At 33.4% G+C, this 106,095-nt stretch overlaps 3 protein-coding genes, 1 long non-coding RNA gene and 1 pseudogene across 6 annotated transcripts; 3 read left to right on the forward strand and 2 right to left on the reverse strand.

Annotated features, from left to right (window-relative positions):
* Window positions 1-3,060: 3,060 nt before the first annotated feature.
* On the forward strand, window positions 3,061-3,676 carry LOC133203298 (P2X purinoceptor 7-like). Its single transcript, XM_061339106.1, has 2 exons — window positions 3,061-3,285; window positions 3,409-3,676. The coding sequence occupies exons 1-2, from the start codon at window positions 3,061-3,063 to the stop codon at window positions 3,616-3,618; spliced, it is 435 nt and encodes a 144-aa protein (XP_061195090.1). The 3' UTR covers window positions 3,619-3,676.
* Window positions 3,677-4,690: 1,014 nt separating this feature from the next.
* LOC133203252 (uncharacterized) lies at window positions 4,691-8,455 on the reverse strand (annotated as a pseudogene).
* Window positions 8,456-21,293: 12,838 nt separating this feature from the next.
* Window positions 21,294-21,934, forward strand: LOC133203293 (uncharacterized). The gene is made up of 3 exons (XR_009723382.1): window positions 21,294-21,374; window positions 21,467-21,646; window positions 21,783-21,934. It is a non-coding gene; the product is annotated as an uncharacterized LOC133203293 (long non-coding RNA).
* Window positions 21,935-27,865: 5,931 nt separating this feature from the next.
* Window positions 27,866-104,502, reverse strand: LOC133203215 (synaptotagmin-7-like). Of its 3 annotated transcripts, none has more exons than XM_061339045.1 (7): window positions 104,225-104,502; window positions 63,095-63,118; window positions 50,859-51,015; window positions 33,898-34,285; window positions 32,671-32,840; window positions 31,461-31,575; window positions 27,866-28,452 (listed from the first exon to the last, which is right to left on the reverse strand). In XM_061339045.1, the coding sequence occupies exons 1-7, from the start codon at window positions 104,500-104,502 to the stop codon at window positions 28,148-28,150; spliced, it is 1,437 nt and encodes a 478-aa protein (XP_061195029.1). In that variant the 3' UTR covers window positions 27,866-28,147. The 3 variants fall into 3 exon arrangements, with proteins under 3 accessions (XP_061195029.1, XP_061195030.1, XP_061195031.1); XM_061339046.1 differs by lacking the exon at window positions 104,225-104,502 and adding an exon at window positions 89,298-89,573; XM_061339047.1 differs by lacking the exon at window positions 63,095-63,118 and having other exon boundaries at window positions 104,225-104,300.
* On the forward strand, window positions 80,161-81,426 carry LOC133203309 (uncharacterized). Its single transcript, XM_061339118.1, has one exon. It carries the CDS (start codon window positions 80,161-80,163, stop codon window positions 81,424-81,426), a length of 1,266 nt encoding a protein of 421 aa, XP_061195102.1.
* Window positions 104,503-106,095: the final 1,593 nt, after the last annotated feature.

Raw genomic sequence — 106,095 nt, forward strand, 5'->3', positions numbered from 1 at the left:
AAAAAAAAAAAAAAAATTAAAATAAAATAAATAAATAAATAAATAAAATACATTGGGAAGAAACACTTCGAATGATTAAGCCGCTTGAATTTGAAACATACTCCCTGCCAATTTAAAATACATGTATCACCGCCGGCACATGTATATTTTGAACTACTATTGTTTAATGATTTTGTTTAGATGCATGTTTGTTTTGAGACTGAAATTTTTGTGCTACAAAACACATTAACTTCTTTTTAAATGTTAACTAAAATGTACTGGAAATACTAACTAAGTAACCGATTTAGGGGAAAAGGGGGTAGGGGGCTCTTAATAATATCGAATGACAAACATAAAGTTACGGTGAAAAATATCATTACCGGAGAATCACCTTGGTTATATAAATGATTATCATGTTATAAAGGCATTTCTCTCTCTCTAATTAAAGACTTTATATATGTAAAGTAGAAAAAAAATTCTTTAATGTATTACATTTTAAAGCAATATAAGCTGTCAGCGGCTATTTTTTAACCCAATTTTATGAGGCTAATTAACAATAATGTGTTAGAAATAGATAATCTGCAAGTATCAGTAAACTACAGCTGTTGCGTATACACAAATACATTAATTAAATCGATCGTTTGTTTGAACTGACCGTCTCTCCAGCCACCGGTAATTATAGACTGGCTTGCCTGTCTGATATGCGCGATATACAGACAGGTGACCAGTAATGTAAAGAGCCCTCTGCTGGCCGCGCTCATTGGCTGATAATAACTCTCGCTGACGTAGAAATTTAAATGTGTCGGGGAAACCAAAACAGATCACAGAGTGCAGAGATATCGGCCGTTATATCGTTACCTTAAATTCTCCATGCGTACAAAAGCTGCATTGAAAAAAAATAAATAAACCGTGAGGGATGTTTTGAAACAAATCATAAAAGTATTGACGCTAGTTACAATTTTTTGAAAATTTCTACATATATTCCGTTTTCAATACTTCTTAAAAGTTCTATGCATTTGCCTTTGATGCAATTAATCTAGTTAACACGGTCACAATACTTTCCACATACATACAGATATTCCCTTTTTCAGATTTTGTTTAACACAAGTGTTAACATTTCACCAGGGACCTATATACATACTTAGTATAGGTCTATAAGCAATAATTGAGTCCCTGATTTCACTCACACATTCCGTATCGCCTGAAGGTATTTTAATTAGCTTGCAAAGCTCCTATCACATTACATACCCAACATTACTTGGATAAAAGAAAACTGAAACATTTATTAATTAAAACTGACACATTTTAAACATTCATCGGTTTATGATGACTCACTGACTCAGCAGATAGCCGCGGCTTATCAGTTTATTGTGATTATTTCCCATGCCAGAGCGTAGAGCAGCGGCGATAGATGGCGCATCAATCAAGCCAGGAATTCCTGGCTTAGATGGCGGTAGTCACCTGTCTCTTTCGAACGATAGAGACAGGCAATACCAGTCTACTGGTAATTAATATTCGGGACGGGATACGGAGATAACCGAGTATTAAGCAGCGCGTGCAAGATGCTGAATTCATTATCAAATCGAAGATGGAAGAATCAGAGGTACGTGATAAATTTACTCTTTAACATTTTTAAAGTGTTGTTTCTTTCACAGAATTGCCTAAAAACTCAAATAAGCCTCACCGAAAGCATAACAGGCTAAACTGAAAATAGAGTGACGTTTGCATAAATGAAGAGGCCCCCAACGAGATTTCTATCTCCAGATCAGTAGAATGTGTAAGACGCTGCAAGTCGCGTTTTACGCTCCTATTTGCCTAGTTATTGCACTCTCAAGTAATTTGAACTTATTTTATAGTGTCTGCATAGAAAAAAAAGTTATAAAAAATTTTAACCATTAGGCCTATAAAAAATTGTGCGTAGATCAAGTTTATGCAAGTTTGCTGAGAATATTATTTCTCTGTCAACACGTGTATGTAGTATAATCATGGCAATAGGTGAATCATAATTGCATTTTCAGCCTATATATTTCATGGAAAAACCTTTTTCTAAAATTAAAAAAAAATGTGAGGTCCAATTTCCATAATTTTTTTCTGAATAATACAGAATAGTTCAAATTTTCTTGTCTCAAAATGCAAAACAAAATGATACACTAAACACTGAGAGTGAGAATAATTCATGAATTTTTCAAGACAAAAATTTCTTACCTCAAATTATGATTTCTTGTTAAAGTCTTGGAATTTTACTTTCACATTTGACATGTTATATCAATGCAATTCTTACACTACAGATAAAATTATTTTCAATTTATTTTGAAATTATGTGAAGAATCTGCAAATAAATTCTACATTTTATGTGTTTAAGTAATAAAAATGAGCAACAAAAGACACTGCAATAATATTTTAGAAAAATGGATTTTCAATGAAATATATAGTGGGGAAAAAAAAATATGGCTCACATATGGCCAAGTACTGTGGGTTTTACTTGAATGTAAAAAATAAAATAATTTTTGAAATTATATTTGATTATATTCATACTAATTTTATAGTTATCAAATGGATCAAGGTCAAGGAGTGTTTCACCGAATTCACCAAGTTCATCAGATGAAGAGATATCCAATGTCAGACGAAGAGGGCGTGGTAGAGGCAGACAGCCTAGAGCTACTGGGGTAGGAGCAAATTATTTAAACTCTTTAACCCCCCCCCCCAAAAAAAAAGTGTGACAGTTTAAAGCTACTGATCTACTCCTCCCCTACCCCCCCCCCCCCAATAAAACATAAAAAACAAATGAAGTGTTGTTTATGATTTTAGGTCTTGAGAGGTCGCGGACGTGGTAGGTGCAGAGGACGACAGCGCATGCAGCCAGCTGGATTGAATAGACTGGAAATGGCATCACAAGCTCGACGGGAATGACAATCTGAGCTTGAAGTATATATACATATATATTAATATTTATATATTATAAAATGTCTATATCAATGTCTATATCAATTGAAATATATAAAGTTCATATTTCAGCCAGCTTTAAATATCAATAAAATTCTTTTAAAACAAGCACTTCAATTTCAGGAATGTATTTCCAATATGGACTTGGCTGCACTACAGGAAACTCTCAAGTTAGTCTGCAAGAAACAGCCTTCGTTATTGATGGATGTCCTGAAAACTGCAAATGATAATGGTGATCCAACACCAGGGAGTAGCCCTGCGGTTCCAGACTGGTGCTCTTGCAATAACTGTAGGGAGATGCCTACCGAGAGGGAAAAACTGTGCTGTGGAAAAATACCCCAGAACTGTCACACAAAATTAGCTGTAAGTTTTCATTTTTTCAAATTCTGATCAAAATATTATTATACACCAACTAGATATGAAAAAAGGTGAAGATAAACAGTCATTTCATGTACTAAACTGCAGTGTAATGTCTATTATGTATAGGATTTCTATACCATAGTGCTAGATGAATTGGTTCTGGAAGTTGCCATGAGATTTAGGAATGATGCTTTGGCAGAACCTAGAGATGACAACTACAACAGAGCTCATCGGCATACAGCTTACAGACAATATGTTATGTGGATGCATGGCCGTCTTGGAGCTGGAAACCAAAAGGTCATTCCCAGCTGCTGCATATGGAAAATTCGAGACTAATATCCTGAACCTTCTGGTCAATATGTGGGATACATAGAAGGAGTCTTAGATTGATAAAAACAACATTTGATTTTCATATATTGCTGTTTTTATATAATTATAAGGTTAATTAAACATTGAATAAATCTTTGAAATACAAAGTATCATTTTCATTCATCAATGTGAAAAAAAAAACAAAAGAAGCAAAACATGCAATGTCATATTTAAAAGACTGTATCAAACACCTATTGATGAGTTACTTGGGTGTCAAAGTTAAAGGAATTATTTACAAATTTACAAAATTCTGCAATAACATAAATGTTCAAAGTATCCAAGCAGTTCAGAAAATTGCATATCATAAATCTAAAAAGTTTTTCGATTGCAACACCATCCTTGTTGTAAGTAGCTTGCATAATTTTGAATTAAATAGAAGTAACAAGATTGCAATATCATAGTTATACCCCGCTCCAAAGGAGTGGGGGGTATACTGTTTTACCCTTGTGTGTATGTCTGTGTGTCCGTGTCTGTCCATAATTTTTTTTTGCAGTTTTCTCGGCAATTACTCAACACAGATGCTTGAAATTTTAGCACAATCTTTGTTTAGGTTTGCCATATGGTGGGATTCATTTTTATTTGAATCCGATGTCAACTTCCTCTTTATCCGTGCGTCTGTCCGTAACAAATTTTTTGTCGCAGTTTTCTCAGCAACTACTTATCACAGATGCTTGAAGTTTTAGCACAATCTTTGTTTAGGCATGCCATATGGTGGATTCATGTTTGTTTGAATCCGATGTCAACTTCCTGTTAATCCATGTGTCTGTATGTACCAAATTTCCGTCGCAGTTTTCTCATCAACTATTCAGCGCAAATGCTTGAAATTTTAGCACAATCTTTGTTTAGGCATGCCATATGGTGCAACGTGGGATTCATTTTTGTATGAATTTGATGTCAACATGAGAGTGTATATTCACATCAGAGCGGGGGGTTTACTAGTAAGCATTCGCTCACCGACTTCTTGTTGTTACAGGTAAAATGTTCAATATTGCAATATTAAACAAGATCAGAGACATGTCCCTTTTCATGATCTGACTAATTAAATGCTCTCAAGGAGAAATCGAGATTTCTTCTCTGCCACCAGAGATTCAGTTGGCGGTGGAGCAACAGGAGCTAGGGTCTCGGACACACGTCGTGGATCCTCCACATCAAGGACAACTGGCCTGTTCATACCAATAGGGTCAAAAATCCTGTTCTGAAGACACAGTTTCATGATGTCAGTTGCATATGGATATTGTTTTTCTTCTCTTACTGGGTAGGCGGACCATCTTCCACTTTTTTTGCTGTAGTACCGCTGGTGCCTAAAGTACAAGATTCAATGTATTTCATAATGCATTCCAACCTAGTCAGCAAAATGATTTACAATGGTATATTGTAGATTTTAACTTATAAAATAAATGAATGAGACAAAAAGAAACCTTAGTGATCCATCTTTTCTTTTGGCAGCTTCTCTATCACAATTTGCATTGTGGTCCAGTGCAGCAACAAGGTTTCTAGCTCTGTACACTGGAGGTGTGTAAGAATGGCGCTTTGATGAGTACTTCAAAATAAGGTTTTGAAAGTTCTCCAAAGCGGCTGTACTTCTGTAAAAAAAAAATAAAATAAAAAAATCACTAAACTATATACATGGTGAAATCTTCTTGAAAAGTTTTAATCTAACATTTAAGAAATCCATTATATATATCACATTTGTGTTTTCATTTTCTAATGGAAACATTATAATTGGATATGCATATATAGAAAATATCTGTAGAAATGTGTCTGCAATCAATTTTGTGTATACCGGCAATTAAGGTAGTAAGGAATCTTCTTTATTAGTCTTTTGTCCCTGACAATTTCACGCACGGCAACATGTGCTGGGGATCCTGCCTCAAGCCAATCTTTGTTCCTTTCCTCTGCTAATGGACCATGCTGGCATGAACTTTTTGCTCCTGCTCTGTATGGCAAAATCCATTCATGCTCATTCACAACATGATGTATGACTCCAAACCAAATGCCCTGAAAAAAAGAACAGTCTAAAAAAAAAAATTTTCACTCTCTATTAACACAAACTGAATCAAGTGGTTTTTCTGTTTACAGTTCAAACTTACAATAAACTCTTCTTCTGTATTTGCTACAGAGGAACAAAACCAAAAATGGTTTACTATCTCTCTTGTCCACTGTAATATTGTTTTTTTTTTTATTTTTCTTGTCCAGCCTGAAAATAGTGTTCAAAATTCAGTTTACTCATTTAGCATTATTCCAAATTTTGAAAATGTTCTCAAAATAAAAATCTTAAATTGTCTAACCTTTATTAGTTTTTTCCCAAGGTTTTTTGACCCATGCCAGATGTCGAATGAATGCTTTATTTCTGGGTAATCTTTTTCTGTTATAAAAAATGATGATAGCTACAGTAAATCTAATTTATATATTTATCCCTAAAGAAAAATCAGGAAAATCCTAATTACAGATTTAAGCTAAAAAAAAAACAACAACAACAAAGAAATAAGAAATATACAAAGACACATACTCATTAAAGCTTCAATCTGCACATGTGCATCTGTCACCACTTCCACCACATTTATTTCTTTTTCAAGGAGAAACTGCAGGCCCTTCTGAAAACACGCCTTTTCAAGGATTGCACTTTTTCTTCCTGTCATTCTCTTGTCCATGGTCACTAAGCACAGTATCTTGTGGGTTTCATTTTCCATAAATGTGTACGTACAGTACTGTGCAGAGTGACCTGGACTGTCCATACGACCATCGCCTAAGCAAACAAACAAAAGAAACAAATAATTAAAATAAAAGAAAATTTTAACATATCCTCTTCTTGACAAAACAAACAATACAAGCATTTGATTGAATTGATATTGTACTCACCAAGAACAACAACATCATTTCCTCTGAATTCTTCTAGAATTTCATTCTGATGCTTTTTCCAAATTTCTTCAATTGTTGGAGTGACATAGGTTCTTTGTATCTTTATAAATGATGAGACAGACAGAATGGGGAGCTTCAGGAACTTAAAAAACAGAGAAATCTTTTGAAAATTATTTCCTGAAGCCAGTAAAGCTGCTGAGAGTAAAACATCCCCACTGTGAACACGTCTATTAAGAAGAGGTTGCGAACACCATCTGTGTGCCTCATGATTGTTTGTGCAGACCTGGAACAGAAATTTAATAAGTGCCTTTGTATTTCAAAAAAAAAGGTGAATGATGCCTTGTCACAATATGTATTATATTATTATGATTCTTTTAAAATCATACTGAAGTTGATTACCCATCTCAGGTACACAGCTGAAGAGACTACTTCTGATGAAATGTGAACTTGAGCTTCACATCCTTTCACCCTACAAATCTTAGGGACTCCTGTTTCTGCCAAGGTAATCAGCTGATTAATGTAAACCATGGCTGGACAATCGTGGACCAGTTGTTCGATTTCATCATTGTTGCGTATAACTGGTAGACAACCATACTCAGCATGTTCTACAAATTTTTCTTCATCGTCCTCAATCTCCTCTGAATCCGACTCATCTAACGTCACACCATGGTCAAGTCTATAGAGAGAATAAAAAAAAAATTTAAAATTTATGTTATTACAGTTAAATGAACCAATTAGCAATAATTTTCCCCATTAGTATGTTTCATCTATCTGAAATATTTACAATGATTAAACATATTAAACCTCTTTTAATTAAATTTTATATTACTTAGTAAATAATAATTATAATAAAAATTACTTTAAAGACAGGTGGAAACTTGGCTCATACTCTTCATCATCAGAAGAGTCATTTTCTTCGCATGTCAGTTCAGAGGCACTCATTGTCAATCTAATAAAAATGCATATATCAAAATCATCCATGCTAAAACAATACATGACGTATTTAGGCCATCACTAATAATAATAATAAATTTTTTTATGTACTCCGACTTACATTTTTTCAAGGTGGGTACGTATGTCGGTGGGTTTTTTTTTGTGGTTTTGTTTGTTTGTTTCTTTCTTTTTCTTTCTTTCTTTCTTTCTTTTTTTTTGCAGTATCTATAGCTAACATCGATTACTGTCATAAAAAGCATACACTTAAGATTTATTGACGATTTCATGATACACCGGATAAGACAGATTTAATATTTATTGCTATAAAAATGCTATTTCAAAAAGGTATCTTAGAGAATTATAAACCTTTACAGGGGTTGAAATATACGGTAGCCCGACGCCCGGGGCTAGTCAATTTAAGACTCGGGCTAGCTAATTTAAATGTAACGATAGTCCGTCGGACTAGCAGAAGGGAAAAAAAATTCTCATCAGTTTACTTTTGCTTATCTATGTAGACTCGTTTCTTTTGAATAAGAACTACATTGTAGTTTAATTTGCTTCTGTCACCACAGCATTTGAAACTTTAATTTAACTTATGTTTTCATTTTGCATAAAAAAAATTTTGGGCTAGTTACTAGTAGTTTGAGGTTTGGGTTAGTAATTTTTCACTGATCAGTAGCCCCTGGGCTAGTGGGTTTTCCAGGAAAATTTCAACCCCTGCTTTAAAATGAAACAATGTCTATTTCCCTTGAATCCCCCCCTCCCCCCCCAAAAAAATTAAAATTTATAGTACTGGAGGAAAAAAGATTGGGTAAGGGCAATTATGACGGGTCTGTCGGAGTACATCAAACAAATTAATTTTTATTGTTGGCCTTAGAAAAAAACATTTTAATATGTGTGACAAAAGAGCAATGTTGTCAAACCTAAAAGGATCCACAAAACTGTCTGAAAATGGCTTAAAGCTCTTAGTCCTTGGACCTGTAGGTTTTGCAATTTTCTCAATGCCAGACATAGCACTTTCAACACTGAAAATATTTATTTAAATTTTCTTTTTAAAAGTAAATTTTCTACATAATAATAATAATAATAATTTTAAAAATCCATTTATAATGGTTTTGGTTATATATGTATTCAAAAATTGACACAAATACTTCTCAAAATTTTGCAAATGTGAAACAAGCTTAGATATTTACTCTTTTCCCACTTCATCTGGTGAAATGTCAGACAAATCAGACTGAACAATAACGTTAAATATTTTCTTCAAAGCTGGTGGACCAGGCGTTGATGTAACACAGGGTTTGAAGTTTTTTCCAGCAGGAACACTTGTATATTTTTGCTCATCCTTAGCTTCATAGCTAGAACAATGAAATCTAAACGTTTAACATAATTATATAAATATCTTGTAGTTATCTATAAACGTTTAACAGATTTTTGGTTATTTACCCTTTCCGTGCCTCACAATATTTACGCTACCAACTGACTTACGAAGATACTTATTTGTTGTCTATTACAACAAAAAACTAACATCGGCTGAATAAGATATGATGCTTAGAAGTCAAGTAAGGTACTAAGAGTTTTCTCCAATCATTTATACTAGTATCTTGCATTATATTGGCTATAATTAAACTTGTACACACTTACTTGTCAAGCAGAATCTTTGCAACTTCGATATTTGTTTTCACGGATAATTTTGTCCGCAGCTCCGTCCAACGATCGTGTTGATCTCCAATATATATTTTGTTTTTGTTTAACCTAGCATTCGCTTCCCCTTTATTCCTTTTTCTCGCCGAATCCGTTAATTTAATCTTCGCACCACGTTTTCCCGACATCTTTGCTCTGCATCTCCGATAAGCTGCACATGCGTACATCAGTACGAACATCAGTCTCCGAGCGTTTGACCCAGAAGTCACTTGCATATTTCTGACTACGTCGGGGAAATATTGTCTTGCAAGACAAAAATTCTTGAACGGCTATTTTTATCGTTTTCAACTTATTTTAGACCTTCATTGAGTTCAAATTTAGTCTATAATTTTAAATTTCAGATCGATAAAATGTTTTCGTGCTACATTCGTGATTAAAAAAAAATTGCCGCCGCTGACAGCTTATATTGCTTTAAACAAATATTTCTTTTTAACCACACTATCAATTTAATTCGCTCTAAAGATATTTAATTAACTGGATATCCGCAGTACTGTTTATCATTCTCAGAACAAGTTCTAACATGTATGTAATATATAGAGTACCTTTTAACGAGTGTATCTTCAGATATCAGACGAGGGGGCTTGTCCCCCGAGTCTGATATCTGAAGATGCACGAGTTAAAAGGTACTCTATATGTTTTGTATCATTGTTCTCAGGTATTGAGCTACCCATGATCTATCAAATTCACGTTAATAGCACTTAATTAACTACATATTCCCATGCACTGAATTAGCCATGATCTATCAAAATTTCATCATACCATTTTATATAACCAATGAAAAAAGAGCACGTGATTCGAAAAGTATAGCGCGCTGTATTTCTTGAACTTTCTACCTCGTCCATTCATATTTTGAACGCCATGGATGACGGTTGTGATTTTATGCTTTCGCAATTCTTATAGACACGGAAACCGAAATTATGAAGGAAAATTCCTTAGAACAGTTAGGAAACCAGATGCAGGTTGAAGATTCTTTGGGAAGTATGACGTTTGATCTACCGGAACTAAAAATTGAACCTATTATGGATTTCGATATAGGAGATATTTTAGACACGATGGCGTTAATTTTACCAGTCCTGAGGTCGACACGAAGACGAAAAATGAAAGGTTTGTTTAAGTGTCCGATTATGAAATTCAGCGTTTGATAGACTCTCAAAAATATCCTCGTAACGTTCAAGCTAAGGAGTGGCGTGCGGCACGGGAAAATGTCCACTTTTGACCGAGATAAACAACGATTTGTGTTGGAATCAGAAAACAAGGAATATCCACCTCGCTCCCTGTACTACATTGTGTGTGGTTTGTTACGCTTCAAGTTTATGAGAGACGAAAACATTCATTTATAAATATGTGCTTGTGTGAATTTCGTTTTGGATTTAAAAAAAATTGACGTGCAAAATTTAGAATTTTTTATGTAGACCTAAGGAAAGATATACCTTCACTATGTTTATATGTGCTTGTATTTTGCTCATAAAGTCAGCTACTTTGTTTATATTCTTTTTCTTTATCAATGTAAAGTCAAGGGTCATTGGAATTGTTGCATCATTACCCTGGTGTGTTCTATCTTGATAGAGCATGGTTGTTAGAGCACAGTTAGTCATGGTGTATCAGAAATAAAAACACAGTGGACATCAAAGGAAAAACGCCGCAGCAATGATACAATTCTGTATTATTTGAAAAAAATGTGATAGAAATAAGTATTTTCGTATTTTTGTTGCAGGTGGTAAATTAATTGACTTCGATTACTATCTATGCATTTACGATTTGTCGTCTTTAACATAAAAGCAAAATGTTGCAGTACTTGAAGTATGAGTATTTTGACTGTATATAGATTTAATTTTTCAGCATCGTTCTACATCGGTACATACATGTACATGTACATGTACTTATAACAACATTGATTTTCCACATAAATTTTATAAATAACCTAACAGATAAGTTACAATAATAAAAATAAATATTGTAGATAATTTTTTTCCCATGAAATAATGATTCTTTAAACACTGTATGTTATTTATTAAATTGAAAACCTGTAAATCCTTACTTAAAAAAAGATAAGTCCTTTCACTTCGGAGTTCCGAATGACACTGAAGACTGAACGATAAGTGAACGCTGAACGCAAGGTGAACGCAAAGTGAGCGAACGAAGAGCGAACGGTGAACGCTTTGTGAACCGTGAACGCGAGCGCACGGTGAACGCTGAACGCAAAACTGTGAACGGAGAGCGAACGATGAACGCACGATGAACGAACGGTGAACGCACGCTGAACGAACGGTGAACGAACGGTGAGCAAACGGAAATATGGGAAAGTAGAACGTTTCAGGGACTGTAGTTGTGTTAGAAATTGCACATGGAGAAACGAAACGTTAATTTAAATATATGAAAATTATGAATAAAATGTTAAAACTGGCTTTGAACTATATGAAAGTCTTGGTTGTTATTATGTTTCAATTTAATTTTTTCACTTCTCACCAGACAATCATTACTTTACAATTTTATTAAAAGGGTTTATAATAGGTACTCCCCAACAGAAGAGTGTGTAAGATATGAAAGCAAAACATTTTTATTGTTGTGGATGTGATTTATAGGGTCAAAATTCATAAATAAAAACCAGTCTATTTAAAAAAGAGTTGCTTTACACATGCTGTAGCTGTAATTGACGCAAGGATGTTTTTTCTGCACTTCGCATGTATTGCGTTGTCCGTCATCGTGATGTGCAGCATAGTAGCATAGTCTGCAAAAATCAAGGGCATGATCAAAGTTATTATTACATGTAAAGGTTATTCTTTTTGTCATCTTATATCTCTTTTCATATCTTTTGGGTTTAAAAAAACTTTTCCCTTTCATGATATAACATATTTATTATAATTAGTGAATTTTACATTTACATTGGATAAAGTGGTATACGTGTCATTTCCGTTTATCTTTTTCTTTAACTTCGGGTTCCGTTTTGAAATTCAAATCTTGTGTTTACGTTGGACTCTTTCTTGTCAAAAAAAAAAAATTAATTTTTTTTTCTTTTTTGCTGCCGATTTGATGCTTTGCACCACTCTTGTTTAAAAGTCTATAGTGGCTTCTTTCCTGACAATCTTTCGTGCGCAGGATTGTCGTCAAACGTCACTATTTTACGTGTATAACACGTATGAACTACAATTTCATTTCAAATGTCCGAGAAATGCCATAAATTACGGAAGTGCATCGAAATCCTCGAAATGACAATATAATAGATGGTAAATTCAAACGTATACATTTTAATGAAACTTTTTATTTTAATTTTATGTTTTCGTTATTAAAGAGTACTCGTGCATTCTCTGATAAAGCGTTTATTTTTTGTTTCTACGCCGCATGACCATACAATAACACATTTAAGAATGATAAATTCCTTATCCATGACTATTTTAGTATGTATTTTACTACATTAATTCAGTTTTACTCAAATATGATGGATTAACACTGTGTTTGTTTTCAGCTTAACGTGTCTCTTATTTTCATTTAAAAACGTGTTACATGTATCTGCGATTATACCAGACAACCGTTGTATATTACAAATATTTGGTATTTCCTCAGATTACAAATAGCTTTAAAAAAAAAAATCAGAAATTCTTGAAAAATTCATAGTAAAACTTTCCCAAAATTTTAAAGAAGAGCCTATATTGGTTATTTTTATTCCATTAACGTACATGCATATGTTACTTTCTTATACAGAATGTCAACGTTATGACGTTTAAGTATTTGACGTCAATGTAATGACGTAATACTAATAATGAGGAAAACAATACTAAATTTAAACGAATGTAAAAAGAAATTGTTTTACAACATACAAATCGTAGAGTATTACGTGTGAAAGTTTCATTTATTTTGATGATTGGACCGATTTTGGCACTTCGTGGACTTTGCTCTTTAAAATAATGCATCAGAATTGAGACAATTTGGTAAAATATCCTACTTTGAGACCCTCTTGTGACCTCCCTATATGCATTAAATCAAATTTATTGCTGGGGTTTAAACAATCGTCATTTAAATTTCTTATCTGTAAATGTGTTTTGAATTTTACATCAAATATAGGACCAAATTCCGCCATCTCCATACCTATTCTTTACATAGAGCGGTAAAGGCATCTTCTTGTGTACACAGAAATTTCTCCTTAATCAGTTTTGCGTCATTGAAGATTAAAAAAATGACGTCTTATCATGTTTAGAAGTAACTACTCTTATAAAACTCAAAGAAATGAAAATTTTGTATGCATCGACGAAGGATGAAATGTCAGGATCCAATATAGTGTTTGTTTATATTTTAAAGTTATAACGATTAAATTGCAGATCTTTTTAAACTGCCACTTTCTTCCTCCAAAATGAGCATACTTTGTACCATCCTTTTGTCAAACGGTTACAAACTTTGCTTGAAGAAACAATGGAAAGATTCCATCAAGGAAACTAGACAAACGATTAAAGCATTACGGAGTAATGAGACAGTGGAGAACGAATTACTTATTAAAGAATTAGTCGACAATGATAAAGTGTTAATGAGGGACAATGCACTCAATAATGTGCAATTCGCAATAGATGATGTCCGCCATCAAGTTATGAGTTACTTTGTCAGAACTTGCCTAGTCGCAGATGAGGACTACATAAACTACATTGATCTGTCATCAGTGGACTCATTATTAGAGTATGTACGCATATGGAGGTGTGGAAATGTTGAAAAGGAAAGGTGCTTACATTTACCAGAGAGGATGGAAGATAAATATATCAAGAAACTTGACGTACATATCTTATGTCATGTCAATATGAAGGAGTTTCGGTGCGGGATAACAGAATTGGCAAACAATTGTAAGTTTTTACAATCCACATACCTAGTATGAAATTTTTGATCAGAAAACTGGATTTTTCGTGATCTGTTTTCAGATTAGCTGTTTCACCTTTGGAAAAAAAGACTTAAAAAAAACCCTCATGATATCTTAAACAAGTTTCATGCAAGTTATTCATTTTAAAATATTTTAAATGATATACCGGTACTGTTGATGAAAACTTCTTTACTTCTGCTAGTATTTGCTAATCGAAAAACAAAGTACAGAACAAACTTGTTTAGTACGGACAGAAATTAAGAGAATTTACTATTATAGAGATTCCTGGCAGAATTCTTAACACTTTAACAAATAAAATGAAATTCGTCTTCTATATCATGGAGATTACAACGTATACATAATCTATTAATCTTAGGTATGTTTTGGTAACGACCTGTTTCAATATTCAACATATGATTTGATAACCTAAATTTTGTTAATAGTTGTCTAAATTTTTTGTCAATAGGTTTTGTTAAATATGATTGCAAACAGAAATTGTCAATTAAATGTTGATACAAATAACTCTTTGGAGAGTTTGATATACTCTCTGTTATATTTTGCTTTGAAACATCTAAAAGTCGTTGTTTTATAATGTTATGAGCTCTATCATTTAAATGGTTTTCTGTCCAAAGTTGTCCTAGTCCTAGAAAAGACAGTTCTTTTTTAATTTGTAAAATTCATTTGTCATTTTGTAATACCATATTTTCATAACAAGACTTAAGAATGCAAATTTCTGTTGTTCTTAATCCTTGATCCAATATTTAAATATTCTTAGTTTCATTGTAACAGATAGCGGAAAACATCCAAGCTCTGAATAAATCAAGCTGTTTGAGGTTTTCTTTCCAACAGCAAGAGTATTTTTACAAATATTAAAGTGTACCTTTTCTATATCAGGACATCTGTGAAAACCCCATATCTTAGATCCATAAAGTAATACACTACAAGTGTGTGTGTGTGGGGGGGGGGGGGTGTTTTGTTTTTTTGATTTACTAAATGATACTATTGAACATGTGAAATGAAAAAGTTATGATGTCTGGCGTGTACAAACTCATAAAATCATTATTACAGTGTGATAAATATTCTGTATATTAAAAAGAATCTTGTATACACGTATTATATCCATATTGGTATTTTTTTTAATTTGCTTCAATATATATGTATGCTATTAATAATTCTACAAATACAGGGAGGGGGGCAGTGATACCCCCCCCCCCGATCTGCGCATGCTCTTCTTTTTTTTCCCCTAAGCGGGGGACACAAATGAATTGGCTTGTTTCTGTCAGAAACAGAAAAATAGTGAAAATGGTAGCACTTAAAAAAATGTTAGCTTCGTTAAAAAAAGCTTCTCTCTTTCTCTCGCCCCCCCCCCTTACACACCCACCCCCACACACACTCCCACACACACACACACACACCCTCACTCGACCTCACACAAATACCCTTACACAAACACACACACACACACACACACATACCCTCACACACACACACACACACACACACACACACACACACACACACAGAGAGAGAGAGAGATTTCGAAATTGTTATTAGAAAACTAGAAAACAAATTAAAATACTCCTTTTAAAAGAAAGTATTTTATTTATACCTGAGCAGTGAATATTCCTGAAGAAGTTCTACGCTGGGACTATGAATCTCGATGCAGATACATAGTATGTGCTAAGAAAGGAACCCAAACAGTGCACAGAGCTCGTGCAATGATTGTTGGTTGTGCTGGAGCGGGAAAGACTACATTTTTAAGGCGGCTACAACAACGGAGTATTCAAGAATTACGAGAAATACGGTCGACTGTAGGGTTGGAAGTTTATGAAAATTTATTTGAAATAGACAGAGATTTTAAATGTTTAAAAGGTTTGTATAAACGTTCTTAAGAATTTTTGCACAAAATATAATATTTGCATGGAATGATGTGTTTCTGATTCTGTTGTTTAGGTCTTGCGGAAGATGTTGATACAGAAAATAAGTGTCTACTAAGTGTTGTGGATTTTGCTGGACAATGTGCTTATTACGCCTGTCATCAGGTCTATCTCAGCAGAAGAGCTTTTTATCTTCTTGTGATTGATCTGTCAAAAAGGTTTGATGAAAAAGTTGATAAAACATTATGTGAACAGGAAGGGACTATGTTTGCAGACTGGACATTTGGACGTAAGTCTTTATGTATATGTCTAAGTTTATGCGCAATTAAATCATTTCTTGTACATTTGTAGGTCTAATTTTGATTTAAATTGAATGGTCAGGTTATGGGATATTTCTTAGCCATGTAAAATATCCGAAACACAAATTCCACCGTCATTTCATTTTATTTACAAATATGAAAGAGTGTGAATAAATTTCCAAAGAAATCTTCAAACAATGCTATGATTTTGAAAAAAAAGCAAACAGCTAATACTAACATTCTTTTATTGCTCAGTTATATATCACCGGATATTGCTAATTAACGGATGAGCTTGATATCAATAATCTTTGTCAGTATTTTATTTTATTGCTTCTTCAATCATAATAAAGTTCTACAGTTTTTTATCCCTGTTCAGAATCGGACAAGCTAAAACTGCAATCGGACAAGTAATATATGTTGACAACTTGTTCGATGGAAAAGAAGTCCATGTATATCAGTCTGTTTCATTTCGTGAGAAATTTTATGCAAACCGTGGTACATATCAATTCATTGAAATCTATCAGCCACATAAGAATTTCTTTTCTCAGATTTGGCTTTCTAAACTTTTAGAAAAAAAAAAGACTTTTTATTAGATTTGAATGATGTTTGTCACAGAAACGAAATTTGAAAGAGACAGATCTAGAAAAATAAAATGTTTGCACATTTAAGATATTTATTTATTTATGACGAATTAAAACTAAGTTTTAGTATGCATTTTTCTTTCATGAATAGATTATTTTTTTTTTAATTATTTTTGATTCAGAATATGTCATTTTTTGGTTGAAATCTATCCATACTTACTGCGACGATGACACCCCAGTTGTTACCATAGCGACTCATTCTGATGAAGTGCAAGATATGGTACCTGTTTATGATAAGACCTTATGTAATAAAATAACCTAAAAACAATGCTTTTGTTTAAGTTAAACATTAGCCCATATCAAATTTGTTTTCTTCTCATAATTAGTAATCAATGTGTTAACATAGTCATTTGATCTTAAGTTATTGTATTAATATCATAAAGTTGCTTGTAAAGGGAATAATTAACTGAGTGGAGATATATCTTTTTTCCAAGGTTAACAGATCAATTTATGATGATTTGCTGGAGCTCCTGAAGAATGAGCCTGATCTGAAGAAACATCTTGACCGCACGCGCTGCTTTCACATTGGGTTTCCTAAGGATGATGAAGAACCTTTGGTTAAACTTACTGATGTAGTAGAATGCATCACCTCTATCGCCTCAGAAGATCGTTGGAAAGATGAAATACCAAAGGATTGGGCATATTGCGAAGTAGTCTTAAGACAAAATAAGCAAAATGAAAAAAAAAATCTTTCACTAGCAGAGTTTAAAAAGCAAGTTTCGATTAAAAAGAAAGGAGAAGAGATGGAGACATTTGATGTGCTAAAATTCTATCATGACATTGGTACAATTTTGTATTTCAACGAGGATTGTTTACAAAATAGCATCATAACAGATGTGCAATGGTTTGTAGACTGTTTCAAGTATATAATAACAGACCCAAAGCATGCCAGGGATCTTGTTGAAAATGACAACGACTGGAAACACTTTTTTGAAAGTGGTTATCTATCTAAGGAACTATTGAAGGGGATTTGGAAGAAGAAAAGAATGGACGCAAGAAAATGCAACTCTACATTAAAATACATGCAACGACTTGGTTTGCTTGCTGAAGGTCAAAACGCGCACTATGTCCCTTGCATGAACAAATTAGACTTTGAAAAGAATCTGAAAGATTATATCACAAAATTGGAACAGAAAACCTCTGTTTTAGTTTTCAATTTCCGGTTCCTGCCATATTTCTTTTATTTTCGTCTCATTGTAGCCTGTATAGTCAGCACAAAGTGGACTATTATTGAAGACAATGGACAGAAGTGTTTGTTTAAAAACATCGCTTTATTTTTGTTTGAAGAGCACATGATAGGTGTAGCTGTCACTACCTCAACAATACAGGTTCAGATATATAAACAAGGAAATAACAAGCTCAATTCAGAGATTACAATGAATATTAAACAAACGATAGAAGATGTCCTGGAGAAATTGACGAAAAACTTTCATAAGAAAACTTTGTTTGATATCGGCTATCAATGTTCAAAGCAAGACATACTTGAGGAAAATGTACTGTGCTTTATTCTGGAAAAAGATTTGGTTGGTAGAGGCGAATTCGGTTGTCCCAATCATGGGCTCAAGAATCATCACGTAATCAAAGAAAATGATCTGCTTCGCTTCTGGAGATATGGTATGGATTCCGAAAATTAGTTCAGAATGTTTTCATTAGACCTATAATTTTACGCAACAAATATCTATTGAAATATATATATATATATTTGTCTGTTAATAATTTATTAATAAATTAAACAATAAATAATTATTTAGACTCAGACCACTAGTCAAATGGTGGGCAGTCCTAATATCCCCCCCCCCAACCGGACAATACTAATAAAGCAAATGATTTGCGAGCTCTTCGACTTTCACATTTCACACGCGCCTGTGCGCGTCATATGGCTAGTTTCGGTCCCGTGTGTTTTCACAAGAACTCGCAAACCATCAAATTAAGCAATTTGACTGGCCTTCGTATTCATGTAAGTCCACATTTGCCCATACTCGAATACCTGCTGGACGACTAAGACGCTAGTGGAAAGGGGTTCAGAATACTATTTCTTATTTCGACAAACTAAAGGCTACCTTGTTTAAAACGAAAAAGATAATGCATGCACTGATGAACTCCTTGCACAGGAGAATCAGAGCTGTAACAGCCCAGGAGGCATACTATATACTAAGGAGTCAGTGGATTTCATTTTTGAGGGTACCAACAAATGTACCTCAATTACTCGTGAATTGTCGATCAGATACCCAATTAAACCTTGGTAACTTATTGATCATGTTGATTTATGATATTTTGAGAAGTTAAATGACAATATTGGAAGAAATATTTGGATAAATGCCTTTTCTTTTAAATGATACCTAGCTTTTTTTCACTACATTATATATTTGTCTTATAAAAATGGTATTTCTTTTTTTTCCCTCAAACTTGAATACCCGGTGAATTCCTTACTTATTAAAAAGAAAGTTAATGTTGCTCTCATCTTGACCTGACAATACGATTTTGTAAAATTAAAACAAGGGGCCCATGGTCCACATCGCTCACCTGAGCACATTGACTAGGCAAAAGCACAAATCAGTTCAGTATTGAAAAGATTTTTTTGGGGGGGGGGGGCTTGAATTTTAAACTACCTTCCATGTCAATTTAACAAATGGCTTTGTTGTACTTTAAAAGCTTTTTAAAAAATTTCCATATATTCCTTTGTAAAAATTTGATCCCCCATTGTGGCTCCTCCCTATCCCATGGGTCATCATTTGAACAAACTTGAATCTACACTATCTGAGGATGCTTCCATATCAATATAACTAAACATAGTTTTTCTGTTCTTGAGAAGAAAATTTTTTTTCAAAATGTTCTTATGTAAAACTTTCAATCCCCCATTGGGTCCCACCCTACCCCCCGCAAAGACGGATCCAGGACCAGCGCGCCGGGCAAGCTCCCCTGTTTGAATTTTTTTTATGTAGAACTTACATGTCCATTATCCTAAAAACAAGGAAAAACATCTCTTCTTTGTAAGAATTTGTCAGCTTCCCAGACCCCCCACCAAGGCCTTGGTCTAGACCCACTGGGGGCTTCAATGCAGCCCCAGACCCACTGCCTCTACTCCCCCCCCCCCGTTACGAAATTCCTGGATCCGCCACTGCCCCGGGGGTCATCATTTGAACAAAATTGAATTTACACTACCTGAAGATGCTTCCATATCAAAATGACTTAACATTATTTTCAGTTCTTGAGAAGAAGATATTTTCCTATATGTTCCTATGTAAAATTTTCAATCCCCCATTGGGCCCCACCCTACCCCCGGGGGTCATCGTTTGAAAAAAATGAATTTACACTACCTGAGGATGCTTCCATATCAAAATGACTTATCATGACTTTGCAGTTCTTCAGAAGAAGATTTTCCTATATATTTCTATTTAAGACTTTGATCCTCCATTGTGGCCCCACCCTACCCCCGGGGGTCATGATTTGAACAAAATAGAATCTACACTACCTGAGGATTCTTCCACATAAATATGACTAAACAGGGCTTTGCTGTTCCTGAGAAGATTTTTTAAAGGATTTTTCCTTTATATTTCAATGTAAAACTTTGGTAGTCCATTGTGGCCCCGCCCTACCCCCGGGGGTACTGATTTGAACAAACTTGAATCTACACTACCTGACGATGCTTCCATATAAATATGACTCATCATGGCTTTGCTGTTCTTGAGAAGAAGATTTTTAAAGATTTTTCCTATATATTTCTAAGTAAATCTTTGATCCTCCATTGTGGCCCCGCCCTACCCCCGGGGGTCATGATTTGAACAAACTTGAATCTACACTACCTGAGGATGCTTCCATATAAATATGACTCATCATGGCTTTGCTGTTCTTGAGAAGAAGATTTTTAAAGGTTTTTCCTATATATTTCTATGTAAAACTTTGATCCTCCATTGTGGCCCCGCCCTACCCCCGGGTGTCATGGTTTGAACAAACTTGAATCTACACTATCTGAGGATGCTTCCACATGTGTTTCATCTTTCCTGGCGCTGTGGTTCTTGAGAAAAAGATTTTTAAAAGATGCTATTTATTTTTCACCAATTCTCTACTATCTCCCCTTGAAAGAGGGCGTGACCCTTCATTTGAACAAACTTGAATTCTCTTCACCCATGGATGCTTTGTGGCAAGTTTGGTTGAAATTGGCCCAGTGGTTCTGGAGAAGAAGATGAAAATGTAAAAGTTTACAACAACGACGACGACGACGACAACGCCAAGACAGACAACGGACAAATTTCGATCAGAAAAGCTCACTTGAGCCTTCGGCTCAGGTGAGCTAAAAAATACAATTTTAAAAAATATTCAGTTTCTGAGTGTTTAAAATACTTTTTCTTTTTGGGTTAGATAAATTTTAATTAATTTTCTTGAAGTATCTAATTTTCTTCAAGTATTTAACTTCAGTTTGATATTTCGCCGAAATATGGCTGAAATATTGTCGACTCGGCGTTAAACAATAATAATCAATCAATCAATCAATTTGATGTTTAAGAAAAACAAGAGGAAATCACAGGAGCGAAAAATATCCAAGAAAAACAACAGCAAAGAAAGGAAGACTTCTCGGGTAATGTTTAGACAGAAAGATTTATAGAGATTTTACACAGTACCGAAAAGTTTATTTATGAAGAACTAATAAACTTATTTTAAATTTAGCAGGATCAAAATTCAGAAAGCCAAAGGACAACTCCCTTCTTTCCACAGAATTGAAAACTTTTTTCTCCAGAGGTTGGCAGGATAGTGTGGGCCATTTACTTTGTTGTGATTTGACAGGAACAGCATTCAGAGTCGGTGATTGGTATCTTTTGACGGCCTTTCACATAATTGAAAGCACATTGGGTAATTATTTGTATATAAATATGGACAAAACATTCGATGCACTTTATCAACAAGAAGAATATCATTATTAAGAAGGGCTCCGTAAGTAATGCCCAGAGATCTTAAATTTAATTTGTTTCCTTTTTATTGCATAAAGGTGCGTGCTTGAAAATGATAATAGAAAATGCCCAGTGTGACCCAAATCGTGGAAACAACTATCTGTATCTATTGCAAGTTTTGGAAGTGAAAGGGTCTGGATCAGGGGTTGAGATGATGATAGAGAATGGAATTAAAGAGTGGATTACAAAATGTAAACATAATCTCAGGATAAGCAATTTATTGGAAGCCATGAGAGTCACGGGATTCTCCGTAGCAAGAGGTAATTTTAAGTCATGACAGTTGTTTGTGTAACAGTTGATATTTTTCTTACCTTCTTTGAACTTATTTTGTAGAAAACATATTTAAAATTATGGGTGAGAATCCTATGCAAGTTGTCTTTGATCGCATGAAAGAACACGAAGAGGGTATAAAATATCCCGTGAAATTTGACATTCCGTTCTACAGCAAAACTGAGGACATTGCTATACTGGAAGTTGATCCGACAAATTTACCCCGTTTACCAATTGCATTTGCATTAGAAAGATCAATTATTGCGCCAGAGTCTATTCACATTGTTGGTTACCCAGCCTCACACGGAAGGAAACAAATATTTGACCCAAAGTGCCCTTTGATATTGGAAATGGAAGCTCGAACAACACTTGAGCAATGGAAAGTAATGTATCCCTGGGAGGATTTCCAAAATTTCAGCAGGGCCTGTGATTCTGCATTTTCCGGGAAAGAAAAAGTGCTGTTTCACTGTTCTGAATCTACGGCTCACGGTGCCTCGGGTAGTCCTGGACTGATACTTTCAGACGGTGACAAACCAAAAGTGTATCTCATGCTACAGGAAGGATTTCCGTCATTTGTGTACGGTAATAATTGTCAGGTAGATATCAAGACTGTTCCAAAAGAACTTCTTATTGAAAGTGGAATTAGCATGTCCAGAGTGTACTCACTACTCAGCAACACGCCGTACTTAGTAAACCTACGAAATGCGATTTTCCATACATGTACCTGAACATTTTGTATATAAAGATGTGATGTGGTGCTGGCGTCGAAGTGTTTTTTAAGAAAAGAGTTGAAAGCCCAAAATGAACAACAAACTAAAGTACATAGGTGCGTGAACTTCTGAGAAAAAAATTGTTAGAATTTTTGAGATTTTACCTCATTTTAAGGATATTCGTTTAATAACAAGAAGATAAAATTTCTGTGCTGTTACTTTCAAATACAATATGTAATACTTCAAATATATATGTTCAATTCTATATTCTGTTTTATTTGTTGGTTTCACTTAGAGTCAAGATAACAGACGTAAATATGTTCTTGTTTAATTCCATTTTTATCTCCATTTCGTCTTACCTTTAAAACAGCATATTTATATTTTTTCATGAAAATGTATTCTATAAGATTTTTTCATAAAGATAAAATTTGAGTTAACCTTTTCAGCAGGAAAAGAGTTAAGTGGAAAAATATAATTCTCTGTCCATCAAAACTAATTAAACTCACGCAATGTTTTTTAATCACGTAATTTGAGTGTCTTATAACTTTACCTATTTATCAATGACTTTTTTAAGCTTTGCATTTGAATTTTGATCAAATTCCTGCATACAGATTGTAGAAGTTTCTGTTAAAATCTTATCAATATTTATCAAACCTTTCCTTTCTTATCAACAGTTTGTTGTAATGGATTTTTTTACAAATATTGTGAATGAGATGATTTTATTTTTTTTTTATACTTCACTGAATAAAATGTAGATTTCCATATTCATGTATGAGAATAATGTACATATGTCACTGCAAATGGTGCAAGAGTGTTAAAACACATTTTGTGCAAATTTTCTCAGTCGAGCGCTGTAATATGTTTAGGGTATCTACGAGGGCCGTTCAAAAATTACGCGGACTTGTTGTACAGAAAATATATTTGACGACATAATCAAGCAAAAAGTCATAAATAATATAAAAGAATCTTTTCATATATGATCATCAAAATTTCAAATCAAAATATTGTAAATTGGTATAAATTTCAAGTGATTTAACAGGACATCTCATGAAGTCACGGCGCAGTAAAACTTTCAACGTCACGGGCATTTGAAAAAATGGGAGCTTTCATTTTCTCAATATTTCCCTTAGTATTTGATACTGTATAGTTTGGGTTACCTTATCCACTCAGAATAAACATCCATATACCATTTCCGATTCAGCTTAAAAACTATAAAACTATTATTGTGTGTTTTAGATTGTGTTAAACCCCAAAACTCCAGATATTTCTGAAGTAAAGTTTGACGTCAGTCGATCTCAATCACATTCTTAACAGCCCAGATCAGTGTTTTGTCGATGAACTTCTTCCATTCCTCTCGGATTACCTTTTGACTAAGGTCTAACAGTCTAAAATTCTTTTTTACATTTTGTAGAGATGTGTCGGATTTTCCGCTGGTTTACTACATGTTTCATTAGGATTATTTTGGGTAACTATTGGCTTTTTCTCAGCATGATTCATGATTTGATGAAAGTGCGCTGCTCCGTCAAATCACGAGACGTCATTTTTGCAGTTGATTCGTAGGGGTTACATCGGAGAAAAATTACAATATTTCTGTTAGTACTTCAAATATTACGCCAGAAATCTAAATACTTAATAATAAAACAATAAAAAGAAATTTTAGAGAAAATTGATGAATAATATCGTGAACTATAGAAAATAAATGAATAAAATTTTGGATACCGCATGTTTGTTTTTCAACATTTTTGCCTTGCTCCGTATATCACCATCATCAGTATCAAAACGGCAATAATTTTATGAGATATTAAATAAAATCAAAAATTTTACCAAGAATTTATTGGAATCTTTAAGAAATATGTTCCTGTGAAATTTCAATTCTATATGACGTCTGTAAGAGTAAATAATAGCAGAGTCCGCGTAATTTTTGAACGGCCCTCGTACTTGTAGTATTACTCATGTTCGTCACACTGATTTTCAGAATACTAGTAAACCTTTTTTTTTATGATTTTTTGTCATGGCAACAGAAATTAAGCTAAATGGTCTGTGTCATTCGATGTTTGAGATTACATAAATGAGTCTGATTTTGTTACAATCATCGATGTCTAATGGTATTTCTTTCTAGCATTTCAAAATATTATGAAATTGTGCCTATATTGAAACTTTTAATTGATTTGTCTACATTGTCTACAGGTTACAATCTATCTGTTATTGTGTTTATGTAATCATGAAAATAAACGAGAAGACAAACAAATATGTCTTAAATTCTTTAAGGTGTGCAAATTATATTTGTAGACCACCCAGTTTAAAGTTTTTGATAGATGTTAGTTGTCCTAAAAATACAGGATAATCGCTAATTATTGCAAGTTCTAGCATCTAGATTAAAACAAGAGACCTAGAGGCGTGATTATCACTGAGCATCAGACTATAATCGACTCAGGACCCGTATGGGACTGGAACTCTACCTTCCTGTGTCATGTATTCGGACTTTATCTTTATTAGGTTTGTCCATTTGATTTCTAAAGATATAAATCATTTAAAATATATCATCAACCTAGCAAAACCACGGACTGATTCAGACCACAAATAACAAGTTTAGGTTGAGGGGATACCGCTTACTGCCATCATGCATACAGCTGCTTACTAATTTTCATGGAATAAATAAGAAGGTACACAGTACAGTTTCAATAAAGCCCGACTAATCCACATCTTTGGAGTTTTGATACCGTGGAATTCCTCAAGAATAACCGTTTGTTATCACCAAGTTAAACAGTAACAATGTCCTCTTAGATGTACTTGTTACGATATCAATGATAATTCTCATTGTCTCTCTGCAGTAGACATTATCAGAGCGATTTGAATTTGCCCCTGAAATAATGTATTTTACTTCATGTTGTTGATTATATACTTCTGCATAAATTATTTTAAGCTGACATTTATTTCTTTATCTTGCATTCATTCAATATAATTTCGGTAAAAGTAAATTTTTTTAACAAAGGTTTTGCTCTGGAATTTGAAATATTTTAGATTGATTGCAGATCGGAAATCGGTGTTCTGCAGAAAAAAATGTAATAGTAAGTGTAGCCCTGCCGCTTTTTAAAAAGAATTGTCAAATTCCGATTTATTAATTCACCTGAGCCGAAATCTCAAGTGAGCTTCTCGTATCAAATTTTGTCAGATGGTCGTTTGTCCTCTGTCTTTCGGTCTGTAAACTTTTCACATCTTCCACATCTTCAGAACCACTCGGCCACTTTCAATCAAACTTACCACAAATCATACTCGGGTAAAGGGAATTCAAGTTTGTTCAAGTGTAGGACCGTGCCTTCTTTTAAGGTGAGATAACTGAAGAGTGTTGAAAATTTCATGGCATCTTTAAAAATTTCTTCTCAAGAACCATGGGGCTAAAAAAGATGAAACAAACTTGAAATGCTTCATTATGTAGTGTAGATTCAAGTTTGTTCATATCGTAACCACCGGGGGGGAGGGTGGGGTCATAAGCGATCAAAGTCTTACATAGAAATTTATAGGATTTAAAAAAAAATCATCTTCTAAAGAACAGCAAAGCCATGGTCAGACATATATATATGATATATACGTGAGATAACCATCGGCGTCGAAAGCAAGTTTTCATAACTTGCCTAGATGACCGAGCGGTGTAGCGCGCTGTTCCTGAACTGCTAGGAGACAGATTCCGTAGGTCGAGAGTTCAACCCCGGGTTGGGGCGGAAGTGCGTGTCCTTATAAAAGTGTATTTCCTTGTGCTTTCTATATTAATATTTCTTCACTTAGGACAGTTATGTTAGCTTGAAAGTAGTTGTAAAATGTGCTTAATATATGAAATATTAAATTCATTACAATGTGTATCGATAACGATCCTCTAATAAAACTAATGTCCAAATAACTGTATCTCACTTCCATTCTCAATGACCGTGTAGTGTAGGACAGCGCCGCGAGAATTCCATCGGCATCGAAAGCAAGTTATAATAACGTGCCTAGATGGCCGAGCAGTCTACCGCGCTGCTCCTGTACTGCTAGGAGATAGATTCAGTAGGTCGAGAGTTCAACCCCAGGTTGGGGCGAAGTGGGTATCCTTATAAAAGTGAATTTCATTGTGCTCTCTCTCTCTCTCTCTATATATATAAAATGAGCAATCAAAGTTTAACACAGGAGTGTATAGGCTTTTAAATGATTAAATTAAAAATAAATTTTAAAGGCTTCTTCTCAAGAACAACAAAGCCATGGTTATTTATATTTCTATGAAATCATCCTCAATTGCTGTAAATTCAAGTTTGTTTAAATCAGGAATCTCGGTGTAGGATGTGGCAAAAATTGGCGATCAAATTTTTAAATGGGAATATTAAGATTTTTTTTTTTCAAAAACAGCAAAGCCCTGAATATTCGAATTTGTATGAAAGCATCCTCAGTTTGTGTAGATTCAAATGAACAAAATTTTATAAAACTCAATCAGTACAAAGTGTGAAATAAAGAAATTATACTACTGAAACAGTTTGTCAATACAACTCCTCTTTATCCGCTGAACAGAATTTCATAAAGCTATGTTATAAATAAGGACATACATGTGGTGTAAAAATGAGCATGTTTACTGAAAATTCTTATTCGAGTTTTTTACGTGACGTCGGAAAATATTTAACTAACTTCAATTATACAGATGAGTAAACAAATTTCTATGAAGAATAGTCGAGCATGATTTGGCACAATTATTGCTAAAGACATCAACTGCATTGGAGCGGAACAATTAGCAATCATATATTATACAAAAACGATTTATCGCGTCAGGTTCTTTGAAAAAAAATCCACAGTCTTCCATACCCGAATTTGCTTTAAAAAAAGAGGATCAATCCTTCCTTGTTTATACTTGCACATACATATACTCTATATCAAAATTATCTATCAGTGCCCGTTGACTAAAGATATAAATGCAAGAATTGTGTTTTCCTCAGTATCAGTAGGCCATTCTAGAACATGAAAAGAGGGATAACTCTTGGTTTATTTCCAAGATTGAAAGGTGTTTACTGTCCTTCCGATTGTCTGTTGATTGTCTGTATATGAACCTAATTATTATGCATCTTAAAAGGACGTTTATACATAACTTCATATATTCATACTCATTACATATTCCAAAAACAAAGAGTTTAAGAATTTATTAAATATACTTTTCAAAACAATATAATGAAACACATAGATGAAAGATTGTATTATATTACGTCATCTTCGACAACGTCGCCATCTTTGTAACACATCTTGTGAGATCTTGATATTCAAAACAAATTTTACAGAACACAAATCACTAATCATATAAAAGGACAATATCTTACAAAATTTGCAATGTTAAATATTCTATCAACAAAACACAATGTTCTTTATTTTGTTAAACCAAAAATTTAAAATATTCTAAGCCTTAGCCTTTGTCAGTCCTTAAGCAAATGCCACTGTGCTACTTGTTGGCGAGGCTTTGTAATCATATCGTTCCAATGTCTTGTTTCCAGGGGACCACTCTTGCTGCTTAACACAATTTTCCCTATCATTTCGTTCCTTCCAACTTTATCGAAGTCCATCACAATCACTTCTATTGCAGCTTCCCGGATCTTTTCCCAAGGAATTTCAAAAAAGAACGACTCATTGTACACTGGATTAAGAGTTCGCATTTTAATTGATGTTTTCTTCTTTTCTATTCTGTTGTTTCCGAACTTTAACCAGAGCTTGACGTAGGGATCTACAAGTTTTAAAAAAAAATGTTTAAGAATTCTTAAATCGATTCATCTTGTACGAGCTTCAATAACATTTATTTCACATAAGACCAATGTTCACTAAACCTGTGCGGGAGAAAACGACAAAAAGTAAACAAAATTTTAAAAGGGGAAATCAACTCATGAAGTTAGTGCACACAGAAAAAAGCAAATAAGTGAAAATTTGTTTGGATATGAATACATTCTTAGATTCGCATAATCAAGCAATTTTAAGTGATTTTAAGGTTTATTGATATTCTCATAAGAGATGTAATCCTCAATTGGAAAAATTACTATTATATTCCTTTATAAAACTGTCAACTTGCCATTCCTGCCAACTTTGCCCCGCAGGTATGCAGAAATTATGTGCATTTTACTTATAAAGCAAATACCCTTTGCAAAATCATAAGCATTAAGGAAAATGTTATATAAGTTAGCAGAGGGATAAGAAATCTTAAATGTAAAACAAACAAGATGTGCTTGTGAAACACTGATGCCCCCGTATGGCAGCTTATGGCGAAGGCTAAAGTTTCTCAAATGGAAGTCAAACTCCAGGTCAAGAGATCAAAAATGTTGGTACTTAAAGAAAGGTCTTGTCTCAAGGAATATACTTGTGAAATATGAAAGCCCTAGCACCAACTGTTGAAAAGTTATGGCGAAAGTTAAAATTTTTTTAAAGTAAGTAAAACTTCAAAGTCAAGGTCAAATGGCGCCCAAGGGAAGGTCTTGTTACAAGTGATACACATGTTCATGAAATGTGAAAGCCCTAGAACCAAACGTTCAAATGTTATGGCCAAGGTTTAAGTTTTTCCAAAGTAGGTCTAACTCCAAGATCAAGGTCAAAGGGTCAAAGTTGTTGATATCCAAAGGAAGATCTTGTCACAAGGAATGCACATGTGAAGTATGAAAACCCTAGCACTAATTGTTAAAAAGTTATGGCCAAGGTTAAAGTTTTTCAAAATTAAAGTAGGTCAAACTCTAAGGTCAAGGTCACAAGGTCAAAGTTGTTGGTATCCAAGGGAAGGTCTTTTCAAAAGGCATACACATGTGTAGTATGAAAGCCCTTGCTCTAACTGTTCAAAAGGTGGCCAAGGTTAAAGTTTTTTTCAAAAGTAGGTCAAAGTTGTTGGTATCGAAAGAAAGGTCTTATCACAATAAATGCACATGTAAAGTTTGAAAGCCCAAGCACCAATTGTTCAAAAGTTATGGCTAAGGTTAAAGTCTCATAAAATTTTTCAGAAGTGGGTCAAACTCCAAGGTCAAGGTCAAAAGGTCAAATTAGATGTTGGTAGTTGAGAAAGGTCTTGTCACAAGGAATACACATGTGAAATATGAAAGCCATAGCTCCAACCAACCAAAAGTTATGGGCAAGGTTAAACTTTTTCAAAGTTAAAGTAGTTGAAACTCCAAGGTCAAGGTCAAAAGGTCAAAGTTATTGGTATCCAAAAGAAGGTCCTGTCACAAGGAATATACAAGTGAGTTATGAAAGCCATAGCACCAACTGGTCAAAAGTTATGGACAAGGTTATAGTTTTTTTTTCAAAATTAGGTCAAACTCCAAGGGTAAGGTCAACGGGTCAAAGGTCTTGGTATCCAAAGAAATATCTTGTCACAAGGATTACACATGTGAAATTTGAAAGCCCAAGTACCAACTGTTCAAAAGTTATAGCCAAGGTTAAAGTCTCATAAAATATTGCTAAATTGGGTCAAACTCCAATGTCAAGGTCAAAAGGTCAAATGTGATGATACCCAAAGAAAGGTCTTGCCACAAGGAATACACATGTGAAATATGAAAGCAATGGCTCCAACCATTCAAAAGTTATGGGCAAGGTTAAAGTTTTTGCAGACAAACAGACAGACAGACGGATGGACAGAGCAAAAACTATATGCCCCCAAATCTTCGATTACGGGGGCATAAAAAAAAAAGAAATATTCTGGAATCGAACCATGAGTTATACAGAAAAGCAATCGTTTAAACCACTGACTCACATTGTACTTTTGTTCTCAATGCCATCTAGCATGAAGATTAACATTAGACTGAACTTTTAAATTGAAACTATGATGTTCATAAATTTTGTGATGTTGAGCAACTCCTCCTTAATCAAACCAATCTTTCAAAGTTTTATAAGGACAATAATCAATTTAATAACTTAGAACCAGGCAAGCAAACTATAAAACCATGACCAATTTCAACACGTATGTACTATATTTTATAAAATTAATGAAGTTGTGTATGTGTTGGTCTTTTTGATATTATAAAATTATTATACAATGTATTAATATTCATTATATAAATACATGATTTACATTTTTATGATCTAAATAGATGTTTTAAATAAATGCAATAAAACAATGAAGAAATGTTAAAAATGAATTGCTGTAGTCTTTTCTTTAATGAATATCAGAAAAATCAAAACTATTTTTATTTTAAAAATTTCAAAAAAAATGTTCATGATATACATGTATCCATATTCTGTAAAAAATGTCCAAAATATTATTTTTAAAATTAAAACAACTGAAAGAGAAAATGCGCATTTTATTCTGACGTAATTAGAATTGGCTTTTTTTTGACACAAGTATAAAATATATGTATTTAAACATCTAATCATGAAAGTTCCTCTTATAAGTTAATGAGTCAAACAAATAAACATACGTAGTCAAAACAATCGAATAATATCCTAACTTTTAATTTCCATCTATTTATCAAATTGTTCGGTCCAGAAACAGTTTACATCTGTACTCCGACTCTGGAGCCATATGTAAGGAAAATAAAGCTTAACCTGCTCCCTAAACTTAGAAACAAAGCAGGGAGAAGGGTCCTTTATAATATTCTACTCCCAATTCTTTCTTTAAATACCTGAAGTTGAATGTTTTCGAGGGTCTCTTAAGTAATAAAACACTGCAATTTAGAACCAAAGAAATGTTGTCATAACTACATGTATACTGTAAAAATACAACATTGGTGTTTTAACATCTACACATCTATTTAATCTTACCTGATGCTCCCGTTATGTCTTTGGCTTTGAGATCTTTGCATTTCATTACTATAATATTCAATCTTCCTACAGCGGGCTGGTAGCTTAATGACAGTAGAATTTCTCCCAGTTTTCCCTGTAAAAAAGGTAAAATAATTTGAAGTTCACTCAACTGTGAACAACAATCATAAAAGAACCTTGTAATTTATGCAAGTTTTTATGAAAAGCTAGATTGTGTAATGTTTTTATTAGCAAAACGTACATGCACTTTAATATACATAATTGAGTAAATCGAATACATAGAGGAAATTCGAAAAATAAGTAAAACACTCCTTTGAGCCTGTAAATATTGTAAGGTTAAAGGTCACTTAGAAACAGGTATATGGTCACATATGTCTTGTATTAGTTGCTGTGTGTGGTTTACTGTTGAATCAATTAGTGTTTTATGCGTTAATATTAAAACCAGAAGTCTCTGATGAGACTGTAGCTCTTCTGGTTTATATTTGAAGCAAAGGAAGAGAAAAGTAGCACTTGCACTTAAAATTTTGCAACAGCAATAAATAGAATAATGATACTTGGTTTAGTCTCTTTTGGGGCAAGTTTTATTGCAATCAGACTAAATCTGTAGGAGGTGTAGCCTTTTCAAAGAATTTTACAGAAATTTCAATTTTAGTAACCATTTAGTAATTATTTGGCAACATAATTCATCAAAATAAAAAACCCCGATATCTTAGTGTAGTGTACTTGTGTGCCAAGCTATATCAAAATCAGACCAAATAGTAGGAGGAGTAGTGTTTTGAAAGCACTTCAAAGAAATTTCTAAATTTAGTAACCATAGAAGCACTTCATCAAAATCAAAAACAGATGCAAAGAATTATGTATCCCAGTGTAATCTACTTGTGTGCCAAAAGTTATATTGAAATTAGACCAGAATTGTAGAAGGAGTATCATTTTGAAAAATTGTTTACAGATGGGCAGACAGACAGACAGATGGACGGACGATGGACACCTTACTATCGCATAAGCTCTTCCAGTCTCTGACCAGTAGAGCATAAATTGGTCCTAGGAATTAAAATGATTCCATAATTGTTCAAAAGGAGTTCATAAAAAGAAGGCAAAAAGGACATTTAACTAAACTAGTTCTTGTATGAAAACTTCAATCTGAATTAAGTCGACTACACATACACTTTAAATAATTACCAAGCTTTTACAAATAATCTACAGTTTTTACCCTGCTGTCCTTGCATGGCTGAAGGTACCGCCACATCGTAGGAGACTGTGAAAGATCTACTTCATTAAGGGGAATGTAAGTTTCACCGATAGGATCATCACGACTAAATCGGTCATAGTCTATAACTTGTAGATATATTGTCTTCTCTAACAATTTATTATGAGGCCAACCTACAAAGGAAGTCAAATACATTTAAAAAGTAATGGGAAAAAAGTTTTCTATAGGAGAGAATGCAAAACAATACTTTCTCAACTGTTAATATTCGCAAAAAAAGTAACTCATCTCAAAAACATTATTAAAATGAATGTTTTAAAAGCACGGCAGTCTACATATGTACTTCATTGGGACATTCTATTTGCCTTTTCTTCTGTATAAATGATGTGCTATGAATATTTGATATAACAGAGGTCACAGCACTTCACTAAATCACCTGGTCCTTTTGTTCTTCAGGAGATTTTTGAAACTCTTTTCCTCTTCCGTATCTTCTTATGTAAATTTTGAACAAATATTGCGGTATCACCCTAGCCCTCCATGGGGGAGGGGGGGGGGGTTCATGACTTTACCAAAGTTAAATTAATAGTACATTGGAATGTAGAATGTTTATAAACTAAAACTATTGTTGTCTTGCTGCTATGAAGACGGTTTTTGATTTTTTTTTTCCCTATTAAGACGACTTGCTTAGTATGTTAGATTTGATCTCTTATTTCAGCCCAATCAAACCTAATGTTCGATATCGTTACAAAGTGAACTATAATCCATTCAAGAAGAGATTTGTAACACACTTTCATATATATCTTGATACCCTACTATGCCCAATCCTACCCTTTTGAGATATTATCTGAACAAATTTTAATTTACACAACCTGGGACTGCTTGCATATCATCAGTATGATAAATTTTAGACCTGGTGATTTTCAATATTTTTTTTCTGATGATAAATTATACTTTGACCCTATTGTAGCCCAACGCTAGCCCCATGCCAATAACTTGAATTCCTAGATGAAACATGACAGAGAGTCGTAATTTCTTCGGCTTAAGCCTTTGGCTCATATGAGCTAGGAAAACATAAAAATGGTACGGAAAACAAATTAATAAATATTTTAAGCATTGCGATAACATAGCTTATCTAACAAGTGAAATCTGTAAATTTTTACTCGAGTTTTTATGTGTTACTATCTTATGTATAAATGTCTGTACAGAAATGTATTTAAATGTGTTGTTACAAACCTTCGAACAGAAAACTTTCATTCCACCTTGGATTGAGGTTTTTCTTCTTCACTTTTGTCACTAACTTATGTCTTTTATCAGGTAAAAGTAAAATTTTTACGTAAGGGTCACTTGTTCCCGTGAAATCCTTGGCCACCAAGTCTTTCGCTTGAATCACTTTTAAAGTTAATGTTAAAGACTGAAAATCATAACTTAATCCTATCTGTATGCGTCCTAGTTTACAATCAACGCCTTCCGTGACATCAATAGATGCCGCAGCGTCCACCTCTTCTGCGTCTTGTGACGCATTCTCCATTAAAGTGAAGGCAATATTTCTCATCCCTTTCCATAAACTGCTGTTGACGTCATCAGAACTCTGGGATCTTTGAGAATCGTTCTTCATAAGTGGCTGTAATCAAAAATCATATTAAGTTTATTTTAATCAAACATTAAGGTATTTGAAAGGACTTAAACCATATTTTCAACTCTAATTTTTATGATGTTTATTGGACTTAATTTTCTATAATTTATATAATATCATTTCGAAGGGTTTTTCAAAAGGGAGGGGAAGGACATCCTTTCCCAGCTGCAGAACTTCAGCGTATGGCTTTAGATTTTAAGTACGTGCCGCGATAGAAGGGGGGTCGGGGTCCGGACACCCCCCCCCCCCGAAATTTGCAGTTAATAAAAGTATATACTGAAGGAAATAAAAAATTAATTTGGACCCCCCCTCCCGAAAACCTGGACCCAACTACCACTATCGCGAAATAGAATTTGTCCCATGTTTTGTAAATGGAATTTTAAGTTTGTCTTTGTTTGGGGGGGGGGGGGGTTGTCAAGAAATTTTTGGGTTGGAAATATTTGGGACCGGGGTGACCCCCCTTCCCCCTCCTCTCCGGAAAAAAAATCCTGGATCCGCTCCAGTTAGTCTTTGACCATAACGGTTATTATGGTTAAAGACTAAAATATAAAGCCATAACGCTACAGCTCTGCTGCTAATCCTTTCCGTACTTTGGATGTAAAATCAATTATTGAAGTTGATACGAGTTAAATATTTACATTCTGGAAAAGATTGAATCTTTTATTAATAATTTCTCCTGAGATTTAAGTTACATGTACATGTAATCGTTTCATTTAAGGTCTTTAGAGAGCATATATGTACATTAGAATTATCCCCCTATATGGCACAAAGTGACAGAAAAACACAAGCGAGATAATTCTATTTGATATGCTGTTTTTTACATATAAATGAAGCAGACATAGCTTATAACGTACTTTACTTCATGCATTACTACATGTGTAAATGAATTTACCAGAATTTATAGCACATTTCACTTTGATGATTTTGATTTATAAATATAAGCTGCTTAATACCATTATATAAAGCGCTTAATTCTGGTGCTTCCGTGCCAAATCAACATAAATTCCCATGCATATCAAATACAGTACATAGCCTTAATTTATGACAGAGAAATCCATACAAACGCAGCGGATATAAAGGACATCATGTCTTTGTTTTTCAAATGAAACACGCTTTTGACTGGCATTTTAGTGAATTATCTATTATTTCGTTATGTAACAACATAAAAACAGGATTTTTCGATTTGTTTCATTGACAGCAGGGAGATATAGACATTGTTTTCACTCATCTAACTTGTATCTCCTAGCGGCAAAACAGGAATGAAGGGCAGAGAACCCAGTGCTGCTCAGAGAAGATAAAAAAGATCCCAAGGCTTTCAGAAATTTCGGATCTCATACTATTACAGTGATTCGCTTGCGATTACTTTAACTTTTGATCGATCTGTGTACATGTAACATATACATACATGTATTTGCTACTGAAATTGATAAAAAATTAAAACAATGTAACTTTCTTCTATTAGCATAGACCTCCTTTCTCCAGTTAAATTTAAATCAACCATACTTGGGTTACAATTAAATAAATTTTATCAGGCTAAATGAAAGAAATTATTTCAAAACTAGCACTTAACTTATTTGGGACAAAATCCTAACAGTAATAAATGAAAAAAAAATGACTTTAATGTTAAAAAAACCCAAACTTTGTTTTGGTTGTTTCTTTGCTTTTTTATCACTTGCTCTAGTAATTCCTGTTGAGTGTATGTACAAGCATGCCATATGTGTCTTTTTATATGATATATAAATACGTAAAAATATATCAAGCTTGCAAGACATATATAAGGCTTTCTTTTTCCTTTTAATTTTCAACCAAATAAATCTTACTTAATATAAATACATACAGAAAATCAATACGTTATTCTCATACTTCTCACTCTAACTGTTATTTTATCGTTATTTTGTAAACATTATTAACAGAAATAATTGAATATTGATTGTAAATTTCTCAGAAGTCGCGGCTAAATAACGTTAACATCTAATTACAATCTGGTCGATTTCTACACCCCATGCGTATATTGACAAGCTCCTTATATCGCCCGGCTTTGCTTATGTAGTAGCAGATGGTCAACAGTACATAATAAATTACAGTGGATACCTTTTAAATTACTTTCACTGGAAACCCATAAAAAATTAGTTTTATTTACATTATAAAATGTAAATAACCCATTCCTTTCAATATATGTGTCAAGTTATATCAAAAACTGGCTGACAAAGAAGCAGCCTATAACTTGTACGTGTTGAACGTGTATCCGTGGAGAGGAAATATACACTGACACACAAAAAAAAAACCGCAACATGGAGAGATCCGGATATTTTTTATTTAATGATATTCATAACTTAAGACAGATTTTATCAGTATGAGATGACGTGATTTAAAATCGGAGATTTAATTGAAATGGAAAACGTTATCTTTTAACTTCAGAAATGAACAGGTTACCGTTTATAACCACCCCCCCCCCCCCCTTTAACAATCCCTAGGTAATGAACAACTGTTGCAGCTCGGTTTCTACGATGCATTTAATCCATTTTTCAGACCTTTTAAAATGTCTGTTTCTCATACACTAATGTTTGATTCCTCGATTCTTGCTCAAAGTGGTAACCTTTAGTCTCCCGGTCTACAGGCTGTCAGTCAAGCTAGTGAGACGCAAGCCCATGGTGTGATATAGAGCGTCTTTTTTCAAACTACGAACAATTGGAATGCACGCTTACAGTTATTTTCTGGAAGCTTTTGCGTCACTTTCGGAAAAGAATTTTGGAACAATGCTGTATTACTTGAGATGAACAGAAACCAACTCTTTTACACCCAAATTAAAGTCCTTTTTTGCTAAAAGTGCAATATTTCCGTTTAATCCGACTCGGATTTTGGTCTTCAATTTAAAATACGACTAGGTAAAGTTGAAGGTGCCTGTACTATTATGGTACTTTGTTATACTCTATATCTATTTTTTCTATAATATAATAGACTATTGAGTTTCTCTTGCGTGTCAGTATACATGGATTGCAGAAAAGTGTGCAGAGAAAAAAAAATGCTATAGAATGAGCTAAAATGATGAAACATGAATATAGTAAAGCACGGTTACAGCGAACTGGTTTGTAATGAATTCACGCTTACAGCAAAACGATTTTCAATTCCTGTAGTTTTAAAAACAAATGAACGGATCTGACGAATTTATAACGTTTATAACGAATCAAATTTGTTCGTAACTGGTACTTCGCTATAAGCGTGTTTTGCTAATAATATGCAGGTAAACAAATTTCAGGCATATGTATCATACAGTTTAATATAATCGTTCTGTTTAATCTTAGACTTTGTTCGAAACTATTGAAAAGTATAAATGTTTCTCACTATTAGCTCACTTAAGTAACACACTTATAAATCAAATCGCAACGAAGGAAAGATTTCAGCTAGATACAATCCTTTTGGAATTATCGATTAATGGTTATATAAGATAAAATGCACTCGATCCGTCTTCAACGGTGTTAAACTTACATAATATAAATTAATGACGGGGAAGTCTCACGTAATACTAGCATAGCAGAGTTAGTTCAGGACACACTGTTAGGGATCAGAATCATGTGTCTGTGGGCTGCGCAAACGTTTTTGCTGAACATTTAGTTACCATTAGTTTTCATTTTATTTAATTATATTATAAATGTCCATTTCAAAAATTAATATTCATTTAAACATAATGATTATGCGCCAACGTCTTTTTTTATTATTCATGAAGAACTGTACCTGGTTTACGAAAAAGCTAATCGCTTTATTTTCTTTTTTTAAATACATTTTTATTCTGGATTACGGGCTGAGAGAATTCCCCATTACAGTAATACATGGTCATAAAAGTTCTTAAGGAAATCTTCTGTAGATTATAGGGAAATCCAACAGAACACTTTTCACCATGTTTCTTGTGTGGATATAAAGAATCGACATTATAAGGAGCCAAATTCAAGGTCTCAGTGACTTTCTTATAACTGCGTTTTACTGTTATATGATTTTTTCAGCTAACTTGTGAAATGAACTGTTTGATCTTTAATTTCAGTGAGAAATATAGATATTTAAGTAAACTCTTTCTAGGAACTATTCGGAAAAAGAATTGGGGACAAAGCTGCCATATCTGTACTTTTTTTCTTTTGAAAGCTTATACGTCGCACACTGGTATTATATGCACAAAACAAATCCAACATTCAGATAACCTTTTAAAATTGAAAGTGGAATTTTTTCTTAGGTTGCGTCGAGCACAAAAATGCTATTAACTACATAATTTCAAATGCATATAAACAACGAAGATTGCCGCTATCTTTACGTATGGTTAAGCTTAAATTATAGAAGCAAGATTAAAGAATCCTTTTTGCCTTTTTAATGTCCTGAGTTCATACAAATAATAAATAACAAACAAAACCAGATTGTAACAAATACATTCTCTTTGAAAGGAAAACAACAGGAAGCGAGGTATTTTCTACCTTTCAACCTTAATTTCTACGTTTTTTTTTTTTTTTTTTTTTTTTTTTTTTTTTTTTTTAAATATACAAAAAATATACAAAGGAAATTGTACGCAAGGTATACATCCAAATGAAATAATTCATTTTCCGCTGAATTCATGTTCATATCAATACACATTATTCTTTTTTTCCCTGAATGCACTTGTCAATAACGGTTTAATTAATATTTTCGAAAACTTACATCTGTTTTAGCTTTAGCAGTGAAAAATTTGTGCAGAAATGGATTACTTCTATGTAAAACTTGTTACAATTACATACTTACGAAATTCTAAATGTTATCAAAAATTTTCTTTGGTATATTACAAACTTTTAATGATATGAAAATAAAATAAAATAAAAACAAAGGGCACTGCATAGGAAACAAAGTATGGCCCGTCGTAATAATTGCGAGCAAATGATTGATTCTCTATCCAGATTTGTCTTCCGCTACGCTCATACACCTTGTACAAGATTCTTGTACAAGATTGAAATTGTGAAAATTTGAAATTAGTAATTAATTATTGTAATTATCGATAAAGATGATAATTAATCATTTATTTTAAAATTCATCATCCCTCAAAACGATTTATTTCTAAAGTTTTAAGGGAACTATTTTGCAATTTTTCCAAGAATCTTGTATAACAAGCGTTGACAGAGGTGTATATGGGAGCGTAGCGGGAACGATAACTCTAGATAGAGAATGGCAAATGATTATGAACTAACCGAATATCTGCGTGAAAGTTAATTGTTACGAAGATTTGCATTTTTTCAAACAATTTTTTTAAAACAAGAGGCCCATGGGCCACAACGCTCACCTGAGTAACTTTGGCCCTGCTGTTCTTCACCTGATTTACTACCTTGTAATACCTATTGTGGCCCCGCCCTATCCCCAGGGGTCATGATATGAACAATTTAAAATCTACACTACCCCAGGTTGCTTCCACATAAGTTTCAGCTTTTCTGGCCCAGTGGTTCTTGAGAAGAAGATTTTTCCTATATATTTCAATGTAAAACTTGGATTTCCTATTGTGACCCCGCCCTACCCCCAGCGGTCAAGATTTGAACAATTTAGAATTTACACTACCCCAGGATGCTTCCTCATAAGTTTCAGCTATTCTGGCCCAGTGGTTCTTGAACAGAAGATTTTTCCTATATATTTCAATGTAAAACTTGGATTCCCTATTGTGGCCCCGCCCTATCCCCGGGGGTCATGATTTGTTCAATTTACAATCTACACTACCCAAGGATGCTTCCACATAAGTATCAGCTTTTCTGGCCCAGTGGTTCTTGAGAAGAAGATTTTTCCTATATATTTCAATGTAAAACTTGGATTCCCTATTGTAGCCCCGTTCTACCCCCGGGGGTCACGAATTAATCAATTTAGAATCTACACTACCCCAGGATGCTTCCACATAAGTATCAGCTATTCTGGCCCAGTGGTTCTTGAAAAGAAGATTTTTCCTATATGTTTCAATGTAAAACTTGGATGCCCTATTGTGGCCCCACCCTATCCCCGGGGGTCATGATTTGATCAATTTACAATCTACACTTCCCCAGGATGCTTCCACATAAGTATCAGCTTTTCTGGTCCAGTGGTTCTTGAAAAGAAGATTTTTCCTATATATTTCAATGTAAAACTTGGATTCCCTTTTGTGGCCCCGCCCTACCCCCGGGGGTCACGATTTGAACAATTTACAATCTACACTACCCCAGGATGCTTCCACATAAGTTTCAGCTATTCTGGACCAGTGGTTCTTGAGAAGAAGATTTTTAAAGATTTTTACTATATATTTCAATGTAAAACTTGGATTCCCTATTGTGGCCCCGCCCTACCCCCGGGGGTCATGATTTGAAGAATTTAGAATGTACATTACCTCAGGATATTTCCACATAAGTTCCAGCTTTTCTGGCCCAGTGGTTCTTGAGAAGAAGATTTTTAAAGATATGTTCTACATATTTCAATGTAAAACTTGGATTCCCTATTGTGGCCCCGCCCTACCCCCGGGGGTCATGATTTTAAAAATTTAGAATCTAAACTACCCAGGATGCTTCCACGTAAGTATCAGCTTTTCTGGCCCAATGGTTCTTGAGAAGAAGATTTTTTAATGACCCGACCTAATTTTTGTCTTTTCTTGATTATCTCCCCTTTGAAGGGGGCATGGCCCTTCATTTTAAGAATTTAAATTCTCCTTTACTCAAGGATGCTTTGAACCAAGTTTGGTTGAAATTGACCCAGTGGTTCTTGAGAAGAAGTTAAAAATGTGAAAAGTTTACAGACGGACGGACGGACAGCTAGACGGACGGACGACGGACAATGGGTGATCAGAAAAGCTCACTTGAGCTTTTAGCTCAGGTGAGCTAAAAATTGTATCTTATTGACACATTTAATTTAGAAAAAGAAATCTGGAATACCATTAAAACTACAAAAGTAGATCATACCATATTTTGATTTTCTATTTCTCAGAGCTTAAGTGCATGACATTAATATACGTTGTACATGTTTGGAAGGATTCAAATACCACAAAACATAAATAAAACGTATTTTATTCAAACACCACATAACATTATTCAATACTGTACACTTAAACATAGGCCCGAGTACAATTAACGCCGATGCCATCAATAGAAAGCACAGTTTACTTAGCCGCTGAAAACAATCGAAAAACCAATTACTAAATATTGAAATAGGCCCACTTTATTTGCAGAGGTGCCCTGTTAATATTTGCATATCTGCATATTTAATATATTTTGTCGATATAATTTATCAGCAAGGCCTGTAGTACTCTTAATTTCTATGTTAAACAAAAAGAGTTTAAAAAATAATCATAATAAAGTCCAAAAGCTGACTTCTTGTAAAAGCAAAATGTATTACTACATGTTTATTTCACTACATGTAGCTATATTACAATGTATTGTTGAAACTGTTTTTTTTTTTTAAATTTTTTTATTTAAGTGATAACTGATTTTTAAAACTTTTCCTATCTGCCATTATAAACGACTACTATCTGCGTTTCTCCTCATTTTCTTAAGAACTGTGATGTTCTGTCGGGAAGTAATAAAAATGTACGTAAAAATGCAATTTTCTTCATCACTCTCTGGAAAAGACCCCTTTTAATTAAATACAAAAAGCAAAAAGAACAATCTAATTCCTTACAAATTATAGGCTACCTCGATCTAGACATGCAACCATTGATCGCCGATCTAGTCGCCTTTTTACAGCAATCTCATCAACACTGTACAAACAATGAAATTTCACAGAGTATGCTATATCCAGATGCTATTAATTCTCCGCTATTCCCATCTAATATATTGACCAAATCTGCCAGCAAACACTTCATTTTTACCAATAATGGCAGCCGGCAGTTTTCCTTTTTGCAGCACTTGGTTGTTGAGATTGTACACTTATTTTAGCATACAAAATAATGTACCGGTGTCTACCAGTTACTTCCCTTTTATGAAAAGTGTGCTTAGATGTTGCTCGGTAATTTTTTATGAAAACTTGGATTCAAAGATCGGCTGCCCTTTACACATGTTGTTTCAGTACGGATGAACCCTACCTTGTTGTTGTACCCCAAAAAAAAACTTATATGAGACTAGGATTCTGCCCCCCTCCTCCCCCTCCCTTCTGATAACCCAATGGTTTTCCTGGTTTGCCCCTCAATTTTGAAACGACACTACGTGCCAGAAGGCAGGGGTGCAAGATTAACATGATCAATGTAATATTGGCCAAACGTCAGCGTGAAATCACGTCCGTCAATAACGAAGTTAATAAACTCACGGCCGGTCTACCTAATTTATTAAAATCAACTCAGCCGTAAAGTGAGTCATGACTGTGTATATTAACTTTACTCCTTTCGATACGACAATAAAGGAAGATATGTAAAACTGGAACTTGTTTTTTTTCCCTTTCAATCTCTCACAAAAAGAGATGAACCTTGCACTTTATATCTCTTAATCCAGTTTTATCATGACCATGTTTATCAATATGCGAAATGCAAAGAATTCTTTGACTAAGTATCAAATCTAATATATACTGCTACTGTAAATTTCCATGTATCTGGCACCTCTTGGAAGTAATAATAACTATTATCGAATTTTTCCAACAATTTTCTTTCGTCTATATTTTTTTTTATATTTCTGATAGGCTCTGTAATTAAATAAGTTCGATATCCTGAAATACACTTCTTTACAAAAAAGTCATTGAGTTATGAATTAATAAGAAAAAAATCATTGAGTAATGCATTTTCTTACTTATCAAGTTTCAACGAGAAGAATCTTAGAAATGTTTGCATATATATCAACATCTCATGCCACAAAATTAAACGAAGACAGCCATGAAAACTGTAGATAGCTGTAGGAATTGAAGACGTATTGATGGCCAATCTTAACCTTGTACATTGACAAGAAGATCGCTGACTTGTAATAGGCAGTCAGTATTGTTATCGAAGTAGATCCAAAGCTATGTGGCTTAATGGGTAATTTGGAGCAACATCCCGTCCATCAGGTTTGCTGTAAATATAGTGGATGATATTGATCCGGCAACTCTCTTCCCTCAGTAAAGCCTATTTACTGATGTACCCCTCCGCGATGGAAAATCAGTGTTGGTGAAGACATGAGCGTCCAGAGCTGTATCTGAGCCTATCATCATAGATCCTTCATCTATGAGAGATTTGTTTTATTTCATGCATAGCAATAGTAGGCTTGGGATCATGAGACACGACATCCAGATCTTTTAAACTCGAGCAATGGGATTACTACGCCGTCCGCAGTAACTCTGATGTATATTACACTCATCACGACACGATTGCATGCATGATGCTTCTTTTCAGCGCATACTTCCTTACAAAGGCATTTTCCGGGCACTGTTTCTTAAAACGTAGTATAAAATTTCGGAATGTGTAGATATATTAACAGGCACGGATCCAGGAGCTTTTTCCGGGGGGGGGGGGGGGGTTCACTCATGCAGTCTGAAGAAATCCAATCCAAAATTTGTCCAAGCCATTGACCAAAACACGTAAAGCTAATTCCTCGAAAAATTAATATTAGAATATCCTTTACATGTCTATACATGTATACTCAAATACTGAGTATATTTGTACTCATATTAACATAATAATGTCAATTAAATTGTGAATTATAGCTTTTTTTAGCAAGCACCACAGCTGTGAGAGTGAATTGTTAAAATAGATCTTCCTTAATATTTTAATATAATTCCATGTTAAAGGTTTAAATATTACAAATGTTATTTATTTAAAGTTTTTCGATTCTTGGCATACATGTATATGTAATCCGGAGAGTCATTCCTTTGGTGGTTTTGTGGATGCTTTTCTCTCTTACTGCATTCTTATCGAATCAATGGTTCCCAAACGTAATCCTTGATATCATATACTTTTTGCCAAGTGACCTAGACCTTCGAGACCTTGAGTCATATATATATATATATATATATATATATATATATATATATATATATATATATATATATAATTATATATATATATATATATATATATATATATATATATATATATATATATATATATATATATATATATATATATATATATAAATAAAACAACATACACTACAAAATCCAATCAAAGGTTTAAAAACGATGTCCAGTAAACGATTTTGACATAATGATTTTTTGACAGAAAAAGAACTATACAGACAGACAACTATGCCAAAACCTATATTTTCTCTTCCTTCGGGAATCAAACTGAAAAAAATTCAATCACAAATATTAACTTTACGTTCGAGAATGATAGTTGCATGCCTCCTTGCAATGTAGACAGATATTCTCAGGGAAACAAAGAAAGGGAACCATGAAATCTACTTCATAGGACAATAAAACCTAATCAACATCAAAGAATGAATGACTTCTATTGTGACTTAGCAAAGGCTTTCAACATCAGCTACTTTGAAAAAGAACAATGTAAAGTGAGAGATCTTAGCACTGTTGTAAATCTTTTTTTTTTAATTTCCGAATCTGTAATTTTATCTGTATATCTTGATAAACCTCTATCTGTAAGTGATTTTCACGTGGAAAACCCAACTTTGATGTTGTAGAGTCGATACTTTCCCGTATCCTCCCAAATACTTCATGTTCATGCATGTATCTTCACTAAAGCAATACTTGAACTAATACACATACAATTACGTAAAACCTAAGTATGGAAACAAGGAATGCAAAAATTTAAAAAAAAAAAAAAAAAAAGGAAAAACGACGAGGTCCCAAACTGACCTCACTTTATCATGTTTATTCCAGTATTCGATTGTTTCATACTTGACCTCGGTATGTAATCCATTTGACCTTGAGGTCTCGACAACACAAGGTTATACATGTATATACAGTTATGACGCCTCACTATCTTACCTCGGGGGATTTGAGGGTTTCTTTTATTTTCACATCGGCTTCTTCCTCGTTTTCCTCACAAAACAAAGGAAAGCAACATGACCCCATGTCTCCTTAAGCAAAGTCAAAATTGAATCTAACGCTCAAGTCCTGTGGTCAAAATTCCAGGTTACAGTCAGCCATCATATAACAATTACTGCTAACCTCAGATAAGACATAGTCATGCACAAATATTTCCCCTAGAGAGTGTATTTTATGCCCAAGACAATAATCTCCATATTTAAAGTGCATTAACAAACGGAAAACCGTATAAAAAAATCTACGCAGATTTTACGTCCTCGGCAACATATCTGAATTAAGCAATGAATCGGTTTAACACCGCCTAGCAGGGAATTAATTGCACCTATCCGGGAATGATAAGTCTCTCCCAGGCTCGGATAAATGTTCCAGGGATAACCATGCATTAGAAAGTTAATGAAGATGCTAACAGCACACAATGAAGGAATTAGTTCTTTTTTTTTCTTTCGTCAGTCGGTAAAACAGTATATAAATTCCGTGCTGAAACTAGAAACCAACGGTCCAACCGTTCAATTAGGCTTACTACTTCGTTATATACGGAACCCAAATCCAGTCAGGGAGGCCGATTCTTGCATTATTTATAAGCATATCTTGCTCGTATCTTTTTTCTCTATTCCTCAAAAATCACTATACCGGTCGAACTACAGTTGTGTCCTTATCCCGGTGTTTCGCCCACGACAGCTGCCCGCTGCTGTCAATTTCATTTGACTGTCCGATAATGTCGGAATGCCCATATATCAGACAAAGAGAAAAAAACTGTATCCTTAGGACATGTTTCAGCACTTAACACCAGTGATAATTAGATTCAATACTTCCCTTGGTGACTCTGATTTGTTAAAACTTCTGTCCATTGTGGCACAGAGGATGGCTGTGGCTGACTGTGTCTCTCTAAATGTGCATATTTACATACCCATCTTGGTGACATCTGGGCTACATTGGGACATTATAATGCGGGGGAAAAAAAGGAGGCACAGCGAGACACATGTATTTTATATAAATTTCATATACAGAAAAATACATACATTACTATAAAGTGCTAGAAAAAAACCATTTCAGCATTTTACAATTGATACTACGTTTTATGTTTTTTTTTATACCCCCACAATCACGTACACAATTTGTGCTGGTATTTGCAAGTGTGGGTGCCTTAAAGTCATTAATCAATTCAACAAAAAAAAATATGTACTTAACTTATCAAATACATTATTTGCTTATTGTGATTTGACATTTTCCTCTAATTCACGTTGCTCTAACAATGTTACAATAGTCTTTAGTAACAGCTTGCTATGAGGGGGCGAATCTTATAAAGCCTAATGCCATACAGCGTTTATTTGAACAGTTATGAATGTTAAAACATTTTTTTTAAAACACGTGGCACTAGGCTTAAAGAGCAACTGTTTTAAGATCAAATATATGATGGCCTGATAATACATTTATGATTATATATTTATCGATCGGAAAGCTATTTACGGAAAATGTATGCATTAAAAGATGACAAGGCGTATACTGTTTCAATGCTTTCGGTTGGCGACATCTGGGCCGCGAATACAGATCTAAATGACCTTCAATATAAAAGTTTATCAACGAGCCTCTCAAAAAAATTTCGTTTTTTTAAATTTATCTGATAGAGGGAATATTTAATGTACATGTCTTCAAAAAACTTCCCAGATAGGGGTGAGAAAATACGTGAAAAGCGGTCCCGTCTGAAATCTCTCATTCTGCATCAACAAACCTTAAATACAATCAGTAAAATTGATTTATCGCGTGAAAGCCTTAAATTGATACACCAGCATATTTTTTCTGATATTATTGACCAGATATAGTTGATCATTTATTCGAATTTCGAAACAGGTGTTTTACATGTATCCTTAATGTTGTGTATTGCAGTTTAAAAATCGTATCACGATATTATTCGATAATGTATTAATTTTATAGTCCGTATTTAGAGAGAATATTGTTCAAACCATTTTCCATATCACAAAAAGGGGGCAAAATATACCGTGATACAATGTACGACAAAATCGGTTTCACTTCTTAACCGTTACAGTATATTGCAAATTACTATTCAACGTATAATATCTTAAGAAAATGTACAAATTAATGTACATATATGTACACTTTAATTCTAACTGAACCTTGAATGTCCTGTGCCCAGTATATCATCTTAATCAGAAAATCTTTTTTAAAAATATCTTGGTCTTACCTTTGACATGGTGATTCACAAAACGTTTACATGTATATATGCATATCAATATGCACATGAACACTACCAGTGATAGCCAGACTGACAGGAACTCTAATAAAAGACAATTGCAACATCGGCCGTCAGAAAAAAATAATGTGGGCCTCCAAGACCATTGATATCATTATTATATGCCACTGAGCGACTATAGGTAAATTATCGGCCCACACTAAAATACAATTTACGAGATGTATATCTATTTAGGTAATAATTTTGACACTTGCATCTTCTGTCAATTTCAGCACCATCCCATGCGTATTACGATATTCTCTGCGCTGGCAAGATATCCACAAATTGTCTAGATAATTTGACGAGCAAGTGATAATACAAAAATAACCCGGGAGAAATTTTTATCTTTTATATAGTTATAGCAGTTCATCCCTTAATCTGAATCTACAGCCATTTTTACGATTTTTTTTTTCCTGCTGATATTGGACAATCCACTGTCGGATGCTATTTGGAAATAATCGCAGGATTCATTGAGAAAATCGGTTAAAATAAAAGTTTAATACATTCCACAGCGGGATTCATTCATAAAGCTTGTAAGTCTATAATAAATGAATGACAGCTGATTTCAATCTTGTTGCGTGCACGTCAGAAAACAGAAAGAAAATATCAAATAAAAAATACGTATGGGGGTGAAAATGTTGATAACAGTTTGACCTTCGTATATTGTTAGATCAATAATATAATTTATGTAAATTCACAGGGGAGTTCTCCTTCCCAAAAATTGTAAATCTCGTCTAATTTATGCTTATCCGCATCCTTTCATTTTCTCTCAATATTTTTTTTCTGGATCAGCAGAATCCCTAGATATTTCTGAAATTAAGAGACATTTTGAACGCCCCATTTTTTTTTCCAAGGAAGCGATTGTTTCCTAAATTGATAGGCCTAGCTCCACTTTGAAAGAGATTCTAATTCAATAAAACCTAAGGGAAGAAAACTACCTTATCCAATTTTAAATTCAAAATTCACCAATTTTAAGCGACAAGTGAAGTTTAATCTCCTTTTTTATCGATTCATTATTGACTTTATGGGGAGAAGAATGCACAGAAAGCGCGCAGAAGTCGTTTGACCTAGGGAAAGCATGTCATAGACAAATGTTGCTTAACACTCCATCATTTGTGATTAACAGAAGTTTCCCTGCAGCAATTAATTCACATATAACGTTTCCGATAAAAAAAAAACACAGAGAGAGAGAGAGAGAGAGAGGAAAGAGAGAAAGGGAAAGAGAGAGACGAAAGAAGGGCTGAGTGTATTTCTTGCTAACAAATTATTTAAACCTGTGCTGATTCTAATTCACCCTTAATTTTTTTTTTTCGCTTACTCCCCAGATTTATCTTAAAACACCTAGTAATAGTTTACCCCTCATCCCTCTCTTACACTGGTCAGGTGCTCATCGAATTCTATATAAAACTCTCTGTTTAACATGTCTATCGTTAAAGACAGGTATATGTATACAATTAATCACTTTCTCATACATTGTTTTCTAAGAGCAAAAAAAATTATATTCACAAATTAAAAAAAAAAAAAGAGTTGTGCTATTCAATTGCAGAAGAATTGTTTTTCTTTTGACAAGAATCAATTCTCTAGGTTAAGAAGTCAAAGCAATTTCTTTGCTTTGAAATTTTAAATTTGATTATGATTTGTTAAAAAAAGAAAATCTATTCGATTGCTTTATCACATCAATCGGTACTTGACGATCACTGGACCTGAACATGTTATCAAATTTTAAAAAAAAAAGGCTTACGGTAAAAAATAAAAAAAAAAAATTAGTGTAAATTTCATTTTAATGACGAACATGAAGTAAACGATGTAAACATGTTCCATGATGGCGGGGGTGAGATTTCTGACCCGATAGGAAAATAACTCAGTCGTAGACCATTAACCAACAACAATTTAACACAGGGTATATCAAAAGCTTGACTTCCTTGACAGCAGAATAATAAGGAAAATCACAGCAATATTTACTACTCTTGTGCATAGTCATATCCTTATAAACCAGGAAATTATCCCCATAAAATGTTAACGTGGGAGAGCGCAATACTGCACTTTAAAAAATTAGTAGTAAATTCATTATTTTTGTTGATATTTCGAGTAGTACAGCAATTTAAAACATTTTCGACAAATAAGATCAAACGTACAGTTTTATTCTTCTTTTCTCAATTAACAGCCAGAGTACAAATTAATCACAGAATTACTTATATGCAAATGCTTCTAATACATCAAACATTTAATAGAATTTTTATAGGCGCAAATTTATGAATCCCAAACAGAAACAGTGACCTTCTGCTTACAATTTTTTTTCCAATAATTATCACAATATTCTCAAAGTTGACAGAATTGTTTAAAATCATGCCATACTTTAAATACACCATAAAGGGCGAAATCTGAAAAAAAAATCCTTGCAGGAGACTTTTTTCGACAAAAAGAGTTACCTTTCTTAGCAGAGGGGCAATCCGGAGGAAGGGTACTAGGATTTATGGTGAGAGCACAGTAATTCTTAATTTAGAGCTTAACTGTTACATGTGTTCTTAAATCAGGTTTTAGATTTCTGATATAAGCTGGTCCATCTATTTTTAATGTCTCCAAGGATGGAAACATCGATACGACCATTTATACTCCTGCAGGACCGTAACCTTAAGTAAGCTGGATAACTATGGATCTACCGTGCTTGTGTATGATAATCTTAGCGTGTATATTCTCATTACAGCCATCCATAAGGGATAGTTTATGTGACCATTGGAACATTCATTTAAATATATAGTCATTGCTTTTGTCATAGAAACGCTAGGGTATAACACCAAGGCAAAATTTAATCTTTAAATGGGAAAAAAGTATTAAGCAAACGTAAAAAAAAATGTAGTAATCAGCAATGCACGACTTCAGAATATTATTGTATGAGTATAGATGGGTCACATATCGTAAATCAACTAGGGGAAAAAATCGAAAATCGAAGAATTAACACCTGGCCACTAAAAAGTATCAACCACCAGAATCATAAGGCAGTCTTAGAATTAAGTCTAAATTTTAGTCATTCATAAAAAAAACTATTTATCAGAAACCGGATTCTTAAAAATTAAAAAAAAATAATAATAACATTTAAAGGAAACAAAGCTTAATAACTATTCAAATTTTATGGGATTTGATACTGAAAATTTAAAACAATTTACAAAATTTGACTTCAGTCTAAAACTGCTTAAGGATCCTAGGATACTGGAAGTTATAGCCCCCCCCCCCCCCCCCCCAAAAAAAAAAAAGTAAAATTCATACAAAAGATAAATACCTCAAACTTATTTTATTCATGACATATATATTCAAGGAATTTTGTTTACATTAATTTTCCTTTCTTATCACCTTATAATATAGAGAATTTATATAGAGTTGACATGATCAAATGTGTCCACTTACCCTGTGGGTTGGTGTCCCTCCCATGGCCTGATAGTTCAGTGGTCCCGCCTCCGTGCCATTCCTTATCCCCAGACTCTCGTTAAGGGACGTGTGAGCGTTGGGGGACGGCTGTACCTGTTCTGTTACCACTGGATTCCGACTGCTGGGACGTTCAAATCTAAAAAACGACAGAAGAATACCGAAACATGAGGAGCACATCGGACAGTTTTCGTTCTCCATTAGTTTCATACCGGCCATGCCTACTGCGTTTAGTTCAGCACACTAGCTCATTATATTGTGCTTTCTTTGGTTTTGATTTCCACAATATTTACGTCTGAGTTTAAAATATGTTGTAAAGAAATCCACAGTATTGGTTTGTTTTGTCTTCCTAGATCTTATCGGTTTTAACAACGAACAATAGTTAAAAGTTCCAAACTTTGAAAACAGTTTTCTGATAAAGATCGTACATAACTTTCACATTATCAGCAAAATTCCAAATTTTTAACGACGGAAATTGCACGTTAACCATAAATGATACATAAACTCCCCAATGGGTTTCGGTTTTTCACCATTTAACACACATAACATTGGATCATAGACGCATTACATCTGATAACACATATACCATCACTGATTTATGACATCGCTCAACAAAATCAAAGTTCTGTCTCACGCACAAAACATCAATATTATTAATACACCACGGGAACAAAAAAATTACTCTAGAAGTAATCCCTCCAATAAACAACAATAGGATGTTCTCCGAGTCCTATAGCAAGCTAATTCATTACACTAAAACATTACAATGGACTTTTTAGAGCAGTGCTTCATAAGGACGGATCGCTTTATATGTACGCCTTATGCAAAAACCACCTGTCCTTTAGAACACACGGTAAAATCACCATAAATATTGATACAGAACCGAATAGTGCGATTAAGATGATTCCCCGACACAATACACCATTAGTAACTGAGAGATCAATCCGTTTTTATGCGTTACTGTTGTATGAGCCTAACTGGAGACACCGGAAATCTCCGGATAAATCCGTGTAATCGTCTTGTCGTACTCAGTTTTATGGTTTTTAATCTATGCTGTACTTTTTATTCTTCAACATGACAAATTAGAACATTCCTTAAACTTTTCAAAGAAAAGAATTCAATTAAAGTCCAGCTAGAGAGAATGGTTCGTTGATTTTGTAGTTTCAGCTCACATTAATGTTTTTTCCCCATTTCTTTTTTTATAAAAATGTTTTTCAAAAAAAAAAAAAAAAAATTAATAATAATTCCCACGAATTTAAATAATCTCCTTAGCTCTTCAATAGAAAGTTAGGATTATAATTATGTGACACTTTTTTCATCAGATATAAAAACGCATCACCAGTTCCGCTTTGTACTGCTATCTCGTCTCCATTCAAAACTTCCATGCAGCATTTGGCAGCAATTGAAATCACTTATCTGAGTTATCTCAAGATATTCCAAATACGTCAGGTCACGATAATCTAGCTAATTCAATATATCTGTTATGTCCAATTCTACAAGAACGCGTTTCCTATGAAGGCAAGCACTTAAATTGTCCGAATAGTATATCATAACAGTAGTCTATCCAGTTAACTCGGTAATAACAGAGCGGAAACCGGAATGTAATTTGACACACTGTAGGTATTTGGGGAATAGATCCAGGAATTGCTTAGTATCCGTGCGTCCTTTCACGATTTAATATATGACCAATGGTGAGGGGTTTTTTTTCACGACTAATTAAAACATGTAATTAAATATTCTTTATTGATGCAATAGAACTATTCACAATCACTTAATTTGGCGCCCAAAAAGTTAAATTTTAGATCTCACCTCCCTTGAACATAGAATATCAAGATTTGAAACTTTGATAAAAAAAAAGAAAAGAAATCTCAGCTGTGATAAACAGTCACAGTCAACATCTCGCGAGAATAACGTTTATGATGCCAAACGACAAGCAGCCTCGATCTGAGGACATGGCAGCTCTCTGTCCTCTGTAACGTCCCCATTACGCGGTATTATTTGATAATTCTTTGTCATATCGGGGCGTTTTACAGCAAAACTGGTCAATATTTGCCTGACTGCTGTCGCTGTCGGCGAGTTTATAAGCATCGTCACTACAAAAACCAATTAGAGTGCTAAATCTCTACAGCTTTTGCCGATTGCACTGGGATGTACATAGAACTCATTCATTAGACAGATATTATTCGTCGTTGAATATATGATGAACATATGATGATGTTTAACGTCAATATCGAATATTAGACATTTTACAAATCAGTGTGCGAAATTAATGAAGTATGCATAACAAACGAGTCTTTAACAAAATCAGAGGTATTAAGTGAATTTTTAAATAAAAGTTGTTTCCGTTTTTCTAGGGCTTTTTGGAGTGGTGGTTGTTATATATATATATATATATATATATATATTGTTTTATTTATTTTATTGTTTTCTCTTTTATTAAATATAAGAATAAGCACAATGTAACATTTAGTTGTAGTACAGTTGTTTTTCATTTAAAAATTAACTATCTTTTTCTAATTTATTTCTTTTTATTAATTAATTAATTTATTTTTGGAGGGGGGAGGGGGGTATGTATTGATAAAGCAATCTGAGCACGTTTGTTAAACGTTGAAAGCGTTCATAAAAAAAAAAAAAACATACCACGTGTTACAATAGGCCTATCATCTCAAAATTAAATAAATAAAGGAAAAAAAAAAACAAAGCCACTTCGGAAAGAATATTAACCTTGAAGCTAATACTTGAAGCACCATCATATTAAATCAATAAGCTACAAGTTCGTGCGAAGGATTTCCAAAACAAATTCTTTGACCCCCCCCCCCCCGATAATAATAATCAGTTATCATCATTAAGGGGGCACAACCGTAAACTAGCTTTGTTTTCTATTGTATAGTATATATTGGCAAAATAATTGGGGAGACAGCCCTGTCTTCTACGTGTACACATCACGCCATATATCTACGCAAAAGGACCTTTTTACGTGACTGAAGTGAGGTAGGCCACATACATGTAAGTCATGTGCCTAATTAGTACATGTAGGTTCATCAAGCTACCGACTCAAGAAATGCTCGAAAAAATCAAAATGTTAAGCTACAATATTTAAGCTACATGTCTGCCAAGTTATACTGAAATCAGGCCAAAACTGTAGGAGGAGTAGCGTTTTAAAGAAGTTTCTCGGAAATTTCTTTTATAAGAAACCATGGCAATATCATTCATCAAATTCAAAAACCGATGCATAGAATTATGTATCTTTAATAGTATAGTCTACTTGTATGCCAAGTTATATTGAAATCAGACCAAAACTGTAGGAGGAGAAGCATTTTGAAAAATTGTTTACAGACAGACGGACAGACAAACAGCTAGACGGACGGACGACGGACACCTTACTATCGCATAAGTTCTTGAAGTCTCTGACCAGTAGAGCTAATTACAAGAAATCCTAAAACTTCATCGGCATGTAGAACATACATATAGTTAAACTAAATATGGTCATGCATTTTTATAATAAAGCTTAATGCTGTTCAACAAGTTGAATCTGTTACTTGTATCATTCAGCATGGCTTTTTACACAATAAGCTGAAGGTCGACTCAACACACACACCACGCTGCGGAAATTGAAAGCCAATTTGTCTTTGTGATTACCCGAGAGACTGCAGACCTTTAAGCGACCTTTTGATGATAGACAAGGAGCCTTATTACACACAGAGATTGGAGATGGTATGTAAATATGCATACACCAACAACGTATTCCTGTGTTGATTTTTTGGCGATAAGAGAACCAAATATGAGAAATAGGTCTTGAACTCGATAATTATAAATTAAAAAGCTAAGTTAATTATTCACCCTAATGTTTTGGAGAATTCCAGTAAGACCAAACTTCTTTAGATCAATTACAATCACTGATGTATAAACTGTGCCCTATTACGCACAAGGTATAGACTAATTTTGTATAATAAAATTAACTTCTGTCAAAATACATTAGGACACGATTATGTTACAACTGGATTTTTATTCTATTGACCTAAAAAAAGAGAGAGAAATATATATATAATAGCATCTATTTGTGTATACAAAATAGATGCCTTTATTTTACGAGAAAAGTATATTTGCAGGGACCTATACTTGTATATAGGTCCCTTATACATTGTCTTTTAAGAGTCGGGCTTGGATGATACAGCAAGTGTTGTATATATAAAGGGTCGGGTTTGTTCTTCACATTCCTTTCTGCTGAACCTTTCAAAGGTAAAGACGCATAACAAATGCCTGCAAAATATGCTAATGCTAGTGTAAACTAAGCTTATAAGCTTACTCCTGGTGACAGTGATATATACTTTAGCGCTGTAATATATATAGTACAAGTTTGAGATTTGAAATATTTTGATATTTGAAGTCTGAGATGTTTGATCTATAAAGTTTGAGATATTTGATATATAATGTAATATGCATGTAACCAAGTCTATTTAACTGTAATAAAACCAAGTGTACTTAACTGTAATATAACCAGGTGAACTTAACTGTAATATAACCAGATGTACTCAACTGTAATATAACCAGGTGTACTTAACTGTAATATAACCAAGTGAAATTTCACTGTAATATAACCACATGTACGTAACTATAATATAACCAGGTGTACTTAACTGTAAATATTTAGGTGTACTGAACTGTTATATAACCAGGTGTACTTAACTGTAAATAATTAGGTGTACTTAACTGTTATATAACCAGGTGTACTTAACTGTTATATAACCAGGTGTACTTAACTGTTATATAACCAGGTGTACTTAACTGTAATATAACCAGGTGAACTTAACTGTAATATAACCAGGTGTACTTCACTGTAATATAACCAGGTGAACTTAACTGTAATGTAACCAGGTGTACTCAACTGTAATATAACCAGGTGAACTTAACGTAATAAACCAGATGTACTCAACTGTGATATAAACAGGTGTACTTATCTGTAATAAAACCAGGTGTACTTCACTGTAATATAACCAGATGTACTTAACTGTAATATAACCAGTTGTACTCAACTGTAATACAACCAGATGTTCTTATCTTTAATATAACCAGATGTACTTCACTGTAATATAACCAGATGTACTCAACTGCAATATAATCAGATGAACTTCACTGTAATATAACCAGATGTACTCAACTGTAATATAACCAGATGAACTTAACTGTAATATAACCAGGTGTACTTAACTGTAATATAACCAGGTGAACTTAACTGTAATATAACCAGGTGAACTTAACTGTAATATAACCAGTAGTACTCAACTGCAATATAACCAGATGAACTTCACTGTAATATAACCAGATGTACTCAACTGCAATATAACCAGATGAACTTAACTGTAATATAACCAGATGTACTCAACTGTAATATAACCAGGTGAAATTAACTGTAATATAACCAGGTGTACTTAACTGTAATATAACCAGGTGAACTTAACTGTAATATAACCAGATGTACTCAACTGTAATATAACAAGATGTACTCAACTGCAATATAACCAGATGTATTCAACTGAAACATAACCAGGTGTACTTAACTGTAATATAACCAGGTGTACTTAACTGTAATATAACCAGGTGAACTTAACTGTAATATAACCAGGTGTACTTAACTGTAAAATAACCAGGTGTAGTTAACTGTAATATAACCAGGTGAACTTAAATGTAATATAACCAGGTGTACTTAACTGTACTATAACCAGGTGAAATTAACTGTAATATAACCACGTGAAATTAACTGTAATATAACCAGGTGAAGTTAACTGTAATATAACCAGGTGTAGTTAACTGTAATATAACCAGGTGAAATTAACTGTAATATAACCAGGTGAAATTAACTGTAATATAACAAGGTGAAATTAACTGTAATATAACCAGGTGAACTTAACTGTAATATAACCAGATGTACTCAACTGCAATATAACCAGGTGAAATTAACTGTAATATAACCAGGTGTACTGAACTGTAATATAACCAGGTGAACTTAACTGTAATATAACCAGGTGTACTTAACTGTAAAATAACCAGGTGGACTTAACTGTAATATAACCAGGTGAACTTAAATGTAATATAACCAGGTGTACTGAACTGTAATATAACCAGGTGAAATTAACTGTAATATAACCAGGTGAAATTAACTGTAATATAACCAGGTGAACTTAACTGTAATATAACCAGGTGTAGTTAACTGTAATATAACCAGGTGTACTTAACTGTAATATAACCAGGTGAAATTAACTGTAATATAACCAGGTGAAATTAACTGTAATATAACCAGATGAACTTAACTGTAATATAACCAGATGTACTCAACTGCAATATAACCAGGTGAAATTAACTGTAATATAACCAGGTGTACTGAACTGTAATATAACCAGGTGAACTTAACTGTAATATAACCAAGTGAACTTAACTGTAATATAACAAGATGTACTTAACTGTATCATAACCAGATGCACTTAACTGTATCATAACCTTGTGTACATTAGGTCTATTTTAATAAAGTGGATACAACCTATATACAATAATCAACTAAGCTCATAAAGTTGTCCATATTCCTGTTGACTAGTCACATTTAAATTTGGAATTCTTGGATGTTTTGATATATATATATCTACTAATAAAAGAATTCAAATCTAAAATTCTCAGATCTTGCATAATTTTTAATCTATAATTTCGGCGTTTTGACAGAGAGAAAACGCAAAATGCGTTAAAAGATTAGGTTTATTCAAAATAATTTTCTGTTCGCAGATAAAGAATTTTAAGAATTTAAAAAAATCATTACTAAAGTGTTTTAGAAATCTGATAACTTTGACATTAAATACCAATATTTGGAGCCTTAAAAGATGTCTATATTTCGGTATTTTATGAACTCTTATTAAATTTGGAATATTAATACTGGCCAGAATTCAAAGCTCGTGTCTTGCTCCTCTACGAATTAACATGACCAAGGCATTCACAGTTTTTGCAGACCTTTTCTCTAACCTGAAGCTGATGGAAACCTAGGATTATCATTTCTCGACTGACTATACCTACAACAAGCGGAAATTATTCTAGCGTTCCTTTTTACCAATTTGGAGACAGAATAGAGAGGAATAGTACAGCTGATAGGTTCGTCATCTACTCTCAATTTGTAACTTTTCCAGACTGACTAAATTCCTTATACAGAGCATGGTTTATAAGGTTTATCGACTAGACGACTGTGTCAACCAATAGTCCTAAGAATTTAACCTTAATAACCAACAATGAAATCAAATACAATAACACTTTGTTAAGATGCCGCTCTGTATGGCTGCTTAATCATTAGAAACCAATATCCAAGTCTACAACAGAGCATTTTTCTATGGACCTTGATTTTTCATTGTGAATAAAATGAAAACCAGTAGAGTACCTATCAGCATTTACATTACATCAATATTTCAAAAGGCTACTCAATCGATTTTTATTATAACTCAAACTTATTAATTTTTATTTTTCATATACACAGGTATCCATAAACGGGAATCGTGTAAGTAAATCATTGGACTTTTGACAAAAATCTTTACCAAAGACTCTTTATTCATTTCAGTCGAGAGAGAAAAAACAGATAGAATATTTGGTCCTCAGACTTCCAAATATCAAACTTTTTTTAGGAAATAAGAAGAGAAGAGGGGGAGGGGGTATTAAGATTTGATTCAAATGACTATTGTTCTAGTTTACCATGTATGAATATCTGAACAAATTATTTCTAGTACTCTCAGTCGTAAATCTTTTTTATCAAATGGACTCCAATACCAAGTATCTTGTGACAGATCAACCATATATTATTTACTATCACTGAGGTCCAATAAATAGTTATGTCTCCTGCTTCAATATATAACTTTTCATTAGGCATCCTTTTACGTCGTCAAAGACAGCTATTCAACCTTAAGTTTGATGAATCAGCGTCTTCTCGAATTAAGGGCACATGTCTTAGAAAATGCTCTAGGGCCTTCAGGGTCACCTGATTATCATGGTTTTCTTAACATATAACCAAAATAGACTGAGGGGACTCTAAATTTATGAAAAAATGAATTTTGGTTGTTTTTGGTAAAAATATCTTCCTTCGTTTTTACATTGCAATATAGCAAAATCTGTAAGTTATCAGTTATTTTAATAAATTTACTGCAACCCTCATACGTGAAACGGGAACCAGGTTTTTATAACAGTTTTGGTAAAATTTTGGAAGTTCAATATGCTTCTAATTTTCATTACGTAACTGACAGCATTCAACGGAAAATCACGATTAATAATGGATTCCGTTCCAAAGCAGTAATCAAATATTAATTGATAATATTTTAAAACGTAAGTGAAACTAAATCGTTCCCTCATTGATCTGCAGTTTGAAGGCCAAAGTATCAATGAATTTTGAAATATAATGGTAAAAAAGTTATGACGTTGGTACAGTGGGACAGACTATAAATGATAATCATTCATTTTCATGATATATAAATATGTTAGAAATAAAGATTTTAAAAGATAAAATGACTTTCCAATATATGATCAACTAAGTCCCATCTTACAAGTAGATACACTTAAGAATCCTCATCCAGGAATCATATTTCTTGGTACAGGGCTAATTTTCTGCTATCAGACTGTAGGTTTAATGTGTAAAAGTAAGGAAAATTTCCGAAGACTGCGTTATTTTTTATGGTTTTGGCCACATCCTTCATGTCTTATGAGGACAAAAGCCATATAACTCAAAATCTTGTTCTCTTTCATCATACTTACTCCTCCATTGCACCTGATCCCACCTCTGATATTTTCAGGGGTCCATGTTCGCTCTGCTCTCAATCTTTATTACTTCACTGGACTTTACAGTATGCTATCTGTTCGTTATCTTGATATTTCACTCATATGTGCTACATAAAAAAATTGATTTTAATTGATTCGGCAATTTTTAGATCAAGCATTTTTTTCAAAAATTTTCAACCAATTAAGAACGGTCGAAATCGGATGACAACAAATCACCTAATTTACAAATCTGACCAAAAAGTTGATTTGAAAAAAAAAAAAAAGAGAATCAATTGCAAGAAATAAATCAAGTCCAAAGACCTAGGCGAAGCACATGCTTGGAAAGTATGCATATCAAATGATATAATTATTCATTCTTATATCAAAAGGATAATTATCTTATATCAAAATATCATTCAATCAAAGGAAAATCGTGTTGTAAGTTATTAACTGCAGAGAGATGACAAAGGTCAAAGGTTAAACAATTACGCATGTAACTGAATAAAGTTTCTATTCAGCAAAACTACTGTAAAATGTAACTCTCTCTCTCTCTCTCTCTCTCTCTCTCTCTCTCTCTCTCTTGATGATCAAATTAGAGTTCTGAGCATCTTTAGGAACAATAGTTAACAGGGCAGAAAAGAGGGAAAAAACCTTGTGGGAAGATAAATCAATTTATCGAAAGTAAGTTGTCAATATTTGTTTATTTCCATCATACGTCCCACGTCGGTGGAGAACAAAGAAACTAACCCAAACAATGAATTCTAATTTTCGACACCGGCGAAGATGAAAATGTTAATGGCTATCGCCTACGAACATCTGTTAGATTTCTATCATTGGCTTAAAAATTAACATTTCTCCAAAAATTATTAAATATCAAATTTCCTTTGACCTTTAAAATCAAAACCATGCCTGCTATGGCTTACGACAGATAGGTTTGTTTTACAGGAAGTCAAATAAAGTTCCTTTTCGAATATTTCTATGATAACCAAACATTTTAAGTCTTTGCTTATTTGGTCAGAATCGCAATATTTGGTCTGAGCAGATTGAATGCATTATATATCCTTTCTATTAATTTATTTGCTTTATGACCGGATTCCATATACAAGACAGGCTAATTGACAGATAGGATAATTGAGTCAATAACCTTGAAGTACTTGACCTTTTTTCCCTCTTTCTCTCCTAGGTAGAATGCAAGCAAATCGATACGCAGGATATTCAATGTTTTGAAGTTGGATATGGAATTCATTCCAAGAGTTTTAGATATTTGTACTTGTGCGAAGCACGAATTTTGAATTTGATTTTTCTTACAACATTTCCTTTCATTTTTCTCATTGCCTCTGTCGTCATAGAGGAAAGAAATTCAAGCGGTTGAGATTACACAGCTAAGTGATTGTGGGATTAAAACGTAAACGTGGATGTCAACAACATATGGGAAACTTTGGCATTTTTGTCTGTCAGGATGGTTCATTTACTGTATCTTATGACTGGCCACGGAGTATTTTTTTAAAACTCTCTCCGTGAAGGGAAGGAAAATCTCGAGTTTTGCCGCACTTCTGATATTCTTTCACACTGTGACAAAATACTGTATGTGTACTTAAAAAACAGGCTTCATATTTTAGCAGCTTTGGCGCGGATAACGATGCGCTAATTCATGAATACCGCTAATAAATCATTCATTAATACAATACATAGCACGGACATGTGTGGCGCTAATTTATGATTACGCCAACAACTCCATACCCCTTGATTGCACTAAATTTTGAATACACCAATTTAGGTACACGTACAGTAATAATTTGATATTCTATCACACTGTGGCAAAATATAACATTTATTCAATGAATAGAGGATATTGAATGTTTTGTAGTTTTCCCGATCAGCCTTTCCACTGTCGTTCTTAACAACAAACATGCCAAAGTTCACATTTCAATGTCTACTTTGAAGTATATGTTTTGTCCATATCGAAAGCTTGTGTTCTATAGAACCTGAAAAGTGCTGCTAGAATTGTGTGGTGTTTGTAAATACACAAATTGATGAAAATTTTTCGATTGTATGTATAAAATGTAAAATAAAAAAAAGGGGGGGGTTCTGCAAAACTGGAATAATTATTTCTGTGACAGGAGAGTAGGATTCAAGCAGCACTTTTCATGGCCCAAAGATGTTTTTGCATAATGATTTTTACAAACAGAATAAAATTATCCCTGGGAAGTGTTTTTTTTTTTTTTTGGGGGGGGGGGTCATTTTTTCATTAAGGTACATTTTTCTATTTATAGACGTCACATGATGACGTCGTAGTGTCGAGTGCCTCTTTTAGCCGTCCATACAATGGATAATGATAGTAAATGTTTTATCCGAGGATTTTCTGATTTCTCATGGTTACATTTTACAAAAAAAGTTCAATTTGCCGCATAATAACAACCTGGATGTTGCCTTTAAATTAACATACCTGTGTAGTTGCATATGGAATTTATTTCACGAGTAAAACAGAATTTTTTTTTTATATTTTCACGAGTGGGAAGCACTATTATAATTATTATTATCATCATCCATATTTAATTACAAAGCATTGAATCATTTTCTTGTATTCTCCATTCGCCTCTGTCTGTTCGACACAGTATCATAGGCTGTGAGGTCATACTTGAGCGGTTCAGACGTCATAGCTAAGCGATTGTGAGATTTAAAACATTGTTAACATGAATTTAACAACAATTTGGAGAAACTTTGGCAGGTTAAGTCTCTGTCAGGATGGTTTATTTACTCTCTTTATAACAGACCAGGAAAATTCTTTTACACCTCTTTCACAAAACTTCGTGAAGAGAATGAAAATTAAGCGTTCTGCCGGATTTCTGACATTATTTCGTACTGTGACAAAATATCACTTTGATATTCCTTCACACTGTAATAAAATATCACTTTTATTACAGTATTTCACTTTTTAAAATGTAATGTAAATTACAGTATTTAAATGTTGAAAATAAATAAAATTATGGCCTTGAATATAGTCAGAGATGCAAGTATCTTTGGGTTAATATCCGTACATTCAGAATTTTTTCATCCTAATATGACGCATAGAAGAAGCAATCTAATCAAGATTTTTTAATCTTTTTACTTTAATACTTGTACTTCTAATCAGTGGTTATTAAGCGCCTTACCCAAAAGTAACATTCAACAAAAATACATTGCTTCCCAATCAAGCATGCAGGCAGGAAAGAAATTACACAAAACTGAAAATAATATCAAAACAAGGTAGGAGACGTGACATGAAGAATTGGAGTCCAACCTACAGAACTAAATGAACAAAAGACGTAGCAAATTAAGTTGATTCATCACTTATTTCACATTGGTTTGGATCTCGAACCAATTATAGCATACCACAGCACAGACACTAATACAGAGGTGGACACTGACATACATGCGTATACAGGGGAGATAACTACAATGTTTACCTGTCTAGTAGTCCGTTCAGAATACTGAAATAAAAGAGTGAAAACGTGAGTAACATTACACAAGCAGGACCAATGTGATGATCTAGCAGCAAACCAGAGAAAATATTTGTAAAACGAAACTTTTTTGGTATCATCTAACTAAAATTTGTGATTTCAACATAAAGTTTTGGTGATACCATAGGGTGTTTACATTGTGTCTGTTTCATGACCTTAAAACGGGTATACTAGTATTTTAAACAACCAGTTGATTCATTCTAAATCTTAAGAATTTGACGACTGATTGAAATGCGTTTCTTGTGGAAAACAATGCATAAATTCATGAGTTTAAGGCAACTGTCGCTTATCGTGAATGTCTCTCAGGTGTTGCAACGCAGAAAGAAGAAGTATCTATTTTGCAAATGTTCACCAGACTGTTAATTAATAATTAATCTGGTATTCATTTGATGCAACTGTTATCTAAGATTAGATCTATTTAGGATCCATATCTCCCGCAAAGTTGTTTAAAATTGAATTAGAGGCATACTCTTAAAAATATTGATTCTAACTTTACAGACAATTTGATTCCTTATGAGAACATTAACTATACATAGGAAGTATATGAAAACTGGTCTTTAACATGATGTTTTATTTACACCGTGAAGTCTGGAATCACTGCCGCTCAATCCAATCTCGGTACACTGTGACCTTGAGAAGTAAAGAACGCCAACATGCACTGGATCGATTTAAGGAAGAAACAAGCTATCAACAGTGAAAGGGAGAAAAGAGAAGAGCGATAAAGTAGTCGTACCGGGTTGTCTCTCTTAAGCTTGATTCTCAGTTACCAACACGAAATCTATATACATGTACGTATATATAATACAGACAAAACTTTGTAGCTCCTCCAGTCCTTTCACTCAGACTGGTTTAACATTGTTTTACTACGTTATACACTAGGAGTGCTTCTTCATTACGGCTTAAGCTTGTAAATACATACATATACATGTACTGGAAACGTACATAAATGAGCGCAAACAAAATTAAGTGTAATATCCCTCTGAACTGATTAGCGCAGTTGTAATTAGCGCAGCTTTGTCTTGGATTGATTGATTGATTGTTTGTTGTTTAACGTCCCTCTCGAGAATTTTTCACTCATATGGAGACGCCACCACTTGTCGGTGGAGAGCTGCAAATTTTGTCCTATACTCGGCACTTACGGCCATTGAACAGTGAGGAATCTTTTTCGTGCTAGTACCTACTGCGACACGGGACCTCGGTTTATACGGTCTCATCTGAAGGACCGGTCTCCACGTCCCACAGTGGGATTCGAACCCGCGACGTAAGGATCAACTCCTTACGCTCTAACCACTGCGCCACGCGGACGACGCTTTGTCTTGGACATGTATTAGTTTTGGTCATTTAGGAGCATGTGCATGAAATAGCTGCCATAGAAGCAGCACAAAAGGCATTGAAATATGATTTCACTAAAATAAGTATATTAACAGTATATAACAAACCTCTGGTCATGGTTTTAAGAAAAAAACAGATAGTAATATTATGGACCCGATTTTTAGGACACACAAAATATCTTTTATGTTTAAGACCTGAATAGGCAAAACTTAAACTGCATTACTGCGCATAATGAATTTCAAGAATGACAAAATTAGTTTCTATGCACAAACATCTTAATTTAACTTTTGGTTAAGCATCATTAAATATAACATTATTAATATGTGTTTACATATAAAAGTGATATATTTAGTTTTTGTTTGGTTTTTGTTTAACGTCCCTCTCGAGAATTTAACACTCATATGGAGGCGTATTTAGTAATCATGGTGGTTTCATACGCTTAAAGTCTTCAATCCCTTTTTTGAAATCCACAAAATTGTTCATAAAATATTATTTAATGCAATTGTTTACATATCTGCTCTTCTGCAAGGCACTCTCTTTTCGCTTCCGTTCCATTTATATACAGTAACGGTAATTTTTAAAATTAAGAATATGACAATCCCTCCAAAAACGAACTAGCCAAAAAAAAAAACAAAAACAAAAAAAAAAAACAAAAAAACAAAAAAAAAAAACAAACTTGTGTCAAGTTGCACCATAAAGGGACATTGAAACTCCTTATAATACATAACTCTACTACGTTTCAGAAATATTACATAAATAAGCTTGGCGACGACGCAGTTTTATTCCAAAAGCGTACTCGAAATAGATTAAAAGACTCGTCAAATTTCCGTCAGGGATTTAGTTTGAAAAAGGATGCATGTTTAATCAAACCACCTCAGTAGACCTAAGATTTTCATCATTGCTTGACTTTTTTTGGGGAAGTTGGGTCTAGATATTTACGCACATTATTTCTATACACATATATTCAGTTGACTTTTTTTTCAGCATATGGCATGAAAAAGGCCCGATGGCATTTTCTCAACCTTTCTCAACGTATTCAAATTACTAAATAATAATCAAGTTCTACAGCTCAGTTTTAATGAAAAATCTTGATCTGACAAATATATTGTACACAGTTAAAATTGTATTATAACAAATACATACACAATTGAAACTGCATCATGTTAACTACTTTATTATATTATTAATAATGAATTAACTTGGTGGATGTACTTGTACGATTTACAACAATTGTTAAGGACATACGCAAAGTATTTTACCTAGCTACTGATAATTTTTCAAGATATTCTTAATTTAAAATTATAGTGCCATCAAGTAAATTATTCTTTTTTTATAACATGAAAAAAGACACATGTATGTTTATTTGCATGTTTGATTTATATAACAAAATTCAAGAAACATATATTTATCACAGATTTCACACATATTGAACATACCCGGTATGTCAAAATGTGCTTTAGTTAACAGTTCAGCATGAAAAACAGTTGACCATGGATATTCAACGTATGTTGCTTGTAATGTTTATAAGTTGATTAAACGATTGATTGCTGAATTGGACGATTTTCGTATTGAGAATCCAAAAACTGAATAGTCATCACAAACATAACGTATCAAATCAACTAGAGACAAGTCTTAAACAATGTACACAAAACAATCTATATTTATTTTGCAAGTCTTTCTTACTCAAGAATACATTTGTAATTCATAATTGAATTTTTAAAGTCAAAACAACAATGGAACCACACTCATTATCATTCAAATTTAATATTCATATTCCTTTGAATGTTTGACATTATGAAGTTAATCGTCTTTGATGTATTCCCGAAATTCTTCTGGGGACATATCAATACAAACCGTCATTTAGGAAATGAAAACCAACGTGCGATAGTGGGCATGATTTGTTTCGAGGATGTAATTTGTGGCAAGGGAATTTGTGATATTGTGGCGATTATTCCATTTCAAGAACCCAGATCCCCCTATTAAAACCAAATTTCCAGAAAAGCAACCCTAAAATAAAAGAAAGAATCAATTTCAGCTGTCACGGCCGATATAAATTGATTTCGAAACTACTGTTTTATACCAGCTGCTGAAATAGCTGAGGCAAAACAGAAAGAAAGAGACACGTACTTTGTTGAAGTAAGATTTTATAAAGTATTTCATTTTATGTCTAATGTTACATGTACATATTAGAACTGCTAACAGTCTTCAAACAAATATGTGTACACAAAGCAAAAGGCTTAGGTAGTTCGTTTCTGATCCATATGATTTAAACTGTTGTCCTTTCTGACATATTTTTTAAAAGCACAGCATTGTCATGCAATAGGAAGGGAGAATTAGATACATGTAGAATGTGCTTTGGTACATTATGTATTTATTCGTTTCTATAAAAGAATTCACACAAGACGTGAACTTACGACGCAGACCATCTCGAAGTATGTGCAAGCTCAAGAGTGCCCAAAAGGATAGTGATGAACAATAGCATAATCTGCCAGAAAATCTCCTTTCATCGCATCATCCTAATCTTAATTATACGTGATAAAACAATCTTGTATGAGACCTCTTAACAAGCAAGTCCAAAACTTAATTCTTCACTGACCGCCACAGTAGTTCAGTCGGTAGAGAGGTCGTCTGTGATTGAAAGGCCGTTGGTTCCAGCCCCAGTCGCGACAGACCAAATTAGGTAGCAACTGTTACTTCGCCAATCGCTCGGCACTTTGAAGTGAAAAAAGATGTCCCGTCTCACTGTAGGAGATGACCCGATAAAGATCTCTCACTGTTCATGGCCCTGAGTGCGGAGTATATGTCTAAAATTAAAGCCCTTCACCGGTACATGCTGACGTCTTTATATGAGTACACAATGCTCGAATGGGACGTAAAACAACATAAAATCGATCAATTAGTCATTGTTCACATACGTGTTAGTAATTAATGTACTTCCTTCTTTACGAAATACCACCTTGATATGACCCTTATCAAAGTTTTAATATTCGTATATTTCAAGGAAAATTTCAAAATTCAAGTATAACAATTTTTTTGTACGAACAACACTTCTTGGGCGAATCTGGTCAAAACATTGGATAGCAATAGATAACACGAATGCCTCACTTATTTAAAGAATGATCTATTTTGAAATTGTTTCATACAGCATTATATCTCCTCTTTGCCAGTGTAGGAATAAACTATAAGATTACATAATCACGCAGACATCGCCTACCCTAGCCAATTTTTAAGAATAAAATTGCGTAAATGCACATTGTCAACGCAGTAAAATGGTTATATGTATGTAATAAATGAACGTGCAATAGATGTTTGAGACATTTTTTCATGTTATCAAATTATATAATATGAATGCATATAATTTGACCATGGCGAAGTCATTAACACACCGATAAAAAACTTTAAGTGATGAAAGCTTATTCAGCACACAAACACTTCAATCAGACCCCGACCCAATAATCCAATTACCAGAGTAATATTGCCGATTTGAAAACAAATATTAAAACACATTTCCGTTAGAAAAGGCTTAAATTATAATATTTTTTGCTACATTTGTAAGAATATTCGATCAAGAATGCATGAAATAAAGTGACCAAATATCTGTTACATAATTTTTTGAAATTTGATCAGAAAAACAAGTTTGCAATTGTAAATGCCATTAATGGTTGTCTGTATCTAGTTGGAATCTCTTGGGAAATATCAATATGGACCATTTTCAATAAATGGGTTTCTGTGTTTTCTGACCTCGTGTTTACGTCACGCTTCAATGATTCGGTAGACAGTGAGTCACTATTTGTCAAACATTTTACCATGATCTAAAGCGTCCTTGTATTTGTACTATACTTGCTTCGACTTAAGGTTCATAAACCCTCTGCTTACTCATATAAAAATTGCTTTTAATCATGCTTTTCGAAAAGAAATTTGTTTTATAAGTAAAATACAATTAAAGCATTGCTTGCGAGACAAATTTGAACATTTTGACATGAACATTTTAACATTACAAATTTATAAAGGGATAATACATACTTATGTCATTAATAGTTATCTCTCTTATCAGAGTATCCATGAATCTTAAAATGAACCTAAAAAATGTTGAAAATAGGAAATGAAATGTCGTGTAAGCAATTCTCTCTCTCTTTCTCTGTCCTACATGTCCTTCTTAAAAAGAACTATCCCCACTCGCAGCTGACATTAAAACTGGTTAACTGAAGCTGCTACATGCAAAACCTAATAATACTTAAGTACACGACAGTGTTTTAAAAAAAAATTCCAAGTTTCTACTGGAAAAGCGGTGTGTTCATGTCCTATATTTAAAATAGGCCAAGGAATCAGTTATCAAACATACAAAAAGGTTCGTTTAACAGCTACATGTATTACATAACTTACAGATTAACAAGAAATGCATGTGCACTACTTGTACGTTACATTAACTGGATGTATATTTTTAATATTCAATTTAATCAGATAAGTGTCCGAGACACCGATTGGTGGCCATACGAAGCAATTCGTGAGAAGAATTTCTATGCTGCTGGGAGGCGTATTTTCTCCCAGGCGACAGAGTTAGGTAAGGCTCGCTATAGATACAGATACACATAGCTTCTATTATATTATAAAAATGATACAAAATGTAAGTCAAATCCAGCATCCGAAATGAGTTTTGAGATTGTTCGTCACTTGATGCATCATCCATGCAAGTTTGGTTCAGATAGGCCTTATAGTTACTTGGAAATGAGATCTGCTCTAAAACTTTAACCTGGTCACTCAAACGGAAAATTTAGGTCAGATCCAGCATCCCAAGCAAGTCCAGTAGTGTGCATCCTTAGATGTATCATCCATGCAAGTTTGGTCAATATAGGGCTTTTAGTGACTTGGAAATGACATCTGCTCCAAAAACCTTAACCTGGTCACTCATCCAGGAAAATATAGGTCAGATTCAGCATCCGAAGCAAGTCCAGTAGTGTGCATCCTTAGATGTATCATCCATGCAAGTTTGGTCAATATAGGGCTTTTAGTGACTTGGAAATGACATCTGCTCCAAAAACCTTAATCTGGTCACTCATCCGGAAAATATAGGTCAGATCCAGCATCCGAAGCAAGTCCAGTAGTGTGCATCCTTAGATGAATCATCCATGCAAGTTTGGTCAATATAGGGCCAATAGTTACCAGGTTCTTGGAAATGAGACCTATTCCAAAAACTTTAGCCTAGTCACTCATCCAGAAAATGTAGGTCAGATCCAGCATCCGAAGCAAGTTCAGTAGTGTGGATCCTTAGATGTATCATCCATGCAAGTTTGTTCAATATAGGGCTTATGTTACATGTACTTGGAAATGAGACCTGCTCCAAAAACTTTAACCTGCTCCAAAAACATTTAACTGGTCATTCTTTCGATGAAATTGCAGCATCCGAAACCTTGACTGGTACAATGAAACACACTAGAAGCATCCTCCATGTATCTCTGACTAAAATAGGCCATAGAAGTACTTTGACGTCGACACCGAGGGTATTACATAAGCTCCCCCAACTTCGTTGAGGTGAGCTAAAAAATGATCGGATTTGTAAGATTCACAGTCGCTTTAGAATCCAGAACGCTTTTTTAAAGAATTCCTTCTAAAGGAAGAGAAAGAAAATATTGCTTATCAAATATATGGCTACATGTACTTCAGAGAGTTGCCCAAAACTTATACAAAACTCGAAACAGAGTTGAAGGAATTAACTTCACATATACATAAACGATTTAGCTTTTTTCATTGCAACCCATAAAGAAGATGGGCGAACAAGGCGAGCGCTATGCCTATAGTGCAACAAACATGAAAGTAAAAATTAGATCTCAATAATAACAAAATTTTTTTTTGATATTTTACTAAAATTAAAGAATACTTTATGTAAAATCTCCACGAATTGCAAAAATTTCACTAAGATTGAAATTATTTGTCTATGAAATAACATACACACACTACAGAGGGCAAAAATTATCATTTTCTCATACTATAACACAATTTTTGATATGGGTGGGTCTTCGCTCCATATTTTTCAAAGTTTATCCTCAAAATTTGCGAAAAAATATACATTTTGTTGTCAACAAAAACATGGAGCAAAGACCCACTATACCTTAAAAATACACTTCTATGACACAACATTTGGTCAAGGGTCATATCACAAACATGATTTAAATGCCACAATTCATCAGGAGTTGTGTAGTGTAGTGGTTAGGGCGTTAGTCTCAAAGGAAAATGATACTCAGGATTTTTATTGCTAGGGTTCAATCCCCTCAAAAACCTTACTATTTTTAAATAACAGAATAATTTTTGCTGAGAAAATTTTCCTCAGAAAAGTTTTATCATCATTTCATCAATTTCAATAATGAGAACTTTCTGCGCGCCTTGTTCACCCATCTCCTTTTACTTCGAAAATGTGTTTCAGTTAAAGGAGAAGACTATGTTCTAGATCTACTTTTTTTCTTACAATGACAAGTTCCGTTGCAAGAAAAAAGAGGATGTCACCTACTAATCTGTCCCAATATAAAATCGTTGTAAATGTTTATAAAGCACTCTGAATGCAGAAATTTGAAGCAGGCAGCTCCACCTCGCATTACCCAATCCCCCAGATGTCTCCAGTTGAATCAATAAAAAATGACCAATTTTGAAAAATATACATCTGTTAAGCATGTCAAAAGCACAGGTTACACAGACTATGGTTACAACGAGGTATCACCGTATCTGAAAACTTCAGATGTGGTCAAGCACTGCACTTACAGAGAACAAAATAAACTCCCTTTATCCGGAACTTACTTTAAGTATCAACTGGCATGATTGTTTTCCCCCCTTTCCTTCTAACAGTTCTTAGACTAATTACTCTACTGGATAAATATACGGAAAAAATACCGATTAAATTAAAGAAACCCCTCTTGACTAACTGAAGGAAGTAATCAATTGAGCAGTACAAGGAAGAAATCAAAACCAATAAGCGTGGAGTGAAAGTGTCTGCTTACTTCTTAATTACTGAGTTTTAACCATTTCCTTAACAATAAAGTCTCAGTTTTATCCACGATCTCATGTATGCCTATTTTTTATGATTAACTCTGCATCGTTACTAGCAATAAAAAGGCATTTCTTTTTTTTTATCTCGAAAAATCTTCTGCTTATATTACCAAGCAAACAAAGACAAACGTATGTGTAAATAACAAAACAAAAACAAAGAAACAAAACAACAACTAAAACAGCAATTAAGTAAAAAAAAAACAAAAACAAAAAAAAAAAAAACAAAAAAAAAAAAAAAACAAAGCAAACAAAAAACAAAAAACAAAAAAAACGAAACATACAGTCATCAACTAAAAAAACGAATAAAAACTTAAATTCCTTGAAAAACAGAAAACAACATGAACATGAATATGTTTGAATGTATTCTATACAAAATCTGTAGAAAGGTTGATTGAATGTTGTTTTACGTCCCGTTCGAGAATGTTTCACTCATCTAGAGGCGTCACCATATACCGGTGAAGGGCTTCAAATTTAGACCTTTACTCAGCACTCAGAGCCACTGAGCAGTGAGGGTTCTTTATTGTGCCAACGCCTGCCGCGACACAGGGCCTCTGTTTTTAAGGTGTCATCCGCAAGACCCGCAACTTTCACTTCAAAGTGCCGAGCGCTTGGCGAAGAAAATACCTTTCTTTTATCGACTTAGGTCAGTCGCGGCCGTCATTCGAACACACGACCTTCCGACTGAGCTACACGTGACGGGGGATACATATACCTCTCTCTAAAATGTAAATATTTTAATATAATTGCATGCATTACTTCGACAGACTTTCAAAAGAATTTGTAATATACATGTAGCTAGGAGTCATAGGAATAGAGTTAAAATAAGCCACAAAAACTTGACATGATAAAAAATCTAACAACATTTAACACTCAACGCAAAAATGTAACCCGCTTAAGCAGAGAAAGTTTCCCCCGAGTTTTACACCAACTAAATAAAATTATAGATTTCTTTACGCTTTCGATGAAAGCAAATCTCATTACCAATTACAAAGCAAGTATGCGAAAGAACGTTGGTATCTAGTCATAGTCAATGATCCGAACACGGATAAAAGAGAGGATTTCTCAATGCCGTACAAGAAGTGTGAATCGGTTTGATAATTATTATGCATTATGCCTGTTCTTTTACGTATTTTCTAAGCAAACGAATGTTCTTAAGATTTTTTTTTTCTAGCTGTGGATGTTTTCTATTCAGTTAAAGTTGAAATAGCAATTGAACTGCTTCAATTTTTCTTATGATTCACATTTGTCAAAGTCTGAATGAAAGCCAGTTAGATTTACAGATAATTAAATTACCAGTGTAAGAACAAAAGAAAAATTAAAAGATACGGAAACACATTTGGTAATTCATTATTAACTTATTGGTGCTATGCTGCTCTTAAGAAAAAGATTCGAATTTTGATTCTTTATATCATATTCAAATGTAGAATCTTGACCCCTCTTGTAAACAAATCCTTAAATTTTCCCTAATTAAGGCCATAACTGGAACAAAACTCAATAGATATAAGAATACTTGCTTTGATCTAATATACAGGTAGTCCTTACCGGTTTTTAGAAGAGAATATATAATGGTTTACTTCTATGTATTTATTGTTAAGAACGCCCCCTACCTCTCCCCTTCTGGTCTCAGGGGCCATGATTTAAACAAAATTGAGTAAAAAAAAATATAACAAAGCTTTTTCTTGAAATAATTGCCTTTTTCGGCCCAGTGATTTTAAAATTTTTTAAATGGCCCCATCATATTATTTATCTTCCCTTAGTGGTAGGCTTATTCGTACCCTTGAAAAAACAAGAATGAATACCTTTTCTAATTGCATGTGTCATAATTGAATCTCGAAAATGGCCCCTGATTCCAGAGAAGTCGAAAGTGTGACGGTAAGCAGACCTACGGACAGACGGATAGAAGAACGACCTAAATAAGTGAAGTTCACTTAAGCTTGCCTCATATAAGCCAAAAATTACCATATATAGCTCAAAAAACTTTTTAACCAACTTTTAAACCTAACATACTTTTTTGAACACAAATGAACATTTTGAGAAAAAAATGTATTCCTACTATGCAAAAAATTTGACGGAGCAATTCTATTGTAATTTTTTTTATTATTTTCTTGATTGATATTTATTCAACTATTTAGAAGGTCTTCTTTATACTACTCTGAATGTTTTAAACTGTGTGTCAAACGGGGCTCTTTCCCAGACAACTGGATTGCGTATGAGAGGTTCTCTTGTGCTTATCAGGACATATGAAAAAAAAAACATTTTGTGTGTGAAGTGTGCTTGTTCAGTATTTTCCAGAAAATGATTTGTAATTATTTATCATGTAGTTCCGCAAAATAAAAGAAAAAAATAAGTCAAAATCTTTTATAGTGTACTGAAATGTTGTACAAGTCAAAAATGCACAGCAGAAATATTTTTCGCTTTTGCATCACAAAAGTTCTGTTATCCGCCAATTCAGAGATAAAGTTGACAATTAATTGAATTCTTGCAGGTAATAAAAAACTTGATTCAAGTTTGTCATGATCCTTGGGCCTAATTTAAATAAAAGAAAAATACATTTTGGGTCAAATTAAGAAGACAACGCATAACTCAAAGCATGCACACCACTTATAAATTAAAAAAATGTGTGGAAGACAATCTAGAGAGAACGGTGCTCATGATATTTTTAATTGCATTTAGGCAAAAAGGAGAGCAAGTTCCAGCATGCAACAGACCAATCTTGAATATAAAACTATAATCAGACTAACAAAATTTATCATACATTTTGAGTTCATCTTTGTTTATATAACTAGTTGCAATATTCTTGTTTCCAAAATGTGCATTTAATTAGTTCACAAACGAATGTAGTGCTTCTTTGAGCTGCATATACAATTGAAAGGAATGTTTCATTCAACGTGTGCCTTTTTGCGTTGCTAACCTTGCGAGGATACAAACATTGTATAACAGGAACATGGTCTTTCTATATAAAAATGTTTTGAAACAGTTTTGCCATGGGTGGTGATTGTATACAAGATAGAGTTTGAAGTTCAAAAAGATTCTTTACAGAGTATTTTTTTTCCAAAGTGAAATTAACCTTTCAGAAACGATTTTCTAAGGAAAGTTCAATCACGTCCTTGAAATCCCTACAATTATTTGTAATCTCCCTAGGGCCTTGTAAATGGAAATAGTGTCTGTAAATTCGAAAGATTTTTTAATTGATTGGCTTATTCCGATATCATTTGTAAAGCAATTACTGAGAAAAATCCATATTTAAAAAAAAAAAAAAAAAAAAAAAAAAAAAAAAAAACAAGAATGAGATTTATCGAACGCTGAATCTCATTGATGATATTCTGACTAACATCGCAGGCTTCAGTGTTCTTGTAAGCCGACCAGTGGACAACAGACATATTGATTTACAACCAACTCCTGAGACACTTCCTCCTGTTCATTAAATTGAGATGGACTACTATGATCTTTTTAAGGTCCTCAATTGGTTCAATTGTCCAGAATTTCTAATGAACAGATTAAATTTCATATGTAAGAGATCGCTCTTAAGTAATATTTTCCGTCTACAAAGGCTTTGTAGAACCAGTAGAACTATTATACAGTTATTTAACCTCTGTTCAGTCAATAAACCTGACTATTTCTTCCCGAGAAGTTGGGAACAGAGCGTGTTCTATTGCCCGAGGCCAGCGGCTTAGGGCAAAAGAATACATTAAGTCATTCCAAACACCAAGAAAACATTTTCTGGTCTAGACTATTGACTGATCAGTCATTCAATTACTGTTTTAAAACTTATAATACACTGCGTATATGGGCACTGCCGGTCCAATAGATTGTCGGTCCGAAATTGTCCAACTACTGACCAGTAACCCTACAGACATCCGGTCTGAAATTTACCAACTATTGACCGGTGGTCAAATAGAATGCTAAATAATTCAACTGAATGTACATTTGTACTAACAATATGACATAGACAAAATTACTTAATATTTAAAAAAAAAGCAACAGTCGCCCGCGTGGCGCAGTGGTTGGAGCGTCTGCTCTACTAGAGTCGCGGAGTAAGGAGTTGATCCTTAAGTCGCGGGTTCGAATTCAACTGCGGGACGTGGAGACTGGTCCTGCGGATGAGACCATATAAACCGTGGTCCCGTGTAGCAGTAGTGCTGGCAGGAAAAAAAATCCCTCACTGCTCAATGGCCCTGAGTGTCGAGTATAGGTGAAAATTTGTAGCCCTCCACCGGCAAGTAGTGGCGTCTCCATATGAGTGAAAAATCTTGAGAGGGACGTTAAACAACAAATAATCAATCAATCAATAAAATAGCATGGTGCATTAGGTAGACAATACACATGTTCATTAGATAAGAATAACACTTACAGTATCTTAAATCCTTCTTTGAGATGGGGGTACTGGTGTTCATATGATGTAATTATTGAAATTAGGTGTCATTCTGTAGGACCCCTTCAACAAAGACGTAGAGGGGGTACATGTAGGAGTGACCCCCCTTCCAAAAAATAAATAAATGAGCTTACCCATATAAAGAACATTAACCATCTGATTAATACGTAGATATTTTGGCAGTCGGGTTAACTTTACGATCCAAAAGATACAAAACAAAGAATAGTCGTCATTACATTTTTTTTATTTTAATGGACAATTTCTTTTTTTCACATAATCAAGGCCCTGCTCTTTTAAGGAATTATTGCGCATAGATTAAAAAAAAAAGAAATCCGAAACAAGGTCTATACATGTACATTGTCAGATTTTATTGGTGAAATAACGACAGGAACGTATATACGTAAAAATACTGCACAATTTAAAAATAGATTTTATTTATACATACTACATATGCAGTTTTATTTTTATGTTCGCTGTAGTTTCAATCGGTTGCTTCCGCAAAGGAATTAAGTTTACTGAGCAACTATCTTTCACAGTAAAAAAAAAACTAAATTTCAAAGAAATGAAAACCATTCTTAAAAAAAAAAATCAGCAAGGATTAATTTGTTTTAAAAACATAGAAGTAATCAAAAGCGAAAGCCGACCTCTCCAAAGAAAAATCAATAACTTACGAAAACATGCCTATATTTGATCAGTATATGATCTTCAAGATATCAATTAATTATAGATCAAATTTCCATCCGTGCTGTGATGTATGTACATCGGACAGGAATACCCTGTCATTAACATCAATATACATTGATGTCTTTAAGAATCGGAATATCGCTTACAAGCGGCAACATGTTCGCCTTGCCGGTTTTTCTTGCTCACACTGACAAATCTTTTTTTAAATACCGACAAAACATATAAACGTACGTTTATATAAGTAGAATGATTTTTAACCAGTATAAAGTTTAATTTTTCTTTTTCAAATTTTAGCAATAGCTCCCTAAAAAGTGATATTAAAAATACATGTAGTACAGAGAAAAAGGAGAAAATGGAGAATTTTGAACATCATAAGAAAATCTACAAATTCTTATTATCATAAGAATGTGTCATAAGCATTTATGACTGATATAAGTCAAACAAGCTTAAGTTTACTCGTTTTCCAATCAATGCATCCATTTTTTGTGTGGTAGCAATTGTCCTTAAGATAAGTATACACAATATAATTATAATGGAAGGCAAAGATTTAGCACAATCAAAGAAACCAAGAAGAATAAGAGAAAAGGGAAAAAAATACTTTTTATCCGATGGAAGACAGATGCCTCTGTACATATCAATCTCAAAAATAATAAATAAAACCTCTTTTATTTATGAATAAAGTAAATAAAAACATTCCCCAAATTTACTCATAAGGTGTATTTTATAACATTGACAAAGTGGTAATTTTTCGAACTTAAAAGCATCATATCACCTTGTTTATAAATATTTTATTTCCGCTTTTGAAATTCTAAGATGTCTGATATATATACTTCTTAAAAAAGTAACATTTCCCTCAATTAAAGAAACGCCAGTTCCTTAATAAAACATATATGTATATACATCTACAAAAATTACCAAATGTACTGATACAAAACGAAACAGGGTTAAGTGAAGAGAACCTACGATCTAAAAACAATCCTGCATTATTGATTGCCTCTCCAAAAGTGTTAGATTTTCTCTTGATTTTCTTTCCCAATTCACACAAACCCAAACTTCTCCTTGCTTACTCTAAGTCAATTGATGTCATTTGCACCAGGAAAAAAATAAAAATAAAGGTTTCTGGGTCAAGAAAACTATATGGAATCCACGAGGAACCTCAGATTTATATTCTACAAGGTTTCTTTGGCACGGAAACAACTTCGCTTTAACTCCCTGACATTTCCCTTACCATGAAAATCAGTTTTTCAAGCCGCCAGTTAGTTTTCCATCATAGGAAACTAGATTCCATGGGTTTTCATAAGTCGGAAAACAAGAAGTTTCGTCTCAAGGAAATTTCGAGGATTCTCCAGGTTTCACAGGAAATGAAACTGTTTTGAAGCTCCAGAATCCGTGGTTTCCATGAGTTTAAAAACAAATAGGGAATCGGAAATGTTTCAGGGACAGTTTTTCTCTTAAAAACAAATATTTTCAGGAATGTTTTTCACATTATGGATGTCCCTGTGACGGAAACTTGGTGGAATAAAAATGTGTGCTATGATGTTATTTTTTTATTCTTGCTTTGTTGATATATATGTCTTACAGCAGAAAAAATATAAATCAGTTTCAGACAGAGAAATATAAATAAAGAGAACATAACATTCCCCACTTTTACTCATAAGGTGTATTTTCTTCACATTGACAAAGTGGGGATTTTTCAACCTTAAATGCATCAAGTTACCTTGTTAAAATATTTTATTTTCGCTTTTGAAACTCTTAGATGTTTGATATACTCTTTTTACTTGTATATTCACATATTATGTCAAAATTTTACATCACTATCAAACTTCTGAGACCTGAATCTTTGAAATCTCAGAATAGTTCTAAAGTAAAGTTTCATAGTAAATCAAAGTATCAAAGTATTTACTATAGAAAACTATAGCTAACAAAGTAAATTTTGGTTAGGGATACTCATAGCATGTTAATGAGTAAAGGTGGGAGACATAAATATCATATGCAGGTACACTGTAATAGTGATTATGGAATAATACTACATAAACAAGGAAAAGTTGACGATAGAAAAACTGAAGTAATATCGTCTGTTAAACGTTGGTCCTTATCGACCAATTGCCCAAATGGGATATAATAGCCCGTTTGGGATATAATATCCCAAACAGGATATCAATTTACAGTGCAAAAATATATGAGAACTTTCATTTTTGCTATGAATTTTACAAATCTGCATAAATGTGCATTGAAGGCAATAACTTTTGGCAAGCATGTTTATTTTTCTATAACACTACCGTTTATGACAGTGATCCCTAAGAAGTTTAGGATCTTCCTAGGGCTCAACCTCCTTACAGTTGGGACATAAAAAAAATGGTTTACGCAAGTTGCTGCCTAAAAGTTTAATTATAATGCGAATTCACGAAATTTATAGCTAAAACATTTTTTTCTTGCACTATCATTTTTAATCCCATTTGTGATGTTATATTCTAAAGAGTTGTTTTTTTCCCAATTGATCCCAACTTGTTAAAGGTCTATTCTATTTGGTACTTAACAAGAAGCTCACCGAAAAATATGTTTTATATAGAGGTAAGGCAATTTTTCGAAATGCATTCTCTCAAAAAAATACAAAAACATTATAAATTCTGTTGGGCAAAAATCAATGATCCATTTCTTTTACCAAAGTTTTTCCCCTTTTTATGTAAACAAAATGAAACAGAAATCAACTGTGGATAAATAGTATCGATAATAATTTCATTTACATTTCAAATAAATTATATTACAATTGTAGCATTATATTAGATCTTGTGTATTATTTTATATTATATTTATTAAAACATATTATATTAATCCGAGAAAAAAGGACTATCGGGTGAACCTTACATCAAAATCTTTCAAATGAAGTTTTAGGAGTGTCTCCATAGAAATTAACCAAAAAATGTAATTTTTAATGAGTGCTTCTAAACCATTAGGAAAGCTTTCCATCATTTTGTAACTAAGGACCTGTTTTCTTATCAAAGAACTAGATCCAATAAATTCAGAATACGTCACTACAGGAAAACATATTGTGATTGATTGATTGATTTTATGTTGTTTTACGTTCGAGAATTTTTCACTCATATAGAGACGTCACCATATACCGGTGAAGGGCTTCAAATTTAGACCTTTACTCCGCACTCAGGGCTATTGAGCAGTGAGGGTTCTTTACCGTGCCAACGCCTACCGTAACACGGGGCCTCGGTTTTTAAGGTCTCATCCGAAGGACCCACAACTTTTACTTCAAAGTGCCGAGCGTTTGGCGAAGGAACAGTTGCTACCTATTTTTTATCGACTCTGGTCAGTCGCGGCCGTCATTCGAACGCACGACTTTCCGATCACGGAGCGAGCGCTCTACCGACTGACCTACCGTGAGGGTTAAAATATATTGTGTAATCAGAAAAAAAAGTCACGTGACATCTAAGGGTATGGCGGCTTAATTTGAGCTCCAGAGTTTTTGGTCAATTTAGGGCATTTTTAGAAGGATTTAATATTCGTACCTTGGTTTATTGTGTCCTTTTGTGCCTGGAGAGTGTTATTTGTGATATTTGTGCATATTTCTGCATTTACAATGCCGTCAGACACGAGAAGGAAAACCGGGGCAAGTTCTAAAAAACAGACTGAGGAGTGTTCACAGAAGAATCCAGGTAACACAAAGTCGCCTAGTTCTCCCAGTAAAAAAAGTGAGAGCGAACCGATAGAAGAAACAACCGTTAATCGGTCTATTGTTGACAGCTCTCAGTCTCGCTCTATTGATGACATTAAAACAACTGTTGAAGCTATAAGAAATGATCTATGGGAGGGTGATCAGAGCGTAATTTCAAAATTAAAATACGTTGCAGAACAAAGCGAGAGCAATTATGATGACATATCTTTGCTACGTCAAGAAAACACTCAACTGCGGAGAGAACTGGAATTACTACGGTCAGTTGTAATTCGAATGGACAGAAAAATGTCTCTTATGGAACACGAGGTTACGGATCTTAGGTCAAGGTCTATGCGAGACAATATCCTTATTCACAATTATCCTTACGAACCCAATGAGGACCTACCCACATCAATGCCAGTAACTTTTAAAGAACTTCTAGGGGTGGATGTTAGTTTTGTAAGGATTCATAGGAATGGGGCACGCCCACAATACAATTCTGACCGACCTGTATCCATTACTGCAAAGTTGACCGACCGTAGTAAAATTAACACAATTCTTAATGCTCAAAAGCTAAAGAAAATTGCCAAACAACCATTACCCTTCTTTATTACTACACAACAACCTGCATCCATTGTATCCGCTCGAAACAGGGTTTATGATACAGCAGAGTCTTTGCGCAGCCAAAACATCACTGTTAAGATTCAAAAGAATCAGATCATCTTGCCCAATGGCTCCAGTTATAAAGATGACATACCATTTCTATCAAATGCGGACGCCTTATTGGTAACGCCTGAAGAGACAGAACATCTAGACTCAGTTGAGACAAAAAACTCGGACCCCATCAAAAAGGACGGCTCGGAATTTATGGCTTTCGGTGCTCGAGTTAAGACTGTGGAGGATGTCAAGAATATGTACAGCAAGGTTTTAATAGATCCATATGCAGCAAGTGCAGATAATCGCATCTTAGTTTATAGATTTTCTACAGTAGATGGTACCGTGCACGAAAATTATCATGATGATTGTGAACATGGGGCAGGGCGCAGACTTTTGCGATACATGAGAGAAAATCAAATTCACAACACAGCTTTCGTCATTACAAGATGGATGGGCGAAGTCCATATTGGACCTCAAAGATTCGCAATCATGGAACAACTAATAAACGAAGTCGCTAATTCCATGGAAATTTGACTTTTGAAGCCATATGCACGGTAATCTGACAGTACATAACTTTAACAATAATACAACTTAGTAAAGAACTATTATAATTGACATAATAGGCGTTTTATGAAATCTGGCCTTTATGATTTTGTAAATATGTTTTTCTTTTCATGAGAGAATACGAATATTAATGCCGTCTTCATTTCAAATTTTAAAATATTGAAAGTTGTGTTTAAAAAATCTTTATTTTTGTCAATAGAAATGCAAAAATCCGGATTTAAAAATAATTTCCGACTTGGAAAATATATTTGTAGTTTTCCGGAATTTAAATGTTCACTCTTTTTTGTTTATTATTTTATCTTCATGGCGGCATATCCGATATGATTTATTTTTATAAATTGTCTCTGCCCTTCCGACCAAATCTCTAACAAGTCCATATCTACCTCTCTATGATGCATGTGTCTTTATTACTAAACCCTTCTCCAATCTTCTCTTCTACCTTTAGAGCAACTTCTTTTCTGTTTCTCATTCTGCATGTTTATGAGTTAATGATGGTAAGTGAATGTTTGTCCAAGTGTTTTGCAACAGTTCAATTTCATATATCATGTCTGGTGTTACAGTAGTTTCAGCAAACTGTCAGGGTCTGCATGATTATAAAAAGAGAAAAGATGTACTCCAATATTATAAGCAATTTCAATGCAATATTCTGTGTCTACAAGATACTCATTTTACAAGTGATATGGAAAATGATATAAGAAATGAATGGGGATATGAGGCATATTTTAATTCTTTTTCATCAAAGTCAAGAGGTGTAGCTATATTTTTGAATAATAATTTTGAGCATAAGGTTCATAATAAAATATCTGATGATGCAGGGAATCTTTTGGCTCTAGATTTGACAATTGAAAACAAGCGTCTGAGCTTAATTACAATATATGGACCAAATGAGGATACACCCTCATTTTATGAAAGACTATCAGAAATTATAAAAGATTTATCAAATCAAGATGTTATTTTGGTAGGAGATTTTAATTTAGTTTTGGACCCAGAAAAAGATTATTTCAATTATCTTCACATTAATAATCCAAAGGCAAGAAGTAAAGTTTTAGAAATCATTTCTGATTACAATTTCAGTGATATTTATAGAGAAATGAATCCTGATGAAACAAGATATACTTGGCGTAAACCTTCCCCATGTAAACAAGCAAGATTAGACTTCTTTCTTATATCAAGTTCTTATTTAAATAGTGTTGAAGAAAGTAAAATTTTGAATAGTTATAAATCTGACCACTCACCTATATATTTAAAGATTAAATTAAATGAGCTGACACATGGAAAGGGTTTGTGGAAATTTAATAACTCACTTCTTCAAGATATTAAGTATATTGAAACAGTCAACAAAGTTATTCAGGAAACAAAAGAAAATTATGCATTACCTATATATTCTAAAGAATATATCAAAGATATATCACCTGCAGAAATTCAGTTTACTATAGATGATCAGCTTTTTCTTGAAACACTCTTAATGGAAATTAGAGGTAAAACCATTTCATTTTCTAGTTATATAAAGAAAAAAAGTAATGAGAAAGAAAAACAGCTAATGTCTGAAATTGAAAATCTGGAAAAAGACTATGATAAAAATATCCAAACAATTAATGATAAGAAAAAGGAATTGGAAAATATAAGAGACCACAAACTTATGGGAAATATCATAAGGTCTAGAGTAAAATGGATGAATGAAGGAGAAAAACCTACTAATTACTTTCTCAACCTTGAGAACAGACACTATACAAATAAAATAATCCCTAAATTGATTAAAGATGAATCAATAGATTCGGAAGTAACAAATCAGAGAGACATTCTTCTGGAAATTGAAAAATATTATAAAATACTCTATGAGGCTAATTCTGCGGTAACAGAAGTTGATTTAAGTGATCATTCTTGGGATATTTCTGCAGAAAAACTTAGTGATACACAAAAGAATAGTCTTGAAGGGGAAATATCTTTGAATGAAGCATTACTAGTTTTAAAAAATATGTCAAATGATAAAAGTCCTGGAAGCGATGGCTTTACAACAGAATTCTTCAAAGTGTTTTGGAAACAGCTAGGTAATTTCATAGTAAGATCAATAAATTATGGTTATAAAAAAGGAGAGCTTTCTGTAACACAAAAACAGGGAATTATCACTTGTATACCTAAAGAAGGAAAAAGTAAATTTTTTATAAAAAATTGGCGCCCAATATCTTTACTAAATGTTGTCTATAAAATAGGTTCTGGCTGTATAGCAAGTCGAATGAAAAATATCTTGAACACAATCATAAGTTCAGACCAGACAGGTTTTGTACCCGGAAGATACATAGGTGAAAATACTAGATTAATTTATGATTTAATGCATTATACAGAAGAAAGAAATATCCCTGGATTGTTGTTAATGATTGATTTTGAAAAAGCTTTTGACACAGTTTCATGGAATTTTATTGATAAAGCTCTTACATTCTTTAATTTTGGGCCTTCTCTAAGAAGATGGATTTCAGTATTTCAATGTAATATTGTATCAGCTATCAATCAAGCAGGTCATTTATCCAATTTTTTTAAACTAGGCCGTGGCTGTCGTCAGGGTGATCCAATTTCACCATATTTATTTTTACTATGTGCAGAAATTTTAGCTTTAAAAATAAAAAATAACAAAAAAATTAAAGGTATTAAAATTGATGAGGAGGAATATTTAATGTCTCAATATGCGGATGATACGCTAGTTATACTAGATGGAACAGAACAATCCCTAAGAAACTGTATTGAAGAAATAAATAAATTTTATAAATTATCAGGACTTAAAATTAATCTCTCTAAGACACAAATAGTATGGATAGGAAGCAAAAAGTATTCAAATGAAAGATTACTTAATGAAATGAATTTCCAGTGGACAACACAATTTAAAGTATTAGGTATTTATTTTGACGTGGACTTAACTAGAATTCCAAAACTTAATTATGACAAAAAATTGGTTAAAATTAAGAATATAATACTACAATGGAGTAAAAGACGTACAACTCCCTTGGGTAGGATTTCACTTATTAAATCACTACTAATAGCACAGTTAAACCATCTCTTTATTGCTTTACCTTCACCTTCTGAATGTTTTGTTAAAAATCTAAATAACGTTATGTTTAATTTTCTATGGAGATCTAAAGTGGACAAGATAAAAAGAAAACAAATTACTCAAGAGTATAAGAGTGGTGGATTGAATATGATCGATATAAATAACTACATTAAGGGCTTAAAATCATCTTGGATTAAAAGACTATTCAATGGCCAGGATTCAAAATGGAGATCACTTATTCAAAAAGCCTTTAATATTGAAAAATTATTTAATACTGGCTCAAATTATATTGAACTAATTTTAAAAAGTATAACTAATAATTTTTGGAAAGATACATTAATTGCCTTCAAGAACATAGAAGACAAAATGAAAATAGATTCCTGGGAAGATTTCATCTCTCAACCATTATGGCACAATAAAAAACTCAAAATTGACAATAAGCCCATTTTTTACTCTAAATGGTTTATCAATGGTGTAATATTTATTTCAGATTTGTTAGATGAACAGGGAACTTTTCTAAAATTAGAAGAACTTCAAGCAAAATTTAATATAGAAACCAATTTTTTAACCTATGCAAGTCTACAGAAAGTTATAAAAGTAGCTATGGCTGTAGAAAAAGTAAACAAAGAAAGATCAAACCCAAAGCCCATTCTACCTTTTTATTTAAAATTATTCTGTTTAGCTAAAAAAGGAACAAAACCTATGTATAATATTTTGAATACAGAACATGTAGTACCTTTCTCAAAAGTGAAATGGAGTAAACATTTTGAAATTCAAGATTCCCTATGGGAAATGCTATACAAAATTCCTTTCCAATGTACAAAAAGTTCTAAATTACAATGGCTACAATTCAGAATAAATCAACATATCTTAGTTACAAATAAAATTTTATATAAAATGGGTTTGAAAGATACTAAATTGTGTAGCTTCTGTCAGACATGTGAGGAAACAATTTTTCATATTATGTGGGAATGCCAGAAGGTTCAAGAACTTATAAATAGTTTTACCATTCTTTGCGAAGCTCATAATATAGAATTTCCAATAGATAGTTGTACATTCATACTTGGAAACCCAATACCCAATAGTAAGGAATTAAATACAATACTGTTATGTATTAAATCATTTATATACAGAACTAAATGTCGTAATGAGGTTTTGAGATTACAAGGATTACGTGGAGATGTTAAAACATTACTATCTACCATGAAATATAGCGCAACAAAAAGTAATCAAATTAAAGAGTTTAATAATAAATGGAAAAATTGGCTTTCACTTATGTAAGACCCTGCAAATAGGCACTTAAAGATATTTTGCACAATCCTTGGACATACTCTTACCAGTACTTTAATGAACAGACATTTATCTTTGATCATGCTCTTCTTTTACCATTCTCAACCCCCTCCCCTCTCTCTCCTTCTTTCTTTCTCTCTCTCTCTCTCTCTCTCTCTATCTCTCAGTTGTCACAATTATAATTTTTCCAGATTATAGACATGTGTGTGACAATTGGTATTAATAAAAAAAAAAAAAAAAAAAAAAAAAAAAAAAAAAAATATATATATATATTGTGTAATATTACTGATATTGAAAAGGGAAACAACAGATAATACAAATGTTACATGAAAATATTTTCTATCTTTAAAATAAAAAATGATTTTTAAGATTTACTAATTTAAAAAAAAAACACTTCGAGCTCCAAGGATAAACTTTTGGTTGATAATCAACTAGATATATTCCCAATATGAACGTCTTGCAAAAAGAATCCCCCTCTTCCTTAATCAATCATAGCTTTCTGTCATATGTATCAACAGGGCAAGGATAAGCATAGCAAAAAGCCAATTTGTTGGTTTTTCTCCTCGTGAATTATCAGCTCTTAGCCACAGGGTTGCGTGAAACATTGACATTACTGTATACGGCAGTCTAATTTGTTCTGAGTTTGGCTGCCATCCATCAGGCTCCTTTACTGTTAGAGAAAGAACAAGTTGAGATCCTAGCGTAAATATCTACCATCTGGCAAAGGCAATTCTTACAGTAGCTGTTGCAGCGATTTCTATCTCCATTTTTCATGCATATCTTGATTTTTGTATTGAAAATCGAACTGTATTAATTGTTAATATCTTTAATCTTTCTGGCCTACAACTAACTACATTCAACAAAATATAAATATGGAGGAAGAACTCAATCTTATTTTTTCCTTTTTTTTTTTTTTTTTTTTTTGGAGTTGAGAGCTGCAAGAAATCTTACAATAACTTATATTTAGTCAATTAAAATTTCTTATTTCAACAATAAGTTATATCTAGTTAATTAAACGTTCTTGTTTCTACAGTAAGTTATATTTAGTTAATCAACTTTCTTGTTTCTATTCTGAACGGTTTGTATGTGTTATAAGAGAAAAAAATCATCCGCTCGAATAACATTTTTGTGATTAACCCACTACCTGACACTATAGTCTTCGCTGTACACATAATTATCTGTGAAAATATAGTCTGGGACATCGATTCTCCTCATCATCACCGTCTCCAATAACTCCCTGGGTAAAATGACGGTCAACGGCATCAGAAATTATAATCAGAGGTGTCCTTGTGTATAATCATCAACTTAAGCATGATCCCAGGAGTCGTAATGTAGCTACTAATGATTAAGTTCTTGTTAAGTCATATTTTAATCATATATACTAAAGAAAAAGGAGTTGCACCAAAGGTCAATGTCACAAAAATCATATTAAATTGAAATTTATCTTTTACTTACTGTCGTATTAATACAGAAATTACCACCTAGGTGAACTGTAAGTGTAAGATAACGAGCTCGAGCAACTTTCCTAATCCATTTTGTTTTGTAGAAGTGTACATGTCAATATTTAGTCGAATGAATTGCATAATTGGAAATTTTATCACCACCCTGATTTAATGCAGAGCGCAAACATTTTGAAATGTTTTTACTATACTATTAACCATTTGCTATATTTCTGAAGTACTTTTTTCCGTCACCCTTGTGGCGCAGTGGTTAGAACATTTGCTCTAGAGTCGCAGCATAACGAGTTGATCCTTACGTCGCGGGTTCGAATCCACTGTGAAACATGGAGATTGGTCCTCCGGATGAGACCGTATATACCGAGGCCTTGTGTCGCAGTATATGCTGACACGAAAAGGATCCCTCACTGCCCAAAGGTCGTAAGTGCCGAGTACAGGTCTAAATTTGCAGCCCTCCATCTGCAAGTGTTGGTGTCTCAACACGAGTGAAAAATTCTCGAAAGAGACGTTAAACAAACAATCAATTTTTTTTCCAAAGATGCTTCTGGACATTCGACATACTATCGAAAAAAAAAAAAAAAAAACAAAATTAAATTGTCAATGTGAGACCTGTTTCAATTACAATCATGCATGGAGCTCATCCTAAAAATATGCTATCCTTCGTGACTCCAGAATCTCAAGCGCATCTTTAATAAATACCTGTCATATGTCCTTGTCACGGACTTCTGGAACTAACATTTTATAATCCTCTTAACATTCAGGGCTCGGAGAAAAGAGACATCGAAACGATAGTCGCTTTAAGTATGATTAAAAGGGCTGGGACACAGATTTGAAGTTCATAATTTTTAAAATTTCCAATACAATATCATGATTTATACGTTGCTAGAACATTTCACATCGAAATATATTGAAAGTGTGTTTAGAAACCTTTTTTTTATCTTAAAATTATTATAACTACGAATTTCGGGACGTGGTTGATTGACACATTCTTGCAGTTTCACAAAGTAAACTTTATCCATGATACTTAAAAAAAGTAGAAATTTTGCTGAGTTTTAATGAAAATATGAAAACTACAATCCAGAAAATTCAGAGTAGAAATGCGAGAAAGCAAAACCAACTCACCAGTATTGTTAATCCGTGCTAAGTGATGTGTGCAGACTAAACAATTTGAACACAGCCTGTAAACCGTTAACATTAACAATAATAGAGCTCGTGCTCTGTTTACATACACAAATGTTTGACGTGATTTTTTGAAGAATGCCGTTGTCATTGAATTCTTAGAATGTCCATTTAAGTTCAAATCATTAAACTTCAGTTTATTTTTTAAAACAATAAACATTTAAAATTGTAACCAATGCAACTGTGTCTAGGCCCCTTTAAGGCTGACAAGTTTTGAATAAATGTGCTCGTTTCCAAAGACAACATTGATAGTTTAGTTCTATGCAAAAAGATAGAATTGATGTTCTTGAAAATAACAATGCGCTGATGGTAGTCAATTTCACAAAATATGTTTGCATAGAGGTTTGTTTTCCAGTGATGCAGTTCCATCAACCATCAGGATAAAATCTACTCAATTACAGATATATCAAAGAGAATGTTCAATAACCAAGGCCTCAGTATTAACAACTTGAATTTTGGATGTCCTTGCACGGACTTTAAACTTCGCACAAGAAAACAATAATGACTTCGTTATTTTTACTCGTATGCTGGATCATTACTGTTTAAATATCTTTAACAATAAATAGTTGACTTTTATGAGGCAATTGTATTCTTTAACAACTACTTAATTTCATTTAATGACTCCCATTTCCATAATGGCCATGCCTTCACAATTAAAACAAATAAATCAATCTATTTGTCTCCAACTGCATCAAAAAATCCGTTAATTTTCCACTTAATGTTAGAAAATCAGAAAATCGATCTGAACAAGTCCCAGGACAATAAAAGTTTGGAAATGCTTAGGTTAAATCAAAGAGGCCGATTAGTATGAAAACCTCCCGTGAGTTATATTGATTGCATGCATGAAAACTATTGAAATCGATGTCTAAATTTACCTGGATGTCCCTGTGTTGATGCAGGACCATGCCATCATGAGGTCAACCAAACCAATCAAAATCAGACAAAAAATATCACATTAAAAATATTCCAATGTTACATGAATATCATGAATAAAATCCAATGGCTACTTATAGGGAGTCCTTCATTTGTTACTAAGTTCTAGTACATGTATGTACGAGTTGCACTCTGCAGAATTTAACTTTCTGTTATCGCCTCGAGAATCACAGGAATGAATTATGCATCACTGATTGCCATTCACCATTAGCGATAACAATATCATTTGATGTCACCTAGATAATCCAAATGAGTTTCATCTCGATGGCAACTGTAATAAGTCAAAGCCGAAAACTGCATATCAGTGTCTTCATCTTCTAGCGGTGAAGCTTACCAAATCAAGCCAGAAGACTCAAAGAGACACATTTTTCCTTCATGAAGACAAATCCTTTTTTTCCAAATCAATATGCAATCTTACACCATTCAAATTAAACTTTCGGCTAAGTTACTAAGCCTTTCCTGTGGGTAAGAATTAATAGCATGTCCTAAACACAGCCTGCTGTCTTAAACTTTAATGACAAGTCAAATCCAATTAATATTTCTCATCGATTTCTTTATTTGAAGAGAAATGAAATCCGGATGGTAATGCATTGTTATGTTTCAACAGTGACGAAGAGCATTCCATTTCATAGGAAGAGACAACGTATCTTCCTGACCACTGTGCAAAGTATCGAACAAAAATAACAGGCAGTGGTTTCAACCAGATAGTAAATCCCATATTACGTGATTTATGCATGATATTTAGCATTAACAAAATTACTGCCAGAACATCGGCATATCGGCTCCTGAAAGAAGAATATTAAAATTCCCAAACCTGCCACAATTTATCTAAATTTCCTTTTTCTCAACAGTCACTATAATTTTTTTCTATTCCTTCTCCATCTCAAAAAGTCAATAAAACGCCAACGTCCAGAAAAAGTTTCCCTATGACGGGGTAAACATAAGTCAAATTTCTTTTCATATCCACCTAAGGTTGATGTTGGAGATAATGTTCATTTTTCCGAGCTATTTCTAAAATAAAAAGGCCTCCAAACACTATCAACTGTACATAATCCCCAACACAGCTTATTGATCAGTGTCCTCTCTCCTTCAATCTTTGTATAGATTGTAACATTCGATAGTTAACCCCCAAAGAATATAAAGACAGCATTAGCGACAATATAAAGAGAAGAAATCAAACTGATAAAAGAAAAGAATTGTCTGCCCTACGGCAATTCCCTTGAACGAAAACATACAGCGACATCCATCTTTCATCCTTCTTCATCAATATTTTTGTCAATAAATGTGTAGTTTTATTATCAAAGCATGTGTATTTTACATTGCTTTCAATTTTATAGCTAAAGACTGTGAGTCACAGGGTATGTAAAAATGCAACACTAGCACTTCTTTTACACAAGTAAAACCGATGAACGCTGTAAAGATGAAAGAATGACTGCACTTAACAACATACGAAATTTGCGACAAAATCAACTTTCAAAAAGAGCATTTTTCTTTCAATTACAAAGGTGGTCAACATCTAAACTGCCACTTTACGTAATTACAATAAATAAAAGTTTGTGTTTACGAAGTGCGAATCCCTTTTTACAAGCATGGGGTAAACACGAATTACTGAATCTTCATACAATATGAGAACATTCACTTTTTTACTGAACTAAATGTATAGTCAGCGCATGTTTGTCTATTGTTCTTAATTTAATTATGGCAGTTGTATACTTGCTTATATAATTTTAAAAAGTTTAAAGAGAGGAAAATCTTTTCTTCTTATGCAAGAACTTTCTTAATAATTTCCATAACTTGAGGTGCAAGGTAGCGTGCCATGTGCCACAACAACTAACCTTCGAAAATAAAATTATTATACTTCGATCATCTATACCTATAACTGTGTAAACGTGTCCATACCTTTAAAGATATTTTACTTTGTTTTCAAGATAGAAGATCCAATTTGTTTTTCTTCTGGAAAATTGAACGTTTAGATGGGGCAATATTACTTTGATTTTTGTAAGGATAGGAAAATGAAATGATTTGAAGTAAGAAATGCTGTTGATTTCAATCATTATTTTTAATATATATATATATATATATATATATATATATATATATATATATATATTCCCTGTTTCTTTTGTATTGTTAAAGCTGAACACGACTCGTAAATAGGCATACGCCATTTTCGATATTATATCTACGATACATCAACACCTGACTGCTTTATTGTCACGGGTATCGGCGTGGAATGGCGACCCGTGTTCGTGCTGGTTATCTTGCATTACCTTTGTTTACATTTTATTTTAGTTACGTGTATCTATGTTTGTTTGTATACTGCACTGACCTGTACAACTATAATTGTAAGTTTCTTTTGTATTAGACGAGATATTAGTTATTTTTGTCGCTACCGAGTGCTGTATAGCATACGTCCGTCTACACCGGTGTCGACTGATTATACTGAACAGTGTCCAAGTCAGGCCCTTTATATAGGGGTCCTCAGATGTAGCGAGAATCCGAACAAAAATGGCGGACACATTGCATTTACGAATCATGTTCAGCTTTAAGTAAATATAATGATGCTAACCCATATTTCAACAAAAAAGGCGACATGGATGAGTTCTGATATTTTTCTTATTTGTCCAATCATCTTTTAATCTAATTTTCTTTTAATAATCCAAGAGTTCTGCATTTGCCTTTTCCTTACATAAAAGTTATGTAAATAAAACAAATCAAGTGAAACTTAAATTTCCTTTTCAGGATAAAGGACAAAAAGATTTTTCACTACATATTTCTTTTAATACAGTCATGTTTAATCCTTTATATTAGATTAAGGAGCTAAGTTAAATGCAAATGATGCATATACAATATTAAAGAACAGAAGAAATGTTTGCCTCTTCATCATTTTATATAGTGTGAGCATTACCCCATCGCTGTGAATGACCCCTTTATGTCCACTTTACATGATATTTATGCTCCTTTACAACAACAAAAAAATAATAACAACATAATCTCACATTTACAATATACATAAAAACCAGGCAATATCTGCATTTTATTAATAAACAGAAGAGCGTCGACCTCCGAGAGGTTCCTAGATTAAAGTGAATGATCTTCTGCGGCTCATCGTACTTACTTGAATTATGCATGACCACATCAACACCTTGAAAGAGCTAAAGCACAAATATTTTAGTACACTACCTCTCTAACTTTTACAACTTCTCTATAAATATCCAATGAAAAAGATGAACGAACAGTGATCGATCTAAAAAAAAAAAATGACAAAGAATACAATCTGTGGACAGGACATAAAACACGGACCCTCGGAAATTCCAGAGGTGGGATCAGGTGCCCAGGAGGAGTAAGCGTCCCTTGTCGACTTGTCACACCAAATGTGCCTGTATTTAAAAGTTAAATCTTAAATGGAAGATCACAAAAGTATTAATATTGAAAATTTTCGTTACCTATGAGTATTTTATCAATATCATTGAGAAAAGGGAAAGGAAGTAATATTCCACCAAATAAACTTAGATAAATAAGAAGTGAGTCTATGTGCATGGTGGCAGATCGCTTTTTTCTTGTGATAAGATTGCATGTGATATATCATAAGCAGATGAAACAGTTTTACTTGATAAGCCTAACTCCCCTCTCCTCAATAAACTATTCCTAAATTAGAAAATGACAATGTATTATGAGTGATCGTATGTTGTTTTACGTCCCATTCGAGAATTTTTCACTCATAAAGAGAAGTCACCGTATGCCGTTCAATGGCTAATGGTCCAAAATATGCAAGTACATAAAGAAAGATCTATTTCTGAAGATCATAAAACATGTTTTAATTTTTGGATCGTGGGCTGTGCTCATATTTTAATTCTTTGCTGAAGATAGTCAAATACGCATGTTTTCTGCAAAATTCAAGAAATTGCATTTTCTAATAGACTGTTTTCCAATACCTGGATTTTCAAAAGGAAATTTTGTTATAGGAAATGAAAGAACAAAGTCCCTACTTTATTTTGATATATGAAATGGGACAGAGGGTGATAGTCAATTAATTGATATAAGGATAGGGCCATTTTATGCATAAAGTGAACCTAGCTCTATAGACCAATCCTCGGCACTCAGGGCCACTGGGCAGTGAGGGTTCTTTAATGTGCCAACGCCTACCGTGACATGGGACATCGGTTTTTAAGGTCTCATCTTAAAGACCCGTGATTTTCACTTCTAGTCCCCGGCGCTTGGTGAAGGAACAATCACTACCTATATTTAGGTCTTAGGTTTGACGCGGCACGGCTAATATTGTCTAAAGTTGATTTTTGCCTCCCACTTTTCATATCCTTACTATTCAACAGAAGAATTTTCCACCGGGTCATCCATAACCTTCCTGGTGTATATCTATAATCAGTTAACTCTCTCCTTCCTCTCATGCAGTAAAGTTTTGTAGTTATACCGAAGTTGAAATGGTGATCGGAGCCAAATGTTGTATACTTTTTCACTATCACTTAATATAAATGCTAAATAAAATTTATTACTTACTTGTTTTATCACGAATGGATTTGTTTTCCTCTTATTAAAGTATGCAAGTGTGAATTTTATACAGTAAAACTTACTTATAGCGAATTTGGATATAAAGAAAACTCAGCTAAAAGGAAGTTATATTTTTTTTTCTTCTTTCATAACACTTTCTCATGCAAAGAAATTTGGTTGTTTTGAATCGAATAGTGTGATATATTGCAGCTCTATTCAATGTGACTGGTAACCAAGTCTCTGGGATGTCGTTAAAATGCCGTTCTATTTCAATCGTGTTATCAACGTTCACCAGAATCTGCACAGATTTCGACGGCTTCTGGCAGTTCCTATAGCTGCTGATGATTCCTGATAGATGCTAAGGGTTATGTACATAATGTTTTCAGTGCGACGGGAATTCCTTAATAAAAGTCTCTTTAGTGGAAAGAATGGAAAACAATAAATTTGCAGACATACATTTATCCTTAAAGTAATCAAAGAAATTGATATTTTATTAGTTTTCATGACAACAAAAAAGTTCATGTTCCTTATAAAAATTTGAAGACTAACTTCATCAACTTTAAATGGAAAAGGAATAATTTCATTAATACATTTCTTATTATTGTTTGCTTTTTCCAACAATATAGAAATTTGCTTGGAAAAAATGTAAACCTAGGAAATCCATCATTCAAATTATTTTCACTTTAAATAATAAGATACTATATGTACAGACATGAATATATTCATTTGATCTTAACTTTAGGATTTTTTTTTTTAAATTCAAGATGGTTAAAGACATATCAGGTTTTTGACATGATCATCAAGATTTATTTTAAAAAAACTCAAAAGAGGTTTTCATAATTAGAAATACACTTAATATTTATGGAATCATATTAATTAGTGGGGGACAATGTTCGTGGGTAACCACAATTATACTGGTTCCTTGAAAAGTTATTTCGTGGGTAACTCGTATGGAAGATTCTATCACTTGATGCATTGACAAAGTAATTGTTCTTTGGGGTATTAATTCCTTGAAAAGGTCATCCACAAATCCATTGACATTGGTCTCCCACGATTAATGATGATTATGCAGGTGCAGCAGCCCACCTATTGAGTCTGCTGGGAGCATTTTTACTGGAGCTGCTTTAAAATCTATTAGCACATTGTTTTCTACATTATAAAGTACGTTGCCATTAGTACAATAAGTATAACATTGCTTAAAGATACTTAACTGTTCAAATAATGTAAGTAAATTCTTCTACACAATTATCCATTTGAACAAAAGGAAGAAAAACTTCGAAAGTTATAATTCAGGGTGTTTCAACAAACATGCCCCAACTACTTTTGATGTCGATATTTTCGCACAATAATAAAATATTTACAAATCTATAACTTTATTTCATAGCACATTTTCTGGCAATATAATTGTGATGTAAACAATATAAAATAACTTCATTATATTTTTCATATTGAAGTTTTGATTACATCTTCAAAAATCAGGTTGTCAGGTTTTTTCCTCCAAAAATAGATCTATGGATGTTTTGAACTAATCAACACAAACAGAAAATCTCCAATATCACCAAGTCTAGTGCATAAGATTTTGAAAAAAGAAGTACTCACATGAAAACCATCTTTCTAGGAAACAGACTTTTCAAATGATGTCAAAATATATGCCGTACAGGACTTCAGAGACAAAATGAGGATGCTGACTTACAAACATTGCAGCTTTTTCAAACACATAAAAAATGTTGTTAAATTGAAAACTGCTGCTGAAGTTCAAACTTTAAAAATGCCTGTCTTAAAAAATAATTGATTTGGCATCACTTCAACTTTCATATTGATAAAATTGTTTGATAATGTGGTTTTCATTTTTGCAATTTTTTTCTTACATTAATACTGTCCAACTTTATGTTGAAACCGCAAAGTCGGGACATGTTTGCTGAAACACCCTGTACCTCAAAATGCTCACATCTACAAAGATTTTCACCTTCCATTCACGGTAGAAATAAAACATGTAGGAAAATAAGTAAACGAATGTATCGATTTGGGAATTTTACCATAGAGTGCGTTTTCATATCATGTATAATTCCCATTTATCATATCAGTTTCGTCGGATGAGCAAAAGCGCAGTTAATTGATTGTTGTCAAAGGACAATGACATTTTCATGTCATCATCGTTTACCAAGATACTTCTCCTAATTGATCAACTTCTAGATTCGCATTATAAAGGGTAATATGACTCTTTTTAATCATTACTCACCTTGAAAAGTTTCCTCGATGAAGGACGCTCATTTTTTTTTCTAACCAAGAGCACGACAAGAAATCGTAATGCCGATTTTTTGTCTAAGCTTTAGATCGACTGACTATGAAATATCGCAACAGTTGTCTTATCGGAAAAGCAATATGGTCAAATTTCTGCATTGAGATCGATCAACTTTTGAAGAAAAAAAGAACATATGTTCTACTTATGAACTAAGTACATTAAATGTCATCTTCAAAAACCGTAGTGCAATAACATTCTTTAGTTTCTACATCAAGACAATGTCTAATGAGATTACGGTGTAATATATTTATGCATGGCTGTTTGGCCCTTTTAAATATCAAAAGACTTTTATACATAGTATTCAATATCCAGATTATGTCACAAGTACTTATTTATACAAATTCTTACATCATTAAGTAAAATGTTGGGGGTTTTTTTTTTCAAGAAAATAATGTACCAAAATTCGTAATTCATCTTTCTCACAACACCGTCACGGTAAATTTGAAGCCCCTCGACGGTATATGGTGACATCTCTATATAAGTGAAAAATTCTCGAATAGAACGTAAAACAACATACAATCAATCAATCAATCAGTCCTTTTCAAAACAAGATAAATCATACATTGTTTCCGTAAAAGCAAGCTGATATAGATTATAATGGGATTTTTACACAGTGTATCATTAATATCAAGACAAAAATACTCCCGTCAGAAAGCATATCTTAAAATACTGTGGTCATAAGTCTTCTCATTTGCTGTAAGCAGCAAATATAGCTATGTTTTTCTTTCTTTTACTCAAGTGAAATACTATGTTATGAAAGACGAAGATAGCGAACATTAATCAAGCACGAAAGTCTACTGAAACAATACAAATCATCGATTTCCAATGTATCCCCTCATTAATATCTATAGATCAAAGGAAATTAATTGCTCTTTAAACAGACAAATTGCTTTGCCAAATCGGACTGTAGACTTTACTGATAGACATTACAATACGTCAGTATATAACAGTGTATAATGATAGAAGAAAACAATCAAATGAACAATTCAATTCAGTTAGAAACTTCCCTCCACAAATTTAACGAGCTGTTCCAATTTGCTGCAGACAAATGGACTTTTTAATGACATATATGTAATATAAATATCAGATAATTATATAACCCAGTTTTCCTTTTAACGAGGAGAATCCAATTATTTCTTTTCTTTTCACTATCTGCTTTTATTCTTTGTGACACAATGCTTGTACAATGGGTGTGAAGAAATCCAATCTCATGAGAAGGAAACCGGCCTACTGTCCACAATAAATCAGGAAAAAAAAAAGAATCAAATTTCGAAGAATCAACAACAAAATACAATTCAGCCTTGACTTCTATCATAAAATTCACTAATGAATCCGCCGTGACAATCATAAAAATAATAATTACATAAAGATAAAATAAGCCTTTTCTTGTCTAAATTATCATCACTTCTCGCAATTTCTTTAACTAAATCGGAGAGTGAAGACACAAACCTCTTAAATGTAAATCGACTAGTAAGGTAACGTTCTCTTAGAATTTAGAGATGAATGTAAACTTCTGGTCCTCCTTCAGTGATTTGCCTGATTTCTGAACCATAATATATAGTTTGGAGATACTTTGTATCACTTGCATGTCGTTCGGTCAAACTTAAAAAGAATTAAATTATTGTATCGTCTTTAATAGATAAAGATGTGTATCATACCATTTCCATTCACATTTTTATTTTGCATTAAATACAATTATCCGGTGTTAAATAAATATTACTGAAAATATCATTATGCAGTACTCTCTTTAGTCCTTAACAAAACAGTGATCTAACCCTAAGTTTGAGTTGTTTTTTTTTTTTCTATGTGAGGTTCTTTTGGGAGAAATGGTCAATTAGTGTAATGGTTTCATGACAAAACCAATGATAAAGACTTTAAAGATTTCCTTTGCAGATATGATAGAGCCATTAATTTCGAATCAAATTAATTTTATGATATAACTAAGCATTTCTCTATGTTAAAGAGTCGTTTTATATATTCCTTGTTTTGAACAGATAGTAGTACAACTAGAGCTCTCTTTCGCTGCAGAGACATCTTTAAAAAGAGGAGGAGAAATTCTTAATATCTGATGGTGAAATAAACTGAGTACCCTCTACTTTATTTCTAGGAGAATTGTCTGGTCCCATTTTTAAAGTATTTTATCCCGATTTTACCGCTGAGGGAGTTCCTACGTGTAAGATCCTACACATGCAATTCACGAATTTTTATATACATAGAACAAATAACTAGAACTGGCTAACACTGAAACATGTCCATAATCATATTGTACAAATCTCTATTGATCCTTTGCTTTTTTTTACAACATTGGAACTTATACATTTATACATAGGATTTAAACAATGTCTTAAAAAATATCACAGGTTCACTTCCTCGAAACTAGTCCAAAAGAACATAAAATGATGAAAAATCAATCAATCATTTGGCGTGTGATATAATGTTATACACTCTCAGATCAAATGATACTCACTGAATACTATATATTGTCTGATCTTACTATGTTATGTCTGAGGCAATCGATTGTTCCGGAAATGGGCAGGAAATAGGTCAGAAACATTAACAAACAAACTTCTAGCTGCAGAACTGTAGCGTTATGATTTTATATTTTAGTCTTTGACCATAAAGCTACAGATCTCGTAATGCAAATATGGTGCAATTTACGGCGCAAGATTTTTTCTGCGCATGTTTGTCGAGAGTTTCTCTAATTTCCAGCATTGGTCAATCATCTACCTTCACTCCATAATTCTAGACATATTATTTAACCAATCTGCATGTTTTATCCACCTTCTAACCCTTTTCAGTCGTCCATACAGACCAATAAACTCTCGTTTTGAACTTTTTGTCGGATGGCAGAAAATTCCAAACAAGCGAATTTATTGGTCTGTAGTAAAGGGTTGGGAGGTGCATAAAATATATCAATTGGTAATTGGATATATCTGGAATTAGGGATTGGCAAGTGTTGATTGACCAGTGCTGGAAAGTGGAGAAACACATTCCAACCGTGCGCAGAAAATCTTGCGCCGTAAATTGCACAATATTTGCATTAAGGGATCTGTAACGTTATGGTCAAAGACGGATATATAAAACCATAACGCTACAGTTCTGCAGCTACCTAACTTCAAGATGTAGATTTTCTGTTTGGTCTTTTTGATCTTTTGACGAGAGTATAATCAATCACATGCTTGTATTTCAATAGGATAATACAAAAGAGGAGGGCGATAGTGAAGACAAATGTACACATTGAAAGTTTACTGTTACTTTCAGATATATATAATCTTGATGGTGCAAATTTTTAAAAGGTTCCAAAAGTTATTTGGGCATCAAATTTGCCTCTCATTTTCTTTTCAACAGTCCCAACTGATAGAAATTAAAATAATCGGTGACGTTATACCAATTCATTTATTTGTTCAAAAGAATAGTTAAATAGATTACTTAAATAACTAAGAAAACTAGCAAGAGGATCACTTTTTGGGTTTAAGAAAACAAGCATTCACATCAGATTTTTCTATCGATTTTCAAAGTTTTAAGGAAAGAAAGTTTGCTCCAATGCTTTATTTCCCCTCCTTATTCAGATACACAGACTTCTTTAAAAGCTTTCCAAACGAATGATTCCTAAATAGTTTCCAAAGGAATGACAAATGCCTATCCACTTACGAGTACTTTGGTAATGCATATTGCAATCATCTTCAATTTATCTCTCACGTTTCAGTTTCTCTGTGAGGAAGTATTGGATAAAATGCTAGTGCTCCGCCGAGCATTGACATATGGAATCTTTGTCCATCAATTTGACTGTGGGCTAGAGTTATTTTCCTTGTGTATCTGCTATACAACACGTCTACAATGTAAATGGCAATCACACGCTTCTGAGTTCTGATAGAAGCGTTTCAAGTGGTTCATAGTTCGAAATGACTTTTTATTCAGAAAAGCACTGCAATAAAATGCACGTCACCTTGATTTATTTTCTTTCCAACCAGAAAGTATTTTTCTACACACTCGGATAAAAAAAGACACATGGTACTGAAGGTAAAGCTAAGGTATGAGCATCAAATACACGTACACTCCGTCCAAAATAGTTAGAATGGTGATACTACATGCTAGTAAGACCGTCCATATGTATCATTAGTAGACTAGTATACATTAAAGTAGAGGAAATAACTGTTGTGACCGGAGGTCCAAGGTCCTGCGTTATCTTATTTTTTTTTTTAAATCTTTCTTGATTGTTAAAAACACAGAGTAAAAGGCTTAACCTGAATTTCTGCAACTATCGTCTTCTGAATATCAAGTGCAGAAAATATGTAAATCTGGTACTGAAAAGTGATCTTGTATACTGTGGTTTTATTTAATAAAACCATTAATACATATGACAAAAATCAACTAATATAAATTTGGTGCAAATCTTTTATCTAACTGTGATATTTATAAAGGATACAATTTTATTTTTTTAAACAATCATGTGTTCTGTCTTTACAATAAACTCACGAAGAGTCGTCTTGAGTTTTTGCTCTTCACTTTCATTTTCAACCAAAGGTACAGGCCATATTTCTGCATACAAATGTACTTGTACCTTTTGGTTTCTATTGGTCTTTGGAACAATGGATGAAATAAATGAAATAGGTGTTTGCAAATTAGACTTGAATTCTGATCTTCTACCCATTTAAATATAAGTGAATACAGTAAAAAGACATCAGATTTTTTTGGTAGGTTTTTTTTATCGATCAGTTATTAACAATATTTACCGCGCATTATTTGTAATTTTCTCATATAATGTACCGTACTTAGGAGTTTCACATGCTGTATAAAATACACACCAATATGCGCAATTTATCTAGAAACACTTAAAGGCAGAAAATAAACGATAGCATTTATTTTAAAAATCTCATCTACTTATAAGTGTTTCTGGACAAATTACCTTGAGTAGGAAAATCAAAAGTTCATGAGATTTCTTTACTATTATGCACATTTTCGTGCGATTACCTTTAATTCTTAAAACATTCTTAACTGAGAACTTTAGTTAGAGTTGTCTCTCATTGTCTTCATTTGACGGTGCTTTATACAGAATAAAATGACAATTTACGTTTCGTCATTTTCAGCACTATTTTAATTAACTTATGTTATGCATATAAAATCATCAAAGGAAAAATGTTTCAAAGATTAACAATAAAAATTAGCTTTCATGCGAGAATACTCTTTCATACATATTATTTGCTAAATCAAAACAAAAGTGATCTGTTAAATGAAAATATCACATATTTATTTGTCTGTGTGGACAACTTTGTAGTATGCATTTGTCTTCAAAAAATAAATTTATATGAAAATCTCCACAAAATATATATGTACATATACATGTATATCTTTTCATCCTAGTTTACCGTGGTCCTGAGCTTTCACCCATAAGAAAATGTTTGTTTATGTGCTTCCTACCAGAATCTTTCACTTACGTTGGAAAGCCACCAAGTGGAAGCTTAAAGCTGAAAGAAGATGGGTGAACAAGGCGAGCCTATAGTGCCTATAGTGCCTATGGTGCAACAAATATGAAGGTGAAAAATTAAATCTCAAAATTATAACAAAGTTTTCTTTGATTTTTCATCTAACATTAAAGTATACTTGATGTAAAATCTCCACAATCTGCAAAAATCTCACAAAGATTGAAATTATTTGCATATGAAATAGCAAGCACACACTAAAGAGTGCAAAAAGGATCATTTTTTCATACATTAACACAACTTTTCGATATGAGTGGGTCTTCGCTCCATTTTCTGAAAGTTTATCCTCAAAGTGTGCAGAAAAATATACATTTTTTGGTTAACAATAACATGGATCAGATACCCACTATACCTTAAAAATACAACATTCGTATCTTTCCGAGAAATTCTAAAAGTACATTTAGTCAAGGGTCACATCACAAACACGATTTAAATGTCACTATTTACATTATAGGGAGTTGTGTAGTGTAGTGGTTAGCATGTTAGTCTCAAAGGAAAATGATACTCAGGATTTTTATTGCTAGGGTTCGAACCCCACAAATACCACATAATTTTTTTAATAACAGAATATAATTTTCCCGAGAAAATTTTCCTCGAAAAGTTTTGTTTGTTATAATTTCATAAATTTCAATAATGACAACTTTACTCTACATACTAAATTCACAAACTGAGTAAGATTTTATCTGAAGTTATAAGCATTCTGCACACCTTGTTCACCTATCTCCTTTAGACCTGTACTCGGAACTTATGGCCATTTAGTAGTAAGGGATCTTTTTGTGCCAGCACCTACTGTGACAAGGGACCTTTTTTTCAATAGTCTCATCCAGCAACTGGTCTCCACTTCCTACAGTGGGTTTGATCTTGCAATGTTGCGAAGATTATTTACTCTAAAGCATGACCTTCTCACCAATGTGCCATGCTGGCAAAGAAGTTATTAATGTCCAGTATGATCTCTTATTATCATTGTCTGCATAGTTCATAGATAGAAAGTAGATCAGACTCTGAGGTCTTAATTCCGAGTCAGACATATGACTTATTATCACAATTTCTACTTAAGTATTCTAATCCCATCTTTTACATACCAAACTAACATTTAAACTAATTTTTTAAATTCTAACATATTGAAGCAATTCACTATAACTGAGACAAAAGCAATTTCATCTATTGCTCATGTGACTGTGTAGTGTGTGTCATTAGCTATCATTGTAATCTTTGAAGATGATAAAACACCCCACCTAGAGGAGGACATTGCAATTAACCTGCAAGGTATCTGTTTTAGTAATTGACACTAACAATCAACAAAAGCAAAGACTGAAATAATTACTCCATGGCACACAATATCCAGTTTACATGAAAGTGTCAAAACAATGTTATTGGTATTAAATTTCTTGGCATTTAATTGCGGTAATGTCATTGTAATTTTCATTTCAATTTTTACTGAAAAAAAAATTCTCATTTAACTTCCTTTCTTCTAAATAAATGATGAACATCAAGCTTTGGAATATTTTATTCAAAATCAAATGGGAATTTTATTTTATTGTGGGATCCAAACCTGAATATAATATTTATCACATAAGATGACCAAGTATACAAAGTGGAGACCAAGAGACAAAAGTTTTCCCTTGGTATTGCAATTTACATCTTGTGATTTAACCAATATTAAAAAATTGGAAATAAAAGATTATTTTACTCAATCCAACATACAGAAATCAAAATTTTAAGCTAAAATTTATACTGCAACTGAAATGTACAGCAGTATAGAGACTTACAATTAAGGTTAATAAGATAACCTTTAATTTCAACCATATGTTGACATTAGTTTAAGATAAGCAAACTAATGATATTTCCCTATAATTCATCTGAAATGGTTAAGTAAAACAACACGCAATTTCAAATTTTACTTTTAAACAGGTATTTTAAAAGCAATGTATAATTTGAAATTTGAAATTTTCTTGTTTGCATATAGTCAAAATAACAATTTCAAAATGCTGTCAAACTATTGTACATTTTGCTGTATGTACACTTGGACTAATAAAAATATCACACACAGAATACTTAACAGAAATCAGTGAACCTAGCCTCAATACATCATTCAGATTTTGATTGCAGTCATGCAGTTCCACAAAAAAATACAGATTTGTGCAATGGTGGTGGTGGGTGGGTGGGTGGGGGGGGGGGGGGGGGGATAAAAAAATTCCATTTATGAATTATCATTAATCCACATACTTTACTTTTATTGTAATTATACCTTCTACTTTGAATTCACAAAGCATCATACAGAAGTATTACATATCCAATTTCTTTTATGAACCAATTGTAACTCTTTTGAAAAGAAGTGCCATATATACACATAGGAACAACTGTAGTTGTACTTTTTTCCACGTGATTAATTTACGCTATGCATACAAAAACAAATTTTCCACAGAAATTTGTCACAGCATACTTAAATTACATTTAAGACATACCAGCTCATGTAAAAAGGCAAAGAATTCTGGACTGAACAGACATTGTGATTCCACGGAATTATGATGCAGCGAAAAAGTATGTTTAGAGTTATACAAATTACATACAAATACAGTACCTGACACTTTCTCTTCCAAGCATTGGTGAGCCATGCATGGAGGGTCTTGCTTCCCAGGATCGTTTATTTAGCACCCGGACTCCATCAGACTCATCCGAATCGTGAGGCGCCACAGCGGTGTATTTCTGTGCTAGAATGTCTGAGCTGTCTAGTTCATCATCATCATCATCATCTGTCTTCTTGAGGCACCACCCACACAACAATACTGCCACCACCAGCACCACCATTGACCCTAATGCACTGATGATGGCCAGGAAGACCTGTCCCGAGTCCTCCATGTCTATAACAAAACGATAGAATCAATATGATTAATAAAGATAATCTGTTAGTCAACCACACACACTTACTTTATCAAATGGTCTTAATGTAGAAACCACTAAATCTGACAAACTTCATGCATGAAACAAGAGATACGCTACCCACCAAATTTTAAAGATAGCTTTCTTCTGTCACAGTGACTTCATACCTGATTTTTCTTTGTTTAGTATAATATGAACAAGAAATTGATCAAGTTTGGTTAATGTCTCATTTTGGCTGCAAATGGTTCTCAATTTACCTTCTCATTTAGTGTCAGATTTTATAACCTTGAATGATAATGCCCAGTATCTCAATCTGTAGTTAACATCTCAGTTACAACATTCCCTCAGCTACTTTGTATTTATGCATGTACAGTAAAACCTTGTTATCACAAACTCAAGGGGAGAAAGATAAAACTTCAAGACATCCAAGGACTTGAGATAACAAGGGTAAAAAAAAATTAGGAAAAAGCAGTTGGGAATGCCAATGCACGTTACATCAATATTCTTGGTATACAAAATGTCAGTGTTTGAAATAATGAAGTTCAACTGTTTATGCCATGGTTAGTAAATACTCAACCAGTGAAAATCAAACAATAAAATTAAAATATACCGATGTAATTCAAGTGAGCTCTTAATAGGCAGTTTAAACTCTCTGAAGAATGCCTCAGAGTCAAATAAAAATAATTTAAAAAGTAGCACTTTCCATAATACATCCTTTAAGCTTGAAATCTCCCTGTAAAATTCTTCCTCTATCCTCCAGATACATGTATACCCTTGAATGTGCCCTGGATCAAAGCTGTGACATTAAAATTCAACATGCAGAGTTCCACAAACTATTTTGATCAGAATATGATGCACAGAGACTGAAAATATTCCTTATTAAAGACAAAATAATATTAAGCCCCCCGTAGGACAGGATTATAATAACTCCTCTTCCACCACTCCAACTCTGTCAAAAATTACGCTTCAGTCTGTATATTGTTATAAGGTTAAGAGTATAGGAAATGGTCCCATCACTATCACACCATAATTCTTTTGAATTCTATAAAATCAATGTCCTACACATAAAAAGTAACATGCAAAATCCAGGCTCAATCACAAACACAATCTGAAGGACCTCAAGAAAGCTGACTTATAATCATCTTGATAGCCAAGAATGTACAAAAAGTGTCAGCATTTCATACCATATTGCACAAAAATGCATAGTCATTTCTGTAAAAATGTAATTGATGTACCTGCCAAATAAAACAAAACAAATTAGATGCACCTCTCATGGGCTTCATCTGGATATAATAAGCAAATAATAATTAATGAAGAGATGAAAGAAATGCCAATCATCAATCATTGATATGTTATCAAAATTAATAACTGTATATGATATGGTGAACTAACATTTGCTACTTTGCATCCTTGCCCTTTAGGTGATTGGGAAATTGAGGACAGCAATTCAAGGAATCAAGAATGTGAAGGAGTAACAAAATCAGAGCAACAATGGGAGGAGAGGAGGGCAACAAAATGTGGGAGCAACACTGGGGCAACAATGAGAAGGAAGGAGGACAACAAAATGAGAGA

Source organism: Saccostrea echinata, unplaced genomic scaffold (genome assembly GCF_033153115.1).
Source record: "Saccostrea echinata isolate AGI-Se365-2 ecotype Australia unplaced genomic scaffold, CSIRO_AGI_Sech_v1 ptg000049l, whole genome shotgun sequence".
Classification (NCBI taxonomy): Eukaryota; Metazoa; Mollusca; class Bivalvia; order Ostreida; family Ostreidae; genus Saccostrea; species Saccostrea echinata.

Excerpts from the sequence above, each read along its gene's own strand:
- LOC133203298 (XM_061339106.1), top strand. The coding sequence starts at position 3,061 with ATGGACTTGGCTGCACTACAGGAAACTCTCAAGTTAGTCTGCAAGAAA. Across the intron at positions 3,286-3,408 it reads ACTGTCACACAAAATTAGCT|GATTTCTATACCATAGTGCT; the intron begins GTAAGTTTTCAT and ends TATTATGTATAG.
- LOC133203309 (XM_061339118.1), top strand. The coding sequence starts at position 80,161 with ATGCCGTCAGACACGAGAAGGAAAACCGGGGCAAGTTCTAAAAAACAG.
- LOC133203215 (XM_061339045.1), bottom strand. The coding sequence starts at position 104,502 with ATGGAGGACTCGGGACAGGTCTTCCTGGCCATCATCAGTGCATTAGGG. Across the intron at positions 32,841-33,897 it reads TGAAAGTTTTCTGTTCGAAG|GTTGGCCTCATAATAAATTG; the intron begins GTTTGTAACAAC and ends CTTCCTTTGTAG. Across the intron at positions 28,453-31,460 it reads AGACATAACGGGAGCATCAG|ATCCCTACGTCAAGCTCTGG; the intron begins GTAAGATTAAAT and ends TAAAACTTGTAG.